This window comes from Arachis hypogaea, chromosome 3 (genome assembly GCF_003086295.3).
Source record: "Arachis hypogaea cultivar Tifrunner chromosome 3, arahy.Tifrunner.gnm2.J5K5, whole genome shotgun sequence".
In the NCBI taxonomy this organism is placed as follows: Eukaryota; Viridiplantae; Streptophyta; class Magnoliopsida; order Fabales; family Fabaceae; genus Arachis; species Arachis hypogaea.
This window is the reverse complement of record NC_092038.1, coordinates 135,298,980-135,434,137: the sequence shown is the minus strand read 5'-3', so window position 1 is coordinate 135,434,137 and position 135,158 is coordinate 135,298,980. Positions and strand designations below refer to the sequence as shown.

Here is a 135,158-nt window from a genome sequence, read left to right as displayed (position 1 = left end):
GGAAAACACTGGTCCACCACATTTGCATGTGACTTGGTTCAATTCATCGCAGCAATCATCCTAGGGACAAGTGGACGGTCCTGATTGATTATTTAAGACAGTGAAGGAAACAACAGTAGATGAGACAAGGCAATTGGAAAAGAAGGAAGTTGTGGCCGTTAATGTTCTAACGTTTTTTTCTCGTTAACACCACCACTACTAGTCAACCTGTATTACCCAAAGGGTCCCTTGTTTTTTTACCAGCTAGTATTTTTTATTGCAGAGAATCTTTCAATTTTCAGCAATTTTGAATAAAAAAAAATTCCAATCAGGGGTATAATTTATTTCTTGAATAATATAACATATTTGATGGATTTGGATTAACTGATCTCATGGCCTAACTATTTATTTGATTAGTTAATTATTATATGATGAGGACAAATGCTAAACAATAACGTGATTTTTTTATTAATGGTTAAATTAATTACTAAAAAATTAGTCATTCTCTAAATTTATGTTTAAAATATTTTATTAATTAATGTATTTTAAAAATTGAAAATTAATTATGTTTATTTTTCCATTATTTTATTAATTATTTTTGTTAATAATTAATAATATAAAATATTAATTGATAACATACATAATATAAAACATTCTAATTGATATATGTTTATAAAAATTTATTAATTTAACTATTTTTTTAATTGCATAAATTCTAATTCCAATATAATATAAAATTGATAAATATTCATAAATATATTTAGTCAAAAGTCTAATTTGACATGTTAAATGTTATGTATACTCTCAGTTATTACTAATTTACATTATTAATTATTGATGAACATTATTAATAAAGTGATGAAAGGACAAACGTAATTAACTTATGATTTTTAAAAAACTAATTCAATTGATAAATTTTTTTAGTAGAAACTAATTTAACTATTAATCCAATTATTTTCTTCAAACATGACAATAAATATCTTATAGATAATTTAGTTAGGCTATATTATATATATTCTAATATTATATTAAAATTGAGTGGATTTAATTAATTCATAAATTAGTTCAAATGACAAAACCTTTTTTGTACTTATAAATATTTTAAAAATTAATTTTTAAAACATCTAAAAATAAATAATTTATGTAAATAATATGTAATAATAAATAAAAAGTAAAACATCATCAAAATTATACTTAAATAAATATTATAATTTGCATTACATAGAGATAAAGTTGTATATATGTAATATTTCAATTTTTAAAAATTAATATAAATCTAATTAAAAAAATCGGGTTGGTTTAAGTTTTGTAATTCCAAAATTAATATCCGAACTAATTAAAATAAGATTTAATCAAAATTCGATCCAATTACACCCAATTATCTATTAAATACAAAATTATTATAGACGGATTGGGTTGATTTTGACCATTATTCGTATCTGTGAACACCCTGACAACATGTCACAAGATATTCATAAATTAGTTTATGAAATATGTTAAACTAAAATCCTTCAATATCAAAACGAGCATACACATAAATTGTACAAAGTTTTGACATCAAGGAATGGACAATACAAGAAGGAAAGAGAGAGGGGGGGGGGGAACCCATATCACGGAGATAATAATAACAAATTGATGTTGTACCAAAAATAAAATTAATCTGACATGATATCTTGTGATTTGATATTTGAATTCTCTCGTCTGTTTATTATAGATTGTGTATCTTTTTCTTTCCTCTAGCTACAATAGTAATGGGTGGTGCCCCCACAATAATAAACGAACCAATTTTGAAGTTTGAAGGTAGATAAGAAAAATCCAACGTAGGTGCACATGGAGGTGTTACCCTTGGCGCCGTTAAAGGATTCACACACATCGTTTTCAACAGTTGGCAAATGGCACATACCTTGCACCTTAATTAATTCATGTATCACACTGTCACAATATACATACATTTTTACCGGTTAAAGACTAGCATGTCTTTCAATTTCCCCTGTTTCAAAAGCTGTTTTTTCTTTACTTTAACCACTCTCGTCAATGTCTTTCTCAACACTAACCCTATTGTGTATAAGGCTGGTAATAGGTAAGATAGGATAGAATTTAGACTCTAACCTAATTCTATTCGCGGGTTGAAAACTTTTTTAAAATTCTATCATACTCTATTCGCGAGTTGAGAATCTCTCAATTTTAACCCTATCTACACCCTAAAGTTCTAAATCCTACCCTACCCGCATAAACAAAAAAAAAATTCAAATAAATATAAAATTCAACTATTCTAAATTTCATACATATTAATAAAATAAAAAATAAAAAACTAAGTTCAAACTAAAATTAAAAATAATAAAATTTTAAAGAAATCCAACATAAAATTACAAATAATATTATCATCAACTAGTTTAGTAATTATTTCAAATTTTTATAAGAAGAAGATTGTGAGTACAAGACTTACTTTCTTCACTGCATACATAACTTTTACATATATATTATATAATATATTAAAGATGCGGGTAGAATAGGGTAGGGTATACCTTAAATCCGTACCCCAACTTATCCGAAGGCAAATTTACATCTTACCCTACTCTACCGCAGCGGATAGGATAAACAACCCTATTCAAACGGATTGGTCCGAGTTAAGTATCTGCAGGTAGGGTATATATTGCCAGCCCTAATTGTGTAAACATATTTGTTTTGTTTTCATTACGGATGTGGCTATTTTTTTACATATGAAAAAAAAATTAGTGTTACACAATAAAATGAATGTTTATACAATATTTATATTGTTATGATATCAGAGTAAATCACAGGTTGTGCTTTTTTTTTTCATTTTGCCCTTTTTTTCGAACACAGATCGGGAGTTTTGTATTTTTGAAATTTTAAAAAAATAAAACCTGCAAAATGCAAGTTGCGCTTTGATAAAGCATAAATTATGTGTTGTTTAAATAAAATATTTTAATTTGAGAACCTCTCTATAAATACCATTATTCTTCCATAACTCAATTGTACTTGTGTTTTTTTTTTTTTTACAGTTAGCAGTGTCAAAAAATTTTGGATGATGTGAGTTTGAAGCTATAGAAGATATTACAAATTTGTGAGTGTATCATAACGGTGAGATCATACCAAACACAAGCAAGGGAGTGACATTTATTTGTGAACATCTGTTTTCTTTTGCTATTCCATGCACCATCAATTTTGTAGAGTTGTGAAATGGTCTTTGTGAGAATATATAAAATTATATTTCAAAGAGGATGAGCAATATTTTATACAAGAATCCTATACAAATTTTTGGTGGGCTAATACAGTTTCAAATAATGCCCATCATAAACAATGCATGCATGCAACAGATATTCTATATTCATCAACAAACCAGATTTCAAGTGTCGATGATAGAGTTGTACGTTAAGTTTGAACAACATTTGGGACTGGACGTGTAACACCCTTACTACCATAACATTACGCTTCCGGCTGCGTCACTCTGATAGTGAGGAGTATTACGACAACTTCCATACTATATAATAAAATAGGAGCCTTTTCAAAACTCGAACCGTATAAATTATTCTTTTAAAAACTGAAAATATTTGAAAACACACTTACATACATACAATAACTAAGTCCTTTACACACAATATATATATATATATATATATATATATATATATATATATATATATATATATATATACACACACAATAACTAAGTCCTTTACACCATAACTTACAAACGTAACAATCAAAATTCCTAACCCTCTTTACAAGATACAATATTAATGGTGAGGGATAAATAAATAATGACTAAACTAGTATAACGATATCGAATAAGTAAAACGCAAATAAACTGGGAGCATAGTTGTCAGAACTGAACCGGTGATTAAACCGGTCAGATTACTGAGTCACTGGATTATTGGTTCAATTGGTGGGTAACTGGTTGAACCAATTGACCCGGTCCTATATAAATAAAAAATAAAAAATAGCCAAATTTAAAATAAAAATATAAAATACATATTTTCACTAATATTTTAAGAATATCTAGCTATTTTAAAATAATATAGAACAGGAACAATAAGAATTTTGTTAATTTTACTCTATCATAAATATTTTTATTTTGTTTTTATATTAAAATGACTATTATTTTCTAATTTTAATAATTTATTAATTAGTTTATATCTATTATACTATTATATACTACAAGTATTTATTAAAAAATAATATTAATAGATATTATATAATTATGAAAAAAAAAATAAGTGAATTTATAACTAAAATTAAAATAAATTAAATAGAAGTAAACTATTTCATGAAAGATATTTATATTTATTATAATTTGTATATATTTTAATAAGTAGCAAAACAATTCAGTGGCAAAGAAGGACATTTTTCTCACAGATGACAAGGGTTTGAACCCTCGTTCACACATTTTGAGAAATTTTAAATTTTGACTGGTTCGGTCGAACCGTCTTACCGAATTTGAGCGATTCGTTCTGGATTTGACCGGTTTGTTTCGGTTTTGTACTTTGTACGGTCTAAATATCGGTCCGGACCGGTAATGAGTCCGGTTCACTAATTTTTCGGTTAAATTAGCCGATCTGATCCTGTTTTAATAACAATGACCGGGAGGCCGAGGATATGTCTGACGTTTTCTAGTGTCGCAGTCACTTCGCCGATTGGAAGGTGAAATGTGTGAGTTTCCGGCATCTATCGCTCCACTTGCCTATTCGCGAAACGTAATTAAATCCAGTTGATGCTAGAGCTGCTGCAGCTAGCTCGTTATAATTTTCTGGCAGATTAAATTTTCTAGACAACAAATTTCTGATAGTCTGTAAAAAATAATAATAGTACTATTATATTAGCAGTACTAGGGGTGGCAAGCGGGGAAGCCCGCCCTACCCCGCCCCGCCCTGCCTAGTGAGGCGGTCCCAGAATCCCAGGCAGCCCCGCCTAATGGCGGGCTGGCGGGCCAGCGGGCTAAGCCCGCTAAATATCCTCTTTTTTTTTTTTTTTACTTTTAATTATTAAATAATATATATAAAGGCATAAAAAAATCTCTTCTAGTTTTTACTTTTAACTATTATAATTTCTAAAAGTATAAACAAATTATAATTTTTATATTCACAAATATTAAAGTCTTTGTAATTATAAATATCTAATAAACATAATTATAAACCAAGTTTTCATCCAAAACATAATTATAAATATTGTTCCCAAAGCAAAATAAGCATAATCTAAAACATAATTATAAATATTATCTCTAAAATAAAATAAACATAATCCAAAACACTCAATTTTCATCTTCATTCTCTTGTAAGTTGGGTTGGAAAAAGTTGAGTTTTGACAAAAAAAATTGTAAAAATACCCCTTGAAAAAAAATACTAATCCCGGCGGAGAAGCCCGCCCCGCCCCGCCAAAGCCCGCAGTTTAAGCGGTACGGATTAGGCAGGCTTTTGCTATTTGGCGGTCCCAATTTTCCAGCCCAACCCGCCTTTTTTGACGAATTACGCGGACCAACCCGACAGATTTAGGCCCATTTGCCACCCCTAATTAGCACTGTTAACTAATATTACAATATTAATAATAATAATACTAATAATAATCATAATAATATTCCTAATCATAATAATAATAGTAGCAGTAGTACAATTATTCAGCTATTCATCGTAATAATATATTAATACTAATATTTCTAATTAGCATCAATAATAGTAATTAATAATAATAATATATTAAAAAATCATAATAATCATAACATAATAACGACATATTATTATTATTATTATTATTATTATTATTATTATTATTCAAAGCAATAATTATTACTTACATATTATTAATAATATAATAATAATAATAATAATAATAGTAGTAGTAGTTAATAATAATAAAAAACATATTATTTATATATTATTTATAATATGCTAAGATTAATAATAATATGTTAAGAATAATAATTTATGAGTATGAATATATTAATAATTAATAATTTATTAATAATTAATAATAATAAAAAATATTAATATTAATTCATGATTAAGAATATTATTAACAGCATATTAATAATATTTTATTATTATTAATATATTATTCATAGAAACCGTGTAATAATAATAATAATAATAATAATAATAATAATAATAATAATAATAATAATAATAATAATAATAACAACGGTTTGTTCCGATTACTTACAATAATAATAAAATTCTACTAATTAATAATATTAATAATTGTTAGAGAATCATTAGCATCAATTTAGATCAATTAGTATCGTCTATATTTATATAGTATATTTGTATATTAATTATAGGAAGTTATGCCTTTATTACTCTGATTCATTTAGCACCTATAAATACCCCTTGTATATTGTACATTTGACCAGACTGAATAATACACAAGACACTTTATTTAGTTTAGTCTCTTGTTTCTAACATGGTATCAAGAGTTTAGGTTTTTTTTTCAATGAATATTAGTTCATAGCCCTATTGTTTTTTTCTTTTCCGGCAAGGTTCTTTGGCCTATTTTTTCGTTCTCTTTTCGACGCTTTGGTTCGTCACCCCGTAACCATCTTGTTCGTCTTGTCGCCGTGATTCTAACGCAACCAGAATCGCCGCCAAACGCGCCTCCACGCGCCGCCGAAAGACGCTGCCACGACCAGGTTCATCTTCCTTCCAGAGTCCACCCGTGCCTCTTTGCTCTCATTTTTCGATCTGTTTCCGACGCTTTGGTTTGTCACCTCCGGCATCATTGTGATCTTCTCTTCGTTGGCTTTCCAATGCCGCCGACATCGCCACCAGACGCCTTCGGACGCGCCGTCATGCGCCGCCGGAACCTTGCTAGCCACCTTTATTGTTTTGCCTTCCAGAAGCTTCAGCAGCCGTTGGATCTTGGACGCGATCAGACGATCCTAGCGCTTCCACGTGTCGCCGCGCAAGGCATCCTTGGTATCCACTGATCCGCGACCGACCCGACCCGGCCCACCGTTGACTCGCGTGCCACCTCGTCGCCAAGCTGTCTTCTCGCTCCTCTCATGTGACGCCACGTGTCATCGTTTGCTGACGTCAATGCTGACGTGGCGCTGACGTGGTAGACACGCGGGACCCTCCCTAAGGTTTTTTGGTGAGCCCTTTCCAATTATGCACTCCAATTTCTCATTTTCTTCTCCGAAATTGCCGTTCTCTCTCCTCTCTTTGATCTTTGTGACCACTATCATGGAAAAGTCAGATGTTTTTGCTGCCACCGACAGAAAGGGTAAATTATGTCGAAACTGTAACCGTTCTAGGCACCTCTTCCCCAACTGTCCTTCTGTTGAATGTCGCACATGCCACCAGACAGGTCATATTAGCTACCATTGTTCACAGCTGTTCTGCCATTACTGCAAGCTCTCGGGACATTTAATTACTGCATGTCCTACTCGCCCACCACGTCCTGATCCACTCAACTCATCTCCTGTCTCTCTCTCTGATATTGCATCTCTTCTTCAGCGTCTTCTCTCTGTTTCTGGTAATATCCCTGCTGCTTTATCAACCCCTACAGGTAATTCTAAATGGTACTTTGACTCAAGTTGCTTTAATCACATGGACCTTCTGTCAATACTGCAAATGGCTCCCTCTTGCACGCAACACACAAGGGTTCTATATCCCAGTCAACTCTTAATCTTCCTGATACTTATTATATTCCCAAATTAAACTTCAATCTTATTTCTGTTGGTCAACTTGTTGATCTGGGTTTTGACGTCACTTTTTCCGTTTCTGGTTGTCGTGTACAGGATCCTCGGACGGAACAAATCATCGGGACTGGACGTAAGGTCGGAAGGTTGTTTGAACTCGAGAATCTTCATATTCCTCCTATACCAAATCTTTGTGCTGCTTCTTCTCCCTCTACTCTTCACTTATGGCATCAACGTCTTGCCCACACCTCCTTAGGAAAACTGCGTCCTCTTGTGTCTCAGGGTGTTTTAGGTCAGGTTCCAAATGAATTTTTTATTGCATTTCTTGCCAAACTGCCAAACAACCTTCTTTATCTTTTCACAATAATTCATCTCTTGCTTGCTCTCCTTTTGATCTCATTCACTCTGATGTTTGTGGCCCCGCTCCCACTGCCTCTATGGGCGGAGCTCGATACTTTGTTGTTTCATTGATGATTATTCCCGTTTTACTTGGGTTTATTTGATGACTAATCGCCATGAGTTACCTCAGATCTATATCAACTTTGCTACTATGATTAAAACTCATTTTTCCAAGGTCATTAAGGTTTTCTGACGTGATAATGCTATGGAATACCGTGATTTCAAACTCTTAGCCTTTCTTGCAGAACAGGGTACTTTGTCTGTGTTTTATTGTCCTGGTACGTCTCAACAAAATGGTAGAGCTGAACGCAAACACCGTCACATTCTTGACTCTGTCTGTGCAATGCTCCTTTCTTCTTCGTCTCCTGAGCGTACTTGGGGTGAAGCTGTTCTTACTGCTGTTCATGTTATCAATAGACTCCCTTCTTCTGTTCTTGGTAATGTTACTCCCTTTGAGCGTCTTTATCATACCCCCCAGATTATAGTTCTCTTCGAGTTTTCGGTTGTGTATGTTTTGTTCTTCTTCAGCCTCATGAACATAGTAAACTTGAACCTCGGGCTCGTATGTGTTGTTTCCTTGGTTATGGCACTGAACACAAGGGTTATCGTTGTTGGGATCCTCTCTCTAAACCTCTTCGTCTATCTCGTCATGTTGTCTTCTGGGAGCACCACATGTTTTCTCGGTTCTCATCCTTTGAGTCCATTCCTACTACTCAGTCACCTTTGTTTACTAACCCCAATGTTGATCTTTTTCCTAGTGATGATTCTCCAGATTCTATCTCGAGTGACCCTCAACAGCCTCCTGTTCTTCCGCCTTCTCCATCTCCCAATGATTCCAGACCAGACGATGATCCTGCTCCTACCGTCATACCTCCTCCTCCCGCTCCTTCTTCTAGGGTGAGGAATCCACTCCTCATCTTCTTGATTATAATTGCTTTTCTAATGAGTCTTTAGATTGCATTTCTTGTCACACTGCAAAACAACCTGCCTTATCCTTTAATAATAATTCCTCTATTGCATGCTCTTCTTTTGATCTTATTAATTCTGATGTTTGGGGCCCCGCTTCCACCGCTTCTATGGGAGGGGCTCGATATTTTGTCGTCTTTATTGATGATTATTCACGTTTTACTTGGGTTTATTTGATGACTAATCGTTCTGAGTTGCCTCAGATTTATATTAACTTTGCCAATATGGTTCGAACTCAGTTTTCAAAGGTCATTAAAATTTTCAGACATGATAATGCTATGGAATATCGTGACTCCAAACTTTTAAATTTTCTCGCTGAACAGGGTATTTTGTCCGAGTTTTCTTGTCCTGGTACCTCTCAACAAAATGGTAGAGCTGAGCGTAAATACCGTCATATTCTTGACTCTATCCGTGCGATACTTATTTCCTCTTCCTGTCCTGAGCGTGCTTGGGGTGAAGCTGTTCTCACTGCTGTTCTTGTTATCAATAGACTCCCTTCTTATGTTCTTGGTAACACTACTCCCTTTGAGCGTCTTTATCGTACTTCTCCCGATTACAGTTCTCTCCGTGTTTTTGGTTGTATCTGTTTTGTCCTTCTTCAGCCTCATGAACACAATAAACTTGAACCTCGGGCTCGCATGTGTTGTTTTCTTGGTTATGCTTCTGAACATAAGGGTTATCATTGTTGGGATCCTATCTCTCGCCGAATTTGTATATCTCGTCATGTTGTCTTCTGGGAGCATCACATGTTCTCTAGTTTTTTTCTTTTTTGAGTCCATTCCTTCTGCTCCGTCACCGTTTTTTACTAACCCAATTGTTGATCTCTTTCCTAGTAATGATATTACAGGGTCTACCCCAAGTCCATCCCTCGAGGCCCCCCGCTCCTCCGTCTTCTCCATCTCCCGATGATTCCAGTCCGGACGGCGATCCTGCTCCTACTGTCATGCCTCCTCCTCCTACTTGTTCTTTTAGGGTAAGGAATCCACCTCCTCATCTTCTTGATTATCATTGCTTTTCTACTATTCTTCATCAACATGAGTCTAAGTAATTTAAAAAAGCCTCCACAAATTCAAATTGGCAACAAGCAATGCAGGAAAAAATACAGGCACTTGAAAAAGCACACACTTGGGATTTGGTTGATCCTCTTTCTGATCAGGACGTTGTGGGCAGTAGATGGGTATACAAGATTAAGACTCGCTCTGATGGCTCTATTGACCGTTATAAGGCACGCTTGGTTGCTCAAGGATATACGCAAGAGTATGGTATTGATTATGAAGAGACTTTTGCTCCTGTCGCTCGCCTTACGTCTGTTAGAGCTCTCCTTGCCATTGCCGCGGTTAAAAAATGGTCTCTCAGTCAGATGAATGTGAAGAATTCATTTCTTAATGGGGATTTGAAAAAGAAAGTCTATATGAAACCACCTCCGGAATATTCTTGTCCTTCTAGTAAGGTTTGTCTCCTTCGCAAGGCACTTTATGGACTTAAGCAGGCTCCTTGTGAATGGTTTGACAAGTTTAGCACTACCATATGCAGTCTTGGTTTTACTTCTATTCCTCATGAGAATGCCCTTTTCATTCGTAAAAGCGAACGTGGAGTTGTTCTTCTACTTTTGTATGTTGATGACATGATCGTTACGGGAGATGATATTGATGGTATCTCTGATCTCAAGGCCTCACTTCATCGTACCTTTGAGATGAAAGATCTTGGTTCTCTCAGCTATTTTTTTGGTCTCGAGGTCATGCATCTATCTTTCTCAGGCTAAGTATGCTTCAGATCTTCTTGCTCGCGCTTTAGTTTAGTCTCTTGTTTCTAATAATAATAATAATAATAATAATAATAATAATAATAATAATAATAATAATAATAATAATTAATTATTAATTTATATACCAAAAATTTATTAATAATTCTAATAGTAACACAAATAAATAAACTTATTCATAATTAAAATTCAAAAAATACTTATCCTTTGAGAATGATCAAATATTTAATAATATATTTTTTCTCTTCTCAACACTAAATATTTTTCCTAGTCTTCTTCTTCCTTGCAAGCAAAACGCATAAACGAGTTAAGTATCCTCACCTGCCTTCCAAGCACAACGCAAAATGCGTTATAAAGATCCTCTATTACCCTTTTACATACACGTATCGTGCATGCAAGCTATTTTTCTGTCAAATGCAGGTGACATTTTACTATGAGAACCTGTCAAACGCAGGTCATGTATGTTTAGTGTCTCCTAATATGATTAACGTGCAGTTTTATTCTGCATGTAGAGGATAAAAGACACGTTTTAACATTTGGTTATCCCTCTTTACAAAACACTATTTTTTTTTTCTTTTTCCATGTCAATCATAGAATATATTTTATATATCTGTATATTTGTAGGTCCACATCTATATATAATATACCATGTACTAATATATTTAAATTACTCTATTTTTTACTTCATTATTAAATTAATATAGAAATTAAATGTTCCAAATTTAATGTCCATGCATGGCAGGTCATTATTAAATGGGAAAGTATGAGGAGCCAATGGAATATTTATACAATGTGTACAATGGAGGTTTAGGGAGTATTAAAGATATAATCATTAGTGTTACCTTTTCTTATCAGTTGAAGCTTTTGGGATGAGTGGTATCATGACATGGTATTAGAGTACTAGATCTGAAAGGTCAAGAGTTTGATCCTTGGTGAACCCCAAAATTAGGTTAAGATTTTGGAAAGATGTTTATTATCGCTAGTACTCATTTTGTAACTCAATAGCCATTGGCGGGATCCTGATTAAATAAGTTTTTTTAAGTTTTTTATTTTTTATTTAAAAAAAACTTGCCACGAGTTTAGTGAGCCTCCTTAGTACCTGCAAGGTTGATATGGGCGATGACAATCCCTTCCACATTCGAAATAACTTAAAAAAAACTTATATATATATATATATAAAATAAGAAATACAACTTGACAAATATATATGTTTTTTTAAGTACTTTACTTAACCGCATCCAAGCGTCAAAAAGGGAAGGAAGAAAACCACAGCGTGAAAATGAACATTGAAAATTTAAAATAATAAGAAGTTAATGACAAGGAAAGAATTCATCGTGAAACATTTATTTTGAAAACTAAACTCATCAATCACTTAATATTTGGCCCATATTAAATTAGAAGTATACTTAATTTTACTATTGGTGCTTTGGCATATTAGATTACTATTGATAACTATAACTACTATATATCAATATAGAAAAAATGATAAATACTGTCGAATTTATCGTCGTCTTTGGATTGACAGTATAAATATCGCCAAAAATTGTTTATTGTCGAATTTATTTTGTCTAACGTTAATTACTGACAGATTTTTTATCGAATTTTTCAATGAATTTGGCGAGATTGTGTTGATGGATATCGTCACTTTGGCGCTGTTTCACGTGTTTAGGCGCCATGTTACCGTCGGATAAATCCGATGGTAATGTTAATTTTATAAACCTTAAATCCTACAGATCTCGGTAATTTTTGTCATCGGCATCGTGGTTCCCCTACTCCGGTGGCGGAGAAGATGTTGTCGTCGGTGCCCCACCAGCAGCGTCACCGTTGGAGCCAGTAGCGCTGCTGCCTCCAGTGCGCATCTACTGGCTGTACTCCTCCATCTGTTATCGCAACTGATCGAACTGCTCCAACTTCTTGGTTAGGTCAGAGTTGACGGCAACGCATGCAAGAATCTCTCGATACCTCTGCTCAAACTGTTTCACCTGCTGGTGAAACTTCTGTGTTAGCTTCTGCACCTCCTCCTTCAAGTTGACAACTTCCTGGGATCCGCAGGGCTGGTGACAGAGGCAGACGCAGAGGAAGCCGCCAACACAGAGGAGCGGATGCCACTGGCAAAGAACGACTCCAACCTGAAGCGAAGATTCTTGTGGGATTCAGAGGCAGTCTCGCGCCAAATCCTATCGGGATCCACCATGGAGGTCTCGGAGTCGGCTTCGTCGGCTCAACTAGGCGGCTGAGATTGTTGGGTCGCGGCCTCCAACTTCTGTCTTGCGTCACACACGTTAGTTATGATTAGGATAATAGTTAAATAATTCACTTTAAACCGAATAAAATTGAAACTTGGGATAAATTTAAACTCATAATGGGCCGTAAACCGCTCGTCAGCAAATCTCTCCTTGTTTGTCTTCAAAGTATGGGTATACTTTAAGGTCTTCGCTAGTGTCGCCTCACAATCCAATGACTTAAAATACAAATTAATATATCAACCAACCAACAAAATAAATAAACAAATTAATCAATGTCAGGAAAATATAAGCATGAAGGTCAATATCTTAATTGTAATTTTGAAACATAATTTTATTTTTTTCGATTTCACTAAAAATGTTATGAAAATTTCGACAGAGTCTCCCCTAAAATTCGGATTTAGCCACCCTTGAAGGGTTACATTTTTCAGCAATCTTAAAGCCTAATCTAACCTATTGTAACCTATATTAACCACCTAAATCCACTAAATCAGAAAATTAAACTAACATTTACGCTACTAATTAATTAATTAAATTGATAATAAAATAGAAACGTAGAAAACTAATTCAAGTAACTACTAAAACATTAAACAATGCCAAAATTCTTACCAGTCTAGTCTTCGCCTTTATGAAGGTCGCTAACCCACCCGTATACCTCGACGACCTGGGTGAAGCCCTGTTAGCGACGTTCGTCAGACGGCGATGCTTGAACTCCTTCTTATTTCTAAAATAAGCCTCCAAGTCACGCTTGATGTTTGGACGGATCCACGATGTCAAGTGGTCTTTTTTCTGACTAGCGTTGCTTATCATCTACTGAAACCGCTTAACGGCGCAGTGGTCATAGGTCTTCCTGATGATGACAGGCGGTGGTGGAGGGGCATCATGCTCGGGGACATTGGAGGAATCACCCACCGCGAGCTCTGTCGACGTCGTCACTGCATTTGCAGGAAGCGTAGCAGAAGGCGGCACCCTATTCGGGTTTGGGACTATGATGAATTGCTGGTTCGATGGACCTTCCTGTAACATCATAGGGGGTCAAGGGATAGCCAGGGTTGAGGGTGATGACTGGGCATCCTTGGGGGATTCAGTGGATGCCCGCTCTCTACCATGACCACATGACCCACTCGACCTACCTTTGCTACCTGTCGTTATATCTGCACAACGAATATATTACTAAACTAATTAAAACACAATTAAATTCATCAACTCTAAACATATTAATACACTCAATATAGTAAACATATTAATAACATAATAAATACCAAAGAATAAAACATAAGAAACTCAAGAAATAACAAAATAATTACAACAAATATGAGAAAAGATATGAGTAACAAATAATTATAACAAATAACTCAAAACACTTAAAATAAGAATTTTAAGGAGGAACCAATTCATGTCACAATTAACACAAATATCTATCAACCCTAAACATAATTAAAAAACTTTCGAAAATATAATTTTAATTCAATTTCACTCAAAATATTATAAAAATTTTGACAGAGTCTCCCCCTAAAATTTGAATTTCTCCACCCCTCAAAGGTTCCATCCAAACCAACATACAATGGTTGAAATCCTAATTCACTCATCAAGAGGCTTCAATCATTTTTATTAATTAACTTAAATGCACAATACATTTAATAGATATTTAAAGCAATCTAACTTTGTAAAATAAACAAACACTAAAAATCATATAATCTATTTTAATATATAACTGATTCTAAATTAACATGTAACTAAATCATATAATTTATTTTAATATATAAATAATCAAATTTTAAATCCTAAGTTAACATATAACTAGTCTCTAAATAAATTAATATGTAAATAAATTTTAAATTATAATTTATATAAGAGGGAGATGCGTGAAACCTGATGGTGCGCGAGATTAGAACTCGCACAACTTAACTGGCAAGTGCACCAGGTTATCCAAGTAATATCTCAGGTGAGTGATGGTCAATCCCACGAAGATTGTCGGACTGAGCAAGCAATAGTTATCCTGTTAGACTTAGTCAGGAAAACAGTAAAAAGGATTATGGCTGAAAACGTATAAAACAAGATAATAAAGAAAGCAATAAGAATTTGGTGTAAAATCAATATAAGAAAACAATTAAGGTCTCAGATATTTTTATCTTTTCGGATTAAAACTTCTTACTAACTGTTTTAATAATGAATGATTCATTGTATGGCAAACTGTAAGTGATTAAACCCTAATTCCTTAGTGATTTAATCTCCTCTAATCCTCATCAAACGCCACTCCCTGTGGTCATTCAATTCGGGCCGGAGGGTGAAGTTCAGAAAACTAGTTTATACCACAAAGGCCCTAATCACCCCAATCCCGGCTGAATAGTTGTTGTGTATCCCCATCAGGTTGTGTGATTAGCCGTCTAGGAGGCGTGTTCTCAAGTTATAGTTCAAGCGAGATAACTCTCCTGATAATCACAAGAACTCATATGGAAAAAGGGTCATACTCCAGTTCTACCCAGTTTCATAAGATTAAGAACGAAAACAACACTTTAGAATTGAATCAAACATGTACTAAATTAGAAGAATAATAATCTTAATCGATAGAAATAAACAGAGCTCCTAACCTTAACCAGGAGATTTAGTTGTTGATAACTTACAAAGAAAACAGGGTTCTGAAAAGTGCGGAAGGAAGAAGATCCTAAACCTAATTGAGTATAACTAAAAATAACCTAGTTGATAACTCAAAGTAGCATCTAAAGGTAAGTTTTACACTAAAATCAAGCAAAAGTAAATAAAATCTAACTAAAAATAATATAAAAATAACTAGAAAAAGAGTATAAGATGCTCACGCATCACTTGACGGCGACAGAGACAGAGGGAGATGCAGCGGTGGCGACGGGAAACTGGCTGATTTTCGTGAGAGGGAGAGGCGGCAGTGAGAGGCCGGGGCTGGAGCAGCGGCGGCCAGAATAAATAGAATAAAGAGAAACGGAGAAGAAGAGTGTAGAGAGAGACTTTTTGAAATGAAGGGGGAGAGCGTTCACTCTCAATTTTAAGTTTAATTACCGTCAGATTTACCGTGGGATAAATCCGACAGTAACTCCTGTCATCAAAATGTAATGTTTAACAAAAATGGTTTATTGTCGGATAACTCCTTGCATGTCACCAACACGCAATGTTTAGCTAAAACTGCTTACCGTCGAATTTTATCGACGGTAAATCCGACGCTAAAGTTTGCGTCTATTTCCTTCCATTTCTCGTTAAGTATTATCGACGAATTTACCGTTGAAAAAGTTAATCCGATAGTAACTATTTGACGTAATAAATTCTTTCACAAAACTCTTCATTAATCCGTCAATAAATTTGACGGTAATTCGAGACGCTAAATTCGATGATATTGAGCATATTTCTTTTAGTGTATACTGATGGAAAAAGAAAAGGAAAAAAACAAACCAAAGAAAAAAAGAAAAAGAAAACACAAACTCCGGGATTCTCGGTATTGGTTGTACGTAAAATTTCTAGAAAAGATTATGATTCTCCATGCAGATCTAATCTACGAAAATTCATGATTTGTGTACTCGATAATCATCATTTAATGATTTACTTCACGAATACTAGTAACTAAAAGTATCTAACTCCAGCTGGCCAAAGATATAATATACCGCTCTATACTACTAAATACTAATTCTACAATGTAGAAGACCAATATAACACACACGTGAGACATGGTCATACAACATTGTTGATACGGGGGTTTCATTAATTGTAGAGAAGATATTCGCCGATCTGCTTTGTTAGATAGATATATGTGTAGCTCATTTCAATGGATGAAACTTTTAATATAGAAGAATTGATCGTGTGATCGAAGCATACACGACAGCAAATTATTATTAGACGGGGCGAAAGGGTTTTTTTAAGAGTCAATAGTAACAAAATTATGAGTTGTTTTTCGCTTACAGCGAAATTATTTTTTACCTTTAACAAATTCTTGAAACTCATATTTTTGTATTATGTCATTTTAACCCACATTATTTTTTTCTTTTATTTAAAAAATAAAAAGTTATTTTCAATACCAATAAAAAATTATATATGAACTGCAAATCGATCACCAAATTAGTTTAGTTTGGTACAAAAACAATCAATAATAAATTAATAAAAAATTAGTCCAACAATCAGTTAATTAGTTGACGATTTTTAGCGATCTCTCTATATATATAATGATCTATTTTAGATATTTTACAGTAATTTAAATATTTGTAAATATTTTTTTAGTATGGTTTTATATTTTTTTTGTTTTAAATAAATTTCGGAAATTCACTAGATATTTAAAATATTTTTGGATGTATGATAAATGAATCTCACAAGTTTTGAATAAATGACCATTTGTACTTATGAAAGATGAAAACACTGATATATGTATCCACACTAAATCGAAACTAAATTTGTATCCACGTAAGATACCCTCTATGTGACAAAAGTACACTGTCTTTGGAGGGTTGGAGTGCCACGTAGGATACTTTTGTGACACGGAGAGCATCTTGCATGGTACAAGTTTAATTTCGGTCTAATATGGGTACATATGTTAGTGTTTTCATCTTTTATGGATACAAATGATCATTTATTCCACAAGTTTTTATTCATTTTTTGGTGAGATTTTAAATGGTCTTCTAATGTACGAACTTGAATGTTTATTTAAATACATAATGTAACAGCCCAGACCACCCGCTAGCACGATATTGTTCGCTTTGGCACATAAGGCTTCACGGTTTTGCCTTTGACAATAGGGATGATAGTCGAAACCCCCACACTCACTCGTCAAAACGCGTCATGCTAGGGAGAGGTTTCCACACCCTTATAAGGCATGTTTCGTTCCCCTTCCCAACCGATGTAGGACCTTACACAGAACTTTAAAATTAGTCACTGAAATCAGTTGAAAAAATATTTCATTCTTTAGTTATCTTATGTTTATAAGTGTAAGATTTTTTTAGGGCAAATTAGTGATTTAAATTGTTTGAAAACTATAATTATTAGACTATAGTTTTTGAATATTGCAGATGCAAATACAAATATAATGTTTACATTACTATAGAAATTGTGAGAGGGTATGGTGGTTTCAGAAATATACGTAAATCGCTATATGATGTAGTAGTTTACGTTGAAACATGTGTGAGGAGAAACCGTTACATCTTGTAGCAGTTTCTGAAGGAGTGCAATAATAAAAAAAAAACTGCGGTACTCCTATAGCGATTTCTTTACAAATGGCTACTATGAGAAACCGTGAGAGTCTATAGCGGTTTATTCATATAAGAAATGCTTATAAATACCAAACACGAGGCAATGATGTAGTAATAGATTGTCATTTTCACAAATTCACAAATGGATAGTGAGAGGAGTTTTTTGGTTTTAGTGCATTGTTCTGAAAAAATTAAAAAAAAAAAAAAAAACAAAAGATACGGCGTTAAGTTTACTAACAGAGAATCAGTGAGTGTTTTTATCCGGTAATCAAATACGTGTCAGAGGTAAAAATGAGTATATTGCAAAAGGTGGGGATGTGTGGGACAAAGTGGGTGAAGAAGTTGTTTTACAAGATTCCTATTGTGGTTGTGTCAACTAGTGCGAAGTATGAAACATTTGTGATAGGGTCGGACGAAGATATGCAGCTTTTGTTTCATTGTCGATGAAGTTTTTCGAAAGTGAGAATACACTACCTGTATGCCAAGTTGGAAGATGACATCGACAGTTCTAGGGTATCAGCGCCGAATCCTTAGTCGACTACGGTGGGGTGCTTCTACCTCGATGCCTGTTGTTGCACCTGCTTGTCTGTTGATTGATCCTCCATCTGTTGTAGTTGGGATAGCTAGGTCACCCCGTATGATTCCGCATATTGCAGGTGAGGGTGAACTGGATCGAGTTGAAAATGTGATGCGAGAGGATGATTCGAACGAAGAGCTTACTCACATCGTGGGGGACAGTGACGAGGATACCCAAAGAACCTACCTACACATCAGGGACATCAAGTTTCAGGACACAGCATCATCCTCCACATTTTTTAACGCTGAACTTAAATGTCATCGGCCAGCAACTGGATATAGATCCTACCTTTGGGGTAAATGATTGCATGAGAAAAATTTTGCTATAGAATTTTAGATTTGGCAATCTTTCCAAATTAAGAAGGAAGCTGTGTTGAGTGTAAAATTTAAAATTGAAAGTTTAAGATTTGAATTTTAAATTTCAAATAATAAACTATAAACCTTAATTCTATATCTAAAATTAAGTCTTAAATTTCAAATACTATATTTAAAATTTTAACCTACAAACCTTAAACTCTATATTTGAAATTTGATTCCTAAATCTCAAATACTAAAAACAAATCTTATACGTTTAAAATTTGAAATCCTTAATTTTAAATTTTAAATCTTAAATTTCAAATACTAAACTACAAACCTTAAATTCTATTCTAATTCCTGCACCCTAAATACTACATTTTATGTTATAAACTTTAATACTTAAAAGAAAACAAACTTACCTCTTCATTGATACCGCCGGTAACGTGAGCAACGCTATTGAGTCGGTACAAACTGCTTTCGCCGCCATGGTTCCTCTTAAAAATGGTACCTCTAGAAATCTCAAGTGGCCAAATTCTCTCCAAGTCTTTTCCTTCTCTCAATCCACAACTCCTTCTCTCATTCTTTCTCTAAACAAACTTCTCTCTCTAAACTTTTGGTTTCAATTGAAATTGTTAGAATATAATTAGGATCAATTATTGATCCTAATTGATCCTAATTATATTCTAACAGAAATAAAGAATTCACTACTTTCTGTGAATTTATAGGCATATGTAAATTGCTACACCTACCCGTGGTTTGTGCAATAAGTCATTTGTGAAGTAATCGCTATAGGGGTATCGGAGTTTCTTTATTGTTGCATTCCTTCAAAAACCGTTACACCTTTCTCTTCACACGCATTTCAATATAAATCGCTATACACCCAATAACGGTTTACGTGCATTTCTGAAGCCACTATATTCTCTCGCGATTTTTATAGTAATATAAATATTGCATTTGCGTGTGTAATATTCAAAAATTGTATTCTAATAATTATGGTTTTAAACAATTTAAATGAGTAATTTGCCTATTTTTTATCTTTTAAAGACAAAAAATGATTATATATTTTAGAGTAAAGTATATTTTTTGTCCTTGAAATTTGGTAAAAGTTTCAAAAATACCCCTAAGTTTTATTTTGTTTCAATTTTGTCCCAAAAATTTTCGATTTGCATCAAATATACCCTCGACAGCTAAATTTTCAAAAAATTTAAGACTAATATAACAATAATGCTTGAAAATTATGCTTGATTTGCTTGTGTTGAGAGTTGTTCTTATGAAATTATTGTTGAATTGGTCTTAAATTTTTTGAAAAATTAGTCGTCAAAGGTATAGTTAATGCAAATAGAAAACTTTTGGGACAAAATTGAAATAAAATAAAACTTAAAAATATTTTTAAAATTTTTATCAAACTTTATACTTAATAAAAAAAAAAAAAGTAGAATCGAAAAAAAGTTAGTTGAAGTGAGTGAGTGAAAAGGTGAGAGCATGTGGGTCGTTGCATTAATAATATCTGTGGTGCATAGTAGGTTGTTCGGTATAAGAGTGATGAACAGCAAACAGCTACAAGACATCGTTGTTCAGATTTCAGATTCAGAGCGACCCTGCATGTCAACACAGGCAAGAAGTCCCACACCTAGGGGCTAGGGCCTATAATAATAATAATAATAAATAATACTAAAAAAAGTAGAAAAGGGTCAAAAATCTTTTTATTTAGTATTCAATAATTAATAAATATTAAATAAAAATTTTTAACTATTTCTATTTAATTTGATTACCAAATATTTAAAAAAGAAAAATAACAAACCCAGTGAATAGAGTTTGATCGGGCAAAAAAGGGTTTAATTTTTGTTTCGGACAAAACAGATTCTGGATTGTGTTTCACTTGCTTTGTTTAGTTGAGCAAAGAAAATAAAATTTTAGAAAATTTAAGCAGGAACTAGACAATGAATATTTATGGCTCTTAAATTGGGCTATAGAAAGGAATTTGTGTATTAAATTTACCAACCCCTTTGGTCGTTGTCCTAGGCGGCTAGAGCTTCAGCTTTTGTCTCTTCAATTTTGTTTTTTTAAAAAAGCTAATATATTAAGAAAATAATAATGTTTCACATTCAAACTTATATTAGCAACTAAGTCTAATCAAATCATTTACATATACGGTTCTTTTTTTTTTCTTCTTTTTCTAAATTTGTGCGCATAAGTTCTTCTTTTTTTTTTTCTTTTTCTTCTCCTTCTCTTTTTCATTCTTCGTATTCATTCTTTTTTGCGTGTTTTCTTTTCATTCTTTTGTTGCTGTTGTTATTGTCATATTTTTCTCTTTTTTTTTTGGTAATTTTGCAGTATTATGTATTTTGAATGGTACAGAACAACAAGACTAAATGCACCTTAATTCACTCAGAAATGAACCGCAATTATATTTAAAATGAACCGAAAATTTGAATTTGAATAGAATGCATGAGTTTTTGAATTTATAGAATGCACAATTTTCAGTTCATTTGTAATCTGGATGTGTTGTCAATAAACAATTTGTCCCAATAGTTGGGATGACTTTCAAGATAAATTGAATAGAATGGAATAAAATCTAATACAATTGAATAAAGTGATAATGAATAATTTCATTCTTCTTTATTAAAAAAAGATTCAATCATTAGCAAAAACTCATCGAATTCATTTTTGAACCCAAATGAACCTCACTTAAATTAAGAAACAAACCGAAATTATTTAAAGAATAAAAAATTTGCTCAATACTTATCAGTAGCATCAGGTGAACATCAATTAATACACAAGTGAACCGAAATTAGTTCAAATTTGAACAAGTAGTCAAAAAAAAATTCAATCGTCAACAAAAACACATCAAATTTATTTCTGGATCCAAATGAACCATGTAAGGTCTCATATCGGTTGGGGAGGGGAACAAAGCATGCCTTATAAGGGTGTGGATATCTCTCCCTAGCATGACGCGTTTTGACGAGTGAGTGTGGGAGCTTTGGCTATCATCGCTATCGTCAAAGGCAAAATCGAGAGGCCTTGTGTGCCAAAGCAGACAATATCGTGCTAGCGAGTGGTCTGGGCTGTTACAGATGGTATCAGAGTCGGAGCCCGGATCGATGTGTCAGCGAGGGCGCTGTGCTCCCTTATGGGGTAGATTGTAAGGTCCCACATCGGTTGGGGAGGGGAACGAAGCATGCCTTATAAGGGTGTGGATACCTCTCCCTAACATGACGCGTTTTGACGAGTGAGTGTGGGGGGCTTTGGCTATCATCCCTATCGTCAAAGAAAAAACCGTGAGGCATTGTGTGCAAAAGCGGCCAATATCGTGCTAGCGGGTGGTCTGGGCTGTTACAGATGGTATCAGAGTCGGAGTCCGGATCGATATGCCAGCGAGGGCACTGGGCTCCCTTAGGGGGTGGATTGTAAGGTCCCATATCGGTTGGGGAGGGGAACGAAACATGCCTTATAAGGGTGTGGATACCTCTCCCTAGCATGACGCGTTTTGACGAGTGGGTGTGGGGGGTTTTGGCTATCATCGCTATCGTCAAAGGCAAAATCGTGAGGCCTTGTGTGTCAAAGCGGACAATATCGTGCTAGCGGGTGGTCTGGGCTGTTACAGATGGTATCAGAGTCGGAGCCCGGATCGATGTGCCAGCGAGGGCGCTGGGCTCCCTTATGGGGTGGATTGTAAGGTCCAACATCGGTTGGGGAGGGAAACGAAGCATGCCTTATAAGGGTGTAGATACCTTTCTCTAACATGATGCGTTTTGACGAGTGAGTGTGAGGGCTTTGGCTATCATCCCTATCGTCAAAGGAAAAACCGTGAGGCCTTGTGTGCAAAAACGGACAATATCGTGCTAACGGGTGGTCTGGGCTGTTACAGATGGTATCAGAGACGGAGCCCGGATCGATGTGCCAGCGAGGGCGCTGGGCTCCCTTAGGGGGTGGATTGTAAGGTCCCACATCGGTTGGGAAGGGGAATGAAGCATGCCTTATAAGGGTGTGGATACCTTTCCCTAGCATGACGCGTTTTGATGAGTGAATGTGTGGGGTTTCGGCTATCATCCCTATCGTCAAAGGCAAAACCATGAGGCCTTATGTGCCAAAGCAGACAATATCGTGCTAGCGAGTGGTTTGGAATGTTACAAACCATAACTAAACTAAGAAATGAACCAAAATTACTTAAGGAATAAAAAATTTAGTTAATACTTATCAGTAGCATTAAGTGAATCTCAATTAACACACAAATGAACCGAAATTTGTTCAAATTTGAACAAGTAGTCAAAAAGACTCAATTATCAATAAAAACACGTCGAACTCATTTATAGATCCAAATAAACCTCAATTAAACTAATGAATGAATCGAAATTATTTAAGGAATAAAAAATTTGATCAATTCTTATCAACAACATCAAGTGAAAAACATGAAAAAATAAAATAAAAAAGAAGAAACGCATAATGCTGCAAAATCACTTGATGGATTTGGATGAGTTTTTTGTTAATGATTCAAGTTTGTTTGTATGCTTGTTTTCGAATGCATTAAGTAATTTCGGTTAATTCTGGATTCAAATAAGGTGCAATTGGTCTGTGCTTATTTTGAAACGAGTTTGTTTGTGTATCGTCATCATTAAGTAATTTCGGTTCATTCGAAATTTAATTTTCGGTTCATTCTGGATGTAATTTCAGTTCATTTCTGTTTCTAATCATTCAATTTTGTTTGTGTGCTTGTTTTCGAACGCAATCATTAAGTAATTTAGGTTCATTTTGGATTTAAATAAGGTACACTTGGTCTGTGCTTCTTTTGAAACAAGTTTGTTTGTGTATCATCATCATTAAGTAATTTAGATTTATTTTAGATGTAATGTCGGTTCATTTCTGAGTGAATCAAGGTGCATTTGGTCTCGTTGTTTTGCACAATTCAAAACACATAATGTGAGGAAGAATAAAGAACGCAAAGAAGAATGAACAAAAAGAAGGAGGAGGAGGAGAAAATAGAGAAGGAAGAACGCGAAGGAGGAGGAGAAGGAGGAATGCGAAGAAGAAGACGATGATGACGACAACAATAACATACCGTGCGTATAATCACGCTCTTTTAATGAGAGTAGTTTTTATTGGTGTTAAATCTACTTGATTAAATTTGAATGACAATAATATTTAAATGTGTAAAAAATTTGTTAAAAAAATAAGGAATACACAGGTTCTCCTAACATTTTATGGTTCAAATAGCACAAAAGAATGATAAAATATTACATGTTATGCACTTAAACTTTTATTTTTCTTAATTTCACACGTTTGATTTAATTCAAAGGAAAAATATTTCCACAATATTTTGGGACAATATAATAAAAATAAAGCTATACTAGAAAAGAAAAAAAAAAAAAACATAAATGGTAATGTGGAAAGGAGAAAGAGGGATTTTGATCCTCTAAAATTTAAATTTTACTTTAAAGAATAAAGTATGATCTTCTATCCTTGAATAGTTTCTCTTTCATATTTATTCTTGGTCCAACTTATAAAATTAATAGTGAGAGATCACACTTTACTCTCTAAAGTGAAATTCAAATTTTAGGGATCCAAATTCGAGAAAAAGAGTTTGGGACCCATGGGCATAGTAGTGTAAATTGTAAAACCTAGAAGCAGAGGGGTATTTGTGTCAAATGATGAATTGGGTGCATGTGCCTGTGGAAGCTTGGAAGCTATCAGTGCTATTACTGCTATGGCCCACTTGGATTTTGCAGATTTCCCGCTCACATGGCTATTCAACCTCACGGTTTTTTCTTCCCAGTAGCCCGTAGCCACACAACACTCTTTTGCACCATCAAAAATTGACCTCTTTCCCACTTGCACTCTTTCATACATACTTAAATACATTACTTTTTAATTAAAAAAACCTCTAACTTTATAATTTTAACATATATTTCTAAGACACAAGTTAATTAAAATTTTAAAAAATAAAAACATTATGCATAATATACATTTTTTTTTTAAAAATTAACTACCATTTTTATTTTTCATCCAAAAAATTCCCCTTAAATATACACTTACACTACACAAACAATAATGCTATATACTTGATAAGTCTATTAAAAATATAAAATATAAAGATGTTATTTGTTATGTATTTAATTTTTAACACTTTATTATATTCGAATTTTTTTTAGATTTATGTTAAAAAATATTAAGTGATAAAAATCTACTGCTTTTTTTTTTATCGAAGATATGGAGACTCGAACCCGCAACCTCTTAATTGAGTATGTGGAGACTATGTCATTTGAACTATTACTTCTTGGTAAATCTACTGCCTTTCTTGCACTACTTTGTTTATGTTATTTAATATATATATATATATATATATAATATAATACATGTCAATTCTTAAATAATACAATCCACTTTATGTCCCTAGCGGTATTCTTCGGTTCAAACAGTTCAAAAGAGTTAGTTAAAGTTTTGATTGTGGCCCTATGCTACCCTCCAAAGTCCAAACCCCTCAAACCTCTATAAATTAGGTACCACTGCCAACCATTTTTCCTCACTCCTCTGCTTCACAATCACATTTATCTCTCCCGTGTTGCTGCAGCAGCTAGCCCCCTCTTTTGTTGTCCCCATAATATCAAAATTAATTCCCTTTAGTATAAGGAAAGGAAAATGGCTCTCATTGGGTTTCTCTTGGTTAGTTTTCTTACTATGTTCTCCTCAGCTTACGCCAATGGTGGAGCAGGATGGACCAATGCTCATGCTACCTTCTATGGCGGGGGTGATGCATCAGGGACAATGGGTATGCATGCACTCATTTTTGTTTTGTATTTTTCTAAAAGCTTCAATTTTTTGCAACCCCATTTGAGTAACTTTTAATGGGTCATGAACATTTGTTGTGTTTGTTTCAGGTGGGGCTTGTGGATATGGAAACCTCTATAGCCAGGGGTACGGAACAACCACTGCTGCTTTGAGCACTGCACTTTTCAACAATGGCTTGAGCTGTGGCTCTTGCTATGAGATTAAGTGTGTGAATGACCAGAAATGGTGCCTCCCTGGCTCCATTGTGGTCACTGCCACTAATTTCTGCCCTCCAAACAATGCATTGCCAAACAATGCAGGTGGGTGGTGCAACCCTCCTCTTCACCACTTTGATCTAGCTCAGCCTGTGTTCCTCCGCATTGCTCAATACAAAGCTGGAATAGTCCCTGTCGCTTACAGGAGGTATAAAGTTACTATCTTTATCAAATTCCCAAATTGGGCTTATTTATGGTTTAGGGTTTGTTAATTTTGGTGAATGGTTTTTCAAAGAGTGCTGAAGGTGTGTCCTTTTATGGTTTCATAGGGTGGCATGCAGGAGAAGAGGAGGAATAAGGTTCACTATTAATGGTCATTCCTACTTCAACCTAGTACTAATCACAAACGTTGGTGGTGCTGGTGATGTTCATTCTGTGTCCATCAAGGGTTCAAAAACCGGTTGGATGCCAATGTCAAGAAACTGGGGACAAAACTGGCAGAGCAACAACTACCTCAATGGCCAAAGCCTCTCATTCAAGGTCACTACAAGTGATGGCCGTACAGTGGTCTCTAACAATGTTGCCCCAGCTGGTTGGACCTTTGGCCAAACCTACACTGGTGCTCAATTCCACTAGGGTCCTTATGGTCAAAAGTCCAACTCAAATTTTTACATATATACATACGTAGTATGTGACCTAAAATAGTATACTAGGGTATTAGATAGTATGCTACTAGTAATAGTCATGGGGTCAAGCCTCTGGTCTTTTTAAAATTTGGCTTTCTAGGGTTTTGAGAAGGGCTTATTTTAAAATGGTCCTTCAATTTTTAAGTTTTTATCTTGTGTTATGGAGAAGTTGGGGGGACCCTCTTGTTAAATTGGCCCTTCACTTTTCGGAAAAGCTTTTTGTGAACCTTCCTGCTACTAAATAGAAGCTAGCAGGGGGTGGAACTTTCTTTTTAATATTTTTATTATGGGTGAACAACTACTAAATTGGAAGAGGTGGATTCTATTATGGTTACCACCCGCCATTAGTAGTGGGGTTACTTTTTCCGCTTTATTGGGCGTGTTGTGAGCATTGTTTGCTCTTGGAGTATGTCTAGTTTTATGGGAGAATATTGTAGTGTAAATTTTCCTAATGGAAAGTTTCTGTTATTAACTACTCCTTTGTATTTTATTTCTTATTGCCCATATATCCATTTACCTATTTTTAAAAGAAAAGAAGGATAATATTTTTTTAAAAAGAATTAGAAGACAAAAAGGAAAGTAGTAATAATTGTTCTCTTCGGCTGAGTAAAGCAAATCAAGACTTCTCAAGATGGGTAAAGATTTGATTCCTAAGGGCCTAATAACATGGGCCACACATGAAGTTGAAATATAAACAATCTTTGTGCTCATGTTTCGGATCTGTATGTGACCAAGGAAATACAGTTTGAGACAGCATCACAAAAATGGGGCCTACATTATTATTACGATAGGTTTTCAATTAGCAAGAGTGATAGTTTTAGTTGCCAATGAATTATAAGCTCAAATGACATAGTCTTTTCATACTCAATTAAGAGGTTGCGGGTTTGAGTCTCTTATTTTTGGTAAAAAATAAAAAAAAAGTGATAGTTTTAGTTAATGCATATGTCATGTAAAATAAATTTGAGCAATTTTCATATAGAAATAGGTCATCACATCATAGGATACTCAATAGTCAATAGCAAGAAGAGCACAAAAATATTAATATTTATTAGTAGTTTGCTTGACCCCTCAAATTTTAGAAATTTATTTTACCGATTAAAATAATGATAGCCATTGAAATTTGAACTAGGGTTCCGGGAGCAGATGTCCCCTGTCCCCATGTGCACTTTACTTAACTGTGCACTTCATTAGGAGAATTAACTGTTAAGTAACACTATTTTTATAAATCTAGTTGCGGATCCATGAAGAAAACTAGAAAAGCAGATGTTAAGACATCGGATGCACATGTTAACGCCCATAACATAAGCCTCTTTTTCTTTGGCGGTCCCTTTTCTCGTGGTTTCTTAGACCAAGTTGGGCCTTTTTTCCCCCAGTATTCGCATCGACAAATTGAAAAGCCCCAATCGGCCAATCTTTTTCCTTGATTTCATTCTACAAAAATCATCCTTATTCTTTATCCCTTGCCTTTATTGGGTTCGGTAAACTCAGTTGTAACTTGAATTTGAATTCCCTATTCTTGTACAACCTGGTCTCTATACACATGTATGAGAAATCGGAAATGCTATGAAGTTTAACATTTACTTTTTCTTAAGAAAATGCTGACCTTCACTCATATTTGCTCTTCGTTCTAAAGGAGTAGAGGTTAACATTATATATATATATACATATTTGTCTAATTGCATCCATCTTTTTGGATGAACATTCACACTAAAATGTAATTATTTTTACTATTGTAGCATTATGTAATTGAATACATATATAAAACTATTTTATATTGATGGTGCATCAAAATTAAATTATATATATAATGCAAGCTAAATTGATAGAAAAATATGGTCAAGCTTGACTTACGGGTAGCTTCTTTCTTTCCTCATTTTAGTCATTTATAAATTTATAAATTTATATTGAAGTTGTGCAGTGCTACCAGCTTACCACACATGACTAATGATTTCATGTGAATTTGTTTAACAAAAATTATTTGATTAAAGTTTACATATTCGATTTACGGATTTTGACAGGGTTCATACAACTTTAATCAAAACGTCAATAAATAGGCTGAATTTCTATAATTAACTTAAAGCAAGCCACATTGAACACGTACGTTGAAGCGTAGAATATATTAAAGATGTTATTGTGCAAGTATTGACTTAAATGCCTTTTTCATGTTTGGTTTATTAATAATGAAGAATTTGACTCTTCTGAACTGCATTAGTTGGTGAAGTGAGAAAGTTATGGGTTACTGATCTTTGAATTATTAAGCGAATCTTACTAACAATGGAAAATCAATTCTCTCATGGCATTTATTTGTTTTTTCTTTCATTTTACCAACTTGTATACTAAAAAAAAAAAAAGTCAAATCCAATTATAACAAAAAAAAAAAAAAAAAAACAAATCGACACGTATTGTTGACAACTTATCAATTTCATACTTGTGTGGGGATTAAAACTCTTAAATCAAGACACAAATTTCTAACAAATGGACGAAAAGTCTGTTGGGAACTTTTTTGTACAAGAAAGTTTATTCATTCACAACCTTCTTTTCAAACTTAACACACTATTAGCTCATGAGTGATTTGAACTCTAATATATTTGAGTTCATAATCAAAACATTAGATTTTTCGTATGTTGTGTTATGTTTCCAAATTCAGTTAGGTCCATTGCAGGTGACCCTCTATATATGTAAGGATAATTATTAAGCAAACTGAACAATGACATATTTACAAGAAGCAAATACATGATGAGTTTTGGGCAAAAATGCATATCCAGAAGACTGAATTACTAGTTTTTGCTATATGTGATCTTATATATACAAGTATTGACTGTATGAGGGAGAAGAAATGTGATTCTTTAGGCCATAGGTAACCTTCACACCTAAGAGACAAGGTGGAAGCAACAACACCAATAGAACCTACTATTGGTAATTATTAAAAAGATCTAGTGTAACATTCTTCTGCCTCAGCATTAACTCAACACAATTAGGCTGTGTTTGATCGTTGAAACAAGACACAGAAACAGAAACCAAGAGATATAAAAAATGTTCTGCCCTGTCTTGTCTTAATTATCAAACATTGCCTAAGTGAGTAAATGACATCAAGCTAGGCTTACCTGCTGTTAGGAAGCTAAGCCACATTTTAAAAATTGGTTTGTTGTTTCTTATATATGTCTGCATATAAAAAACACATCTGTTGTGGAAAAATCTTTGAGGATGCTAAGGTTATCAAGGGTGACTGATAATTCTTTAGCAAATTCATTACAAGGCAGATGGCAAAATCCATGATGAATCAGTTTGGTTGCTGCACTCAAACAAAAGTAGAAGTTTATAAGGATAGTGAACTTGAAGCTAAACGGCAAAGTTGGAAGTATAAGACATCAAAAAAGAGGTATAAATTAAAAGGATAATCACAACTGTTGTATCAATATAGGTAACAAAAGATATGGATGCTTGTTCTGCAATTAGAAGAAAAAAGAAAAGAAGAATAGTGTTGGCTATGTTGAACCAAAGTTGACTTGAGGTAAACTTGCCTGGGCATACAAATGCTCATCAAACATAGTAACAGCACAAGGCCCTGAAGTGGAAGCCCAACCATGGTGGTGGTGGTGATTGGAGTCATAAGCATTCCTTGGGGCTTCAAAGTTTCCATTGTTGACATGATGATGAAAACTTAAATTATGGTTTTCTTGTGGCTGATTATGATGATGATTCATCTCTGGAGCTGCTTGGAACTTGAAATCATTCAGCAAATTGAAATTGTATGATGGCATGTATGGAAACTGATGTCCATTATTCAATGGGAGTCTCAATGGAGCAGTAGTGCTGCTCAAATCACTTAGGACACCATTTTCTTGCCCTGAGTTTGAAATATCTGTTTTACTACTTGATCCAATGTAACTTGCATAACTCCCAAATGATGAGCTTGCAGATCCCTCTACATCTCTGATAATTAAACCAATATCATAAGTATTTTTACAAAACAACACAACCAAAGTATATCTGCAATTCAATCTTGTGAGTTTAAATATATTTTGAGTTCTATGATGCATTGTTAGTGTAGGCATGTTTTGCAGACATCCAATTATGTATGTATTTGACTGGATAATCATTTAAAACGTGTTATACTGTTAGCACATCAAAACTAAACTCTTAAATTTATCTAAGCTCTGCAAGTTTAGGTGAATTCTTGAGAAGGATAACCTTCACTATGTTAATAAGACATCAGCATCCACTGCTATGTGTCATTCTTTATGAGATCATATGCTTAAGAAAACAGACTTTATGATATAGTAATACATGCCTAATATCCTTGAAAAATTGGTTAATTAAACACATTATGCTGTCAAAGAATAATTATTGATGCACTCAATATGTTTTATTTTGGAAAAACTAACTCACTTGTGGAGAAGCAAGCTAGAGTCATCAGGTAAAACTAGATTTGGGCTGTCACCATTACCAATCCATGGTAGAGGTTGGAGATGCTGCTCAGTACCCATTCTAAACGGAATATGCATTTCATTGAACTGAAAGAATGAAAAATGAATGAAAAATGTTACACCAATATATATGTATTATGTCTAACCGTGGAAATATTAATTAATTACCACATGAACAATTATTTACCTGGTTATTGCATTGCAGTGACACAAGCTGTTGGTTTTTAATATGTTCCTGCAACATTAAGCAAAGATTTTAGACTAAGATAAACTAAGAGGATAAATGATTAATTCAGTTGTTTCATTAGATGCACACCTTACGGTTTCGAATTTGATTGATTGAATCTCTCAATGAATTTTCCATCTGTTCAAGTTGTTCCACATTATTGATTTTTTCAAATTCCTTCCACTGACTGCAGAGTCAACACAAACTAAATTAGATGTAGCTATAATAACACATATATGTTGGACAAACGTTTGTTTCTATAGAAATTAGATGCACCTTAATCTCTTCTGTGTTTCAGAAATTTGAGTCTGTAATAGCCTAGCTTGATTACTTAGGTCCTGCAAAAAGTGAGTTAGTACTGACAGATAAAACAATGACAAAAATAAATATATATTGAACATAGTAATTGACATAGTTTGGTTGTGTACCTCAATAGTTTGACTACTGCAATAACAAATAAACAAATATTTCAGTGTTTCAGCTTATAATTAATGGATTAAAAGGTTAAATCTAAGCACTAAGCACAACATACCTTGTACCCAAAAATTCTTGTATATTTACATCATGATCTAACTTCTTAAATGTCTTTTTCAGTGCCTGAACTCTCAAATTGACACAATTCACTATGAGAATCTTAGTAATGCAACAATCAATGCTTCTGAAAAGAAGAGAGAGGGGGAAGGGGGAGGAGAATGGAAATTGGGTCATAAGAATTGACCTACCTCAAGACTCTCCAACTTCCTGTTGCAATTCATAGGAAACTATTTTGTTAAATTGTGTAGTATAATTTAACATAAAATAAACAACAATCAAGTCTTCGTATAATAATTTTTTCAATATGAATGGAAGCCTTATGCACCTTTTTGCTCTTTCTTGTGGAGTTAGTTGAGAAAACTTTGCAATAACCTCCTCAAAGTTACTACATGCAACAAAAGGGAGTGAATGATGATTAATTAGCCAAATGATAATATAATTTTTGAATAAAATATACTTTTAAGACAATAAGAAATGTCTAACGAAGGGTTGCCTATATGAGCATTGGTCCATATCATTATATGCCTCTTTCCAAGGTAGTAGATGATATTGTTTTGCATGTATAATGCTTAAACATCTATAGACTACATAATTGTGACAAATCATGAAGGGTTTTAGATGCTTCTGTGAATAAGTATGATATAATAGATGATGATGTAGAAAGAGAATTGAAGGTAGGTAAGGTACCTTCGCCTGCCTCTACACAAAGAAGGTTTTCCAGTTGGTGAGAACATGAGAAGTATAATATCAATATCACAAAGAATAGATAACTCTGTAGCCTTTTTGATAATTCCATTCTTCCTTTTAGCATATGTTGCTTGACGCCCATTCATGTTCTCCAGCTTCTTTATCTTCAGCTTTACCCTACCCATCCTACACCATTTTACATCTTTGTAACAATCTCAATCAATTATATAACACAATTCATAAACAAAAATGGTCTGCATTGAAATTAATCTACGCACAAGAAATCATCAACGGTCCTAGCTAGAAGAAAACAAGAAGAGAAAGTGAAGATTACCTAAACGATGCAATGAAAGTAACGTTGCAGAATGCGAGCGAGGAAAGGCAATGGGAATGGAAATGGGAGATTGAAACTTGAAAGAGAGAGAAGGAAATGAGAGAGCTTACAAATAGGTTTTACATAACACACGATGGAATGACCGATTAAACGGTCATTGAGGTGTGCGATAGAATCGGCAACTCAAACAGCGTTACAGATTTCATTTCATTCCCTTTACAACAATCAATATTAACATATATGAGTTTTGCCCTCTCAACCTCATCCTTTAATTTCCAACACCGTACTAATACCATATCTGCATCTTGTTTTTTCGTTACCAACCATACTAACCTTTAACATAACTCATCGTTTAATTATCATTAAATATATAATTTTTTTATTAATATATCTATCAACTTTTTTAATAATTTATAGCATTGTTTATATCCAATGATGCACGTACATTGACACGCACATGGGACACATTCACATATGAAATTTAAAATTTTATAAGATACAATATAAAATATAAAGTGTTTTTTAAATAAATCGTAATGATATTTTGATATTTTATTGATATTAAAATATAAATTAACTTTTTAATTATTTTAAATATCTTATTTTAATTATATAAAATATTTAAAATATTTTTTATGTTAATAAATATAAGAAAAAGTATAGGTAGATAATGAAAATACTAAACAATGTGAATAATAGATATATGAGATGTTCAATTTACTATGTGTGCAGATAGTTATCCTAATATTAAGATTTAGTGGGTAATTTGGGAGTGTATTGTGTTTTTACTTTATTGGGCTAATTTTATAGTCCATTGTTCATATTATTCACAAAAGTCATTGTCTACCTAACAAAGTCCAAATAATAATATATTATTCTAAATTTATTTCAAAAATATATATATCAAGGTTGGACACGTGATGGTATTTAAATGTGTCTAAGCGTGTTCGAAGAAAATTTTTTTACTTTTTATTAAGACACAATTAGACACATCAAATATGCATGTCGAAAGAATACCAAAAAATATTGTGTATAAAATGTGTTCGATATATAGATATAACAATTCACCAAAGTGTCCGTACTTCATAGTTTATATGTGAAATAATACACGATGTAAAATTACTTAAAATTACAAGTTTTTAAATTTGTAGTCTTTTTATTAGAAAAAAAAATACGAGTAAAATATCAAAATCACCAATATAGTTACTACAATCTTCATTATATATAACTAGCGGCTCAACAGGTACGATTCTATTGTTTTTAAGAAATTAATTTTATTTTTTTGTTAATATATTATTTACCCTTCAAATTTATTAGATAAGTATTTTTTATTTTAATATTGACGTGACCTTATTTATATAATATTTTATTAAAATTAAAATTATTATAAAAAAATTTAAAATATTAAATTATAAAAACTCACAATAAAGAGATTTATATATTATCAAAAAAATATATAATTTAAAAAATAATGATAATAACATTATCTTGATTCAAAAAGAGTATATATAAATCAAAATACATATTAGTTATTTACAAAAGATAATTTTTATATAAATATCATGGATATTCATATTTGTCTTCATCTTTTTTAAGTGGTATGTCAAAATATGGATCTAAATATGAAAAAGCATTCATTTTTTTATAAATGCTGAAAAATATAAGTAATGAGAATGCTTATTTTTTTTTTGTTTTTAAATATCAAACTATAAGAATAATTAATAAGCAAAATAGGAGAGTATAAAAATTATTCATAATTCATCATACATTTCCTTATCGATAACTTCTCGATTTTTGAAAAACTGTCAGATTTATTGACCATATAAATAACTATATAAACGCTTCAAGATTATTAGTTAAAAATTATGTGTAACAAAATCAAAATAAAAATTTAAAAATATTATTTACAAATTAACTATTTATAAAGGTTATTAAGTTTAATTATTTATTTTTAATTGTAGTTAATTTGAGGTCGAGATAAAAATTTATATTCAAAATACTCTTTATCTTCATACATAATTTCAATTGTTAAAAAATATTTTATTTTCTTTTAATTTTATATTTAATTTTTTAAATTTTCTTTAATTTCATTAATTTTTTAAAATTATTAATTTATATTTTTATTATATCCTCTTACTATATTAAACACTATTCTTTCTCTTACTATTATTCTCTAAACACATACTTGTCATTGTCTCATCGCCATTATTATATTTTCTTGTTCTCCTTTCTCATTTTTTCCTTCTCCTTCCACCTTCTTGTTACCCGGTCGTAATTAATTATCACCAAGTATTATTATCGCAACTTTTAATCTTGTCTATCACTTTGATTTATAATCATCTATTCTGTTAACTTTTATGAGTTGTTGAAGTTTCGCTAAAAGAAGTAAGACATAAAGCATTTAAAATTTTTACCTAAATTATCAAATTAACTTTTAGAATGTATAAATTTATAAATTTAAATTAAATAAGATATTAAACAAATTTATTATGTTGTTATTATGTGTAACAAAATCAAAATTAAAATTTAGAAATATTTTTTACAAATTAACTATTTATAAACGTTATTAAGTTTAGTTATTTATTTTTAATAGTATCTAATTTGAAGTTGAGATAAAAATTTATATTTAAAACACTATTTATCTTCGTGCATAATTCTAATTGATAAAAAATATTTTAATTTTTTTATTTTATATTTAATCTTTTAAATTATCTTTAATTTTGTTATTTTTTAAAATTATTAATTTATATTTTTATTATATCCCCTTACTATATCAAACAATATTCTTTCTCCTACTATTATTCTCTATACACATGCTTGTTATTGTCTCATCGCTATTATTATATTACCTTGTTTTCATTTCTCTTTTTTTTTCTTCTCCTTCCACCTTCTCTTAACCCGACCGTAATTAATTATCACCAAGTATTATTATCGCAACTTTTAATCTTGTCTATCACTTTGATTTATAACCATCTATTCTGTTAACTTTTATGAGTTGTTGAAGTTTTGTTAAAAGAAGTAAGCATTTAATTATTTTTTTCAAATTATCAAAATTTGATGTAGTAATCCCAAAAAACAATCTCAAAATATATTATTTTTAACTAAAATAATAAAAAATAATACTAATTGTATGTTTTTTAATTAATAATTAAAAAATTAAGTCGTAATTTAATATAGTACCTTAGGACAAAAGGCAACCATTACTATTCATGTTTGACTGCTACTATCTAAGTTTCACATTTATTTTATTGTGCACATTAATTAAAGTGTATTTTATTATTTTATTTTACATGTTTTGAAATAATGCTACTGTATTATAAGGATGAAATTAATTTTTATAATATAATGCGAATCTTTTTATTATGTTGCTTGTCATTTGAATACTATCCATTTAAAATAGTTACTTAAAGTGAAACACTATGTAAAGAGAGATAGAAATTTTTTAGATTTATGGTTTTAGTGTGCTTCTTATTAATCCTCATATAATATACTCAAATTTAATAGTTTTGATGGTGGTGAATTTTTATAATTAGTTAAAAAATTTTAACTTTTTCTTTCTCTCTATCTCTCTACGATTTTGAACAAACTCAATTTTATTATTAAATAATTTTTTAAGTTCATAATATTTTTAACTTTTTATATAATAATTAGACTTAATAAATTACTAAAATTCAAACCTATATTCTCTTGAACTACTTTTTCATCATATAATTCGAATCGTTTAAACGAAAGATCGTTAGGCCTTAAAATTTTTAAAGTAAAAGAACAATACAATAAAATAAATTTAAAAAACCTAATAAAATAAAATAGTTACAAAATAGAATATATAATAATAATAATAATAATAATAGTAATAATAATAATAATAATAATAATAATAATAATAATAATAATAATAATAATAAATTAAAACTTACATGGCTCATGAGATAGAAAAATAAAGAGAAGAAAATAATCATAACATAGTTCTTATCTTACCACATTTAAATTTTATATGTCAATCTAATAATTAATAAAAAATAATATTATCAAATTTAAAATAGATTAAAAATAAAAAAGAGATTAATAAAATCAATTAACAAAATTCTTATCTTAAGTCGCCAGATTATTTGAAAAATTAATTAACAAAGTTCTTATATTGCTATATTTATTGTCTTATCTGTCGAACTAATAATCAATAAAAAATAATATTATCCAATGTAAAATAGATTACAAATAAAAAAAATTAACAAAATATGTGTGAGAATTTTTCATTCTACCATTAGTAGGTGTAGGTTTTTTTATCTTTTATATGTTAATTATGTGACAAATGAATAATATTAAATTAATTAATTTTCTTGCAATACAATTTAGGAAATTAATAAATGTCAAACTTACTACTCTATATAATTAAATATCAAATCCAATACTTATATAGTTTAGAAAATTAACATATTAATGTTTTTAAGGAATCCTTGATAGGTACGAACTTTCTTGCGTCCTATGTACATGTCAATCAAATAACTTAGCCAATATGCAAAACAAATAATATTGTGGTAGATAAAATTAATAATTTAATTTAGTTTCAAAGTAAATATTTATGTATTCAAATTTCGAATATAATACTCTACATAATCAATATTTTAGAAAATAACAAAAATTATTGCAAAGAAATTTAAAAAAATAACAAAATATTTATAAAATTTTTATTCAATCAATGATAGTCAAAGACATTAAAAAACATAAAAACATATATCAAATAAAAAGAAACCGTTTTCTTTCTACATTAAATTGATAAGACTAAAAAAATTATTTCTTTTTACATTAAATTGATAAAAACAAAAGGTGATATAGTACTATTTTCATATGTCAAAAATTGGGAATAAATTAAAAAAGCAGAGAAATGACTGAAAATATAGATTAGATAATAAATAAACTAAAGAGAATAAGAGATATAAGTGAATGTTGCGCGTAAAAGTAGTAACTGCTGCAAACTGAAGGAAATTTGCAACTGCAGTGGATGATGAAGGCAATGAAAGAGGATGGAGGCGAGTGTTGAAGAAAGGAGAATAACAGAACAGCAAGACAAATATAGAAAAGTAAAAACCAAATTGCAGTGAGTGGAGGCAATAGAAGATGTGTTATTATAGTTATAGAAGTAACAAAACTGTTTTTATTTTAGTGGGAAGTTATTGGATTTTTCAAAACAAATTTTATGTCTATTTTGTCCTTATAATTTGCTTTATGAAATAGTTTATTGTAGGATTAATTCTCTGTATTGACATTATATATTGTTATAGATAAATAATTGTAAACTTTTATGGTTACATATATAAGGCAGAATTCGAACCCCAATATTTATTTAAGCAGTCAAGTAACTAGAAATAACTCAACCAACCAAATTGGTTATAGCATTCTCACTTATGATAAGATTATATGAAATTTTTATAAGCAGTATAGTATATTTTTTGTTTTTGAAATTTGTAAAAAAATTTAAAAATACTCCTAAATTTTATTTTTATTTTAATTTTATCCCAAAAATTTTAAATTGTATCAAATATATCAATGAGAGTTAATTTTTCAAAAAATTTAAGACTAATTTAATGAAAATTTTATAGAAACAATCTTCAATACAAACAAATTAGATATAGTTATCATGTATTATTATTTGATTGGTCCTAAATTTTTAAAAAATTTAGTTAATATATTTAATACAAATAAAAAATTTAAGAATTAAAATAAAAAAAATTATTGATAAATTTTAAAGACAAAAAATTATATTTTATCCTCCTTATAAGAGATCACTTATTCTTTTGTTTTTGGTAAAAGAGATTACTTATTCATGTCCTCAACAATCATAGTTAGCAGAACCGGATCGGACCGGTCTGACCGAACCGTTTGAAAGGCAAATTATCCAAAATGTAAAATATAGGGTTCGAACCCCTGTCTACTGAAAGATCAAAACCTCTCTTTACCGCTGAACTGTGTTGATTTTCATTAATATATATGCAAATTATAATATATATAGATATCTTTCATCAAATAGTTTACTTTTATTTATTTTATTTTAATTTTAGTTATAAACTCACTCATTCTTAAATTAATTATATTTTTATTTAACAATAATTATAAACTCACTTATTTTTTCTTTTCATAATTATATAATATATTAATATTATTTTTAATGAATACATATAGCAATTTTTTATTTTACTTATATTCAATTAATTTTAATTTTAAAGTCACTCATTTTTAAATCAATTATATTTTATTTAACTATAAATTTTATTAATATATATATATATATTAAAAAGATAAAAAAATTATTAACCATAATTTATTTTTTCTTTTTATGATTATATGATATCTATTAATATTATCTTTTCAATAAATAATTGTAGCATATAATAATAGGTAAAGACTCACATGCAGTTATCTTCATATGAAGTTAATAATTGAAAATCGTTAGATGATATTTAGTTAAACTTGTCAAATCATCTAACTGTTTTTAAATATCAACTTCACATGAAAATTAACTGTATGTAAGTTTTTATTTATAATAATATAATAATACAATAAATATAAATTAATTAATAAAGTATTAAAATTTGAAAATAATTATTATTTTTATAAAAAAAATAAAAGTACTTATAATTAAAAAAAATAATTAAATTTTACATAATTACTTAATTATACCGGGTTAACCGGTTCGACCAATAACCCACCGGTTGAACCAGTAATTCAGTGATCCAGTGACCTCACCGGTTCGATCACCGGTTCGGTTCTGACAACTATGTCAACAATTATACTTTTCTTTTCTTTTTTTTTCCTGGCCTTTTATTCGGTTATACTTTTTCTTCGCTCCTTTGCTTTTGGATCATCTTCCCTCCTTTTTTATAGGCCCGTGATTAGGCCCATTAGGATAATAATCTGCTGTTGCTTCTCACTTTCAGCAACAATTGACCCAAAAACACTCAACAGCGTTACAGCAGACAACCCATTAATTGTACATTGTAAAACATTGGAAATAAATCATACGAACAACTCTAAAAAGCAAGATCTTACCAAACAACTTCTCGACCCAACAAACATAATGTAGTGTTTTTCTGAATTGAGTTTTAATGGACTCCATGTATTGGTCCAAAACAAAGCATGGTATTCACCCTTAATACCAAAATAAATAAATGTACACCAAAAATAAATAAATAAATAAATTACCAGCCAAATTGAAAATTGTTTTCTCAATATTCTTCATAATATGGAAGGGGAGCCTCGGAGCAGCGGATGAGTTGTCTCCACGTGACCTCAAGGTCACGGGTTCAAGCCGTGGAAACAGCCACTGATATAATTATCAGGTTAGGCTGCGTACATTACAACCTTGGTTGCGGCCCTTTCCCGGACCCTGCGTTAAACGCGGGACGCTTGTGCACCGGGTTGCCCTTTAATATTCTTCATAATATGCACCTAATAATAATAATAATAATAATAATAATAATAAGAAGGAGAAGAATATGTTGGGTGTGGTACGGTGACAGAAGGAGCTTGAACCGTTGGGTCTGCTGTTTCTTTTGAACAGCACATTAGGGGTCTACGCACGTGGACTAGTACGATTCACTTGTTCTAGTTATTGTCTCAGCCTCTCAGGACTCTGGAGAACAGGAGAAGAATAAAGGGGAAGATATAGAGAGAGAGAGAGAGAGTGCAGTTTCTTTATGTTTTATCTTTCAAAGAAGAATATATAAATATGATATAATAAATATATAAACAAATTAAAACGTATATATTCAATTTGAATCTAGAAAAATAAAAAGAAAAAAATTTTATCGGTTGAAAATTTTAACTATGAGAGTTTTTGTCAAATCGAATTAGTCTATATAATTTTTTTAATAATGAATATAAACAACTAATCATATGAAATAAATATAAAATAGTAAAAATATAAAAATTTAACTATGTTCAACCTAGACAATAAACTTTTCTTTCCTTATAAAATTACATTATGAAAACAACATAATCCATATTGTGAGAAAATCGAAACGAATTTAGGTTTATGGTGATCAAACTATGGCTATATACAATTGGTAAAAATTAAAAAAAAAAAAGGATTATTTGTCAAAGTTGTTCAAAGTTTAATAAAATAGTTAAAGAATTTGAATATGCACGATGGCTTTGACTATGAATGCAAGATGTTATATTACAATATATATAGTTAATGACTTAGGTATATTCAAACTAGAGAATTGTTATAACTGCAACTCGTGTTCATATACATGCATGATGATTAGTGGCTTGATTAGTGGCTATTGAGTTACAAAATGAACATCTTCTATACTATCTAGAATAACCATCTGAGTACTAGGGATAATAAATATTTTCCCAAAAGACCTTCCGTATCTAGAACTCTAATACCATGTCATGATACTACTCATCCCAAAAGTTTCAGCTGATGGAAAAATGTAACACTAATGGTTATATCTCTAATATTCCCTAAACCTCCATTGTACACATTGTACAAATATTCCATTAGCTCCTCGTACTTTTCCTTAAATTAGAAGTTTGTGTGAATTCAACTTGTATATTTAACTTGTAGGTTCACATAAATATGTGGTGGCAACTTTCACATTAGTTGCTTATATAAAAACTAAGAGTTTGGTGATTTACATGTATAACTCCACAATGTAGTTAAGCAAGCTTTAGAATTAAATTTTGTATATTTCAACTTTTGTATTTTCTTTTTGTACTGTGGAGAGTATTTGTACTTGTTTAAGAATATATATCATTTGGTTTAGTACGATATGATAGGTATTTTAATTTTGGTGTATTTAATACTTAGGTTAATTTGAATGCTTGATTTTTTTTTATATCTCATTAGAGATTATGATTTAGGTGAAATTATAATCACCTGTTGTATATCTTTATCATAATTTATAACAAAATATTTTATCTTTGTCTATGTCGTCCATAGTCATTAATTTGATTTTCTTCAAAAATACCATAACAGTTATGTGAGTCTTTGTGAGGTCTTCTGATGTAATTAACCTCCATGGTCATGTATGTAAGCATTCATGAGCTCTTTCAACCTCTCCTTTGACTCACTCCGACATAATCTGCCTCATCTGATGCAACAATCACCACCACTTCCACCTTCCAACGCCGCATCACTATTATTCAAACAAGAAACCGTCCTCCATGAATTGTCTTTCTCAATGATTGTTGGAGCCATATATAATAAAGACTGGAAAATAGAATTTGCCTACATGAATAATAACACACAAAGGTTAGGTAAAAATTGATAATAAAATGAACATGTTTTTATTATGTCTAATTATATGTTAACTATTATAATTTTTGAAAGATTAATATTTTAATTCAAAATATGAAAGAACATTGGAGGAATATAACAGGTACCCTCTATTTTATAGAATAACAAATTGGTGACTAATTTTTAGAAGGGTTTCATTACACATTCAAGCGTCATTATCAACAAAGTCCAACTAAATTAGTTTAAACCTAATAAATTCATTTATGCAACGTATACATGAATTACACATTTCTTTTTCTTTATATTTTTTTTTAGTGTTTTTTCTTTATCGTTACTTTTTTGTTATTGTTGTTGTTTGCTGTATTTTTTCGTTTCTTTTCCGATCCTTCTCCTTTTCTTTCTGGTTATTACAATATTTTTATTTTCTCTTCTTTATTTGGTTTTTTATTCTATTTTTCTTATTTTTATTTTCATTAAGAAGGTAAAACAAAAAGAAAAAGATAAAAAAATGATGATATGAAGAAGCAGAGGAGAAGGATGAATAGTTTTAAATTGAGCAGGATTTATCCAAAAAAGTAACATCGAAAATTTTTAATTATGACAGATGAAATTTTTTAATTTTGACATTGAAATTTCTTAATCGTGACCCAGGATCTTATTAAGATGGTGAAATAAGAAAAATGATGAGAATGTGAAAGAAGAAGACGAGGAAGGAGAGTTTTGAATTGTGCAAAATTTATTAGAAATAACATTGAAAAATTTTAATTATGACACATAAAGTCTCTTAATTTTGACACCGAAATTTCTTAACCATAACACAAGTTCTTGTTAAAAAGGTGAAACAAGAAGAATTATGAGAATGTGAAATAAGAAAAAAAGAATATGATAATGAAAAAGAAGAGAAAGAGGAATGAAAATTTTGAATTTTGTAAAATTTATTAGTAAAATAACACTGAAATTTGTTAACTGTGATACACGAAGTTTTTTTAATTTTGATACTGAAATTTTTTAATCGTCACAAATAAAATTTCTTAACCAATTTTTTTTTATTATTGACTTAATTGAGTAATATTGAATTCATATATAAGAGGTCTAACTATTTTTGTATCATTTATAATATTGTATTTTTGTTATTCTAAAACAAATTTAAATATATTTTGTTAGTTGAGTGAGTTAAAATTTTGAATCTGTAGTTCTTTAAAGATTTTTTGTGTTATTTATCAAAAACTTTGATGTTATTTTTAACAGGTACGGTTTTTTGTGTCATTAATCAAAATTTTTTGTTGTCACTTTTATTATCCTTAAATTAATTATATGATACTGAACTAAAAGAAGAAAAAGATGATAATATTGATAATAGTGATAATGATAATAAAATAATAGGAGGAGGAAAAAAAAAGAGACAATGATAAAAGATATGGTAATAATAACAATAATTATGAGATGATAATGAAAATAGAGATCGAAAAAAACAAAAAACAAAAACAATAACAATAATATAATTGCACTAATATAAATTTGACTTTATTAAATTTAGTTAAAATAAAAATACTTAATTATCTAGAAATGCATTTCTGTTTTTAAAATGGTGAAAACTCAGGTGCAGTCGACTTCATGTGAAATTAATAACCGAAAACTGTTAGATTATTTAACTGATTTGATTAAATTTTCATCTAACGACTCTCAACTATCAACTTAACCTGAGGTCGACTGCACTTGAGTTTCCACCTTTTAGAATACATGTGATGAAATGATTGATAATAAACTTCACTTAACTTTTGTATTAAATACAACAATTGACACGTCAACATACTATATCCACTAAATAATAATAATGACTACTTAATAAGTCACTACTAAGTACTAACTACATAACTATGCGAATACACTAGTTTACTTTATCCACACTCTTAACCTTTTTCAAATTCATTAAATCATTCGTAACTCTATATTTATGCATTGTATGTTTTCGTAATTAAATTATTACAAGATTTAATTGAAAATATGAAGCTGCACAGATAAATCCTAGTATTGCATGTTGTAGTTAAAGCTGAAATGGGAAAAAAAAAAAAGAAGATTAATTTTGTGAAAAATAATAAAAGGAAGGAATGATTGAAAAATATGAGATAATAAAAGAAAGAGAACAATTAGGGAACCAAAAGCATATCAGTCAAAAATCAGCCAAAATATGTTTGGGTTCCATAAAAAATTGGGTTTTGGTTTGTGATCCGTGATCTCATAAGCGATTTTCAAACATATTATTCAAAAAGTGATTTTAATTAAACGATTTTGTTTACTTTTTTGCTGGTCAGATTTTGGTTCCATATACTTTTCCTAGAAGAAATGTGATAGAAAATGAAAGGAGGTGTGTCCTTTGTGTGTTGGTGTGTGTGTGGTCATCCCATGCAGTTACATAACTTCTCAGCACTTACAATGACTGTATAGAAAACACACAATGCAAGTCCCTGATGATCAGATACACAATATGGCATTTGCTATGCTTGTTATGTATCTTTTTCTTTCTTTTGATGTTTCATGCATTTTGGTACACAGTACCACTATTGAGTCAGAGAGAAACGACAGTGTGAGACAGAGAAAGAGTCCAAATTTGTGTAAAAAGCATATTTAAGCATCAAACAACCCTTTCACTGTGCCTCTCAAAACAACCATTTCTTACGACTTGTTCACATCCATCCATGGGAAACTGAGACCAACCATATATTGGAATTGGAATTCAATCTCCAACAATGAGGTCATCTACTTTTTTGCTTCTTTTCTGTCCACCTTCTTTTATTTTATTTTTCTTTTCTTTCTTTTATATATCATTCAGTAGTAATTAATGTATGTGTTACTGCCGGTTAGGCTGTGTTATGAGTTATGACACTCTAAAACACCCTGTCTTTATGCTTTACTATTAGAGGATTCTCAAGATATGTCTAAAAAGTATCGCTTAATTTCTTTAAAAATAAAATAAATAAAAATTTAAAATTAAATAATATGCACTGTAGAATTGACAAAAGTATTGTTATATCTAACTATATGTGGCATCATAACCTTTTTATATTTCATCCCTTTTTTGGGATAAATACAATTATTCACGAAAAGTCAGTAACATACACCAATAAGTGTATACGTAATTATGAAACCTAGTAAAGGAATAGAATATTCTAATTTCTGGTTTGCCAAAATATTTTTTTTTTGTTTTTAATATTTGTTATTTTAAATATTTTATAAAAAATTAATTATTAACATAAAAAATATTATTTTATTATTTTGGCTCTCTCATCACACATGATGATACACTCACACACTGCAATCTCAGCTCTAGATTTTCATATTCTGGCTGCCCCATGTTTGAATTGACCATTTGGGTTTATAAATTGTCCTTTCTGTGTGATCCATAATCCACATGCATGTGCAATACTTCTTATGGGAAGTTATTATATAACTTAAAAAATTGTAATATGTATGTAAGGTTATTGAACGGGTTAGTCCAGCCCATTTAAGTCTGATCCGTTAAGTCTGTGGGTTAAATGGGCTGGACTATTTAAGTTTATTTTATTCATGAACCATAAGTTTTTAGTTCGTATTGTTTATAATCAGTCTGATGGGTTAAACGGGTCAGTTTATTTATTTTTTTAAAACATATTTTGGTAAAAAAATATCACTTTTAAGTCAAAAATCTTAAACAAACAATATTTTTTAGTTAATGGGTCCGATTTTTGAGTCAAATCAGAAGAAATGCCGGCTAAAAGTGCTACTTTTTTGAAAAAAATGTAAAAAAAAAAACTTTATACGAGCCACCCGTTTAGCTCGCGAGCTAGTCCGTTTAATCCGTCATTTTTTTGAGTTAATCGGGTTCAACCCGTTTAGCCTGAAAATTAAACGAGCTTAATTTTAAAAGCAAAGTTCGCTCATTTAAATAGGTAAACGGACTGATCCGATAAATTTGACCCATTTTAACGGTTTTTTTTTTTTTTTATGACTCATTTTAACTGTTCTAATCCTTAGTCAAAGATTTGTATCGCAATATATTATCACATTAATTTTTGAAAGTTTAACTTTATGTTATTATTTTTTTTTACATTAGTTAGCAAAACCAAAAGCTAGCTATCATAAATGAAAAAGTTAGTTATCCAACATCAAATATAAAATAATCTTATAAAAATTATATTATAAAGACTAGTTTTAGTGATGAAGAATTAAAGATCTTATATAAGGTCGTCTAATTTACCTTAGATATAAGTAATATTAGTCATGTTAAATGAATTTCTAAAAATTTCTTCACGTTATTATATTTTGATGTCATATAAATATATATTTTTTATAGACCTATTTAATTTTAAACAATTTTCAAAAATAATAAAAAAGAGACAAGGATATGGAATTAACCTTCATAATTTCCCCTTTGAATTGCTGCATTTCCGAGACTGTTGCCTCATCACAGTAAATATTCCTGCAGCTTTATGTAAGAAGTTAGATTGGTAGCACCATTTATATTTTGTTCTTAGAATACTATATATTGTCACTATTCCTAAATGCAAACAACTCTTTGTGGTTAATGCATTTGGTCCACAGAGCTGACTAGACCATGTTGAACAAAATGATTTCTACTGTCCAAAATGAAATCTCTTCTCTTTATTTGCAATAAATAATTTCTTTATAGTCTATATACGCATTTACACTCTTCTGTATGTGCCTGTCCTCACCCATGATTATTAAGATGTGAAAATTTTATTTTATTTTTTGCTTTTTACTCCCTCGTCACATTCATTTCCCAATCTTCCCCCTCCAAAATTGATCCCAATGGAAAATAATTAAAGAAAGAGAATGTTTTTTTTTCACCGGTTATTTTCTACTTAGATGAAATGATGTAAGAGTGATGTAAAGAAAATAATTTAAAAAATTCACCACCCGTGGCATGGCCTAAGGGCATGGTTTATTAGCTGTTACATTATCCCTACCTATGCTCTAGTCTTTATAGCCTTGAAGTACATACAGTCCAACAAGTTTGACTCTTTTAAGTTCTAAACACTGTGACTCTAGGGTGTTCGTGGTGTAATTTTTTTTAACTGTTTTTTAAATTTGAATACTCTACATCTTCCTATATATTTGTGTAAGTTGTACGGTTCTTTTACCGTTTTACATGGCTAAAGCAGGAGTAATAGACACAGGCTTTCATATTTAAGACTCTCCTGTCCAGTGCAGTTAGCCAGTTACCTTGCAAAGTGCAAAGAATCAATCTTTTCTCTGAATTCTGTAGTCTATACTTGCACGATATTTGAGCATATTTTGCCCAAGGCTTATTAGTAGCATAATATGCTTTATATTTAAAAGAACTTCAACTTAATGACACAAAAATAAATAAATAAAAGAGAGAAATAAAAGAAATTCAAAGACCACTTGTGGTGTTTTGGGAAGTGTATGTTTCCCCCAAGTTCTCGGATCTGAATCAATAATCAATCCGATCAAAATGTTAAATTACTATGTAATTGATTTAATTGATGGATCATGAATTGAATAGTTTAAATTATAATTAATAAATATAATTTTAAAAATATAATTTAATTTCGTATGTGTTATATATTAAAAGAAATCACACCTGACAAAAAGTAGTTTGGCTTAGTGATTGCAAGTTTTTTTTTTACACTAAAAATTTAAAACAATTAAGCAAAAAAGAAAAATAAAGTCCTAAGGGATTAAGGAGTCGCAGGACTATTCTTCTGAATACTCATCTCAAATTCCTTTTAAGACATTGAAAATTCTACATACTGCGAATGTTAGTGTCTGCTACTGTATTTATATCTCGCATGATTAAGTAAAAATTAATACGTCATTTCTAAGTCATGATATCTGACTTTAAGCACCAAAAAATTTACACATCCAACATTAATTATCATGAAAATTGTTAAGAAGAGTGCTAGGAAGACAGCGAATTTTGTGATTTGTAGTCATCAATTAACCATCATCAGTGTTTTTAATGGTGTGTGATTACTCACTTTTCTTTTGATGGTTAAGTGCTGGCCAGATTATAATAAAAGTACTGACCCCTAGAATTTCTCAATTGTTAAATGAGGTGCTTATTTTTATTAAATTTTCCAAATTCGTGCGTCAATGATTAATTGTGTACACACTCCACATTGATTCTTACCCGATTTTTCGATTTAATCAATTTTCAAACTCAAACGACTAGAATATAAAATCAATTGGATAGAAGTCTGGATCGTTAATTTTTTAGTCGAATTGACTAATTCGGTTCGGGTTTATAACATTGGTTTCAACATGATCCTCATTAGGGATGTCAACGAGGTAGGGAGATGCCTCCCTACTTCTCATCCCCACTCTTAGATTTGCTCCCCGTCCCCATTTCCGTTCCCTGCCGTGGGGGAATATTGCTCTCCATCCCTATTTTTCACGGGGCTTCATTCCCCGCAGGGACCCCATTTCTCATCTATCTGATAGTTCTAACTAATTATTAATTTTCATATGAATAGAGTTGCAAGTATCCATCCTATACAAAACAGTAAGATTTTATACAAAAAGTCTAAACGACAAGATGGTAACTTCTTTTGAAATGACCCAGTGCGGGGACATAATGGCAAGCCAAAGGACAGAGTAGTAGACGAGGTAGGAGATGCGACAACAAAGGAAAAAATGGACACGAAGACAGAGTTACGGAACGAAACGCCGCAAATAGAAAGCACGACGCGGTGAGGGTGATGGCACGCACGGTGAGGTGCGACGATGCGGTGAGAAGGGAGAGTGGCGAGGGAGTGGCTGTAGAGAGGTTGGATGGAATATAGAGTATGGACAGCGTTAGGGATCTCTGAAGTGAAGAAGGGTTATGCAAATGATGATTAGGAGTTTTGAGTTTCTATATATATATATGTTTTAGGTTTTGGAGATTAGCGGGGATAGGGTGGGGATCCCCGCTCGGGTCTCTACGCCTGTCTCGAGAGAATTTTGTCCTCCGTCCCCATTTCCGCGAAAAAAATTTTCCACTATTAAATCTCCATTCAAAGCAATCTCCACAGAAATCCTCGCATCTCGGAGAATTTTGCCATCCTTAATCCTCATAAAGAATTTTTTAGCTAGCATTTCATACTCAACTATAATTGTTGTATAAATTATACATGCTCACAAAACCATAGGCATTTCATCCATAAATCTAGTAATTAGTAATAAACTATGTGTGAGAATGTGTGTTAACATTATTATTTAACGAAGATTAATGAAGAAACTTAATTATTAATTGTCATCTCTATACTTGTTTATGAGAGCTAGAATTGAACATTATTTAAGTATTCAGATTTTAAAAATAAATAAATCAACAATAATTTTCTTTAATTAGACTTTTTTTTTTATAACAAAGTTCAGGTAAACCAAAACTCTATTAGAGAAGTTTCGAGTTTAATTATTATGTAAGCCAGAGAAGATGAGATGCATCTTCACTATCAGTTTCTATATTTAGATCCAAGGGAGGAGAACTCGTCGGCTATTCAAGATAAAAAAAATGTTAATCCTTTTAAATGCGGATCATTTCAATTTTTAAAATTTCACTTTCAATTATCAATTAGTAGATACTACTTAATCTCAAACAACATAATCCTAATACCAATTGCTGAAATAATAAGTAGCAGTAGCTGAACCAATAAGTTAATAGGAGTTAGTTAGTTCGTTATCAATCTGTTAGTTAGTTGAACTGCTTAATAATTAGCAAGTTAGTTAACAATATGTACGCATTTATCTCTCTCTATATATATATATATGAAAAAAGTTCAGAAATAAGTAGAATTTATTATTTTTGACAAATATTTTTAACTATCAGTCTAATTTCTTTAGTCTAACAATCTAATAATATATTTTTAACTCATATTTTAAATATTATTAATTAATTATTAGTCAAAAATAATAAATTTTAATAGTCTTCTAACATTATCATATATATATTTCTCTCACTCTCTTCATTTTTTTTCTCTCAACCAGAGCCAAATCAGTATATTTTTTTAATGGTTCAGTGAATGTGAATTTAGAACTACTAGAAGGAAGTGGTTAAGAGATGTGTTTTTCATTAAAAAAAAAATTACGGATTCAACATTTCATAATGAATTTTCAGATGATGAATTTAAAAGTAAGAAATGCTTCAAGAACTTCAACAAACTACTTAAAAAAAATTAAAACAAAATCATTAGAATGAAATGTTAATAAATTAAACCTTAGTTTATAATATGGACACACAATTGTGTGCTTCCTCAGTCAAGACGAACTTAACTGACTTCATAAACCCTCGATATCTAACTCATTTATAGTTAATAATATAAAATTCATTATAGACAAGTGTGTAATAATAACTACACTAATTTGGGATCTAAATTAAAGAAATGTACAATTTAGTATTTAGTTCAATGATCAATATCTTACATGCCGTAAAAATTTATGATTTGATTTTTTTCATTAAAATGATGTCTAAAAATAATTGTTATATATTCTGATCCTTAATAATTTAGAGTGATTGGAGAAAAGAAATTGAAGTACTTGGAAGGGAACAGCCCCAACAGAATCTTATGGATCAACCGTACCATCAATATTGTGGGCCCATTGCCCCAAGGTTCTGATTTTCATTTATGCCCTTCTGGCTTCCATCTGGCCCTTTTAGTTGACACCGTCTTCTTTCTTTCTTGGTTGGGTCATGCATTTCCACAAAGCATGTTTCTCAATTTGTGTTTTTGTATGTTCACTCCAACACACACTCACTCAAAACCCACATCAATATCTCACACCACTCCCTGTACTTTTGTGTTGTGTTCCCTATTCTACTACTAATATATGCCCTACTTCCATGCATTATTCCTTCTCTACAAGCAACGCTCACTATCAAAATCTCCATTCTCTCTCTTCATACATGTTATTATGTTTACACAAATTCAAGACATGTTCCCAATTTTGCCACCTACTAGCCTCTCAAGGTCAACAAATATTTGGTTTTCTTGGCTTCGAAAATTAATTAACTAGATATGTATGCATTTGATGTGATAAGTAGTAGTAGTAGTAGCTGTAGTTGCATAGTCACCCCCACACACCACAAACCACAGTAATCTATCTTTGTATGTAGTACAAAAAGTCTGGTCATCATTAATTATTAGTTTGGTCATTGCCTATGTATATATGTAAGAAAATTTTGTAACTTCATTTAATTCATTAAATTGGAACAATTAATGGAAATTTTCATTGTAAACATTTATTCTTCACGCATGACGTGCTAATAGTAACTAGACTTAACAACTTTAACAAACCAGGACTAACTACAACAAAATGAATAATAATAATGCTATTGTATAATAATAGATAATTATATTAAGTGTATATTAAAATCAATTTATTAGTATAAAATATATATTAAAAATATAAATTAAATTATACGTATATTTATATATAAATATATAGTGACTGATTTTAGTGTGTAGATAGTATTTCTAAATAACGAATTTGCCATCCATTCAAGAATTTTGGTAGTTGCTGAGTGTTTTTTTTTTAATTTTTTCCAAAGGAAATAATAATTGTACCTGTCCAAGGGGGTTTATCTGGGGTGAATAAAAATGCTGTATTATTGTCCTGATGATGTGAATAATTGAATACACAGGATCAGCATAACTAACAAACTGAACTTTGTTATCTATTTATTTAATATTTTTTTTAAAACATGATTGCATAAATAAAAGAAAAATGAATTTGGTAGATAGAGACCGATCGATCAGGGTTACTAGTAAGTACTATTTGGTTAAAAATTTGTAGTGTTGCACTATTGAGTTATGAATGAAAGAAGGGGGGCATGGATGGGAGGGTAGAGTGCTCTATCGGATACAAAGCAAAGCAAGGACAAAGGGACCATGGGACAATAGAGGGGATCCTAAGTAGGTTGGAAGCAGTTAAGTGACAATAATGGTTTTTGAGTAGGCCCATGACAATGCAGACCATGGCTCAGCACTGCATGTGCAAACAACTCTATAATAAGGACACTCTCTGCTTCCTACTAGAGGATAGGGAAAAAATTCAAAAACGTTTTTATCAAATCATTAAATTAAAACCGTCATGTTAATGGGACGACCAAAAAAAAAAATAATTAAATTAACTAATATATCTCAAAATTTTAAAATTTATTTTAATTAATTATTATTTTTTTTTATTGTTTTTCGTATTTACCCTAAATCAAATGAAAATCCAACCATCTGTGCAGTGTGTTTGATTTGTTTGAGCATAGGTAAAAACAGAAAGATTTGTATGGTGGGAGAGGAATATATACGATCAGTAGGACTAGGACCCGCCTAAATTTAGGTTAGATTATTTCTAAACTTATGAAAATTAAAATATCTGAAGTTTATAAAAGTATCAGCATAATTTCAACGAGTGGGAGAGGTGTGAGCAGGGACAGAGCTAGATAAAATATTAGAGAAAAGCCAAAAATATTTACACAATAAAATAAGACTAAAATAAAATTCTAAAAGAGGACTAAATTAAAATTTATATATAATTTATATATAAAAAATTAAAATTAGAGGGGTCATTGTCCCTCTTTTTATGTATGTAGCTTTGTCTTTGGGTGTGAGTAGAGGATGTTTGGGAAGAAACTTAATAATTTGAAGATAATGATAAAATTATTTGTATTTTAAAATATTAAATAATAAATACAAAAATTATATAAATTAAATGCTAAAGATAATTTAAAATCTTTTGACAAATATTAAGAATTAAGAATATACTTTATCTTACCTAAAAATAAAAAAAATATTATGTATTTTTAAAGCATGATTATTACTAATTAGAGTCTAATAAGATTCAAATCTGGTAAGAAAAAGAGCATGAGAGATCCTCTCTATATATATATTGGGTCAAACGAAGGAAACCAAATGGACTCATTAATGAAATGAAATCATTCTTTTAGATGTGAACTAATTTAATAGAAGTGAATTGGTTGTATTTTAAATGTAAAGATAATCATTTACTTTGAGTTAAAGGAAATTACGAAAATGTTTACCTGATAAGTGACATTGAGAAAATGGTGTAAACCCCTTACAAATCTTAATACGTGGCAGAATACCTGACAAAAAGTCTTACATAATTTAATTTTAACTATTTTAAAAATTCTTTGATTTTCTTGTAACTTTATTGATAATCTATGTTTTTTTTAAAAAAAAAGAAGTCCCTCCAGACTTGACTTATTTATAATATGTCATCTTAATTTTTCTCTCTTTTTATTAATATAATTTTTTTGAATTTTGAAGAAAGAAAAAATAATAGTATATTCTAGGGATCCCCACGCTTACTGCAAGGTGCTGCAAAAAATTCAGCTGTCAATCCACCACATACTACACACGTATTGATGATGGTTCAATCTCTTTCCGTTTGGTCTCACAAGTTGGAAACCAAGTAACCCCTTTTGTCTTTATTTATATGAGAATGAGAATATATGAATAACATAAGGGTCCTTTGGGATTTGGAAAGGTTTAATCACTTGTCTCCCCAACTGCCCCAAAAAACATTTTTGTCCTTAATTTCTAACTAATCCATCTCATCTTCCTTGGAATCATATAATAAACTTCCTTCTTCAATTACACTATACTACTCTTTTGATAACAATAAATTGTTGAAGGTGCAATTAGAAAGAAAGCATGTCCTAATCTTTCATTTATGGGGTTTACGTCAGAATGCAATCCAAAAACAGGAAGCTAAAATAAATAGTGCAATCCTAGTAGGATATATGTTGGTCTCGCAGGTTCCCAATGTAAGATGATTTCATGAACGAAACAAAATCTCACAAATCTTGCTCACATGAACATATATGCAACTTACTAATAATAGCATAAAACAGTACTATAACCTCCCACTACGTATATCTCCATCAATCTTTCATCAACTCTTGATCGACTTGTTGTGTAAAGTGGTGGCAGAATGAATAATGCAACCTTGCCTATGGCTATTCAATTGCCTAGGACCCTCCCATTGCAATCCCTCACCTAATACTCCACTTTTCTCTCTTCCCATTCTCTTCTCAATTCTCAATACTATACCAATACATAGTAATTCCTTACTTGCATAATTCTCAATTCTAAGTACCTTAAGAATACTAGTTACACAACATTTCATCAAATGAATTCAATTGTTACAATTTTCTCTGTATTTATAATTCATTTAATAAGGAAAACTTTAATTTTTTACTCATTAATGATAATAAGTATTAATCTTAACAATATTCTTAGAAATAAAAAAAACGAAAGAAAATGAATTATAAGAAAGATTTATTATTATTATTATTTTGGACATATAGCAGGTCCTAGTTTACTGAGAGTCTCAGAGTTTCCTTCTAATAATAATGTGGACAAAAAGACGTTTTACGCGTCTTTATAGAAACATCTCTCATATCCTAAATCGTGAATTAATATAATGTTATATATAAAAAATATATTTTAAAATTGAATTTTAAATTCAATTTTAAATAAATACTAATTAATTAACTGACAACATTCTTTCTTTTTGTGTTGTCTAATATTTAAAAAAAATAAAAATTTTCTGTTCCTAATATTTAATTTTAAAATATCTAGTATTTTGATTAATTTTATTTTTTCACTCATAATTAATTTTATATTTATCATTAATTATTAAACACATTGAATAAAATAAAAAAAATATTAAAAATGAAGGGAAAATATAAAAAATTTAATTATATGATGTTTATATTATTATTAAGTGAGCAGTGGTGTACTGATTTCACGTAACAGATATTGATGTGCCGTACATTCCTGTGTCACTGTGACAGAAATAAATGAAACGTCTGCAATTGGGTTTTCCCAACCTTCATCAGAGACAAAAATGAAAAGATATTAACTCCACAGTTTGTTTTATTTTTTTCCCTTATTTAAAAGATGTAAAAGCATTACACAATAACTTTATATGAATTAATTAGTAATAATGAGAGACCAAGATAGCAAGTATACATAGGAACATGCCCTTTACCCTCTTGTTCAACATCTTGTTTTCAAATTTCTTGCTGGATTGGGGTTCTTGCGATTCAGTTAGGTTAGAAATTTAGAATGTGCAGATGTCTTCCTTGGAATTCTTACTTTGCTGATCAGATACATTAATTATATGTAGGCCTGGCAGCTGACTTTTGGAAAATGGTGATGCAATGCAACATACTAATGAGACGTTTTTGACGTTCATTTCTCATCACTATTTAATTATCCAACTCTACAATCACTCAATATATTTTGCAACTGATTCATGTACTAGTAATTAAATGCCTAAATTAATTAAACTACTATAACATATATAGCTAATCTAGCCTGGCCTGCCTGAATTACTACTAGCTTAGTAGCTACTTGATTTACTTAATTTGGTGCCAAAATTAGCTATACACAGCCTGTCTAATCTCTCGTACATTTATATTTTGGCCAAGTTTATCGTGTTCCCTAAAGTTGAGAATGAAATATATATATTAATTTAATGTAAAACACCCATCGTTTTAGAATTATGATATTAATATGTTACAGCAGCTCAAAAAAAAAAAAAAATTACATATTCTTTATTTGTAATGTTATCTCATGTATACATTACTTTTTATTTGTTTAATTCCAAGTTAACTAATTTTTATAACTTACCAACAACTGTTACTTACTAAATTATTTGTTGTACAAGAATGTGAGAAACTAGCTAGTATCTATTATTATTATTATTGTTGTTGTTGCACACAAAAAATCAATTAACAATCAGTTATAAAAATATATATTTTGAATATTATTATAAAAAAATTTAATTAATTATTTAATTAAAAAAGTGTGAATTTATACATATATATATATATATATACCTAAATATATATTGTTTGATCTGATAATTAATTTTTAATATACATAGAGTAATTATTATTATTATTATTATTATTATTATTATTATTATTATTATTATTATTATTATTATTAGTAGTAGTAGTAGCAGTAGCAGCAACAAGGTTTTTTTATTAAAATATTATTAAATCAAAACCAATGGACCAAATAAATACTTAAGGAGCTAGTTTGGATAATTAGCCAAGGTATTATAGTAATTGTACGTAAGTCCATGGTATAGGGGAATGTCTTTATTTATTTGGTTATTCTAAAACGCACGGAATAATAGTTCAGTTGGCCAAATTTTTGTTTGATAATTAATTAGTGGCAGTGCCTTATCAATAAGTTTGGACTTAATTTCCGCAAGTACATAAAAACCATGAAATTGAAGTGGAATATATACATTGCTACTATCATGCTGTTTGGCCACGATGGAAAAATGAAAGCAATAAGGCGCATAAAAAGGAGTAAAGGACAAAATAATCTTCCAAGATCTAAAATCAGTACAAATCAGCTACGATGGAATGAATATATAGGATTTAGGAATTCAATCAACTAAGTGTAGCAACTAGCAAGTCCCCAACTATTTAAACATTTAACGGCTCTTTCAAGCTCACTGTTATGTTAATTAATTGCAGTTAGTGAAGGCTATAATTGTATATATCATGCCTTCTTGTTAACGTCAAAATCTATTCATATTTTATTTAATCTAATATTAAGAATATTATTGACATAACTTTTTACCGAAAAAAAGAAAAAAAAAAAACCATTGTTTATATCTATATTTTTTCTTTTTACTATGTGTTTTTTTTTTTCAAATAAGATTTGCACATCGTTAATAGCAATAATTCTATACTACTTACTTTGTAAATGGTTATAAAAAGAGAATGTGATTGAGAGATTATATGTATAAATTATTTTATTAGGACACCGAAAAATTAAACTTATATTTTACGTATTCAATATATGATGAGAAGACATAAAATTTATATATTCACTAAACTCATATTTTTATCTTTTATATTTATTATTTTATATAGGCATATCTTATATATATATTGTATGTTTAAGAATCCGTTCGGCAAATAATTTTTTGTGTGACAGCAGATTTTAAAAAAATAAAAAGAAGTGAACAGTGCAATTGCATTGAAGAATAAGAGAAAAAAGCATGAATATAATTAGAGAAAGCATTAATGAGAGAAAGAGAATTGTAGTTTGGGAGCTGTTAAAATTAGTTAGAGAAGGGAGGAAGAGGAGTGAGATGGATGGAGTAATTAGTTACCCAAAGTGTTTAGTTGTTGGGTCGACTTCAGTCGGTTAACTCATCAACTGAAACCAAGGTTAAAGAAACAAGTGCGTCCAGTTAAGTTAATACAAACATCAACATGACACAAACACATTCACATACACTTGCTGCATGCTACACTGATCCTGATTGTGACTTGGACAGATAGAGAGACATCAAAATTGCTATCATATCATATCATACCATCATTTACTACCCTACCTCCCCCTCTTCTCTTCTCTTGCAACTACCACCTTACCTCCTCAATTATACTTCCTTACATTAAATCAATATATTTTAAGTAACTTTAATTCTTTAATTTAATCTAGTCTATAATATAGTAATCTTGTAAAATATTGAATATTGATGCATGACAAGAAAGGTGCCCCTGATGGTGCACAAGCTCAAGTTAGCACTCTCACTCTCACACGTGTGAGAAGAGAGAGAAGTTGTGTGATGATTTGTTAAAAGGGAGAGAATGAATAAATACTAACATAATGACAGCAACTGGTTTTAAAAGAAAAATCACACATCCATCTGTGTCTATATCCTTCACTCTCTTCTCTTTTTCTTAACTACTTCATCTCTTTCTTGAACTCTGAAGAATCCGTGTGGGTATGTGTTTGAAAAACCCTCCAAAACTTGGAAAGTACTTTTGCTGTTTTCAGTTGTTTAATTTACTTTCCTTCTTCTATCTTCTTCTTCTTCTTCTTCTTCATTCACTACTGCCTGTCATGTCAAAAACCCTTTGAGTGCTTTCCTTATACACTAGTATGAACTCATGCCCATCTACCTTTATATACTCTTCCTCATCACAGCAAAATACCAGTAATTCAATGGGGATGGTTTATGAAGACATGGCTTCTCTTTCTCTTTGCTCCAACTACACTCTCACCCCCTCCGCACCCAGCTGGGGCTTCCCCTTTGAGGAGCACCCCACTCACAACAGTGATCTTGTGGAGGGTACTACAAAAGGTTCTGATAGCAGCGAAGATAATGGGGTTATTGGAGAAAACAATAACAACAACAACAACAACAATAATAACAACCCTAATAATAAAGAGGGAGAGAGTAGTAGCGGACAGTCAAAGCTTTGTGCAAGAGGTCACTGGAGACCAGCAGAAGATTCAAAACTGAAGGAGCTTGTTGCTCTTTATGGCCCTCAGAACTGGAACCTCATAGCTGAAAAGCTAGAAGGAAGATCAGGTATATATATATAGAGATAGATAGATATACATGTAACATGATATTATAATATTATTATTGAAGACGTTTGTTGTTTTGTGAATTGAAGGGAAGAGTTGTAGACTGAGATGGTTCAACCAGCTTGACCCGAGAATAACGAGGAGAGCTTTCAGTGAAGAAGAGGAAGAGAGGCTGATGCAGGCTCATAGGATTTATGGCAACAAATGGGCCATGATTGCAAGGTTGTTCCCTGGAAGAACCGATAACGCTGTTAAAAATCATTGGCATGTTATTATGGCTAGAAAGTATAGGGAACAATCCAGTGCTTATAGGAGAAGAAGGCTCACACAATCAAACAACTTTTACAGAAGAATTGACCATAATAATAATCATAATAATAATAATAATGTATCATCAGAATCATCACCACCACCACACTGTTTTGTGGCTGGCTTCTCATCACTACCGTTTCATGGTGGTGTTCTTGACTTTGGTGCCAATAATAAGCCTTATGCTGCTGTTGCTTCCTCTTCTTCTTCCACCTTCAATTTCTTCTCTGGTATGTGTCTTTTCTGTTCCTCTATCTCTCACACTAGCTACTTCAACCAAGTTAATATTTGATTGTTGAATTAACTAATGCAGGAGGTAGAGGCAATAATAATAGTAGTAGTAACAGTGAGATGGTAGGAGGAGAGTATTATTATGGAAGTAATCATCATCATCATTATAATCAGCAGCAAGCACATAATAATAATCATGCTTACTACACTCGTTATCCTAATCATCAGTATATGATGATGATGATGCCATCAGTGCAACAGCATCAAAACAACAACCATAACAAGAATTTTTACAGCTTCTCATCAAATTCAAGCACCACAGTAGCACAGGTGCTAGGCAGTGATCCTTCACTATCATCCATGGCAGAACAACAACACAGAGATCATGAAGAAGCCAGTGACCCCCCAACAACAATCCCAGAGACTCCGTTATTTATTGACTTCCTTGGAGTAGGAGCCACAACATGAATGAAACCAAAGTTTCTTTTTATATTTATTAGAAATTTAGAACCCAAAAAAAAAAGAAAAAAAAGAAAAAAAAAGCTGCAAGCCTTTATTTCCAGCGGAGGATTCTCAATATAGGTGTGGTCCAACATTTGCTTAGAAGCCATTCGAGGTAAACAGAAAGGATACTTTGCTTCAGTTTGGTGACTGTGTACCCCATTGCGTCACTTCTCTTATTAACATATATCAAACCTTTTCTCTCTTGTGATTTTCATTTCTGACTCACATGAGGACCCCCCCCTACGCCCTCTTCCCCTACCTCTATATAGTTCAATTTCATTTTCATTTTAATTCATTGTTAATGGGGATCATTATTTGTGTTATTAAATGTGTCTTGGGGGCATTGTACAGAGAATAGTTAAAGAAAGGAAGGTACTAACTAAAACAATTATTTAGGGTGTGGAATAATGTAGATAGCTGGGGGGAGTTATTTTCGTTTGAAAGATGTGTGTTTCTAGTTTGGGTTGAGGGAATGGTTGTTTAAGTTTGTCGCTACATAAAAGAGGATTTCTTGGACTATTTTGGGGTATGATGATGAAATTGATGAGGATAGCTAAAAAAGAAAATAAAGAGGGTTGGGGGTTTGGGAATGGGAACTGTGTTTGGAACATCGTTTTCTCATGGCCCTGCCATTGCAATAACTCAGGCACAAATTCAGCAACTGATTCCCAAATGTGCATTCAAGATGGGGAAAACTGTTCAACGCACATCATCAACCTCTCTCTCTCTCTCTCTCTCATCAAATCTTTATTAAGGATCATGATTCATGCCACTCACATGACATGGGGTTGTTATTTGTTGTTTTATTTTTTGTGTGTTGATCAAAGAGTTTCTTTTTTGGTGGTCTCAGGCTTAAATAAATGACAGGATTGAATTTTGTTTTGTTCATGCAATACCTTATTAGCAAAGAATTAGTCTTTTGTCTCTCAAAAAGAAGAATTCCGTGAATTTTTTTTTATATATTTTTGAGACAAGAAAAGTAGCTTTTTTTTATTTTTTTTAACAAAAGATATGAGACTCGAACCCACAACCTCTCTTAATTGAGTATGTGAAGACTGCTATTTGAACTATTATTCATTGGCACAAGAAAAGTAGCTTGGTTGTTGGGGGAAGTGACACATTCATGTTAACTGTTTTAAGGAGTGTCACCGTGAAATCTTATGCGTAGATGAAAATTCACATTTTGAGTCTGTTTGTCTCTTATGCAACACCAATCACCACCAACGCACTAAGTGTTCCACTTTCTGAGGCAGTTTTAACCGAAAATATAAGATTAAACGTGCATGATTAGTAGATATTTATTTGAAGGGCAAAGATGATTAGCTATTTGTTTCCGGGTATGAGATAAATTGAATCCTATCACCATCCCTCACTGTCATATTCTGCCAAACAAATTTGGCTATATTTCATGAGACCATGACGATTATTATATATATAGGTAAAGCCAGTTAGCGCAGAATGTGGACTGTCATGTGAGGGATGGAAATCAATTCTACAATTCATGAGTTTTGTTTTCGAAATAGAAAATATATGTTTCAAGACATTTGAAAAAGTTGCTTACGTGTGCAAGTTATTTTTAAAATGTAGCCAAGAATGAAAGGTAGCACGTGAAATGAGAGAATATCCGTATTACTTATAAGTATTCTTGTGTTCCAGACATTCTTAATTATAAAAAATTCTTTTAATAGCAAATAAGAATTTTTCAACAGATGGTGTGAGGTTTGTATTAGACTCATTTCTGATTAATATACATGCGCAGTCCAATTTTCTTTGAACAAAAACAGTTCCAAAAGTTATAGAATGATAGACCATAAAATCCTGAATTTCTTGGGGTTGTAAGAACTAAAAGGGCCACGGTTGTGGGCCATCAGTCCAATTGCGAAGAAATCTATTAGGACGTGGGCCAAGGGGGTTTTGTTTTTACAAATTAAAAAAAATTATTATTTATATCATAAAAAATTATTATTTTCAAAAAGAAAATAAAACAATATTATTTATTACTATACGATTTTATTTTGGATATTACATGTAATTCGCCCAATGAATGAATACTTGAATAGGCAAACTACTCTTCAAGTAGTTTTCTCGGTCAACTATGCTGAGTGTATATTATAATTAGTTATTAGTATAAAATATATGTTAAAATATAAATATATATTAAAAATAAATTAAATCACACATATATTTATATAGAATATATTATTAACTAATTTTAGTAGTTGATTTTAATATACAAACAGTATTTTTATTTCCTAGTGATAAGACAAATAATATGATCTACAACCCAATTTGATATAATTTGATACTCATATCATTATTCTCGTAAAATTAATTATGTTTATTCGGTTTTGGAAGAAATAAATGTTTGAAATAGTTAAATTTAAATTTAAAAATAAGAAAACTAGTATTATTTTTAAATTTTAAATTACTAAATTTAAATAAACATACTTATATTATTTTAATTTTTTATTTAAATAAACGTATCCGTATTGTTTTAAATTAATAATTTAAAAAAAAATACTTGTATTAATTTTAAATTTTTAAATTAAAATTTATAATTTAAAAATAATACAAGGATATTTATTTTTTAATTTAAAATTAACGGTTTTAAACAATTATTTTTTTTAAAATCAAATTAATATAATTAATCATAAAAATACAATAATACGAGTATATTTATTTTTATCAAAATAAATTTAATTATTAATTTAAATTTTTATTTATTTAAATTTTAATTCAAAATTTAATAATTTTAAAATTTTAGATTATTTAAATAAAATTAAATTAATTAAAAATTAAAAATATATCAATACATTTCAAATTGTACCAAATTATATCAAGTTGGGCTGTAACTAATTCGCCACGGTTGAGGAGCAATTATCTAATTACTGGGCGAACACAGTTCGTCTACTCATTTGGTGAATTGGATGCAATATCCCAAAAAAAAAAAAATTCTATTTTGGTAAATAATATTGTTTTATTTTTTGTTTGGAAATAATAATTTCTTTAATTTATAAAAAAATCCTGGGCCAAGGTTAGGGTTTTTATGCCCCGAGTAGCCTTCTGGTAGTTTTCTTGGGCTTTTAAGCTCCGTTGTCTAACAAAAAAAAAGATAAATCTTCCAAATTCAACAATGTGCGATCTCCATGAACCATTCCTCTAGCACTATAGTGCTTCAAATTAAAGAAATCAGTTTATCCCTAGTCCTTACCCAAAAAAAAAAAGAGAGAGAAATCAGCTTATGGATTATAACAATCTAGCATGTGGCACAATATTGAAAAGGATTCTACAAGACTACAACTATAAATATTAGTTGCTGTTTTTATTTTAAACAACAAATATTTGTTTTTTTTTTTTTTTGGTAAAAACAACAAATATTTGTTGTTACTTGTTAGACGCAATATTAAAGATTTGGGTCAATAGCGACTTTTGGTAAAAGTGTTAATTGTTTATCAATAAATGGAAGCCGATATTGAAAAAGGGCTTGAGCCCAGATATTAGAGGTTTGGCCCATATTTAGAACTGTGACAGTATGGTTGACCGAAAACATAAAACAAGTCATTACCAAAAAGGAAAAAAAAAAAGAAAATATAAAAAATTAAAAACAAGTGATAAAAGATGATTAATAATTAAATTAGTCCTTAAAAATAAGACATTTTTTAATTTTTTTTAATTAAATTAGTCCTTCAGAGATTACGAATTAATCATATTTGTCCTTCAGTCATTCGATTAACAATTTTTTTCAAAGATTAATGTTGTAAAACGTTAGTTGATAACATATATAATACATGATATGTCTAATTGGATATTAACCAAATATATTTATGAAAATTTATCAATTTAGTTATTTTTTTCAATTACAAAAATCCTATTCTAAATGTGACCTAGTGACTAAATTGATAGATTTTCGTAAACACAATTGAACATGTTATGTGTCATGTATGCTATCAGTTAACATTTTACATTCTTAATTGTTGACGAAAATTGTGAATGGAATAACTGAAGGACAAATATGATTATTTCGTAATCTTTGAATGATCAATTTGATTAAAAAAAATATTTTAGAAACGAATTTAAATTTATGGATTAATTTGACTATTAACTCAATGAAAAATATTTAACTTTGATAAAATAAAAGATATTTAATGAACTTGGCTTAGTGTGGTGTGGATCCGAAGCTAGTATAAATATGTAAGTCTCATAGACCACATCCCAGGATTCGAGTCTCAATGAAAACAGTGAATTAAGAACCTTTAAGTAGAGTGTAGGGGTGGAAACAGGCCAGGTCAGGCCAGGCTTTGCTCTTAACAGGCCTGGCCTGTCATACAGTTGATTGGCCTGAGCCTGGCCTGCAACCTGTTATAGGCTCTTTATAAAGTACTAGGTCTGGCCTGTTATTCAGCCTGGCCTGGCCTGAAACCTGTTAAAAGGCCTGCTAATTTTTTTTTACAAAAATAAAAATATTATTTAAAAAAATTATTTTTTAATAAAAATAGTTATATGTAATATGTCATATATTTAATATTTATAAAAAATTTTAAACTTTTAACATATTTAAAATATACAAAAATATTTATAATAAAATATAATAAATTTAAAATATCTCATAATTTTATTAATAATAAATAATTATTTATATATTTAATTATATTTTAACAGGCCCAGACAGGTCTGACAGGCCTATAAGGCTAATTAGTAAGCCTGGGTCTGGCCTATTAATATATTAAAGCTTTTAAAAGAACTTGGGCCTGTACCTATTTTATAACAGGCCAGGTCAGGCCAGGCCAAACACAGGCCAGGCTGCAGGCCCCTGGCAGGCCGCCTGATCTTTTTCCACCCCTAGTAGAGTGTAAGTTGTATGAATAAAAAGGAAAACTTGGGTTGGCTTAGTATTCTAGTGGTTAGTCTTTAATGATGAAGCTTTAATATGCAAGGGATTTATTCTTGATTAATGCTTAACATATCGAGTTAAAAACTTAAAATATACGGTGGAAAACAAAAGATATTTATCTTTACACATCTGAATCGCTTAACTCTTGTTTAAAAATTAAAACAACATCATTTTTTTTTATTTATTCATTTAGAGAATATTACATTTTCAACTTAGTAGTTAATAGAAACTATTCTATTATATATATTTCTGGGACCAGACCGAATTGATCGGTTCAATTGGAGTAACCGAAAAACCATCACTAAAATAATCTGATTCAGATAAAAAATTTGTTGGCAACAAATTGATCAAAAAACTAGAAAAATCAATCAAATAATCGATTAATCGATTGAATTGGTAAAATATTTTTTTTGGTTAATTGGTTTAAAATAATAAAATAAAAAATATTCTTTTTATTTGATTAAATTTTTAAATTTTTAAACCTCTAATTCTACTTATTTGATTTTTAAAATCTTATTATTATAGGACACAAAATGCATGTTTAATTTGTATCTGAAACGTTTTATGGGTATTTGGATTAAAATCCTATTTTAATTATGTACATATAAAATTAACTATAAAATAAATTATTTATATAAAATATATATTAAAATATAAAATATATATTCAAAATATATAAAATAATATATAAATATATAATAATTAATTTGATAATTAATTAAATGGTATATAAACATGATTCTTCTTGTATCATATGTCCTTTTTAGAATAATCCACTGTATGTTGATGTTCGACTTTAATGTATACTCTAGTATAATTATTTTCTTCTGATCTTTTTCCCTTCGATGAAATTAATATCGATTATGTTATGTATATATTAATATTAGTTATTAAAATGAATTATTAATATAAAATATATATTAAAATATAAATATATATTAAAAATAAATTAAACTCACACATATATTTATATATAAATATATTAATTAATTTTAGTAGCTAATTTTGATATAAGAATAACATTTTTGAATTAATATTATCCTATTGCATTCGCACTATCAATCAACCAATTATATGTTGCTATGCTCCAAATTACCAAAAGTTGTATAGACTTCTTGCTTGTCTTTTTCTTTTTTAGATATATGTCAATAAAGGTGGTGCACTTCACATTATTTTCAGCGAGAAATGTTTAAAGCTGCCTTTTTAATTTTAATACTACTAAGGATTGTACTTCCCTCCCATAATTGTAGAGTTGTTGCATTGTAGCAAATTGATTATATTAATTGGACAACAATTTCAGTGACTGTACGGACGCACTGCTCACAATTAATTTATTACAATGCATGCCACAAGCACTACTACACACCTATAAATTGGTCTAAAAATTATCCAAAATATATAGTGAAATACACACTACGTATTAAACATATGGATGTCCTGAAATACTTATCCAATTGAACATTTAATTTGATTATGATGGGTGAGTTTTAGAATACAATATATGTAGTTGTATTTACAAGGTCTCGAACTCAAAACCTTTGGTGCATCGTATAGGATAATGAAAAGATTGAACAGGATGTAAATTATAAGATTCAAGTAGGTTGATTAAAATAGCGAAGTGTATCTAATTTTATATGTGACAAAAAAGTATCTTTAAAACTTAAAGGTAAATTCTATCACACTACTATAAGACCAGCTATACTTTATGGTACGGAGTGTTGGAAGGCCAAATGAGAGCACGAACATAAGTTGAGTGTGGCAGATATGAAGATGTTGAGATGAATGAATAGTTATACGCGATTGGATTAAAATAAGGAACGGGGATATAAGAAAGAGAGTTAGAGTAGCACCCATTGTGAAAAAAATGGTAGAATCGCATCTTAGGTGGTTTGGACATGTAGAAAGAAGACCGACAGAACACTTAGTCAAGAGGGTGGATGAGATGGAAGATGGACAAGGGGTGAGAGGCAGAGGAAGAGCTAAGAAGACCATCCATGAGGTGGTCAAACGAGATTTACATGTCAACGATTTTTCTGTAGACATGATACATGACAGAGCTCAATGGCATTGTTTGATTCATGTAGCCGACTCTACCTAGTGGGACAAGACTTTGTTGTTGTTGTAGTATTTACAAGGTCTCAAACTCAAAACCTTGCTTTAACTAACCCGCATTAGTTCAGAATTACATTATGAAAAAGTATAGGGAAACAACTCCCCTACAAGCCAACATAAGGCAACTCTATTATAATTTAAATTTTATAAATAAATAAAAATTTAAAAATAAAAATTCAAAATTCAAAAAAAAATTTTCTACATTTATGCTAATAACATTTATAATACACAATAAAAACAACCCATAAAAAACCTAATCCCTTTTCATTCATTTGGAAAAAGTCAAAACTTTCCCTCCACAACCCCCCGTCTCCATGCATTTTCGAAGCCGCCGCCCATTAACCACTGTCACGTCTTTCGTCGCGCTGTGCAGCCTCTTCCACGTGTCCCGTCGCCGTCCTTCTTTCGTCGACGCTGTGGCCCCCATCCGGTGCGACGCAACCACCGTCGGTCCCCTATTCGCGATGCGCGATCAACTACTCCAATCCATGGCGACTCCTCCACTCGAGATGCGCGGTTTTCGTGGCTTCCTCCTCGCAATTTGCCACCATGGGTCTTTCACCGTACATGCAACACCGTCCAAGATGTCGTTGCCGGTCACCCTACGACTCTTCTTCTTCTCCTCTTCTATTTGGTTTTGAATGATTCTTTTAACTAGTTTTTTATATTTCTTTTTCCTAAATTTCCGACGATTTTTTTTATTAGTTTTGGATGATTATTTTTCTTAAGATTTGGATGATTTTTTCCTATATTTTATATGCTTTTTTTTCTTAGAATTTAGATTATTTTTTATCTTATATTTTAGTGATTTTTTTTGGAATTTGGACGTTTTATTTTTTAAAAAAAGAAATTAGAATTTTGCATAATAAATAATAAAAGATAAATTAAAATAAAAAGACGTAATTAATAATTATTAATTTTATATTTTAAAAAAATAAAATTTAAATAATAAATAATTAATAACAATTAATTAATCTAAAGTGTAATTTAAATATATTTATTGACTTATTGTTGGTGGGTTCCTAGCGGGATTGCATACACTACCTAATACAAATTTTAACAATCGAAATTTACACATTAATTGTATAGAGCCTACCCTAACCTATATAGCTATAATTGTCCACTTCATTCATATTACTCTTCTCTCAGAATTGATTTAAGAATGTTCTGGCCACAAATAAATGAAGCTGCTTTTTTTGACATAATCATTATTGAAATCCCACAACTTATTTATTTCAACCAAATTCAAGCTTAATCAACGCCCATGCATAACCGTACCCTGCCATAAGTAATTTAATTCATCTATATCAAAAATTAAATATCAAATAATATATAATGTATAAATAATCATTTTATTAATTCATCAATTTCGTACACTCATATCAATAATGTAAGGATATACTTAGATAATTTGATAAAAGATTGAAAATTTTTAAGTGTTTAAAAAATATTCAGTAACCTTATTCATTAATTTCAATTATGTATATATTTTATAACAAAGATTAATGATTAAAAATAGTAAAACACAAATATTTGTGTTACACGTGACAATTTTTCAAAAAAATATTATTTGCAACTTAGAATATATTTCTAGATGAATGAATTTAAATGTCATTTTAGAATTTATAAAAGAATATAATAAATATTTGAATTGAGTGGTTGATTGGAAGTACTTGAAGCAATGAAAGATAGGCATGTTTTTGGCAATTGATGAAGCAATTGATGAAGCCGAAAAATAGGATATGTTTTTGGCAGACATAGCTATCTTAGGGTACAAAGAGAAACATATATAGGCCCTTGCTTATAAGAGTGCAAAGTGAAGAACAAACAGAAAAGTGGATCAATGGAAGGCCGAAAGGGTGGGACATAAGTAATTAAATGGCACCACATGATATCAAATATAATTGGGTCCCCTTACCCCAACATGTGCATGCATGTAAATTATTTGTGGCCTCCTGCCCTTCATATCAAATATCTCTTTCTTGCTTCTCATCTTCTCTCACTCACATTTAATTATATCTACACCTATTCAACTTTAAATTTAACAAAAAAACATTTAAATACTTACAAAAATAATTTAAAAAATCGATAAAAGTGACCTGACACTATGTAAGTTATCACATAAGCATTTGTATTTTTTTTCTGGTAACAAAAGTAGAATTTATTTGACGATTGATTATTTTTTATTTAATTTTTAATGTTTAAGAGTTTTTTAATCATTACAGGTTTTGCACTAGAACGAACCTGAAATAAAATAATAAAGTAAGTAAATAAATACATGTTTTGCTTTAACAATCTATTAATATAATTAGACAGTGCTGCTTTGCAACTAAAGGCAAAAGGAAATTGAAAAAGCTATGGAAGCTAGCTAATATAAAAGGGAAAAACGGAGAAAAAGATAATAATGTTGGGTAGCTTTATCTTGCTTCTTTCAAGTTTTGGAATCTATGGACAATGTTTGGACTTCTACGGCATTTATTCGAGTTTATCCTCACCAGTGAAGTCCAACTACAAGCAAGCTTTTAAGTTATATTAATTTAATATATGATATTGACACAACGAATAGGTCAAATTACATTCACATACAACTTGTAATTCTTATCTTTTTATTATTTTATTTTAATATTAATTAGTCATCAATTCTAAGTTTAGTTTTATAGTATATGATTAATGGAACTCCACTTTTTGAATGTTAAAATTCTTTATGGAATCACTCATTGCTTTTTCAGGTTTAGTGAAGTTAATTATTGAAATTTAAAGTGCCCATATTTTCGTTTTTGTAGTTTTATTGTCTGCAGTATCTTTTATAAGCTTTTAGTTATCTAACATATTTAAGAAAATCATGTTATTATTTGACTAAGTCTTGCATGTCTTTAAACACAAAAGGTTCTATTCAATTTTTCTTGACACACGGAAATTAAAAATTGATATACAATTCTGAAGGTGGAATATATATTTCAGTAAAAAAAAAAAAATAAAGTTAATAATTTTTCATAAAAAATAAAATAAAATTTTAACCAATGCAAATATATATCAGTGAAAACTCATATGCAATTATTTTCATGTAAAATTTATAATTAAAAATTATTACAATTTAATTAAATATATTAAATTATCTAATAATTTTTAATTATCAACTTTATATGAAGATAATTTTATGTAAATTTTTACCATATATATTTTCATACTAAATTAAAAAGAAAAAAAAGAAACATGTCCAATATTTTTTTTATAGATATTAAAACTAGATAGGTATAGTCCAAATGGGAAAACAATATAAACGGTGAGATTATTGTTTAATTTATTAAGACTTATATATATGCATGTTACAGACTTACAGTTATCTCGTTAAACAATACTACTATAATTTTAATCATTAAGAAAATCACTTATTATTATTTTTTATTGTTAAACTTTACAGAAAAAAGTGTACCACAATTTAGATAGATTAGTATGAACCACCCTATTATTGAAGCTTATCAAGGATTCAATAATAGGAGTTATGGCTGATCCTATTTTGCCATAACAAATCTGGTTTCCTCCCAAAAATGAAAACGACAACAGTCACCAAAAGAAAATTGGTCACAAAATAAGATTTTAGACCAGCATAGACCAACACAAGGAAAGAGAACAATCAAGGAGAACATTAATATCTTGATTCTGATCATGGTCCAACATGATTTTATATACAATTGTCTATGAAATTTAGTGCCAAAAAAAGTTAGTAATAATTTGTATACATGCCCTCATAATGTAAATAAGCTTTTTCTATTATGTATGTATATATTTATTTATCTAAATAAATGATAGTGTAATTTTTTAATAAATTGTGATTGTTTATAGAAATTAAACTCTTATAGTATTTAATTTCTTTTTTTTTTTTGGGTAATAATAGTATTTAATTTCCTGTGATACTATATATAGATTTAACTTTTTACAACAAGAGTTTGAACTGAAAAGTAGGAGGAAAGTGAGGTTAATATCCCACTAACTAAAGGTGGGCATCTTGCAGCATCAAGACCTAACTTTCTATTGCTTTGTCACTGAAGATTGAAAATGACTTTGATTCATTATATTCAGTGGAAAGTTAATGTTGATTTTTTCCATTTTGAAAAAGCAGAATTTAAATTATCAACTTTGTCTTTTTTGGTGATCATTAAATAGAAGGGAAAAAAAACGTACACCATTCCAATCTCCATTTCTATAATTTTCACAAAGGGGAACCCACTTATCTTTTTCCCATGTTTAACTAAAGAGGAAAAGACACACACACTTTCCTTTTCTCCTTGTTTTGTTAATCAAATAAATAAATAAATTGGCCTTGTTATCTTTATTTTTTATATCTGAATTTATTTCTTCCCAGTTTTAGTCCTAGTTTTTGTTTTGACATGACACGTTAATATTCAATGGAATAAAGATAAACTAATATCTTAGACTAAAAAAAAAAAATTTGAAATTTTTAGAACCGAAACAAAAAAATAACATATTTTATAGAAATTAAAAACTTATTTAAAATTAAAGACTATTTCAAGATAAATATTTTTCTAAACAAATAATTTACTAGTCTTTATAAGATAACTGTTACCAGATCCAACTATAAATTTAACTATTAATACATTAGATATTAAGAAGAAAAGAAATCCAATCTCACACAGTTATTTTTGTTAACACATTCACATAAGAATGAATTTTTATTTTATACTAATATTTGACTTTTGATTATGGAAGCTAACAAACTATAGGGGCAGGGGGGAGCTTCATAAATGTCATAATCCTTTGGAATTACATAAATAATTTATAGAATCCTAAAAAAAAAAGCATCAAGCGACATGCCTTAGATGAAGACTAAGAAATTTATTCTAAACCATTGGATTTTAGTGGAAGAATCTCCTTTTCTTTTCTCTGTTTTCTCCTTGACTGACATTTATATTATATATATGTACATTGAAGATATTTACTCAACATATCTAAACACCTGCACACTCATACAGGGTTAAGCTGTTATAGCTATGGAAGAAGCTAAAAGAACACCATTGCTGTCCTAAGAATCCTGCATAGATGTTGGTCAATCAAGAAACTTGTGTCAGCAAAAATCAGGATTAAGGCTTTTACTTTACTGGTATAACATTATAACCTCAACTTTCCCATCTTGATCATGTAGTGTTTGATGTAATGCCCCAACTAGGTCCGCTCGTGGAAGGTGAGAGACCGCGTCAGGGCGGCAGGGTTGGCGTGCAGCATCGGCGACGCCTCGACCACGTGACTCTTGTCGTTACCCTTGGAAGGGAACGCCTTGAAGAGGCCTCCTCCATTGAGAGAGTTGGCCTTCTCATTCTTGATTCCTAGTGTTGACCATATTGAACTCTTTGCAGCTTCACTAGGATCATCAATTCTAAGTGTCTTGGGGATCAACACATTATTGCTTTCTGTGTTAGGCTTTTCCTTTTGCGAATTGGCCGGGGTTATGATGTTACCATCCCTTGAGTGTTTCCCCAACGGCGAATTTGGGCCGGAACCAGGGGCCGGAGATTGGGGTGAGATGCATGGCACATTCCATGCCCAGTATGAAGGGGTGGTGTATATCGACATAGGATAGCCTGGAGGGCAAAATGTGGGAGGAGGAGGCATTGGCGAATTCCATGGATACGGCCATGGAGAATTACTTGGGAAGTAAGTTAGTTGAGGAGGGAAACTTTCGACTCTTTTATCCGCCGATTCATGAGAGCTGGCATGGCCTCTCCTCTCTGATGAAGTTGAAGTTGTACCAGAAACTCCAACTGAGTGATCATTCCCATCATCATCCCTACCATAGGAAACAAAAGTAGTTGCTGCCTCCGGTGCATGAAACCCGTTTACAACACCATTTGTGGCTTTTTCCGCAATGTTCAAGACAGAGGACATGGAATCACAAAGAGGAGAATCTGGGCCAAAGGTCAAGACAGCATTGTGTAGTCCATGGTGAGCTGCTTGAAGCGCCTCCGGGACCATTATCTGGCGATAATGCGATGCAGCAGAGTTTTTGTTCTTTCGGCGACCAGCGCCTACCGGCACGTTCCTCATTGTTCCTCCGGCAGTCCAGTATCTCTGACAGTTCTTGCAGAAATGACGCGGCTGATTGACGTTGTAATTGTTGTAGTAGCAGAATTTGGTGTCCATGCTGTTGCATCGCGGACACGGAAGTATCTTGTCCGGTTTCTTGGGAGTTTTTTCTTGTGAAACACTGGTCTCACTCTGTTCTCCACCATTTGTGGGAGTCTTTGGGTTCTCAAATATGCCTGAAGATGTTGTTGTGGGAGATTTCAAATCCTCTGTGGTTTCTTTATCTTGTGTTGAGGTTAGTTCTCTCTTTGATGGTTCCTTAAACAATAAAGACTAAGATAATCAATAGTATATACACACATGATAAAAGGAAAATATTGGTATTTATCATTTAAAGGAAATATTAGAATCGATCCTAGCTATGTTTAATTCAATAACCAGGACTAAATTATAACATAGAAAATTTAAGTTCAAAGTACAGGTTAGTGAATCCACATCATGAGATATTGGTTTGTCCTTCCTAGTTAGTACTACTAATAAATTTAAATGTTACTTCCATTAATTAATGAAACCTTATATGTTCACGTGATTAGTGCACTGTAGAGAATCAATGAAACCACTTAAATGTGGAATTCCCCCTAAAAATAATTCAATAAAAAGTAAACTTGGGAAGCAGAACGGAATCTTTGGTAGGAGACAGAGGTTACAACTTACAAGGAGAGAAACTGACTATAGAACATACTCACTGGCTTATTGGAGAACAACTCAAATAATAATAATAATAATAATAATAATTATTTTGGTTTGGTAAAATTATTCAATTTAATTATATTTGGTTTATGCAAACATTAAACCTAATAAATACTATAAGTCAGAAAAGGACACGATCACACGAAAATGCAGAGAGATAGCACACAATGCAAAGAAAGTTATGTGGAATATTTGGGGGCCGAAAAGGAAAATAAATATAGAAAAGAACGGCCGTACAATAAATAAATCCAACATATTCTATAAATAATTCCCCCTGTGATGTCAGAGCGTTACAGATCATTTGGACAATTCTTATTTGGAAACCAAAAAAGGAATTTAATAATGGCCAAAAGTGCCAATCGAAAATAATTTAGCTCCCCAAGTTTGATGATGTCCATGGCGTGAAAAGCAACTTCACAAGAGCTTAGTAAAGTAAGAAATCCAATTACTAAAAATATCAATAGAACCTCTTGGATGCTGCAAGAGATCTAATAAAATATAAATGAAGATTAGGATTTTTTTCATTGAAAAAAAATATATATTGAATTTGCCAATCAACTATTTTAGGATCAAAATCAGTAGAAGCTGATAACTTAACTCACTTTCCGGTAACAAGGGGTTGCAGAGAGAATTGATAAAAGCAAAGCAAGCCAAACCACATAATATATATATATATATATATATATTCCATATTCTCAAGCTTATATTCCAGAATGGAACTGGATCCAATTTCTCTGACAGGAACCCCACAATGAACTGTTGCCACTACTTAATAAAAAAGGATTGAAGAAATTCAGCAACCATCCATTCATCCATGATCATGCCAAAAAAATTCTTGTTTATTTATTTTAAGTTTAATTAAAACAAAAATTAAATCCTGAAACTAGCCATTGAAAATTGCAGCAAAGGCCTCTTAATTCAATTGATTGAAACCTGGCAAAGAATGAAACTTTTTCCAAATTTAAAACGAACCCATTAACAATCAGGACCTTATGAAAAATGGGTCGCTATCATATATGCAGAGAAAAACAACACAAATGAATTGGCACATACCTCTGTTTCTGGTTGTGATACAGAACTCACTTCAACTTCAGTTGGTGGAGAAGAAGAAGATGGAGGAGGAGGAGGAGGAGGAGGAGGAGGTGGTGGTGGTGGTGGTGGTGGAGAAGGGTCATTGGGGATCAGTGGCAGCTGAATCGTCCTCCCAAAAAGCTTTATCGCCGGGTCCTTAACTTCCGACATTCCTGAGGTTGTGTTACCGATGATCAGGTTCCAGGTTTCAGGAGTATCTCTGTTCTCTCTCTCTCTTAAAAAAAAGGGAGAAAAATAAAAAGAGTAAAATTTAAAACATAAACATGGATATATAGGAGGTGTGTATTGTAGAAATAGGAAGTGTGTTTCGTAAAACTCTAGTATCTTATGCTCACTTAAATTCACACGAAAAATGGATAATGAATAGTGTTTAAGAGCAAAGACAGAGGAATAGAGAGAAAAATCAGAGAAAGAGAGGGGGGAAAGAGAGAGGGGAGAAAATAGGTGAAGTGGTTTTGGAGGCTTTATTTTCCCCAAAGAAAAAAAAAAGATTTAGGAGAAGAAAAAATTGGTTGCCACTTCAGCAAAGGAAAGAAAATTGTGAGCCACAAGTTCTTGTGGCCTATGAGATCTTTGTGTGCTGTTGGATTCCCCCACATTGCTTATAAAGATAGTGCTGTTCTGTCCCACCCTTTTTCAATCCATGTCAGCACTCTCAATTTTTTATGTATTTATTTTTTACCTTTTTCTTTTTAATAAAAACTTTTAAATGAGTTCTAGACCCGTTAAACTATTGTGATTAGAGTTAAGTAAATCTTGAATTTAACTCATATACAGAGAAGAAATTGGTTATAAGATACTGATCATTACTGTATTTATATATTTTTTTATTATGTATAAGTCATATTAGCTTAATTAAAAAATTAAAATTTTATTTTTTATTGTATTGTTTTCTTTATTTTAGAATAGCCTAATATATAAAGTTGTTAATTAAATTAGATTGGTTGTATAATCAGCTTATTTTTTTATTTAAATAAATATTTTTTGTTCGAATTTCGTTTTAAATATGTAATAATTTATTATTGAGTAATAAATCTTTAAATGTAGTTCAAATTCAAAGCGAATTAATATTTAATTTGTTAAATTAAAAGATATTGTAAAAAAATCTATATAAAAATTTTATCTTTTTGAAGAAAAAAATTCTTCTAACTCCCTTATTTATAAGACATCTTTCAAATTTTTAGGACTTATCTCCGTCCTCCTTTTCATTCGGCTCTTTTTTCTTATTTTGTATACATATATATAAAAAATCTCATTTTTACTAATTCCTCTTTTTCGGATAGATTTTCACTATTTCTTGTAACTCCTTCTTTCCTTGCTTCTGTCTTAGTCAAATTGGATCCCACCTTCCAGTTTTTGACCCCGACCTCTTTCTATTTCCCCTCCCCGCCAAATTCATACAGCTAAGGCTTTGTAATCCAATTTTTCAGTTTTTACAATAAATTTTAAAATATAACTAAATATTCTTTAAATATTGTTTTTTATTAATAATAAAAGTTTTCAAATAGTTATTTTAATAAATATATAATACATACATTAAAACCTAAAATTTAATATATTTTTTATAAATTTTTTTAATAGTTTTCTGCATTTTATAATAAATTTTTCTATTTTAAAATAAATATTCTGTTAAAAAATGTCTTAAAAGCGCTAAATAAAATACTATAAATTTGTTTTTAGAATATGTAAGTTAAATATTAATTTTTACGTTTTTTTTATTTAATACATTGAAAAATTCAATTTTTCTTTTCAAATAAATAACCAATGCCCTTTATATAACACTCTTTAGTCTTTAGCTAAATCTAAATATAATATCATTATATTGATATAATAAATAGACACCTATTTGTAAAAGAAAGATATATATAAAAATATAAACATTTATTTAAAAATAGAGAAAATAATTATTGAATATTTATTAAAGTTATAAAATACGATACATCATCAAAATATAACATAATTTCTTATATTAATCAATCCCTAAGTGGGACGATAGGGGACGTAACTAAAAAATAAATTTCGTAAGCTAAGTCCATGAAATCGAGGATATTATTAGTTTATTTATTTATAATTTGTTATTCTCTAGTGTGTGATAAGCAATGTATTTTACAAAATAAGGTAGTAAAACTTTTATTATATTTTTAGGAACAACTGTATATGAATTTATAATACTAACGTAGATTACACCACGTTAAGAACGTAACGCCCTAAAAAACGTAGAAACAAGAGAACAAAAATTCAATTTAGAATTTAGCTATCGTAAGTATATATATTAAAGTTATTATCAGTAAAAAAAATTATTTTTAAATAAATGTATAATAAATATATTTAAAATTTAGATTTTGTATATTTTTCGTTAATTTGTTAATTAAAAATGTTAACATATATTCTAAAATTACGTATTATCTGAACCCTGGATATAAAATAATAACTTGTAGAAAAAAGTACTTTTAGTCATGATCATATGATGATTATTGTTGATGGCAAAAAATCTTAAATATTAAAATACTCGAGTCTGTGATGGAAGTGTGGCTTTGCCTAGCTCATGAGAATATATTGAAACTACTAGGTTCCCACTTCGATCAATTCAATGTTTATGTTTTAGAATAGAATAAGTGGTAATAAAAAAGATTAGAATATAAACTTAATTATAAATTCTTTCTTAAATAAAATCTGATTATCTGATGCTAATTCCAGTGTCATTCAATTACAAATGACAAAAAAAAAAAAAAAATCGTCAAAACGATTATTCAATTCACTGAAATTAATTACCTGCGATAAAAAGTTAAATAGGGATTGATGAAATTTCCATAAAAATAGAGACTTGATGATAAGAATAAATAGCGATGGAATAATCAAATTGCTCTAATTATTATATATAGATAAATTTTTTTGTTAACTTTTGTAATCCTAATTTTTGTTTTCAATTCAAATCAATTTTTTTTCCCCCAGACTTTCATCACTCGTCCTCCGTCTCTCTTTGGCGCGCATACACACAAATAGAACTATGATATTGATCGGCTATCAAAATTATATTGGAAGATTTTTTTTATGTCATTTTTTTAAATTGTTATTTCTTACAATGAATATGTTATGAGAGCATTATACAATCAAATTGAATGGTTAATTAAATTTAATTACCAAAGCAGATAATCATATATATTCTATCGTCTGTGATAGAGTTGCAGATGAACTTTATAGACCTAGCTATATATATATATATATATCTCATGCATTTTTGCAGATATTATTCTTGAAACATCATGAGTTAGTTGCACATACAATTGAAAATTAATAAGTTAACTATATACAATTTGGGAAGCTAATTAACTTGATATTGAAACAACAAAGTGTACTATATATGAATGTTATATATGTATGTAATGGAGTAGAGAATTGGTGCGTGGCACTTAAGCATGCTTGCCATGGCAGGAAGAAACATACTACTGCTGCTGAATAATATAAGTATAGTAGCTTAGAAGAAGAAGAGGAAGAAGAAGAGGAAGAAAAAAGAGAGAGTAAAAAGTATGTGGAAAAACATGGCTTGGAAGTGCAAAGTGTCACATCTGAATAATCTTGAACTTGGAGGACCACAACTTTATAGTATTTCTGGCCGACCAGATATGATAACTTAGGAGAGATACCTTCATTCCCATTGATTAGAAATATATCTACTAACTAGTGGTGGGGCTGTCAAGGGTTTAGGGTGGAGTTATGGATATAACATAATTATTAGTAGGACTAATTAATATTAATTGATGATTAGAGGAATGTGACAATGTGACATTTCCTTAGCTAGATGCTTTTGGTTTGGTTGGGGGGTTTGTATGTGCCATTAATTAGAAGAATATTTATTTTATTTTATTCTCTCAACTAATAATGTAGTAAAGACATTTTTTTAACTAAATTCTAGAATTTATAATACCTGTTCTATTGTTGATTATTATTAAAGTAGTTGTTATTACTGAGCTTTTAACATTTGACCTAGATATATAGTACATATTCATCATGCATATCTTAATTAAATGTGAAAGAAGAATGCGGCATAGAGATGAGAGACAGCCATGTCTGAATGTCACTCATGCCAATATCAGAAACGATTTAGATATTGCCATCTTGGTATTAGATATTGGCTAGATTCGTGTCCACTCCACTCAAAACTCAACCAATGACATACTTTTGAACTTGAATTAATTACTTTATGCAATACATATTTTATTACTTGTTGCTTTACTTATAAACCATCATATATATCCTCATCAGTATAATTAAGAAGTCTTCAAATAAGTAGATTTGTTAACAATTTATGTATAGTTATACAAATTTTGCATCAGTTTAATAATTCTTAGATACCCTTATGTGAAATCATTCATCTCATTGGTAGATATTCGATTATTATGTGTGCTTCAACTTGAGCCTTTGCAATCATGTAGTGTGCTCTAGATAGTGCAGAAATTATACTTTGATAAACCATATTATTTGAATATCTGTATGTTTCTTATTTTTATTGCTTCTTAATTGATATTTTAGTGTAAGCATTGAAAAAATAACACTCTTTTAATATAGGAGTAGGTCAAAGATTTGATTTTTGAAGATGTATATATTTATCAACTATGTTATGTATATATTAAAATCAGCCATCAAAGTTAGTTATAGTACAAAATACATGTTGGACTATAAATATTATTGAAAATAAATTAAATCACACATATATTTATATACAAATACATTGATGATTGATTTTAGTGTATAAATATCATTTTTATATATTTATATATAGGGTTTAGTATAGAGGTGGCTAGCCTTGAAAGTTGAAAGGATAATAGAAGAACTAACCTCTTAATTTTTAAGGTTAGGATGGGAAACTTCTTTTAGTTGCATAATCTCTGCTACATGAATAATGATTTGCCTATAATCAAACTAAAAAGAAAACTAAAACTCATAAGGTTGATCAACGTTATTAGAACATCTAGATCAGTACAAGACCAATAGAAATGATTGCATTTGCAACAAGCTAAGGAGCCTCATCCCTTTATAATTGGTGGGAAGAGGTGTAAAAACAAATCATCATGTTAGACGCTGAATAATTTTATTCTTACTTTTCTTAATTACACACTTTGGTTTTGACTCTGGATATATAAATATACAATCTAATTCCTTAATCTTTATTACAACTACTACAGGCCAGGACTACTTTGCTAATAAGGTGTTGTGTGTTCGTGGCTAGAAATTAAGAAAAGGATAGATCGTAATGCTTCACAATTAATGTCCACCACTTAATTGATTGCAAAGATTGTAATCACTTACCGACAATTGGTGAATTAAGCCAACAAATTAAAAGGGTGTTATTACATTTAAGTCAAGTCTTCTAGTGGAGTTAAAGCACTTAAAATTCAAAACATTACTTTGGCCAATTTTTTTTGTCATAAAGTATATTTTGATAAGTTAAAAATTAATTCGATATAAATTTAAATTTTATTTTAAAATTTATTATAATTAATAAATTATTATATAAATAAAATAAAATTTATATTTTTAATATTTATTTAAATAAATAAATAAACTAATAATTTATCCCAAGGTGGTGATTGTTACTTTGGCCACTTTATTTAAGGAAGTCCCACCCAAGCATTTTTGGGTTTGGACACTCTTTTTCTTTTTATTATTTTATTTTTTGGTAAAGCAGAAAGTTTGCTTTTTGGAAATAGATAGCATGGCAAGTTTGGTAATCCTGCGTAGAAAGTTTGCTCTTTTAGGCTTTCGCCTTTTTTGACTTTAAATTAAGATAAGCGTGTGCTTCAACTGTTCTTGTCAATTAACTTTTCATGTGTATACAGTATACACATATATAAAAAATGAAAAATATGATAGCTATTTTTAGTGAAGAAATAAATGTATACCACATTTTGGTTTAATACTGTTCCTCTTATTTTCGTTTAAAAAAAAAAGTAAGATGATAGATAATTTTTGTATTGCAATTAATATGTAATCGATAATTCACACTTTTAATGTTACTCTGTTGGTCTCCTTGTTATTTGTATTAGTTATAAAATTATTGGATATATATATATATATATATATATATATATATATATATATAACTCCTTAGTTAATATGTATTTGCGAGGTATATATGAAAGAGTTTTGTGATGTCAGTTATGAATTTTAAAAGTTTTGGTTCGAAAACTCTTTTAGTTTTATTAAAGTTGGATTGAAAGCTTTTCTTATAAGTTTTATTGAAGTTAAAAAAAAGAAACTCATTGAATCAACGAATTTTTTGTTTTCAAGTTAAAAATCATTAATTTAAGAGGACAATTTGTTGATAAAAAATAATTTAAATTAATAATGAGCATATCAAGAATGTTGTTTGAATATTATCGAGTAGGTTTTTTGAGTTTATTGAAGAGAAATTATCAACGAGTAAGGTGGACTGATCGAAAATATTTGTACAAATCTTCATGATCGAAACAGTGATTCCATGATCGAAGCAAGTGGAAAGGTTAAATATTTAAAGCAGTTGAAGACGATTACTCCATCATTTATATGGTAAGAACGGTTAAACTTAGTTTTCTCGCATATGGAGCATGTGATGGAATTGAATTGGTCGAAAAAGGATATAAATAAATAAAGTTTGGAAGGAGTAGAGGTTTAAAATTTATCTTTAGAAAAATATTCTTACAACTTCACATCCCCAGAAACTTTCTAATCTTACTAAGAGTTTACTTTTTTTTTTTTTTTTTTATAGAATTTCTTCCACTACTTTACATTCCTTTTATTTTTCTTTGCAACTTTACTTTTCTGTAAAGCCTTTCTTTTTTTTTTATTTTCTTTATGTTTATGCATTGTATTCGAATTTAAAGTCCTTTGATCATATCAAAGGTATTTAATTAATTTACAAGTTATTTGTTTTCTTTGTTTTCATTTCGTTTTTACTCTTTTCTATACCTGTTTCTTTTATCCTTTTTTCATTTCAAGTTTTTGTCTCTTCTTCTATCAATCCAAAACAGAATCTTTGTGCATAACTCGAAATTGATACTCATAAAAAGAGTAGATTTTGCTCCCAAATTATTAGATATCGAACCAACCCAGGTAATGTTCGATCATCTATGAATGATCATATTCCTATGGTAGTTGCTCAAACTTCTGCAGAATTAGCGTCACATACAGAAAGTGGCATTCAAAACCCAGGAGTTAGGCCTGGAGAAAATATGATGGTTAATAATTCACCCACAAAGAATAATGGGCGTAATCCACGCCCACGAACTTCTCAAACACAAACACAATCGTCGGGTAACCGCTAGTTTGTCTCTTTTTGGTCTTCCTCCTGATTATACTCCACCCATGAGTGGTTATGTGCCTGCAATTAGATTTGAAAATGCACAGAGAGTGGTCAATAATCAACCACCAATACATCATCCTGAATTTTCCCGTAATTATCAAGTAGGATCAATATCAAATAATCTGGGTTTGATAGCAGTAGTTCGATAATATGTCGAAGAAAGTCATTATAATTTGGCCAACTTGTTGATTCAACAGATGACTACTATTTTGAATCCCATGATGACTGATCAAAAAATAAAATTCGAGCATTTAGCTAGACAAGTGAAACGAATTACTCGAATGGTTGATTATGATGAGGATGGTCGTCAAAATGAAGAAATAAATCCAGAAGATTTGGGGAATAATCTCAGAAATAGAAATGATAATATGAATCTTGGTGAAAATATGAATCATGTAGCTCAATGTGGTCAGAATGCAGATGAAGTGTTGGCTATGATGCATGTTAATCAACATGGAAAACATTATCAAGTTACAAGAATAGTGGAAGATATTCTTAATAGGGTCGGAATCACTGTGGAATTTATGAATCAATTATATTTTGTTTCTGCTTTTTCTGCTGTAATGCAAATGGTAGAAGTGCATAGAGATGTAAAAAATCCTAAAATAGTAACAAAGTTTATGGGAGAAGTAGACGAATTGACTACTGAATATATTGCTCGATATATGATCGAATTAGGCAACTTGGCAAATGATGAGAATTTGAAAATGAAATTCTTTCATTCTTTTTGTTGACAAAAAATGTTTTTATTTGGTTTTCGAATTTAAGACCCAATTCGATTGTGATTTGGGCACAGTTAAAAAGTACTTTTTATTCTCAATTTTATAGAGGTGAATTGAATGTGAAAATTACGGACTTAGTGGCTTTGAAGCGTGATGATGGAGAATCAATTGATGAATTTATAATCGTTTTAAGAATGCTAGAAGTAGATGTTATGTTTCACTTCCTGAAAGTGAGGTAGTGAAGATGGCAACTATGAGTTTAGGTTTTTATATGCGTCAAAAATTGCTTAATGTACATATACCTGATTTAGCTCATTTAGTTGAAAGAATTCGGCAAGTAAAAATTTTTCAAAAAGAAAAAAAAAAGTTTAAAAATGAGAAAAGGTACAAAAGTAAACTTTTTGCTCAAAAAGAAAAAGTTTTGTAGGTCAAAATGGGGTCTTCAAGTAAAGAGTCTGATTTCAAATTTTTTGAAGTTGATTTGGTTGAATTAAAAAAGGTCCACCTTATGTTTGCTCTTCGCTTAAGAAAATTGCAAATATTGAAAAATCTAATGATTTAAAATATAAGAGTAGAAAAAAATATAGTTTTGATATTTTAAAATCGGAACAGATATTCGATGTGTTACTTAAAGATAAACAATTAATTTTGTTCGAAGACAAGACACAGATTTCGATAAAAAATTTAAAAGAAAAGCCTTACTGTAAATTTCACCAATCAACTAGCCATTCAACTAACAATTATATCCTTTTCAGGGATTTGATTCAAGAAGTAATTATAGAATGAAGATTGAAGTTCGATAATGGTAAAAAATATATGAAAGTTGATTACTGATCCTTTTGATGCTGGAGCAAATTTTGCTGAGTCTCAGTTCATGGGAGTTAACATGGCTGGCTTTAGTAAAAAACCGTGACCATAGCTAGTAAAAAGGGTGACCATAGATCTATGGTCACAGTTTTGGACCTATGGTCACGGTTTTTTACCGTGGTCTATTCTCTCGTGGCCATAGGTCTATGGTCACGGTTTTTTTTATCTATGGTCACGGTTTTTATGGTCACGGTTTCAATTTTCAAAATCTGACACTTTAGGCCACGTTTTTTTTACCGTGACCATAGCCTTATCTATGGTCACGGTTTAGCCTCTATGGTCACCCCTCCTTAAAACCGTGACCATAGATTAGGCTATGGCCACGGTTTTCACCGTGACTATAGCCTCTATGGTTACCCTTCCTTAAAACCGTGACCATAGCCCTATCTATGGTCACGGTTTTTACCGTGACCATAGACTCTATGGTCACCCCACCTAAAACCGTGACCATAGCCCTATCTATGGTCACGGTTTTCACCGTGACCATAGCCTCTATGGTCACCCCTCCTTAAAACCGTGACCATAGCCCTACCTATGGTCATGGTTTTTCGCCGTGGCCATAGACTCTATGGTCACCCTCCTTAAAACCGTGACCATAGCCTATCTATAGTCACGGTTTTTCACCGTAGCCATAGACTCTATGGTCACCCTCCTTAAAACCGTGACCATAGCCTATCTATGGTCACAATTTTTCACCATGGCCATAGTCTCTATGGTCACCCTTCCTTAAAACCGTGACCATAGCCTATCTATGGTCGCGGTTTTTCACTGTGGCCATAACCTCTATGGTCACCCTTCCTTAAAACCGTGACCATAGCCTTATCTATGGTCACGGTTTTTCACCGTGGCCATAGCATGTTGTTGTTTATTAGATTCAATTTTTTTAAATTATAATCACATCCCAAAATGATAATAATCACAAAATAAATCTAAAAATAAGAAATTCAAGAAATCTAAATCATAAAAATTTCATTATAAGATAGATATGTTTAATTTTTAGTCTAAACAACACAAATCAAAATAAAGTGTAATTTTTCCAATTACATGTAAGACCTCAAAAAGTACATAACACATCAAAATATTACATTTACATAACTAAGGTCATTATAAGACCCTTCCCATATGATATTTGTATGGAACATACTTTCTTCATCACATCATGTCTTCCTGCACGTAAAAAAAATAAACATGTTAGATATCTTGCAAAAATGCTTTTGATGATGCAATACATATGCAGCAAAAAAAAGGGAAACATTCATCCATAGCAACACTCAAGAATTATTCACAACCATTATTCACTAAATACTATTATTTTAATAATTAGTTGGCACATAAAAGGTGGGATTCATTTTTAAATAATGTTACAAATCACCAACAAGTAAACCTTAGCAAATATTCATATATAGACAGTTGTTATAATAACCGACAATTAAGTTCTCAAAAAAAATACCAAGTGACAAGCAATTGAGACATCATGAGTATAAAACAAAGATACAACACGATATGCAAAAATTTCTGCAAGAGAGAGAGAGAGAACAGCATTAGAGCCGGCTGACAATGTTCTTAAGATGGATCAATAGCACAACAAGAAGCTATAAGAGTTAAAAAATGAATGTTACTGGAAGCATATCAATTTATCTATCTATTTTTTCCTAAAATTTTCTCCTCATAGATTAATTAGAAGAATTCACTTCAGCCATATATAAAACTTTAGCATTAAAAAAATAATATTATAGAGTATATTGACCCTATTATGACCAACTAAAAAATCTCTTAGAAAAATAACATGGAACAAGTGTCTACTGTCTACATGTAAAACAATCATAAGCTTAGAAACAATTATAAAAAAAAAAATCAAATACAATCACAAGCTTAGAAACAATTATTAAAAAAAATAAAATACAACAAATTCATAAAGGCTAGATTCAAAAGAGCTTCATGAGTAATAAAAAACACAGATATGAAAATCCAAAATTGACTTTCTAATATCAGATTTTAAATTTAAACTAAATACTAGAAAAATAACTCATATATGGAGTACTATCTTATGTTACCACTGTGAAAGTGATCAAGACAAATTTCAGGCACAACAAGATCAAATACCATTATCGATTACTCTTTAATTTGGAGTTTTCTAAATAATTCTCGGTTCTTTATTGTTATCATGCTATTGAATAAAGAATTTGTTGTTGATTAAGGTTAACTTAAAACTTCTATGGTACATAAGTTAATATTATTATCTTGATTCATCAGAAAACAACACACAAATAAATTATTATGAGTAATGACATCCACTTCAATACTTAGTGACCTTGGTCTTTATCGGATTAAGCTAATGAACAAGGTTCCTTTGTTTACATTGAAAAACCATATAAACATAGCAATAAGGAAAAATCACTACAGTTGATAAACTAATCACAATAACAGTTAAGAAAATTCACCAAGATGGTACACTAATTAAATAATTTATACACTAGTCTATTCACCGAGTAAAACCCCCAATTGGTTTAGAAACGTTTTCTGAGTGGCGACTTTAGTCTTTCATTGTTGTTTTTCAACCATTATTCCCTAAATTTCAAATTATTATAAAGATTAGCAATTAAACGTGCAAAAGAGAAAGTTTAGTCCCCAATCAAATTTTACAAAATAGTACTCATCTGTCTCACAATGTGAACATCTAGGAACTAAAAGCTAATAAACCAAAACCAAAGAATAAAGTTGCCACTGGGGAAAAAAAAGTTTAGGCTAGGGAACAATTTGTGGTTTTTACTCTCTTTCTCACTTGGATCATGTCTGTTTTTTTGTAGTGAACATAATATGAACTTTGTTTTTCTTAACATATTCTTTCATTAACATAGAACAGAGAGCAACATAATATAAACTACAAGATACAATGCATCAATGGAACTCTGGAAGAAGATGTCTTGCTAGGATCAAAGATAAGTTGAGAAATTTACACATAAAGGCTAAGAATTAGTAGTGTTCTACATTCCTGAAAGGGAAACATTTAATTGAAGATCACATGAAATATCTATGGCACAAATTCAAAAAATAATGTTTAAAAAAATTACCTACATATAATTACACAAAATTTGCTTGACAAGTATAGCATCCATACTTCAACAGATTTAAACATGAAACTATGTAGCTCCAGAAATGTATCAATTGACATGATTACTAACACCATAGAAGCAGCAAATCTGCATACCTGCCCATCTAAGGCCTGAATGGCACTTGACGCCTCCTCAACTGAATTGTAAGTAATAAACCCAAATTCTCTGGATCTGCCAAATCCTATGGAACATACTTATTAAGTCTCAGAGATTCAAATTTTTCATTAGAAGCTGGAAAAAAAATACTAATAATAGTTTTGTTAATTGTGAACTACAGTGTAAATGCAAATAGAAGCACTAAAAATCAGAAGTTTAAGGTAAAATACCAGAGTCTACAGGTTGTACACTTGACACATTCTCTAGGGCAACAGCGGTGACGGCGGAACAGCGCAACGACGTGGCTCTACGGAGGTCACGGTGGCTGGACTGTGCGGCGCTACAGCTCGCGAGGATGACGAAGACGGTGACAGCGAAGAACCCCCAGCGGCGGCTCTGGCTCAACGGCGACGCTTCTCTCTCCGCGATGGCAATGGCTCCCCGCGTGCGGCAGTTCGGTGGCGGATCGGCAGCAGAGCGCGGCTCCCTCTCTCCCTCAACGCCTCTGCAAAGCAAATCTCTCTCTCCTCCGGCGCCTCAAAGACAACGGTGACGGCGGGAAGGACCCAGCCGCGTCGTCCCCTCCTCTCTTCCCCTCTTCTCCCTCGAGCTCCCCTTCTCCCTTCTCTGTTCCCCTTTCTCCCTCACTCACTGAACTCACTGAGTGTTGTGTGCGTGTGTTTAGGGATTTAGGGTATTAAATTGGGAAATTTGGGATATTAGGATTTTTATTAGAAATATTTAGGATTAAGATAAAATATATATAAATAATATAACAATTTTATAAAATATTTGAGATAAAATAATAATTTAGAATTTAAATATAATACTGTGAAGATTATTTTTGAAACACATAAAATTTTATTTATCAAGATATTATTGAGTTTAAATAATTATTTTTAATTTAAATTATAAAATAAACATACTAATTACATTTTATAAAATACATTTAAATTCAAAATATCAATTATCTAAATTAAATTATATGATCTTTCATTATTTTTCTATCATAACTTTAATTTCAATTTATATAAAATAATTAATTAAAATAAAAGTTGTACATAAATATTAATTGAGTTAAATCTAAAGTATTTACAAAACTCCGTTTAATTATTCCTAATAAATTAATCTCTAACTTTAAGAACTCAATTTAATAAATAAATCATAATTTATTCATAATATAAATTTCTTAAATTTAATTATATAACACTTCTATTATTAAGTTATTAAATCATTTTTTATGTTATTCAGTTTTAAATCTTTTTTTAATTTAAAATTAATAGTAGTCAACTTAATTTTTATTTATAAAATTAAATTTAAAATTTTAATATTTAAAATAAATCATATAAAATTATTATTAGTTTTTAATTATTAAAATTTTTAAAATATAAAATATTTAAAATTATAAAAAATACATAAAAATCTTCATTAATTTAAACTCAAATGATTAAAACTATGATCATAAACCCCTTTAGGTCATCCTCCAAAACCGTGACCATAGACTCTTTTAGGTCACTCTTTTGAAAAACCGTGACCATAGACACTTTTTGGTCACTGTAAAAAACCGTGACCATAGACCCCTTTAGGTCACCCTCAAAATCGTGATCATAGACCCTTTTAGGCCACCCCCAAAACCGTGACCATAGACCCCTTTAGGTCACCCCAAAAACCGTGACCATAGACCCTTTTAGGTCACCCTTTTTTTAAAAACCGTGACCATAGCCCCTTTTTAGTCACTGTAAAAAACCGTGACCATAGACCCCTTTAGGTCACCCCTAAAACCGTGACCATAGACCCTTTTAGGCCACCCCCAAAACCGTGACCATAGACCCCTTTAGGCCACCCCCCAAAACCGTGACCATAGACCCTTTTAGGCCACCCTAAAACCGTGACCATAGACCCCTTTAGGTCACCCCCTAAAACCGTGACCATAGACCCTTTTAGGTCACCCTTTTTTGAAAAACCGTGACCATAGCCCCTTTTTGGTCACTGTAAAAAACCGTGACCATAGACCCCTTTAGGTCACCCCAAAACCGTGACCATAGACCCTTTTAGGCTACCCTCCAAAACCGTGACCATAGACCCCTTTAGGCCACCCCTCAAAACCGTGACCATAGACCCTTTTAGGTCACCCTTTTTTAAAAAACCGTGACCATAGACCCTTTTTGGTCACTTAAAAAACCGTGACCATAGACCCCTTTAGGTCACCCCTCAAAACCGTGACCATAGACCCTTTTAGGCCACCCTTTTTTAAAAAACCGTGACCATAGGTACTCTATGGTCACCCTTTCCAAAAAAACCGTGACCATAGCTTTTTTTTTTTGGTCACCCTAAAAAACCGTGACCATAGAGGGTCTATGGTCACGGTTTTTTATCGTGACCAAAAAAACTGTGGCCATAGACCCAAAATGTTGTAGTGTGGAGCAAATTTTGCTGAGTCTCAGTTCATGGGAGTTAACATGGCTGGCTTTAGTTCCTATGAATTTGATTCTTTTTTGGGAGACTTTGAAACTAATGTGAGATTAGTATACCTTAGTGTAGGTGAAGGACTGCTAAAATTTTTTATGCATAAAGAATTGAAGGATCGAGATGTTTTTTTGTGTCCTCGATATAATGTCTTTGATGCGGAAGTTACAACAATTTTTGAGAAAGAAAAGATGAAAAAAGAATTGGCTCATAAGAAAGAACAGATTTGTCAAAGAATTCTTCTTGAAGGCAAGAAGGCCAAAGTTCTCGAATTTTTCAGGAGAATTTTTCTCCTTCGATGAGTCGCTCACAAGCCTTAGGAGTCTAATGGATAAAAAACTGTCAATAGTTTTGTAGTCGAGATGTACGATATAAGCGCAAACTTCAAAGGGGTCATCGAAGTTTTAATCGAGGATGTTATCCATATCCTCGACCTCGAGGTAGGACCAAAGAAAATCGAGGTAGGTTTTATTATTATTTGCTTAAATTGTTACTTTTAATTTTAAGTTATTTGCTCATTATTTAAAATTTTTGAAAAAACTAATTTAAATTTATTTTAATTCAAATTTATTCCTAAGCTAATAAATTTACGTAATTATTGTATGAGTCAACTACTCGAATTAATTCAAATTTATTCTTAAGTTAATAACAATAATAATTAATAATTATTCAATTAATTTTCATGTAATAATAATAATTTTGTTTGTATTATATCATCTTTTAGTTAGTTGTTAGGATTTTTATTTTAAATTCAAATCAAGGTCAATTAAGTTTTAGAAAATCTTAACTATGAGTCAATTATAAAAATACGAATTAGAGATACATAACATCATACTTCCTTTGCATAGTACAATTAATTATTCCTTTTAAAATTTTGTGTGTACGTATACAAGCGATAAGGTTATAGATACTACCAAGTTATGAAAATTCTCCATTATCATATTCAATTGAGATGGTTTGCCTCGATGAAGACGTGAGTTTCCTATCCCTTTTTTAAATAATATTAAATTTATATTATTGATATTTCAAATGTGTTTCTTTACTTCATTTTAATTATTCTTTGATTTTTGTTTGTTAATTCTAGAGAGAAAAAATACATGCTTCAGTTAAGAAGACTATTGTGTCAAGATTCGTAAATTTGCTAAGAGAAGGAATGACATATCAAATCACATCTTTTGGTGTTGGACGCAATGTAGGTAATTTCATGGCTACACATCATGAGTATATGGTAAATTTAAATCAACGTACCGATGTACATAGACTTTCGGAATCATCAAGTATCCCACAATATGGATTTAGTTTTGTCGAGTTTTAACATTCTCAATGCTTCTAGATTCGATTACATCTATTTGGTTGGTAAGTTTATTGTTTTACAAAAAAATAAATTCAATGATAAATTTATTTATTTTATTAATTTTTTTCTTAGCATAGTTATTAACAACAAATCCTTTTTATCTTATTAATCTATTTTAGATATTATTGAATATCTTGCTAAAATTAAAAGTGAGAAAATTCTTGAAAATGATCACAAGTCTATCAAGTACAATATTATTAAATTGGAAGTTAATGATGGGTAATTAATTCTTTTTTGAATTTTTTAACTATATATTTAAACTTTTTATTTTCCAGAAATATAATTTTTGGCGAATCAATTCAATTCCTTTGAGAAAATTGCGAATCGAGTTCATAAAAATATAATTCGTTTATAAGTAGTCCATTTTGAATTAATCTAGATAACGTGCGAATAAAATACATGTAAGTTAAATACGTAAAAATTAGTTTGTTTGAAATTTTTTTTAAAAAAATAATTTTAATATTGTAATATTAACTTTTTACAAAATTTTTAAATTTTAGTTATAATAAATTACAATAACATTGTCTATATTCTCTATGCAAGTATTTCTTTAACATAAATGTTTATCGTTACATGATTGCTATTTGACAACCTTTATTATTCATGCACAATGTCCTTCTAGATAGCATGGCTGAAATTGAGAAGCAAATAAAATTAGTCGCTAGAGTTTTAACATGGAAACAAATAATTGAGCGTGATAACAATTTAAACATGATAACAACCCTTAATTCAAATTTACCTACAATATGATAATAAATATATTATTTTTGTCTATGTTTTAGTAATTTTTTAAACAACATAACAATTTAAAAATATTTTATATTTAAAAATTTTTGTTAATTAGAATGTATAAAATTTTAAAGACAACTAAATTTCGAAATGTTTTAACAAATAGAAGATTGATATAGGAGTTTTATATTTTAAAACAAATATTTGTTTTATATTTTATCGACAAATAATAGTTATTTTCAAATTCTAATTCTAATTTCTATTTGGTAATCTGGACTCTATTTAAAATTTTAAAATTTGAAATTCTAATACGAATTCTTAATTAAGCAACTTCTTAAAAATTTTAATTTTTTAAATTTAAATTTTGGGTTAACCACAAAAAATGTCTTCGAATTATTTAAACGCTAGCAATAATGACATCTATTTTTTTATCGACAAAAATAACCTTTAATAATTTAAGAACACGCACAAAATACCCATCCGTCAAGAAAGCCATATTCTATTAACGGAAAAACATACGTGGCGTGGCGTGGCGTGGCGTGGCGTGGCGTGGCTTGGCTCTCTCTCTCTCTCTCTGTCCCATCCCCAAAATTAATAACCCTAAAACCCCAAATCTCCCAAATCTCTATGCTTTTCTTCTCCTCCCGATGCCATAGCCACCGCTCTAACTTTGTCTACTTCTCTTTGCAACACCAAAAACTACAACACAACAATAAAAAATTATACCCAGAACTATAACGCGAGTACGATCGGAATGGAAGGAAAGCTTGACGGTCAGAGCTGGAAGGCGAGTGCAAAAAACCAGAACCGAAAGGCGAGCACCGCCGGATCTGGAAGGCAAGCGCCGCCGGGTTTGGAAGGCGAGTTTCACAGGTGGGAGTTGGCTTCGTTCCAATTCTCCTTCCTCCATCATTCGTCGCAACAACAACCTCTTCTTTATCCATTATTTTGCTCACTGTCGTTGACTTAGTTCTTCATCATCCACTTCTGATTTTGTTTCTATTGTTAAATCTATTGTTGAAATCAGAGTGAGTTATTATTGGTATTGTTATTGTTGTTAGTGCTAATGGACTATGAGAGTGGGACGAATTTTTAGAGGGATGACGACGGGATACGATGGTGGCAAGATGGGTGAAAGTTATAGTTTGAGTTTTAGATTGGGGTGAGATTCATGGTGTTACGGCAAGTATGAGAAGATGACGACCATATGGTAGTGGCAAGGGTGAGGATGAAGGTAATGGTTCAAGAGTGGTGGGCTTGAGGGATTTGAAGGAGTGGTGTCAAGTGGTGGTACTGGCAGTGACAAAAGAGAGAGAGAGAGTCTCTGTTTGCCACATCAGACATTTTCATTAACGGAATATGTCTCTCTTGACGGATAGGTATTTTATACACGTTTTTAAATTATTAAAGGTTATTTTTGTCAATAATAAAAGTGGAGATCATTATTGTCAGCATTTAAATAATTTAGAGGCATTTTTGGTGGTTAACCCTTAAAACTTTTATTGTTACATCTATAAGTTTTTTCTTGACTCAATTCACATTGTTATTTTTTAAATTGTCTCTGTCTTTTTCTTTCTTTTTAATTACAAGCTATTCATTTTTAGTCTCTTTATTTAAAAATATATAAATTTTGTTTTATTGTTGTGCTTTTCTCTATACATAATCTTAGTAAGGTTTTTTTTTTTTAAACAAAGGAGCTCAACACCAAAGTGGAGCAAGAAACAGGATCAAAAAGACTAAAACAGACAGAAACTGACTAACAGCTTACAGAGCAAAACAAACCCCATGTCATCTTCGGCATAGCCATCAACAACACAAGGGATCTTTATACTTCCACTCCTGGTAGCTACGAAAAGACATGTCAATAATGTCGTCTACGCCTTTTTCTTTATTCTGAAATATCCTCCTGTTTCTTTCCAGCCAAACGTTCCAGATAATCGCAAAAAACAAATGAACCACTTTCTAGACTCCTCCTTTCTACTGGTTGCGCCTGTCCAACATTGAAAATGCTCCTTCACAGTCCCAGGAAAGGACCACTTCCTGCCAAGATGAACTAACCATGCACACCAAACCTGCCAAGTAAATTCACATCCAAGGAATAAGTGATGTACATTCTCAACATCCTTTTTACATAGAACACACATAGTATCCTCCTAAGTAATTATCCCAAGCCGACACAATCTCTCCTTTGTATGCACCCTGCCAATCAAGATAAACCAAGCAAACAGCTCCACTCTTGGAGGAACTAAGCCCTTCCATATAGTCTTGGTGAAGCTATAACTTGTTATGTCCTCCGGTAGTGTTTTCTCCTGCAATACCAGCACAAATGAGTTAGTAGTAAAAATACCCTGTCTATCAAACTTCCACACAAGCCTATCCTCTCTGTTTGCCGCTAGTTTTACCGGCCTCAAAGCATCATGCAACTGATTCACAATTTCCAACTCCCATTGGAACAGCTCACGCCTCCAATGGAAGTTCCAAATCAACTCTATCCCATCCCAGAACTCACAATCCCCAATGACTGATCCTTTTTGGAGTGAAACCGAGAAGAGTCTTGGGAACCTATCCTTTAGAGCACCACAACATAGCCACACGTCCTCCCAGAAATGGGTTCTTCTACCATCACCAACCTCCATGGTGAGTCCAGTGATCATCTTATCTCTTACGTGTTGCTCCTTGATCTGTAGGTGACAGATATTCTTCCATGGTCCTCCTCTAATAGGTAATGTCTGAGTGGACAGTAGCTCATTAGGATTCAGATTATAACAAGAACACACCACTTTCTTCCACAATAGACATTCCTCTTTTGAAAACCTCCACCACCATTTAAACAAGAGTGCTGTATTCCTGATCATCGCATCTCCAACACCTAGACCACCTAACTTTTTTGGAGCCTGAACCACTTCCCATCTAACCAGAGCTACGCCATTACTACCATCCTCCTTACTCCACAAAAACTTTCTCTGTAATGAGATCAATTTTTCAGTAACCGCCTTAGGCATCTTATACAAACTTAAGTAATATACTGGTAAGCTATTTAAAACAGCTTTGATAAGCACCAACTTTCCCACTTTGTTTAGCACTTTGGAATTCCATAAACTTAGTTTCTCTTCCACCTTATCTATTATTGGCTTCCAAGTCTTCACCAACCTCGGATTAGCACCTAGAGGGATTCCAAAGTATCTTACTGGTAGTGTAGCTTCCTTGCACTCCAACAAGTTGCACATACGAATCACCCATTGTTGGTCACAATTGATAGGAATTAGACTGTATTTGTCATAATTAATGCTCAACCCCGACATAAGCTCAAAGCAGCGAAGTAGTCTCTTGTAGTTTTTGATAGTCTCCTCCTCAGGCGGACAGAACAAGATAGTGTCATCTGCGAACTGAAGATGCGATAACTCTATGTTGTCCCCCCAACCAACAAAGGAGAAATCCGGCCGTTTCTAACTGCCTCCCCGATCATTCTATGCAGAACGTCAACCACAAGTACAAAAAGAAAAGGAGATAGTGGGTCGCCTTGTCGCAGACCTCTTTCCATCATAAACGGCTTTGTTGGTGAACCATTTATCAACACTGACAAAGATGCTGTGCCCACACACTCCATAACCCAAGCCCTCCATCGGCTTCCAAAACCCATTTTCTGCAAGACAATGTCCACAAAACTCCACTTAACTCTATCGTATGCCTTCTGAAAGTCTAGCTTGATGATTGCTGCCTCCTTTTTCCTTATTTTAAGCCAATGCACTGTTTCACACGCAATGAGTGCCCCGTCATGTATTTTGCGACCTTTGACAAACGCACTTTGAGTTTCCCCAACCAACCCTGGCATCACTGCTCTCATTCTCCTGACCAACACCTTAGAGATCACCTTATACACACAACCAACCATGCTAATCAGGCGCAGATCCTTTATTTCCTTGGCCCCAACAAACTTAGGAGCCAAAGCCACCCAAGTGATATTAGCGTCCTTAGGTAACTTGGCTGTCTGAAAGAAAGCCACCACAGCTGCCGTAAACTCAGACCCAATCTCATCCCAGCATCTTTTAATAAAGTTCATGTTGTACCCATCACTACCTGGTGCTTTAAACGATTCACAGTCCCACACTGCCTCTCTTATCTCTTCAGCTAATGGTAAAACCTCTAGCTCCACAGACTCCTCTTCAGATATCTTAGTAAGGTTATCTATATTTTTATTCGTTCATAGATTATTTTTATTTGTCTATTTTATTTATTTATGCATTTTTATATTTAAAAACTCACCGAATCAAAAAAATTATTTTTTATATTCAAATCAAACTTAAATTTATTTTTTTATATTCAAATGATCAGATCACATATTAATAATTTGTTGTAGATCGAAGCATTTCAAACTAGCATTTTATGTACAACACAAATTCGGTAGATGCCATTGTTGGTGGCCAATGTAACTTTCTTACTATCAGAATGTTACGTTTTTTGCTGCGCTACTCTGATAGCAAGAAGTATTACGACGACTTCCTATACTTAATAATAAAATATGAGCCTTTTACTCGAAACTATATCGCTGATTTCTTTAAAAAATCAAAAAAATATTTTTTTTAAAACAAACATGCATATATATAACCAAAACTCAATCACATTCCTCATATATATATATATATACACCGGACTTCCTATACAAGTACTTACAAATATACATACATGTATTTCATTACAAAACAGGATTACTATCCCTCTTACAACAATATGATGTTAACGGTGAGGGAAGAATAATATCTAAACTAAAACATCGTATAAGCAAAACATAATAAAACTCTTAAACTTCTTCATCCGTTTTCTGAAAAGATAAAGCTGTAGGGGGTGAGAACCTAACCACACGGTCTCACCACGGAGCTTCAGAATTATCATAAGAAGATGTTCAAAGAGAAAACTATTTTCAAGCTCAGTGATTATCGTTGTCTTATGAATCTTTTGAAAACCGACGGTTTAACCATCCTAATATTCAAAACATTTTTTTAAAAGAAATCAGTTAACTATGCAAATTCAAAACCTTTCTTTTCGTATAAGAAAAATCTTAAAAAGTTTTCTAAACTGTATGAATGACCAACCTGTTCCAAGTATATGTTCATTAAATCTATGCTGAACCAGCTTGATTTTTCATACTTAACTAAACCTCAATCAGGAACCAATCACGGCCTCATGCCCATTCACACAATCAATCAGCACTTATCATCAATTCAGCACCAAAACTCAATCTCAAAAGTACCACATCAGAGCAAACACAGGTAATACAGACACGAAAAATATAGGTATAGATAATAGTTACATCAAGTAGCTCAGATAACAGTTAATAGCAGTTAAACAATTAGACAAACCAAAACAAATTCAAACTCAAACAAAGCATGTAAATGCATATAATGCATGTCTGCCCTATGGCTAATGAGCTCATTTGTCGGTTATATAGTCAAACCCGACATATCCGGTAGCTAATCCGGACAGTGTCTCTCTGTTGCGCATTAATACCATTAGAGGAATACATGCCATGTCACCATTAGAGGGATTCTGCGCCTGTCACCATTAGAGGGAATAGATACCCTGTCATCCTTACAACCAGAGAGAAAACACAGACATAGTTGTCATCAGTCATCTTCAACCATGTTTCATTTATCATATTTATTCAATTTCGTAATCAAACTCATTTTTCTTCATTCTTCTTCCTCATATCTTTTTCGGAGCAAATGGACAATGCCATTGCCTCTTACCTGGATCTCAAATCTTAATCAAATTCAATTTCATTTTCAAATCCATTATTTCTCAATATCACTCAATTCAAAAATCATATTTTTAAAATCAAATCTTATCATCTTTTATTCAAATTCAATCATCATCATTCCTCCCGTTCTGTTCATTAATAATTCAAACTCAAAACATAATCTTTTTCTTAATAACGCATAAACAAGTCACATAATCCTTAAATCTCAGTCTCTCTAAATAACCACTTTAAACAAACTCTCAAATTTTTATAAAAATTTGGATAACATCTCATCTAAAATTCGGACTATGCCACCCTTACGGGTCCCATCAAAGCCACATTTTTCTACCCGTTCTCAACCAGCTCCAAATATCAAATACTTTTCATTAATCAAACCGTTTCCAAATATCAAATCCTTTCCAAAATCAAACCAAATTTCGATATCAAACAAATTTTAAATATTAAATCACTTTCAAACTAAACCAATTCCAATTTTGAATCTTTTCTAAAATCAACCCCTTTCCAAAATTAAACTAAATTCCAACATTAAACCTCTTCCAGTAATTTAGGGGAAATCAATTCAACAACATCATCCAACTATTTCAGGACATTCAACTTTCTCAATCGATCAATCAATCAATCAAATAATTTCATTCATCCAAAATAACTCAATTCAATCCATAAAACTTACGAAATCACAAAAATATACTTTTCGCATTAGTATTGACTTGTAACAACTCTTGAAAGTAAAATAAGTTTAAGAAAAGTGCTCCAACCTCGATCGCAAGTTAACTACGCGACAAAACCCGTAAAACTCTGATTTTGCGGTGGCGGCATCAAATCCGACCATCCCCGCAGCAGTCACAGCTTCTAAGCACAGCACGCAAGAACCATAGCTAAACCCTAAGACATTAACGCCGTATAAAACTCAATAATCTATAACAGAAAGAAACCAAGAACAGAGTAGCTGCAGCTCTAACGGCAATCTCTGACGAGGCGCAGTCACTACCACGGGAACATCTCGAAGGGCGGCGGCCAAGGCAGCAGAAACGGAGATGGATCTGATGGCGATAGAGCTCCATGGCGGGTCAGCAGCGATGACACCTCCTCCCTCACCCCTCCATCACGTCTCTCACTCTGTTTACTTCGTGCGATGTCGGCAACGTCGAGCTCGACGGCGGTACGCGATGGCGGTGATGAAACAGCCACGGCGAGCTGGACGCGAACGGCATCCCTCTCCCCGCGGACTCTCTCTCTTCGCATCTTGACGGCCCTCTCTCCGCAGTTTCGTTTCCGATGGCAGCTCAGCAACAGTGACCGGCGATGATTCGCAACGGATGTGGTGCGACGATGGCTGGTGGCGGCACGGTACCCTCCCCCTCTCAAATCTCTTCTCCGTGCTCTCTCATCTCTCTACCGTGTGTGTGTTGGTGTTTGTAAGTTGTGTGTGTGTGTGTATTTGGGAAGGGGAGGGTGGTGAAACGGTGGCTGTTAGTACATATTATGATTAGGGTTATGTTTTGGGGATTTAGTTAGGAATTAGGGTTTAAGTAGAGTATTAATTAAAAATCAAATTTAATCCAATAATAATATCTATAAAAATATTATTTGATTATCAACTTAAAATTTATTTTCAAATAAATATTCCAATTCATAATTAGAGATATTAAAAATCAATTTCTTTTATAATTATAAAATAAAGTTAAAAAATCTAATTATTCAATTTAAAGCATATAAAATTCTTATTATTGTTCCATTATTAAAATTTTAAATCATAAATAAAAAATTGCTTAATTTTATATATAAAATTTCATAAAATATAATCTTAATTAAATATAATAAATCATAAATAAATTTATTATTAATTTTTTTTAAATTCCGGAGTCTTACCGCTAATAGCCCTTTTTTACTTTTAGCAAATATAGGAAACTCGAACCCGCAACTTCTTAATTGAGTATGGAAAGACTATGTCATTTGAACTATATAACTCATTGGCTACTGCTAATAGCCCTTAAGCATATTTAAATACTCTATCTTATATTTATCTAATTAATCAGCACAAATAACACATCAGCGTATATGTTAAGGTGGAAACACTAATCCATATTAGAATAAATCATTCTACGTGAGAGAAAGAGAAAGATGATAATAATAATAATAATAATAATAATAATAATAATAATAATAATAATAATAATTATTTATTATTATTATTATTATTATTATTATTATTATTATTATTATTATTATTATTATTATTATTATTATTTTATGTGAGAAGTGTGCAAAATAAAATTTATTTTTAAATTCTACTAATTTCTATTTGCTAATTAAAATACTCTATTTAAAATTTTAAAATTTATAATTCTAATATTAATTCTTAATTAAACGACTTCTTAAAAGTTTTAATTTTTAAATTTAAATTTTTTTATTTATTATATTTATAAATTTTTTTTTATTCAATTTACATTGTTATCTCTTAAATTGTCTCTGCATAATAAAAGTATTATTTTTCTTTCTCTTTTTTATTACAAACTATTCATTTTCATCAGTTTTTTTGTTTAAAGACGTATGAATTTAACTTTCATTGAAAATTAATTTTGTTTATATTGTTGTTTCTAAAAACTTGAACTAATTTGATAGTTTGAAAAAATATTTTAAAAATGAATTAATTTGATCAATAAATAAATTTAATTAAAATATTTAATATTAAAAAATTATGTAGCTAATAAAATAGTATGAAATAAAATTACTATAAGTGAATATTATTGATAAAAAATAACAAATGATGGATTAGGAAGCTCATATTTATATAATATTATTTTAATTAGATTAACCAAATTTTAATGTAGTATATTTTATCTCATTTATTTTTTATTAATATATTTTTTGCCCTTATAAATTTTTCTTTGTTTTTTTCTTTTATGAAAAGAAAAAAAATTCAAATTTAATGAGTAAGGATACAACTAATATCATGCAAGAAATCCAAAGAAAAACAAGATTGAAGAGAAAATTAATATGAAAAAAAATAAAGTAAAGCACTATTCAAAGTATCTTTCATAAAGAAATAAATTAACTATTTATATTCTTCATTATCAAGTAAGAATAATATATTTATTTATTTAATATTTTTAGTTATACCAGTATTATATATTATGTTATTGAGTATAAAAAATAGCCAACACAATATTTTTTATACACTATTTAATCATTTATAAATAATAAATTAATAATTTATGTTACCTTCATAATGTGTCTCTTACTATATTTATTTATAAAAAATTTGAGTAATAGTTTAAATGATGTGCATTTAGATTCGGTGTTGTCTGATATTATATGTAAATAGAAGCACTAATACCAATTGACTTATGGATGAATTTCTTGGAACTTACTTTTGTGAATATACATACATTTTTTGTATTTTGATTTTTTTATTATTTATACAATTATAAACTTTAACAGAAAGTATATTCAAAATCAATGTGTCAAATTATTTTACTAGGTAATAATTTAACACTACATCGACTAAGATCTACAACCATTAATCCACTCTTTATAGGTGTAAAGAGAAAACAATGTATCAATATTAGTGATGTTAGTAGTTTGGCTAATACAAGTGGAGCATATAATAGCCCATATCATCATATAAGTCAACAACAGCTTCAACAAATATCAAACAATATACGCCAGTTACAAAGCCATGCTAATATGCTTAGATTTCTTTTTAATGTTCTATAATTCAACATCAATCATTTAGTTTTCAACTGTTCTACTAAAATAATCATTCTTATATGCTATATAATTATTGTAGATACAGTAGAGTACACAAACCGATCTAGGTTGTAAAATAATGCAAGAATGAAAAGGAAGACTATACTACTTTAAAAGAGACATGGTAATATAACCATGATAGATTGTAATTTTTAAGAGTTAAGAGTTGCGCAGTAGCCTCAAGGTTCTAATTCTGGACAAAGACGGTAATTTAAATAGAGTTGCACATATGGATCGGATAATATCTACATATCTGTAGTAATTATCTGCATCCGATCCGCATTATGGTAGGATCGGATTGCGAATTTGACAGTGATATCTGTGGATCCGATCCGCATATCCGCACGTCTCATATAAATAGCATAATTTAATAAATTAAACTCTAATGTGATATGAATTTTAGTGTGTTGTTTTATGAATTTTATGATTTTTTATTTTTAATTTTTTATGTTGTACTTCAACTTAAAATAATTAAACTTAGATCTTGTGTTTTTTTTTATTATTCAAGAGAACTTTTATTGATAACATTCTAGGAGTAAATAAGCTTAAACAAGTGAAAGAAAGGATTTTATAGACATTTTTTTTGTAAAAATAGGGCCTTAAAATAGTTTTTTTGAATTATGCAGATATACCCAATATCCGATTCGATCCGGTCCGCAAGTATGCAGATCGGATCGGATCTGATCTGACCTGAAAAAAATGCGGATATCGTATCCGATCTGATTGGATGAGTGCAGTGCGAATAAGATAGAATTACAGGCTATATCCGATCCGATTCGTGTGCAACCCTAAATTCAAAGTCATCAACAACAAATGTCATGTTCAAATAAGTTTTTAATAATATTTAGGTAAGAAAAATAGTATTTTCATTTTAATAACATGTTATGATTACACTGTTGTATAAATATTTACTGTAGATATAATTAATTTATTTATAACTCTTCTTTTAGATTTGAAATAAAATATGTAATAGAGAGCACAACATCATATGCCAATTGCTTTTCTAATGGTTGGTAAAATATTAGGTTGTTGATCAATTTTCATTAACCTTTTGATATAAAGTAATAAAGTTTAATGTAAAACTGATGTGCTGCTATTATTGTTATATATGTTCTTATTTTTTCAGGTCTATTTGCTTATGGTTCAAGAATATTATAAATTTCAAACTGTTTTATTTGCATTTTACTTTGAATAAAGATAAAACAGCATATTCAATAATACGTTTATTGTATAATAACGATGATAGTGATACTAAACTTGAAAAATTTATTATTATAAAATATTATTTTCGATTTAACATATCAAATTAAAATATAAGCATAGGTTTAATACTAGTATGTTTATATATAATGTGTTAGGACTTAGTATTGAACTAAGATCCTTTCATTCATATAAAAAGCTTTTAATCACTAAATTAAGATCTTTAATTAAAAATTTAATATTTTTATTTATATAAAAAATAAATTTATTTAGTGATATATAAAAATTAAATTATAACTTTAAAATTTTATCAAATTATTAAATATTATATTTTTTTATAATTCACAAGTAGAATTAGATACCTATGAAGATGAATAAAATTAAAGTTGTCATATTATAAATTTACGAATAGAGTAGAATTGAATTTTAATAAAAAAAAATTAACTCATAAAAAAAGAATTAGATCTAAACCATTCCTTATATATCCTATTCATTATCACTCCTACACACAAGAAGGTATCTAGCAAAAGATTACTGAAAGCAAGCATAAATATGAAATAGAAATAGAAATAGAAATATAGAAGAGCATGCAGCATTGGTGGAGAAAGTGGGTGTTAGGTGTTGCTCAGTGCTTTAATATGATATCCCATCACTTTATGTTCCCTTTTCTTATTAATTTATTAGTGCCGATGGCGATTCATTTTTCTTACCGCATAAGAAAGAAACCTAGCTATTTCAAAGTTTGCTACATATAAGATTTATATCAGCTTTAAATTAAATTAAAGTTGCATTACATATATACAATGTTTATAGAAATTACAGGGACCACCTTAGCAAAGGGCAACAAATTAAATTTGGTTACAGGATTCTATGTTAGTACATACATGCTTCAATCCAGTGCTCAAAGTTACAATATAGCATTCGATTGTTCAAAGACTACAAATGAATAATGTCAAAACTCAAAAGGCTACAAGGGATTGCTTTCTCATCAGAAACTCACAAATTCTATGCGGGAGGTGAAATTGTAAATTACCCAAAATGCAGGGACCTCTATTTATTATGTCAAAATTCTCAATTGCAAGAACTTAATAGTAATGAGTGCAGTTCTCTTCTAAAATTAAAGAACATGCATAGTTTAATGGTTGTAGTAAGGTATTCATATGAATCTATGGCAGAGGACCGTGCCCTATTTATTTATATGTATATATACATGCACTACTGTACTTCTGTTAGCTATATATATATATATATACCAATACGGACACCCTGCTACTTCTTTAATATGTCACCTAGTAGAAAAAAAGATTATATGTATTATATTTATGTATATTTTCATGAATTTTATTTAATATTAAAAATAATTGATGAAAAGTAAGGAAAAGTTATTTTTTATATTTTTAAAAATATAAAAAAGCATAAATATCTTTCCGTTTTTCTGAATTGGCATCTTTTCACACGAACTTATTATGAAATTTCTAAATTCGTGTAACACGAGAGTAAATGGTGCATATATCAGCATATATAGTATCAGTATACTACATATATAGGAATCAAATCATTGATGATAAAATCTTGGATATTCAACCTTCAAGGTGTGAGGTGTCCAATACGGTAACTAGCATAAGGTATAGCAGTGAACCACGTGTTGTTATGTTAACTGCATTTTTTGTTCCTTCATTTCTAAGATACCATTGCATTGCATATATTCATCATTGGTAAATACGAGATTGAATGGAGTAGGGACACAACGACATGTCACGTGTATAAAATATACAGGCTAAGTTAACAGAACATATAGAATCAAACATTGCAAGTATATACATATATATATACTTAGTATATCCAAATTCCTAATTTATGATATGGTTATATCTGCAATTACGAAAATGTATTGATACATACTTTATAGAGAACGTTCTAATAATAAGTTTGATACATCGTTTTGGTTATCAAAATTGCGTTTGGCAACAGAATGACATAATAAACAAATACTAAAATATAATTTTCATTGTTCAAACAAAATCCCCACGTGGGTTCACAGAGATGTTCCTGCTGATTTCACCACGCATCCAACCACACCTCTTTGACTAGGGTGATTTTTCAGGTTTAAGATCAGAGCATTGTTTCTTCTTGTGTTGAGGGTCTGGTGAAATTATTAACATATACGGAGTCCACATAATTTTCAATTAAGGTCTTTTTATATACTTCTATCTACCACTAAAATACTAGTTTAATTGAGATTTTCTGTTAACCGTGACAAGGTCTAAGAAAGAGAGAGAGAGAGAGAGAGAGAGAGAGAGAGAGAGAGAGAGAAAAAGGCTTGGCTCGGACAATTTAGACAACAACGTTTTTTTTTTTTTCAGTGTCTTGTGGAAAATAGAGCGTGCCAAAAAGAAAAGAAAGCATAACAGTTTAAATTAAGAAATGTCACTCTTAAATTTAATGAATTTAACATCTGATCTTTTTTTTATGACATCTATAATGAAAATAGACCTTTATATTAGACACATGATTAAGATTAGAGAAACTTTAGCCAAAAAGCAAACAAACTAAACAATTTTCATCAAGTGTAACTTTAATTTGAATTAGTGATGTAAGCACTAAAAAAAATCGTAGAGAGGTAACTTAGGTGCATATATGAGGAAACTAATAACTTATTATTAGGTGCATATATGCAACAGATTTTATGGTTAGCCAAATATCAATAGGACAATACCCACCAAAGAATAAACTGAGACACCATGCATGCCTTTCGATACCCTATTAGTAACCCTATGTTACAAGTATATGACACCTCTTTGATGGATATATAGGGGTATTCCCATTTTTGTCTATTCTCCGGAATATGTCTCATGTCTCTTTCCACAAATGATCGATCAAGCATATCATGCATTTAACAATCCCCATACACATACATATGCTGCATGCTATAAACTTATGAATCATATATATATATATATATATATAAGTTATTTTAATATAATATTAATTAATTATATTGTTAGCTTATTATTAATTAGCAACACATAAAGAGTATCATTTTTAACATATTACAACTGACATATCATTTGATGTTACGTATAAGCGAAACATTTACATTAAATGGACGAGTGATATATATGAAATAAATACAATATAATTTTCGAGACTAAATACTAATCATTAATATTAAAAATATAAAAATTTATATGTTTTTTCTTAGATGAAAATTTAGGTGTTCAAGTACAGTTAACTTTACGTGAAGTTGATAGTTGAGAATCGTTAAATGATTTAAATGTTTTGACTAAATTTTTATCTAACAACTCTTAGTTATCAACTATTTCACGTAAAATTAACTACACTTGAGTTTCTACCCTCTTCTTATTTCCTTAGTTTTTAATTTGAAAAAAATAGTTTTATTACATAGTATGAGAATTTCTATAATCGAAAGTTCTAGAGTTTGATCTTTATTATTCTCAAATAAATAAATAAATAAGTAGTATAAGACAAAGAAAAAAAAAAGAAGACCTATGCAAAAATTCAAACAAACTTAAAAGATATTCTTATTTTAGAAGGTTTGTCCATGTGTCTCCTCCTATTAACTTAAACTTTTAAAAAAAATTATTTTATAGTGATTGATTTGCATTGTAATTTTCAGGAGATCAAAATTTATTTTATTTTATTTTTACCTTGACTCAATAATATAACTAACTAACTAGAAAAAACCTAGAATTACTTAATGATGACATAATGCTAGCGTCATATTGTGCAAGTAAATTAAATCATACTTGAAATAATATATACATATATATATTTACTTTTGAACAATTAACAATTCAATAATTATTCTTTGGTGGGATGTTGACAAGTTCCCTTTGTTTCTCTTTTTCTGATTCCTGATGAGGCCATATTATTCTTCTCATCTTTCCTTTACATGCTTTTATTTGGATTTATGAGAAAGAGATATCCCCCTTACTGATGCATGGGTCCATTATATTACAAGCAAGAATAATAATAATTTTGATGAGAGAACAACTTTGCTTAATTAGGTGATGACTTTTTTATTCAACGGACCTTCTCCTACTCACTATATATATAATCTTGTTGATGATAAAAATAAATATACTGTGTGTGATCTGTGATGAGGGATCGGGTCCACTTTGGCTTTGGCATCATCCTGGAATCTCCTTTACCTGTTATGGAATAATAATAATAATACATTTAATTATATGTTTTTAAAAATATATATTGAAGTTGCTATTAATAAATTTTTTATTTTAATAAATACCTTAAAAATATAATTAAAATTTTAATAAATATCTAGGTTGCGTTTGTTTCCGAGAATAGAATAGGATAAGACACTAAAAACAGGACAAGAGAAGACACTGATGGACAGAGACACAAAATTTTGTGTTTTTGTATTCTATTTGGTGATAAATTTGAACAAATTATGAAAATCCAATTTATTCTCATTTTTTTATTCAAAAAATTTGAGATAAAAAATATAATAATAAAAAATATAATTATGAAAAATTAACAAAAATAATAAAAAAAATAAAAAATAAGTTGTGTCTCTTATTAGTGTCTCTGTGTCTTTCCTGTCAGAATGGACACAAAATACACTAATTCAGTGTCTCTGAACATATTGTCTTTATCCACGTCTCTTCTGCCAAACACAATTTTATGTCTCTATATTCCTGTCTCAATGTCTTGTCTCTGTAAACAAACGCAGCCCTATAGAATACATGTGAACGAAACCCTAACGATAATAATAGTAATAAAGTACCTTCAAATATCAAGTACATTATCTGTTAATAAAGAGGGGAAAATAGTACTACAATTACACTAAGCCCTATGACCCTATCCCTTGTTTCTTTACTTGTTTTTCAAACATTTGGGCCACTTATACCATAAAATAATGAAAATGCATGCATGTCAATAATCAATAATAATATTCCTTTCTTTCAATGTGAACAAAGCCTGCCACTTAAGCAATTGAATTTCAAGACACACACAAACACCGAGCATATGCTTGCAGATGAAGAACCACAACCTTTCGTTGGACCCACCAAACCACATGTTTATAATCTAGTACCTCTCGAATTAAAAAAATAAATAAATCATCTAATCAAAGAGATAATCGTATTCAATTATTGATAACTATTGGATACTAGTTTTAAAGAAAAAACATGGGAAATTGTTCATGTGTTGAGGAACTAACACTAATTAGCTGGGAACCATGGTGCTTGAAATGGCAGAGCTTTGAAGACCAATAATGATTGGATTTTGATTCTTGTGATCAAGCTCTATACCGCAACCCAAGGAAAATCTTGAGGAGTGACTTGATCAACTTGGCTTTTTAAGATTTGTTGTTGGCCATTATAGTCTTCTTTCTTTCTTTCTTTCTTTTTTTTCCCTTTTATTTTTATGGTGAAAATTTCTTTTCTTCTATATATATATATAATATTAAAGTAAACATTATTCCTTATGGAATATTTTTCTTTATGGGACTTTTGTGCTTTCAAATTGCAAAGAAAAGTGCATGCCCACATATTCTAGTGATTGTTCTTTGCATATCCTTGTGACATTATATTATTAATCTCACATTAAATTGCTTTTATCCTTTTCTTTTCTTTCCTTTCCCTTTTTTTTTTTTACCACAACACTCATAATAATCATCATGTTTTTGGTGAAATTCTCCACTTGAAGGAATAAAGCTTTACATATATGTCTTATTAGTTATTATACATGACATGTTGATTGATGATAACTGATGATAAGGCTAATTTGTGCTTAGCTATGACTTAAACCCAATAATAACCCCTTTATAGAACAATAATTTTTTTTTGTTTGGTGGGGGTGGATGGGTTTGAAAATTCAAATTGTTAGGATAGTCTAAGAAATGAAGACTTGTTCAATGTGTTGAACAGACACATGCTTTTATTGGTGTGGGTGTTGATTTGATAAGAGGGTGCATCTTTATCTCTTTGACATTGCTTGATTAGCTATGTTTCTTCTATAGCACACTTCATTTATATAGAATAAATATGAGGAAGCTCATTATGGGTCCAAAAATCTAATCCTAGATTCCTTGATTCCTCCATCCCTACAAGGAACAAAAAGAATCTGCCAATTGCATTAAAGACACACCCCTTCTTCATTAAAAAGAAAAAAAAAAGGTTGTTAAAAAGGGGAAATCAAATTTGAAGGAAAAGAAAGATTGATTAGTTAAGGTTTACACTTTAATCACACCAACACAAGAGAAATGTAATTATTTTTTTCATGATAATAATTTCACCCCCACCAATTATTGTCATCGTTTTTTCAATTTATTTTTTCAAAATTACATATTTATTTAATTCTCATTTTTTACCTGAAAGTTGCACCCATTATTCATCATGGTGGGGTCTAGCCAATTCTATGGGGGAATCTCCCATAGAGAAAGAGAGGGGAAGTGGGAAAACAGCAAGATAAAAACAAACCTTACACTTTTCCTCTTTTCTCTCCTTTTAAGACTCAAATATTGAGCTGTTTTCCTTTCTTTGTTTTTCCTGTATCAGAGATTCTTACTGTATTTTTTTATTTAAAATTATTTTGTTTACATTATAAAAAATTTGAATGATTCAGTTTGAAAATATGTGATTATCTCTTCTAATAGGATTTTTCTAAATCCAAATTCGAAACTATTAAAAAACAAATCATTTATACTACATATATATAAAAAATTAAATACCAAATTAGTTATTCATGTATAATACATATTAAAACACAAAATACATATTGAAAATAAGTTAAATAATACATGTTACGGCCTGATCCAAACATCACGCGGGTCGACCCGACCTATAAGCCATCCGACCTGAACGGTCGGGTACGAGGCTCTTAACCACCAACCCGGACACGCGTCCTTGACAACTCTCTACTACAGTTGTACGAGGAAACTTCGAGGAAGGTGGGTCTGCCCTTGCAGGACCCACCCCTGACACGATATATATGGGGAGGGTCCTACCCCTTCCCCAGGTACGTCACATACCATTATTCCCACTTTTCGCTTGCACACCTGACTAACTAGAGCGTCGGAGTGTCTTTGTAGGTGACACCCCCCTCTCTACATGAAGAGCTCGGGACGTCGGCTACTCCTCATCCAGCCCAGCAATCCGGAATCAGGCGATACCCCATCTCATCAACCGTAGTACCACCCCGAACCATCCGATACCCGAGCTACCGAACAATACATATATTTATATCAAATACATATTAGCTAATTTTTTGTATATATTTAATATTTTTTTATAGCCAATAAACGGGCCTATCTACTATTTGACAATTTGGCATGCGTAAAAAATAGTTAAAATTCAAAAAATAAGAGGAAAAAAATAAAAAATAAAATGAAAAAAGAAGAAGAGAAAAGTGTGTATGAAAATGGAATGAGTGAGGGAAGAGAAAGAGGTGATGGCATATATTCCGCCAACATAACCCCACTCATGCTTCCTGATATGAGAATGAGATCATGGGACATAACAGCTACTCCAATTTATATATAAGATCATATAGGATTCATACATAGCTAAAAAAGGATTCATTCATTCGTTGAAAACTGAAAAGTCTCTCTTGTGTTTGCTTACATTACATGCTACAGTGTAACTCTTTCTTTCCTAAAAGAAGCAACAAACAATGGAAAATGTGCAAAGTAGCATGCACTTGGTTCTCTCAACTGATGCAAAGCCAAGGCTCAAATGGACTCCTGAACTTCACCAAAGATTCATTGAGGCAATTAATCAGCTTGGAGGTTCAGAAAGTGAGTGTATACTATATAGTACAAACTATAAAACAATACCTTTCTATTTTAGTATTTTTGAGATTATAATTTTCTGTGCATGTGGCAGAAGCAACACCAAAGAGTCTTATGAGGGTGATGGGGATTCCTGGACTCACTTTGTACCATCTCAAGAGCCATTTACAGGCATTTCCCTTTCTTCTTCTTGCTTTCACTCATTCCAAATATCATGGACTTCTTTTCTTTTACCAACATATTTTCTCTGTTTTTCTGCTCATTGCAGAAATATAGACTTGGGAAAAGCCAACCCCAACTTGAAATCTGTTCTGGCAACAACAAACATGAAGGTAACTTGGTTATGGTTTCTCACTTATTATAACTTGTTCCCATGAATGATCATTTTTCCCATTTGGAGCAGATTGCAGAGAAATGAAGAACAGTGAAGGTCCTTGTAGCAGCAGGGAAGAAAGTATTGGGACACAGAATGAGATGACTGAGTAATAATTATAATAGTTAGAAAATTGATCAAACTAGTTGAATGCTTTTGTAATTGGTATTAAAAATTTCATTGATCAAATGTTGTGTTCAACAGAAGCATGCAAATTGCTGAGGCTCTCCAAATGCAAATGGAAGTGCAGAAGAAACTTTATGAGCAAATTGAGGTAGGTAGCTAAATTAAAATTGAAGCATAACAAGGATATGTTAAAGATCAATTTGGATAATGATTTTTCAGGTGCAGAGACATTTGCAGCTTAAGATTGAAGCACAAGGGAAGTACTTGCAATCAGTACTACACAAGGCACAAGAAACACTTGCAGGAATGATCAACAATGGCAGCCCGGGATCTCCTCCGATTTCGGAACTGACAGAAACAAGAGGAGGGATCAGTTGGAGCTGTGGGCAGAGGAAACAGAACAGAGGAACCATGTGTTCACTTGAAATTGAAAGTTCTTTGACATCTTCTGAAAGCTCAATGGATCAAAGGCCTAATAGTACTAACACTACTAATACTGCTTCACTTGAATTGTTGCCACTCTTCAAAGAATCTAAGGAACAGGAAGATGAATCTATTATTGGTAGAAAGAGGAGTTCAAGCTGCTGTGTTGATCAGCCATCAAAGATGAGCAGATCTGAATTAGTGTCAGATATCATTGACTTGAATTCAGAACAAATAGATTTAAATTGCAGTTCAAGCTTCTGGGAACAATGAGCATCACATATAAAAGAAGAAGAAAATATTTGTTTATAAACTTATGTATATTTTATATAATGAAAAGTAAGAAAGCAAAAAAAAAAAAAAAAAAAAAAAAAATTGACTGTATATCTATCTGGTGATGAAAAAGTTATAATATACATATATGGTCATATATTGTGTGACACATCTCTTTCACTATTCCTTCTCTTGTGTTGCTGATATTGGGCCATAGTGTAACAAATTTCTACTGTGACAACATGGTACCTTGCTTCTTTAAAATAAATTATATTATATTATTATGCTTTTGAGGTTTCTCAAGACCCTACCGGAATATCTATCAGTTGGTGACATCAAACTATAGAGCATGATTCTGTTGTGACCCTAGTTTTACCAGCATGAAAAATGTACCAGGAGGAGATTGATGGGTAGGACACACTTAGTAGTTATAATAACTTTTAGGTGTCAAACCTATGAAATTTTTATTTCTTTAAATTGAAAAAGATTGCTTAACAGTGTAAGGATTTTTTCATTCTGTAGAGAAAAAGGAAAAGAGAAAAAAAAAAGAAAAATCACACCCACAAGTAACAACATTGTTCCCACCAAAAAGATAGTTTAAATAAAAATGAGTAGTGATTTTTCCTTAACTGCAATCATCAAACCTCCCAATGTACTTTAAGAAAGATATTAAATTTCATCATTGAACAAAATTATAGGTTGACTATTTAGATTGTGTTGGATGAATTTTGAGAAGTAGATTTTAAAATCCGATCCGATCGGTTTTCAATTTAAATTAAACTATATGAGCAGTTTTATTTAAGTCAGTTTATATTTAAATGCACTTAATTTTAAGGACTTTTGTTTTACAACATCTTTGGCAAATACATTACATAGCTTGAAGTTTAACTTGTTATAACGTTTTGAAGTCCTCGGATTGTAACTACACACATATATGAATGAATAATGGAACTATTATTGTGTTCCCTTTCCCATTGAAAATCAAACTCTTCACTTCTCAGCATCCCATGACGGTTATCTATATATTCATCATTCTCACTATACTCAGGTGCATCAGAAGATAAGCAGAGGATCACATACATTACTATCATTATTATTTTCATATTTGTGTTCTGTGTTGGTGAAGTTGATGAAGTTGGGTTTCGTCTGAAAGGAGAGATAGCTAATTAGAAAGGCTTGTCTTTAGGAGCCTCTTTGCATTTTGTTATTTTGGATATGCAGTATGTGAAGAACAAAATTATTATTTTAATAAAAAAAAATAAAAGATTATTTAAAGCATAATAATTATACCATGACAAGGAAGTATTGAGTTATCATCAAATTAAAGAGTTGGCAATGAATATTTTAAGAAATTAATTAAAAAAAAAAATAATGATGATGCATGCATAGTTTAGATATTTAAAAAGGTGAGGTCTCTGGTGGCCTAATAATAGGTGGCTAAGTATGGCCAAAAGATTGACTAACCTTTCAATAGATGACACATGACAAAGAGTTTACTCATCATACATTTAAAGGAAATGTTGAGTGTAGTAAGTGCCATAAATTACTGATGGCAAAAAGGGAAATGCAATGTAAAAAAATTGTTTTTGTCTCTTAGGCCTTATAATAATTAAACCAAAAAAACTCTTGCTACTTTTAATTTAAAAAAGAAATGATGATAATAAAAAAGAGAGATAGTTCAAAAAAAAAAAAACATATAAGATGATGAATTACTTTTTTTTAAATATATTATATTTGTGAAATATACTAATTTAATTACGCATTTTCATTATTTAAAAATAGTTTTATCTATTCATAATAAATTTAAATGTTACTAAGATTTATTTTTTATATTATTATATTATAATTATTTGAAAATAAAAAGATTAAAATATATTAAAAAATTATACCTTTAGCTTTTTGTTATTAATTATTTTAATTTTTTAATTTTTGTTTTGTTTTATAATTTCGTCCACTTTCAATTTTTTTTTTCAATGTAGTTATTGCTCTTGAAAAATTATTTTAAAAACAAAAACATTAATATCTTAAATGTGTAATATATATTCGATTTGTTACTTTATCTAGTCAGTTTAATATTTTTTTAAAGTATTACCTAAAACTAAAAAAGTAAATACTTACATGTAGTTATTTTCCTATAAAATTAATAGTTAAAAGCCATTACATAATAATTTATTCAAAATTTTAAATATATCAAATTTGGAAAAATTAATACTTACATGTAATTCATAGTTATTTTAGATAATTTGATATATTTAAAATTTTGAATAAATTATTATATAATGGCTTTCAACTATTAATTTTATAAAAAAATTACTACATGTAAGTATTTATTTTTTTAGTTTTAGGTAATACTTTAAAAAAAATATTAAACTGACTTGATAAAAGAAACAAATCGAATATATATTACACATTTAAAATATTAATATTTTTTTTAAAAATAATTTTTCAAGAGCAATAACTACATTGGAAAAAAAATTGAAAGCGGACGAAATTATAAAACAAAACAAAAAGAAAAAAATTAAAATAATTGGTAACAAAAAGCTAAGAAGGTATACTTTTTTAATATATTCTAATATTTTTATTTTTAAATAATTATAATATAATAATATAAAAAAAATCTTAATAACATTTAAATTTATTATGGATAGATAAAACTATTTTTAAATGAATGAAAATGTGTAATTAAATTAGTATATTTCACAAATATAATATATTTAAAAAAAAGTAATTCATCATCTTATATGTTTTTTTTTTTTTTTGTGAACTATCTCTCTTTTATTATCATCATTTCTTTTTTAAATTAAAAGTAGTAAGAGTTTTTTTAGTTTAATTATTATAAGGCTCAAAAGATAAAAACAGTTTTTTGCATTGCATTTTCCTTTTTACCATCAATAATTTATGGCATTTACTACACTCAACATTCTCTTTAAATGTATGATGAATAAACTCTTTACCATGTGTCATCTATTGAAAGACTAATCAACCTTTTGGCCATGCTTAACCACCTATTGTTAGGCCACTAGAGACCTCACCATTTAAAAAGTAGTGGTTGTAATAAAAATATAGATATGATATTTGTAATCATCACCGTCTTACTCTTCATATAGAGTTTGTGTATTATCTATTATGTATAGTGCACACGCAGTGCACAGGAATTAAGAATCAAGTAGTGCAAAGTATGGTTGAGCAACAATTATAAAAGTGTGTGTATATGATAACGAAGTGTGCGCATTTGTCAGAGTCAGTGTGTGTAATACTGTAATACATTTTTAGTAAGTGTGTGTTATTTTATACCCATATAAAAAAAACGAAAATATTTAATAATCAAAGAAAATTAGTTAAAAATAATTATAATTTGTCTTATTTAATATTTATTAATTGTTATGATAAATAATAAATGTTAAATAAAATAAATTCTGGCTGTTTTTTGTCTTTCTAGCATTATTGTCATTTAAGTCCAGCCAAATTGGTCCAATATTAATAAAAATCATTCTCATTAAAAGAGCGTGTAATACGCGTCCAAAACCTCAAATAAATGTTACATCTTGTTTTGCATTCTAATATAAAAATATCTTCTATTTAAAACTGCAACAAAAGAATTTAAAATTTCTCTCAAAATTTCTCAAAAATCTTTTAAATTTTATGTGGAAACTATAGGAAAATCTGGTGTTGCATTTTAAATCATCAACAAAAAATATAAAAAAAAACAATACAAATTTTTTAAAGTACTGACAAAACTACTTGTTCATTATGTTCAGTTTTTTCTTTCGCATTTCTCGCATTTCTACTCGTCTGGTTTAGGGTTTAGTGGTTCGAATTCGTTCATTTAGTAGATTGAATTTCTCTTATTCAATTTTTGCTTATTTTTCTCTGTAACTAAGACATCGAATACCAAACTATAGTAGACGTGCTGTATTTTAATTGAATCTCAGCAGTAGCAAAAACATAAATGAACTGAAATTTAGGCACACATAAACTGAAATTTATTCTAATATATACCTAAATTGTTTACCATAACACAATTGCAGAAACTAATTTAAAAAACTATAAAGTGACTATTCAATAAAACATAACACAAATCATAAATTAACCCACATTTTTATCAAAGGAGAAAATATCATACGAGTAAAACATAAATGAATCAAAATTTATTTTACTAAATACCGAAACTTCTATCATAGTGCATCATATCCTCTCCAAGATAATTCATATCTTGTGCATGACAAAGGCTAGAGCTTGATTGAATCATTGATCAACCATCTAAAAGATTTAACTGCAAAAGGTTTCATTAAATAATTTCATTTCATTTCTTAGTTTAATTGAGAATCATTTGGTTTCGTTTCGGTTGAATTTGCTGAACTTGTTCATGTGTGCTTGTTTAGTTAATTATAACTCTGATATTTGTCAGCTGTATGTACACTTGAACAATTTATAATAAGCTGCAATTTTCCTTACGGTAAATGTGTTGATTGTGATTTTCTTATCACTCATTAGTCATTACTCTAATAGTGTTTTGTCAAGGGATATGTTTAGTACATATTTGGTAACTATTTTTGTTCTCTTCTTAATGAATGTGAGGATATAAAGCTTTTTTTCATTTGCTAACATCTTTATTGGTTTTGATTTTTTCTGGTGTCATCATTAAATAATTTCGGTCATTTCTTAGTTTATTTGAGGTTTATTTGGATCCAAAAATGAATTCGATGTGTTTTTATTGATGATTGAGTCTTTTTTACTGCTTGTTCAAATTTAAACTAATTTCGGTTCATTTGTGAATTAATTGAGCTTCACTTGATACTGCTGTTAAGTATTGACCAAATTTTTTATTCTTTACAGCAAAATGACAAAAAAGACCATCTTAAAAAAGGAGAAGCCACTACGATGTAAGCATATACACATTAAATCAACTCTATTTTTGTATTATAGATGTATCATATAACATAATTTTTTCAAATTCTTGCAGAAAACTTACAATTTAAGATGTTCAACGAGAATGATAGTTGACGTATTCGCCAACATGAGTGATCGAAAAAAAGCTATCATCAATGAAATGGGATTTGGTGCACTGAGATGTAATACTCTACCACACACAGAGCCTTGAAGAAGAGTTTAAGCAAAAACCACCGAACTAAAAGCGCATCGCACACGTAAACGGATAATTGGATAAAAAGAAATGGTAAAGCTTATATACATAAGAGTAGAATACCAAAACCAAACAAAATATCAAGCTTCAGACTCGACCTACAAAGCCAAGGCCGGCCAGAGTATATATACATATATACATATATAGCCCAAAGTATCCCAAAATAGAAAAAATCGACAACCTGTTTCTCCAAGTCAACTTCTAGGAGGGACAAACATAATATATATAAGGTGGAGAATCTATATACATATGTAAATATAAACAAAATACAACACTAAGTCCCAAGAGTTCTTCGCTTCCACAGAGTCTCTAAAATGCTCAATGCGGTGCCTCGCGTTCTGCATCTGAAAACAACAATATATATATATAAGGTAACTGCATATATAATATATAAGGTCTCGAGAAAGCCAAAGACATTCTTAGAACTTCGACACTCAAATTTTAAGCTTAAAGAAGCACACTAAACCAAAAATTAGGAAGGTTGTCTAAGGTATTCAAGTTCTAAGCCTAACTTTAACTCTACACTTTACTTTTCATCTCCTCCAACCCTCCGAAACACCGGTGGAACAACCATCGTCACGCCTCCACCACAGGAGGGATCTCTCAGTTGCACACACATACAAAGCATACAAGAAAAGCACAATTATGGATAGCAAGTACAACATATAAGACAAGTAGCAGTTAATTACAGATAAGCAATTAGGTAAACCAAGATAAATGCATTCCCAAACAAATCACATAAATACACATGATACATGCCTGTCCTACTAGGTATGAGCTCACATGTTGGTTAAACTGCCAGAACGCGACACACCCGGTAGTTATCCCAGATATGGTCTCTAGGTTGCGCATCCCAAAGAGAATCATAAACGAAGGAGTGCCTTTTCACCTTCTCCTGGAGGTATCACGAAGGAGTGTACCTTTCTACATCGAAGGAGTGTGCCTTTCTATTTTGCAACCACAGAAAAATGTGAAAAAACAATACGAATGAGAGTGTCTTTCCACCTTCCCCACATCCACATCACGATAAGAGATGGAATCCTTCATCCTCAACTTGCCAACCTCATGAGTGGGATGAAATCTCCGACCTCACTGCAAGTGGGATAAAACCATCATTCCCACGAATTCACAACGCACTGAGCAAGCGGGACTATGTCACTGTCCTTGCCAGACAATCAATAAACTTTAAATTCACAATCACAAATCATACCTCATCATTTTCATCAGAATCAATCATCATAGTTTTTCATACATCATACAATCACAATTCATTATCATTCTCACCATCTTTATCAATCCCTCTCTCCTTCAGCGTTACTATTATCTCACTACTTAATTATTCACTCTGCCATTCCTCCTCTATCTTCTCAACTTATTCGACATATTCACTCTCATTCCGATGTTTAAAAACTCGCTATCGGACCCTAAACGGGTATTAAAGAGGTTTGAAAAATCATAGGAATGGTTGATAGTTCAAACAAGGTGAATTTTTATCGAAACAGTGGTTTTTGAGGTTTACAGGCTTGGCGGAAAGGTCAAACAATGAAAATAAAGTTTTAGTGTAAAATAGGGTGTTGTGCGTACGCATCATTGCTGTGCGTACGCGCGCACCAGACATCTTTCCCAGCCTGTGCGTATGCATCATGGTGTGCATACGCATCATGGTGGACGTATGCACAACTTGCAAAATTCTCAGGGTGTGCGTACGCACACCCCCTCGTGCGTATGCACGAGCTTAACCACACGCTTTGGTCCGTGCGTGCGCACGATAGCGTCCGTATGCACGCACACCAGAATTTCAGGTTTTCTGCATCTTAGCCAAATTCAGTTTTCTATATCCAACTTTCGACGTCCATATCTTCCTCTACAAAACTCTGATTTCCTTAATCTTTAAACCGTTTTAAAGCTCTTAAAATTATCTTTAATTTTGAAAGAAAACCCACTCAAATCCAAAATGCGAGGCTCAAGTTATGGACGGCCGAAGTTGATTAAAAATCTTATTTTACCAAAAGAGTTGAAAACCTCTATTTCCCAAATTCTCAATTTCAACCAAAGTTTCACACCCCAAAACAACATCAATTGTGTTCAAACTATATTCATATCCTTTCCATCCCTTCCACAACACACCAATATCCAATTTCAACAATTCCAGTCCAAACAATCCATAACCAAAACAACATTATTCATAAATCATCAAAATATCATTATCATCACTCATAATCATTATCAATCCTCATCATCAATTAATAATTCATCACACTCTCATAATAAGGTCAACATTTACACCAAGAATCACTAAACTTTAACAAGTTCACATAATCCAACTTATCTTACGGTCAACTAGCCTACATTTTCACGTTATATTATATATTATCTACGAAAAATCAAAATTATACCTTGGTCAATTTCTCCCTAAGCCACAAACGCTACAAATTCTCTTTCCCGCAAGCCTTAAGGTCTTCGAATCAACTCAACCAACTTACATCCACCACCACTTAGTTCTAATTCACTACTTTGACTTCAATTTCACATGGATTCAATCTAATACCACACAATTTCATCTATAGCCAAAATTTAAATTCCTAATCCTCATAAAAATAAAAGAATTTACAAGGATTAGAGTTTTCTTACCGTTTCCATGGATAATTGAAGTAAAATAACAATTCCTCACTACTAGAGCATACCTAACATCATTAAATCACAAAACCTTAAAACCTAAGAACCTAACATTTTTGAATTTGAAGGGAGGAAGGCTGGTGAGAAATTGCGAAGTGCTTATCAAATTTTTCAGTAGATTTTATAGAGAATTTCGAAACAAACGTGTGGTCGCTCACGGCTCGTCAATCAGAGCTCCGGATTGAAAGATAAGTGGAATTAAAAGTGAAGTTAGCGTTTGAGTTCTTGATTCTTGCCTTTCCTCCAATTTTTAGCGTGATTCGCCAATGTGGTGGGGAAGATGAGCTGAAGCTCATAAGTGTTCGTGAGTTGGGTTGGACCTTGGATATAGTACGGGTCTGGTTTAATCGGTTTGGTTTGACGATTTAATTTTGAACCAAAATCTTTGAAATTAGAGTTAAAATTTATATTTTGATTATTTCTACTTCTTTAAACTATAAAATTTAATTTTTTAATTTTTTTTAAATAATAATTAATTCATTGGCTAATTATTTATTAATTTTGCGAGTTTTACATGAGACATATCCCATCATTAAATGTCTCGCACAAACTCTCGAGAGAATTGATACTTTCCTTCGAACTCTATAAAGGATTCTTGGAGACGGGCGATGAGAAATATTATTATAACAACACCATTGTGTAATAACAAATGAACCGAAAATTGTGCATTCTATAAATTCAGAAATTCCTGCATTCTATCCAAAATTAAATTCATAAACAACACTGATTTTAGCAAAGAATAATGAAATTATTTATTATTATTTTATTCAATTGTATTGGATTCCATTTTATTCCATTCAATTTGTCTTGAAAATTATCTCAATCTTTGGGACATATTGTTCATCAACAATACACCTGAATTACGACTGAACCGAAATATTATTATAAGTTATAACAATACCATTGTGTAATAACAAATTAACCAAAAATTGTACATTCTATAAATTCAGAAACTCCTGCATTCTATTCAAATTCAAATTCATAAACAACACTGATTTTAACAAAGAAGAATGAAATTATTCATTATCACTTTATTCAATTGTATTAGATTCCATTTCATTCCGTTCATTTCAAAATTGTTGAAGAATGAAACTAGATAAAATTAAGAACGATCCAAATATCATTCACTTGATTCGATTCAGAAGAATAATCAAAATCGCCCTTATTCAACTTATTTGAACTTGAGTCATTCATTGTTTTAGAATACGCAAAATCTAAACGATTTTAATTACACTGTTCGATTTCAAAAAACACAAATGCAGATCGAAAATTTGAAGAAAAAGAGAATAAAATCTGAGGAGAACACAAGAAAATCAAAGAAGAAAATGAAAATTTGAAAAGAAAGAGATAATAATCAGACGAAAACACAAAAAAATAAAAAAAAATAAAAAAAAGATTTTCGTTGAAAAGGAACAAACAAGGGAAAGTTTACATTAAAAGTCTATTATAAGTGATGCGTGACTCTAAATCACTTTATTGGACTTGATTAGTGAAATCCCTTCCATGCAGAGCAGTTTTTATAAACAAGTGTTATAATTTTTTTTCTTATAAGTGAGAGTTTGTAATTTTTTACAGTCATAATATTCTTAAAATTTACTCCCACGTGTTAATCTTGCAAGGGATTGCCCTTGCCATCGACGCCATTGTGATATCTATGAAATCTATGACTACATTGGCCGCAGTGGTCATGTTAATTTTCATGCTTTCAGGGAGATGCTTTAATTTGTTCAACATTTGCCAAAATTTATAACATGGTCGAAGTATCTCTACCTCAATTAGTACACATTCCCGCTCTTGATAGGGCCTCAGTATAAATCTAGTGAGACATATCCATGTTCTAACAATAATGGTGAGTGTTCAGTTGTAGAATTTCTTAAATTTATTTTTTACTTATTTTTTACTATATTATTTTCAAAAAATATAAATTTTCACATATTTTTCATTAAAACTCTACAAATTTTTTTTGTTTTATTTGTCAGTTTAAATAAGTATCTAAAAATTAAAATATTTTATTGTACATATAACAATCTATTCTACGATGGATTAGTGATGACCTACCGAGTTGGAAATAACATGAGAAATAATAATAATAAAAAAAAAATCTCCCTCTCATAAATCCCATTAGTCATCTTCTTCTACGATTAGCACAGCATTTTGGACCTTGACGAAGCTCAAGTTTCTGCCACAAACAAAGCATCTGCCTAGGATCTTGGTAATGTGCAACCACGTAGCCATCCTTGCAACCCACATTATAGACTCTGCTTTCTTTCTCGTACCGAACTTGTAGCCCTCCCTTCTTCATCTCTGATATCCATATTCCCATTGCCACGTCTTCTAGTTTGAACATCTGTTTCCCACATATAACAATATAAATGTTTATATTCATAACACACTTTATGTTATAATTATTATTATTATGGATTACCTTCAATTGGCCTTGCGTGTATTTCTTGTACACCATGCTTGCTATGTCATGTGAGACCACATACCCTGGACCGTGTGCCCATGGAGGATATGTTTCATCACTCCATTCCTTAAAAAGAAACTTGTTAGTGTAAAACACCGTCACAAGTCACAACATTCTTAATGAAGAGCAGTTTTGTATGTCTCTACCTCCCGGCTGATGTACCATTTACTATCAGCACTTCGATGAGGTCGAGAATCTGAATTGATGAGTCCGTACAGCAAGCCATGATCCACATTGATCCGATACAAAGTGTCCAGAACTTGATCCACACGAACGAATGAATCATCGTCTGTCTTCATCACAAACCTTGCTGAAACAATCTCTGTCTGTCAAAGACAAGAGCCTAATTGTAAGGCACAGACAGGAATGAAGGAATATCCAAGTTGAAGGAAAGAACAAAACATTACCCCAAAAATGCAGATTGCTAAAGTTTTCCATGAGATGATGCTATAGTAGTCAACAAATGGCATTAGCTGAATGTCACCATAGGTTTGTGATTCTTTCCACAATTCTTCATTTACAATTTGGTTCTTATGCTGTATAAAAGGCATATTATATGTATATTAGATACATTAATTTTTTGAAACAGAAGGAGAAGTATATTACTAGTAGTGCCTACCAAACCAACGAAGAAGCGCACGGCCGCAGTTTGATTGGATCGAATTGCATTGTACTGCATCCATGTTCTTCTAACAGCCATCCTACGCTCGAAATTGTTAGCTGTAGAGAAAACACCAATGAAGAGATCCAATGGGGTATTGGCAGATATAGGAGTAGATTTCAGTGATTCTATATCAGCAATATGCTCTGAATCCTCTGATGTAGGAAGACCACTGGCAAGGACAGAAATTAACTCAACATCTCCTGAAATTCTCATCTCACTCACAAGCCATGCCTCCAAAGTCTGAAACTATGTTAGTCAATCATACAAGGCTTCAATGCTTAATTTGAGAATAAGTTAAGAGTCAAAGGAAGTACTTGGCGAAAAGCGAATGAAGTTATGTGTTTTCCATCAACAGTCATTTGGATTCCCTCTGATCCAACTCTAATAGTTGCAACAAATGGATCGCCTTGCTTAAAAGGAAAATATTTTCTGTTTTTCAATTGTTCCTCTTTTGGTGCTGAAAGTTTCCTAGAAGTGTGGGACTGCATGCCATTTCCCTCCATGTTCTTTCCCACAATCTTATTGCACTGCTCCAACTCATCAACTGACAAAACAAAGAGTAACAATGATTAATGAAACAAGTCTTCATTATTTCGACAAGGCTGTGTTTGGTAAGTGTTTTAGGACATAAAAAACAAAGACATCAACACAATAACAAAATTTGTTTGTGCTCTTCAATCAGACGTGTTTTTCTGAGATAATAACCAAACCAGTAGTAGTCATTCATTGGGGAGGAAGTGTTTAATTTCAATTTTGATGAATTCATAGTGATGTTGAAACAGATAACAAGAATATAGCATTTTTTCCTCACCTTTCTTAGCATTTTCAGGAGCAAGAGAAGGGCAACGTTCCTCTGCACCCCAATCTTGATCTTTTGTCCAAGTATTCTGAACAATCACAGGATCTTGGGTGATCTTATCGCCATGGAGCCTAACATTGTAATGCAAAACAATTGGAGGATCAGGTTCTCCGGCAAGGGGTTCTCCAGTCAAGTCAATCCGAAAATCGCCTAGTAGCCCTTTGGGAACACCAATAACAGATATGGAAGAACCTTGTGTGAGGCCACATGGAAACCTCAGCTTGTAACTACCACTACCAAGTTCTGTGGAATTCATATTGTTAAGAAAATAGGGACATTGTTTCTCCTTCAATCTTAAACTCTCATTCCTATAACCTTCCCTTTGTTCTTCTATTAAGCAAACAAGACTATTCCATGCGCCTTTAGCTTCTTTAACAGCTTCCACAGCATTAGGCAATCCCTTAGTATGATCAAGCAAGTGTTTTAACTTGTTCCATGTCTGCATAGTTTGTTGCTCTTGTTTGGTGAAATTGTTCATGGAAAACAGGCTAGATACTACAATGTCTGAAGGAACAACTTGAGAATCATTGTTTGGACTCTGAACAGGTGAAACCATAGGATCAATCCACTTTATAGGATCAGTTTTGTTGTTCAAAGAAACAGGAACTAGAGTGAGATATGTTGCCCCGTTAGGGTATTTCATGAAACTGTATCTAAGGAGCAGAACCATGAACAACATGAACAATGATGCCATCACAATCCTGCCATACCACTTCTTCATTTTTTTTAAATGATCCTATGAACAATGAAGTTGCTGAAGTGAAATATCCTATGCTTTAACAGTATGCTATAACTAGAAACCAATAAAGAATGAAATTAATTGGTGAAAAATACAAAATAGTAAAAAATCTCTCCACCAAATATCAGTGAACTTTGAGATATCCACCATAGTAGTTACTAGGAAAGAATATAATATAATATTTCCATGCTGGAGCTGACCTGTATATAGAGAATAACAGAAAATAGGTCATTAAAAAGCCGGCATTCATATATATGCATAAAATAACTCAGTTACAAACGGCAACGGAAACAAACAAATAAACAAAATGATATAAGATGATTATTAGGGGTAAGTAAAATCATTCTCTAGCAGTAAATGGTTTCTTAGTAACAAGATATTCAAGCGAACAACAAATAATAAGATTAACAAAAGTGGTTAGCTATATTAGCTAGCAGTCAAAGGTGTCCCCTGTAAAACGCCATTTGGTCAACATAGCTAAATAGATATCATATATAATAATTTATGAAGGAATGTTAGATGTATCAGAATTTATTATTTTTTTATATCAGTTAGCTATTAATATTTAAAAGTATGAGATAAAACATATTGTTAGATTACTAGATTAAAAAAATTGAGTTGATGAATAAGTAACGGCAAAAAACAATAAATTCTTATTACCGGTAATATTTTTTTAATTTATGGTTTATTCAATATTAATAATAATCACCGATACTTATATTGAACTCTAAGCATTCCTATGTTTCTTACACTTAAATGACGATGCAGTAGGATGAATCATAAACATAATTTCAGGATTAATTATAAAAACCATATATATAAGGAACTACTGAAAAGTTGCAAAGATCATAAAAACGTAGAATAATAATTGTCACGTATCTTATCATTTATAAAAGAACACGGAAGGAGAACAAAAAAAAGCAGCAGCAGGAGGAGGCAAGAGCAGCATATAAAAGCAGGGAGGGGGAGAGAGAGCGCGCAAAGTGGAAGAGTAAGAAGTAATTAATATAATAATCATGAAGAAGTGCTTAATTACCTGGTGATGGGATTTTCTCGAGAAAATGTATGTAAGGAGGAAACAAGTGCTGATCATCAGTGTTGGTTTTCATAGGCTTCGAGGCTTTCAAGTTTCAATTCAAAGCAGTCCCACGCGGAATAAAGAAAAAACAGCAGCAAAAAGAAAAGTAAACAACGTAACTTTAATATAATCTATTCATAAACTATTTTTTTTTAAAAAAACAAAGAAGAAGAAGAAGAAAGTCGGACATTGAGCTTTTTGGTTCGTTGAGAACATAACATGTGTCAGCGTGACTGTGTGAGAGGATAGCTTAATTGCTTTGAAATTTGAAGTTTGAATGGTGCTACAGCGTGAAACAAAAACTCATATGTGAAGCCTTATAGTCTAAGTCAACTAATAGTATTGTAATTTTACTATTATTTTTTAATTTAAATTTAAAAATTAATAAAAAAATTATTTTAGGGAAACTGTTTAAACATAGAAAGTGAGGAGAAAATATTGTTGAGTTGACATGTGGCGGCACCTGAATGGACTGCCACAAACAACGAACAAAGAACGGAATTCCGGCCTAACTTTTTCTTGTTGACCTTGTTGCCTTTTCTATGCATTCCTTAAGATAATCAACTTATCATACTAGTTCTTTGTCAAGTAATATAACTCCTCTCATCAGAGCATTAAGATTCTACATAGATGAAAATTTTTATGAAGCAACGTAGTAGTGGAGTTTCTTCTTCATTTTGGATTATTAGTAATTGTTTTTCTATGAGACTACTACACTTTACAACTTTATATGTAAAAATTGTTTTATTTTACAAAGTTTCACTTTAAATGATATCAAGTTTTGTTAAGAAAACGATTTTATATTACAGAAATACGAGAAGGTCAATATTTTGTATCAATAATTGTCAATATTTAATTTTTAATATTTAAAATTGATGAAAAATAAGAATTTTTATTGGTCGTGTAGGTCGTAATATTATTCTATATATAATATTATCATATTAAAAATTTTAAATTTTTAAAGAATCTTCTCTAAAATTAACACTTCGATAAAAGAAAAAGGGGGTGGAGGGAGGGAGAGGGATTATTTATATGTATAATTCAATATATTTACAAGTAACTTTATTTTTTAAATAATTGTTATAAGAATCGATCAGGGTTTATAACTAAGTAAAGCATAATAATTAGACCATGAATTGTAAACTCTTATAAAAATGATTATGTAGTAATAATAATAATTTGAGGGAAAAGTCTTTAATTTGCTCCGCTAAAATTAAAAGAGAGTTTTAATTTTTCAGAATCAGTGACTTGGTCATGCCGTCCATTATTATTCATACATTCTATTGGCTTTCCTACGAAGCAAATTAAAAGCATAGTGGTTTAATGATTTTGTTGGTGGAAATTAAAGGAGAGAGAGAAAGTTTTATGGTGGTCACATGAAGTATATATCAAGGTATCAACCTCCAATAACCAAAAGCCTTTCTCAGTAGCTTTTTCATCTTTTCATATTGGTTTTGCAATTTTCTGTTTCGGTAGTTAGGAAGCGCAAATCTTGATTAGTTGGCCTGCTTTCATCACCTATATATGCATTAGAAAACATATGTTAATTACTGCTTTATCATTAATGGTGTGTTTGTTTGAGGTGAAAATGGGCGGAAGAAAAAGAAATTGGAAGAAAAATAGTTATTTTTCTTTGTTTGGTTGAGGAGAGAAATGGAAGAGGAAGGAAAATGGATGGAAAAATATAATTCAATTAGGTATTTTTTAAAAGTTGTACAATATTCAGTCTTTTATTACATTAATTTAAAAAAATTAAAATAAATACATCTAAAAATTATAAATAGCTTTAGTATCTTTTTAAAATTAAATACACATTCAAAATACAAACTAAATAAAACTGAAATTTAAAATTTCAATTTCAATTTTAAATTTCTGTTAGATTTAATATATTTAATTATTAATATATTATAATTTAAATATACATCCAAAAATCAAATTAGTTAGAATTTAAAATTTCGACACGCTCCTTCCTGCGACGCGCACTTTCCGTGCGCACACCCACGCGCCTCCTCTATCGATGGGCTCCTCCCCGTCCCTGGTCTCCTTCCTTGCGCCACGCGCAACCGCTCCCTTCTCCCACGCCTCCCCCTGTCTCCTCTCCTACGTCGCACTCCTTCTGTCTCTGGTAGTTCTGCTTACAAAATTCTAAAAAAATTTGGTTGAGTTCATTCATGAAGATATGTTATCCCTTTTTTTCGCTTAATAAAAATGTCTATTTTTTTAAATTTATGTATAATATTGGAAGTGTCTATGTTTTTTTTTTCTTTTTTTTTTAATGTATTTGTGATTATAATTTTTTTTTGCACTCATATGTTTGATTTGGGAGTTGTAATGTTAACCTAATTTGGATGTGTCAATACTTAATTTTGGATGTGTTTATGTTGTTCATTATATTCTTATGTACATATATAAGTTTTTTTACATGAGTTTTGGATATGTTGATAAAATATTTAAAATGCATTCTTATAATTTTGGGAGTGTATTTGAGTTTAATTTTTTCTGTGTTCAATATGTAATTTAGAACTACAATGACAATAATTTAGATGTGTTAATATATAATTTTAAATGTGTTTATGATGTTCATTTAATTTTAGATGTGTTTTTGACATGAGTTTTGAATGTTTTGAATAAAAAAAATAATTGAAGTGAGTTTAATTGATTTTAAAAACTTCACTGATTTTTTTTTTTAAATTAGTACACAAAAAATTGTTACGAGTCTTATGGTTTGGTTTGCAAAAAATTAATGTATTGCAATTGGTTACAAATTTCACGGTGATAAGTATTCAAAATAAAAGTGATTCCTTAAAAATAGGAAAATAGGAAATATGATTAATTAAATGGTTAAAATAATAAAATATTAGATTTAAAGACTGAATAAAAGCTGAAATTTGTTGTACAAGTAGCATTTTCTAAAAAAATATTAGTGGAGTCCACCAATTTTTTTCTCTCCAATAATAGAGAAAAAATGGAGAGAAAACTAATTCTCTTTCTACTTTTAATATTACCCCTTTATTTTTTAATATATTTTATAATATAAAAATAAAATTATCTTTTTATACTATTTCTTTCCTTCTTATTTTTCTTTCATCCAAATACATCTAAAAAAAATAAAATCCACTCAATTTTTTTTTCCTTTCTATTTTTTTCCTCGCAGACTGCAGAGAAATATAGTTAATAATTTCATCGTGAATATAATACTAGCTTAATGGTATTCTGTGTCCATATAAATTTGTATGAAGGGAACAAAAGTTCATTTCCTAAAAGTTGATGCACTATGTCGAGTAAATGGTCATGGTGTTTCATAAAATCTGAGAAATTATTTTGACTATTTACTTTCATTATTTCGCAAATTTTTACGTTAAGTACCCACAAATTAATAAAACTGATATTAAATTCATGTTGATATTATTTTTGGTATTAAATTCATGTTGACTTTGTTTCTATATAGTAGTAAAACTTTAAACAAAATTTTAGAAATCATATTTAACATAGAAATTTAATAATAGTATTTATATCAAAATAAAATTTATAAATATAATTATTTTTTAAATTTATTACTAATAAAATAATAAATAAATAATTTTATAGATAAAAAATATAAAATAATTTATAATGGTATTTTTTTGTCTTTACTCTTCCATTGGGTCAATTAAGTTCCGTCACTGTAATCTTAGGATAGACTTTTTTTTTTTTTGGTTAGGTCACGGGTCAAGGCTGACAGACCATAGCAGCACGGAAAGCAACCTGTGACCCACCCGACCCGAGACCTATTCATCGAATCACCCTTCCTCCTCCTCCCCTGACCCGGGTATCATTTGCCACCGCGTCACCTTCAACGGTTGCTGTGATACCAAGCTCAAACGGCCTTAGCAATTGGATGAAACAATACGCTGCCGACGACCGTTACGCAATACTCCTGATTTCTTCTTCTTTTTTTTTTCAGTAATTCCTGATATTGAAAAGAAGTAGCAGGTTTTCAAAAATAATAAAAGAAAAGAAGATAGCAAGAATACCACAGGCCCTTCTGAAAAAAGATTATATTACAGTATATGGATTCGTCGAAGCATTTGTTTTCTTGGTCAGAATCGAAGCAATTGTTTCGTCATTGCCCATTACATGGACAAGGCCTAAGCCCATAAAACAAACCCCATAAAACCCCCAACAAACATACACCCACAATATCAAATAACCCAATGAAACCAGAGCCGAAGAGGCAAAGAGAGTATCAAAAGATTAAAAAATGGTCCGGGAGACTTGTTAATTATAAAATATGGGCTGCAGTTTGGGAGGTTTTTATATTCTTGATTTTGGACTCAATTTCCAATGATGGATTAAGTCCAAATCAGGTGGCTGTTATGGGAGGAATCCTTCCAGGAGTAAACCCAGTAGCCTCCTTTATAGCCTCTTTAATACTCTCTAGGCTGTAAATAAAATCCACTCCAACATCTGCTTCAATCCCAGATATTATTCTCCATCTAATTTTTACCTAACTTTCAATTGGTAGTATTCAATTTACCAAAGATGAAATAAAATTAACAGTGAATTCAATTAAATACGTATATTTTGTGTGTTTTATTTAGTAAACTACTTCGATAAAGACGTCTAAAACGTCTTTTTTTAAAGATGTTTTTTTATAATTAATATTTAATATATATAATCGATTAAATTGTATTATTTTTGTTAAAATTAGGTCAGACAAATTAATTTGACTGAAAAATAGTGAATCAAATTTTGAATTGGCCTAAATTAATATTATTTTTTATAAAAAATGACTACAATACCCTTATTATAGAAAATGACTAAAATATTTTTATTATATATATTAATTTTAAAAATTCTAAATTCTAGCCATTTTTTTTTTCTGTCGTCATAAGATTAAGATTTAAAATTTTTAATATATATATATATATAATAGAAATATTTTAATAATTTTTTATAATAAAAATATTATAATTATTTTTTTATAAAAAATATTAATTTATACCAATTCAAAATTTAATTTATTAATTTTTTGGTTAAACTGCCGGTCTAATTTTAATAAAAATAACACAACTTAATTAGGTTTTTTAATGGAAAGGTTTGGTGGACTTCCGTTCTAGCAAGTCAATTTGAGAAGGACCTTTGAAACTTGTATTCATGTGTATGTGGCATATAGCAAACGATTGAAGGAAAACATCGCTTGGACGGTGATTGTTGTACGTTAATCAAAACTCAACACATACACGTGTCGGCAAGTTGATGGAGATTGACGTGTAAGCCTCGTGCTTCCGTGTTCATACATGCATGCATGTATGTAATCTTTATTAAATTTTGTCCCATTTCCCATGAATTAAATCAAAATGAAGGTATATGCATGCTCTTAGTTTACTTTAATTTGACACATTAAATAAAACATAGAATACACGGCATCATTGATTATGAAAAGGGAATAACAATGCTATGCTAGTGATCTAGAATGGAGGGAACTGAATCTGGGAAGCACATTTGGCGTTGGGGAAGACAGGGCATTCAATGAAGCGTGAAGCAGATGCATCGACACACAGGTACACTTGGTACAGCTGGCTGTTCCCTGAGGAGTCCACGTTGCACTCTATGTATGGAGTGTACCCTACTCCTTGCTTGATGGCTCCCTTTATGCTGCTCAAGCTGTATGCATTCCCATTTGGCGCTATTCCTGCATTTGTAAGAACTCTCAGGATATTGGCTCTCTGTTTCAGATTCAGAGCTGTTTGGAAGTAGTCATGTTGCTCCAATATTGACTCTGAGCAAGTTCCATGCTTCTCCCATTCATGGCTCCAGAATTCTATCCCATTCCCACTTGGACATGCCAGCGTGGCCCAGTTTCTTTGTAAGCTGCTTCTCAGATCTGATACCAGAGATGGTTGAAAAGCATTGTTAGAGTCACAGTTAGAAGGGTAAGACCCATCATTGTTGTTAGGCCAGAGGCCATGAATGCCGAAATCTGCAGCGGGTTTCCCGCTTGTTGGGTAGCAGCAACTGCTCTTTGTGTCACAGTAAGATCCTGGCCACTGCAATATATATTATTCAATCATTCATCAGAAACCTAATCACCAAATCATTCAGTAATAAATAATGAGTCCAATAATATTAATTATTAACCTGCTGAACAAAGTAGAAGAAATCAAAATCCTGTGAGACACACACAACTGCCAAGTACTGAAGCACCACAAGCTTCAACAACATCAATATCGACCCCTTAGATTCCATTCTTTAATTTGTTACTATCTCTAAGGATAACAATAATGTTACTGCAACTTTGATTAGAAGTTGAGGTTACTTCTAGGGAGTGGAGTGCAGAGTAGTTATGATTATGAGATGTGGAGAGTAGTGGTGGATTCTGTTGAATTATTTATAGAGTAGGAATTCAAAGGTTAATATTTGAAAAGGTTTGGGATCAATGACAGTATAATAGTATATGCTTCTCACGTATCTTAATCATCCAATGATAACTGTTTACGTGTGTAACTGTCACTGCACAATAATAACACTGCCATGTCGGTCCATATTATTTTCGTTTCACACTACTACTACCAACATTACAACAAATTAAATATTTAATATAAAAAAATTGAAATTATTAAAAATAAAATTATCCAAAATTTAATTAAAAAATTAAAATTAAAATTCCATAATTTTTTTATAATTTATATTGAATTTATTTTAGCAACTTATTATGATGTTAGGTAAAATTAGTGGCTATAGTATTAATTTTTTAATATTTTTATTTTTTATATTTTCTTTAATCTCACTTAAAAGATTATAGCAAGAGATTAAATTCGACAACAAACACCACTTTAGAGATAAAATTGAGATGAACTATTTTTTTTATTTTAATTTATTTAATTTTCAAAAGCCAAATAATAGAGACGGGAATTGGGATTTGGGATTGCGTAGTTCTCCTTTGTTTATTACTCATAAGTCATATCTACTTTGTTTTTCTTCACATTCATATTTAGGACCAATAATAAATACTGCTAGTCTGCTACCAATAATGTATGCGTTTCAACTCAAATGTGTTCACATAGACAACCGTTGCTCTAATTAGAACAGGATCAGAAATTTGATGGTGCACACTTTTGTGGGGTTATCGTTCTACATGATTGTCCTTTTTGAAATTTGCATATATGCATGTTCTTTTTTTAATTATTGTAATTCGTTTTACCTGAAATCAATTTCAATATTGTCACCTAAATCGTTTTAGGAAAATATATTAGTCCAATTTAGCAACACTTATAACTACATAAAAAGAAAATATATTTCAAATCATTTATCATTTATTTTTTTTAATATATTAATTTTAAATATAGGAATGAAAAAATAAATTAGATTTATTTCTGAAATATCTAATAAAATATATTTTTAATAACTTGTTAACTCATGTTAGAGTGCAATTAGAAAGAAAAAAAATTATAAATACTTTTAAGCTTGTATGTTTTATTGAGCGTGTTTGAAAGGTTTTAACTCAATAATAATTATTATCCAATTAAATAACATAGATAGATATTTTTTTATAAAATAAATTTAAATTCACTTTTGTTAATAACAATAATAAGAAATTATTATATTTCATCACTCGCATAATTCTTATTCCCATCGTTCAACTACTTTAAATTTCTTATTTGTATATGAATATCATAATTCATACATTTTATTAGGGATGTATGTCAACCGGCAGAGCTTCCCATCTTCGGACTCCACTCTCAGATTTGTTTTTCGTTTCTGTCCCCGTTCTTTGTTATGGGAGAATATTGCTTTCTATCCCCATTTTTTACAGGATTACATTTTCTGTGGAGACCCATTTTTCATTTATCTAATAGTTCTAACTAATTATTAATTTCCATATGTATAGAGTTGTAAGTATCCATCCTGGCCTATACAAAAATAGCTAGCAAGATTTTATACAAAAAGTCTAAACGACAAGATGATGACTTCTTTTAAAATGCGCAGTGGGAGGACCCAATGGCGAGTCAAAGAACAGAGCAGTGGACGAGATAGGAAACGCGGCAACATAGAGAAAAATGGACACGACGACATAATTACGGAAAGGGACGCCACAAATAGAGAGCACGATGCAGTAGTGAGGGTGATGCATGGCACCGTGAGGTGTGACGATGCGGTGAGAAGGGAGAGTGGTGAGGGAATGACTGCAGAGAGGTGAGTATGGACAGCGTTAGGGATTTTTGAATTGAAGAAGGGTTATGCAAATGAGGATTAGGAGTTTTGAGTTTCTATATATGTGAAATGACTAAAACACACATATATGAGAAATAAACTATTATGGATAATTCAGTAAATTTATGAATTTTGGGGATTAGCGGATATGGGAAGGGGATCCCTGCTAGGATCCCCACACCTGCCTCGGAAGAATCCCCCCCCCCCCGGTTTCCATCCCCACAGTCGAATCCCCATTCGGAATAATTTTTGTAGGAATCCTCGCGTCTCGGAAAATTTTGTCATCCCTACATTTTATATAGAATATGACAATTAAATTCATTTTTCTTATTTATTTAAATTTCACAGACAAAATTTTAACCTCTAAAAAATACAAATATGATTTTGTTTTTAGGAGGAAAAATTCTTTTTGTACCATTATATATTTATTTTTCCATAATTATCGTAAAGCATAATATTAACGCAAGATCCACGTTCTTTAATATAAAAGATATGATAAAATAATTATGATATATTTTATTATCAGATATACGTAGTGATTCATTAAACAGGGATAGATCCTTAAATAGAGTTTAGATTATTAGTTATTGGTCTGTTAGGATAAGGACACTGTAGAAAACTAAAACAAAAAAAAGGATTTGTTTTAGGAAAGGTTATAAAATAATTAATTATCAATAGCAGACGAATTCTTATTTGTTCTTTTATAATCATATTATTATTTGTTGTTTCTTTTACAATGATATTACCCAATTAATAGATTTTATTCTTAAATTAATTTAGCACCCTTGAGATATAAAAGTTTGAATAAATAGATGCGAACAACTTCATTTAATGAATTAAATTTTTAAATGAATAAAATTTAGCCAAAATCATTTTAAATTGGAAAAAAAACCAGTTATATAATAAAAAATAAAAACTCTTACTCAAACTGAACAAAAAAAAAGGAAAAAAATGAGTGCAAAGTTTAATACTTTAATTTAATTTAATTGGTTGTATGTTGTATCATAGTTCATACATGGTGTAGTACTTGGTGTCTTTCTTATTCTCTTTTTGATAACTGTTGATATAGTTGTTCAATACAATTGTTATTCGTTAATGTAGCATTTCTCAAGATAGGAACAAATAAAAAAATAGAGGAAAGAAAAAAGAAAGAGTAAACATATATACATCTTCAAATACTAGTAAACATTATTTCAAATATTTTTTTTAATTATTAATCACAATAGAAATTGCTCACATCTATAAATTAATTAATTAGTATCTTAGAAATTTTGAATCAGAATACATCTTTGTTACTTCATATGATATTATTATTTGAATCACAGAGATATAGATCAATTTTATTTTAGATCTTTTTATTTATTTTATTTGTGTCGATAGCAAGTTAAGGCTGTTGAGTTAAGGCTGTGATCATTGGAAAGAAAGAGGAAGAAGGAGAATGAAGGAGATTAAAGAAAAATTGCATTTTTTTCATTTATATTCATTCTAATTTATCTTAATAGATCTTATAGCAAAATCAATCTGTCTCTTCCTCACCTACCAATGTAAACTGTGATGAATATTGTCATGTATAGATATTTTTCCTTCACTCAGATGATGAATATCTTTGGTCTTCAGCTTCAACCTTTTTGCCGCTATATTTATAACTGTTTCTATTAACTTTTTGGCCATTCCTTTCTTTCATATTTTTTTTTATCGGTGATCTTCGGTAGCTTCTCTATGTTGGAGGATGAGAGGACTTTGTCAAAGATTGCCTTAATTCGTATCATGTCAAAGATTGCGCTCACGCAAGGCATGTAGAAAAAATGCCAACAGAACCTAACCGAGCATTTGGCCTTGCATCGCTGCGAACTTCTCTAATTGGGTTTGGTAACAGCAAAGGAAAAAACCATGGAGAAAAGTTACGGAACCAGGGAATTAATGTGGTTGTGGGTGTTGACGAAGAAACACCCAACAAAGATATAATATTATTATTTAAATTACAGAGATATAGATATCAAACAAAGCACTAACTGTGAATAAAATTTCTATAATGATAATCAATTTTATTCCAAATCTTTGAGAAGAGTCACCTACTAATAACCAAGTAAATGTTTTATGAGGGTCATAGCACTTTTCAAACACACAATGGTAACCATGAATAAGTAGTATAAAAAAAAAAAGAAATTAGAGTATTTAATCCATTAAAACATGTTTTTGAAAAAAAGGATGTTCCTCCTGCAATGTACTTACCTAAAAAACTTAGACTTGATCTTAAGAAAAATATGTATTTTATTTATTTATATTTATTATTTACTTGACTTGTTAATTTAACAAGTATGTGCATTCCAAATTATTTAATTGACACTTAAAACATCTTTCTTTATATATGCAACCTATATTAATTTATGACTAATTACAGCACAGTAGCACACATATTAGGTATATTCCTTAGGCAACTCAAATGTTGTTTCAGTTCGGGCAATTCTATACACAAGAACTAGAGACACATTGGATCACAA

The 135,158-nt window shown here is 30.8% G+C and overlaps 7 protein-coding genes and 2 long non-coding RNA genes across 12 annotated transcripts; 3 read left to right on the top strand and 6 right to left on the bottom strand.

The window, feature by feature from the left end:
- Positions 1–25,485: 25,485 nt before the first annotated feature.
- Positions 25,486–27,212, top strand: LOC112734103 (expansin-A1). The gene is made up of 3 exons (XM_025783309.3): positions 25,486–25,837; positions 25,947–26,259; positions 26,381–27,212. The coding sequence occupies exons 1-3, from the start codon at positions 25,708–25,710 to the stop codon at positions 26,685–26,687; spliced, it is 750 nt and encodes a 249-aa protein (XP_025639094.1). The 5' UTR covers positions 25,486–25,707; the 3' UTR covers positions 26,688–27,212.
- Positions 27,213–29,425: 2,213 nt separating this feature from the next.
- LOC112734102 (agamous-like MADS-box protein AGL30) lies at positions 29,426–33,208 on the bottom strand. 3 transcript variants are annotated; one of them, XM_025783308.3, is made up of 12 exons: positions 32,946–33,208; positions 32,612–32,797; positions 32,250–32,309; positions 32,113–32,131; positions 31,923–31,987; positions 31,819–31,834; positions 31,667–31,728; positions 31,481–31,577; positions 31,352–31,399; positions 31,127–31,251; positions 30,259–30,670; positions 29,426–30,029 (listed from the first exon to the last, which is right to left on the bottom strand). In XM_025783308.3, exons 2-12 carry the CDS (start codon positions 32,794–32,796, stop codon positions 30,018–30,020), a joined length of 1,101 nt encoding a protein of 366 aa, XP_025639093.1. In that variant the 5' UTR covers position 32,797; positions 32,946–33,208; the 3' UTR covers positions 29,426–30,017. The 3 variants fall into 3 exon arrangements, with proteins under 3 accessions (XP_025639093.1, XP_025639091.1, XP_025639092.1); XM_025783306.3 differs by lacking the exon at positions 29,426–30,029 and having other exon boundaries at positions 30,099–30,670; XM_025783307.3 differs by lacking the exon at positions 29,426–30,029 and having other exon boundaries at positions 30,099–30,670; positions 33,056–33,196.
- A 24,367-nt stretch (positions 33,209–57,575) lies between these two features.
- LOC112735566 (uncharacterized) lies at positions 57,576–60,490 on the top strand. The gene is made up of 3 exons (XM_025785095.3): positions 57,576–58,554; positions 58,643–59,092; positions 59,176–60,490. Exons 1-3 carry the CDS (start codon positions 58,122–58,124, stop codon positions 59,559–59,561), a joined length of 1,269 nt encoding a protein of 422 aa, XP_025640880.2. The 5' UTR covers positions 57,576–58,121; the 3' UTR covers positions 59,562–60,490.
- Positions 60,491–71,258: 10,768 nt separating this feature from the next.
- LOC112734100 (cyclic dof factor 1) lies at positions 71,259–75,061 on the bottom strand. Of its 2 annotated transcripts, none has more exons than XM_025783304.3 (2): positions 74,443–75,061; positions 71,259–72,957 (listed from the first exon to the last, which is right to left on the bottom strand). In XM_025783304.3, exons 1-2 carry the CDS (start codon positions 74,629–74,631, stop codon positions 71,782–71,784), a joined length of 1,365 nt encoding a protein of 454 aa, XP_025639089.1. In that variant the 5' UTR covers positions 74,632–75,061; the 3' UTR covers positions 71,259–71,781. The 2 variants fall into 2 exon arrangements, with proteins under 2 accessions (XP_025639089.1, XP_025639088.1); XM_025783303.3 differs by having other exon boundaries at positions 71,259–72,972; positions 74,443–75,060.
- Positions 75,062–84,358: 9,297 nt separating this feature from the next.
- LOC112734099 (uncharacterized) lies at positions 84,359–87,356 on the bottom strand. The gene is made up of 3 exons (XR_003168328.3): positions 86,849–87,356; positions 86,618–86,703; positions 84,359–84,576 (listed from the first exon to the last, which is right to left on the bottom strand). It is a non-coding gene; the product is annotated as an uncharacterized lncRNA (long non-coding RNA).
- Positions 87,357–96,375: 9,019 nt separating this feature from the next.
- Positions 96,376–98,407, bottom strand: LOC140182035 (uncharacterized). Its single transcript, XR_011877853.1, has 2 exons — positions 97,678–98,407; positions 96,376–96,752 (listed from the first exon to the last, which is right to left on the bottom strand). It is a non-coding gene; the product is annotated as an uncharacterized lncRNA (long non-coding RNA).
- A 10,856-nt stretch (positions 98,408–109,263) lies between these two features.
- On the top strand, positions 109,264–111,021 carry LOC112734098 (myb family transcription factor PHL8). The gene is made up of 6 exons (XM_025783300.3): positions 109,264–109,649; positions 109,738–109,814; positions 109,912–109,975; positions 110,047–110,125; positions 110,221–110,290; positions 110,362–111,021. The coding sequence occupies exons 1-6, from the start codon at positions 109,526–109,528 to the stop codon at positions 110,836–110,838; spliced, it is 891 nt and encodes a 296-aa protein (XP_025639085.1). The 5' UTR covers positions 109,264–109,525; the 3' UTR covers positions 110,839–111,021.
- Positions 111,022–120,592: 9,571 nt separating this feature from the next.
- LOC112734097 (beta-1,3-galactosyltransferase GALT1) lies at positions 120,593–124,771 on the bottom strand. The gene is made up of 8 exons (XM_025783299.3): positions 124,423–124,771; positions 122,600–123,586; positions 122,103–122,332; positions 121,744–122,028; positions 121,532–121,660; positions 121,271–121,450; positions 121,083–121,190; positions 120,593–121,004 (listed from the first exon to the last, which is right to left on the bottom strand). The coding sequence occupies exons 2-8, from the start codon at positions 123,366–123,368 to the stop codon at positions 120,783–120,785; spliced, it is 1,923 nt and encodes a 640-aa protein (XP_025639084.1). The 5' UTR covers positions 123,369–123,586; positions 124,423–124,771; the 3' UTR covers positions 120,593–120,782.
- A 5,056-nt stretch (positions 124,772–129,827) lies between these two features.
- On the bottom strand, positions 129,828–130,936 carry LOC112734095 (extracellular ribonuclease LE). The gene is made up of 2 exons (XM_025783298.2): positions 130,585–130,936; positions 129,828–130,493 (listed from the first exon to the last, which is right to left on the bottom strand). Exons 1-2 carry the CDS (start codon positions 130,690–130,692, stop codon positions 129,915–129,917), a joined length of 687 nt encoding a protein of 228 aa, XP_025639083.1. The 5' UTR covers positions 130,693–130,936; the 3' UTR covers positions 129,828–129,914.
- Between the last annotated feature and the right edge of the window lie 4,222 nt (positions 130,937–135,158).

Coding starts and splice junctions, on each gene's coding strand:
- LOC112734103 (XM_025783309.3), top strand. CDS start 25,708: ATGGCTCTCATTGGGTTTCTCTTGGTTAGTTTTCTTACTATGTTCTCC. Junction 25,838..25,946: donor TGATGCATCAGGGACAATGG/GTATGCATGCAC, acceptor TGTTTGTTTCAG/GTGGGGCTTGTGGATATGGA. Junction 26,260..26,380: donor GTCCCTGTCGCTTACAGGAG/GTATAAAGTTAC, acceptor ATGGTTTCATAG/GGTGGCATGCAGGAGAAGAG.
- LOC112734098 (XM_025783300.3), top strand. CDS start 109,526: ATGGAAAATGTGCAAAGTAGCATGCACTTGGTTCTCTCAACTGATGCA. Junction 109,815..109,911: donor ATCTCAAGAGCCATTTACAG/GCATTTCCCTTT, acceptor TGCTCATTGCAG/AAATATAGACTTGGGAAAAG. Junction 110,126..110,220: donor ACACAGAATGAGATGACTGA/GTAATAATTATA, acceptor TGTGTTCAACAG/AAGCATGCAAATTGCTGAGG.
- LOC112734095 (XM_025783298.2), bottom strand. CDS start 130,692: ATGGAATCTAAGGGGTCGATATTGATGTTGTTGAAGCTTGTGGTGCTT. Junction 130,494..130,584: donor TCTTCTACTTTGTTCAGCAG/GTTAATAATTAA, acceptor TATATATTGCAG/TGGCCAGGATCTTACTGTGA.
- LOC112734100 (XM_025783303.3), bottom strand. CDS start 74,631: ATGTCGGAAGTTAAGGACCCGGCGATAAAGCTTTTTGGGAGGACGATT. Junction 72,973..74,442: donor TATCACAACCAGAAACAGAG/GTATGTGCCAAT, acceptor TGATTATCTTAG/TCTTTATTGTTTAAGGAACC.
- LOC112734102 (XM_025783306.3), bottom strand. CDS start 32,796: ATGGGTAGGGTAAAGCTGAAGATAAAGAAGCTGGAGAACATGAATGGG. Junction 32,310..32,611: donor TTGTGTAGAGGCAGGCGAAG/GTACCTTACCTA, acceptor TGTTGCATGTAG/TAACTTTGAGGAGGTTATTG. Junction 31,578..31,666: donor GAAACACAGAAGAGATTAAG/GTGCATCTAATT, acceptor TTGACTCTGCAG/TCAGTGGAAGGAATTTGAAA.
- LOC112734097 (XM_025783299.3), bottom strand. CDS start 123,368: ATGAAGAAGTGGTATGGCAGGATTGTGATGGCATCATTGTTCATGTTG. Junction 121,661..121,743: donor TGCGCTTCTTCGTTGGTTTG/GTAGGCACTACT, acceptor CCTTTTATACAG/CATAAGAACCAAATTGTAAA. Junction 121,191..121,270: donor AATGGTACATCAGCCGGGAG/GTAGAGACATAC, acceptor TTTCTTTTTAAG/GAATGGAGTGATGAAACATA.
- LOC112735566 (XM_025785095.3), top strand. CDS start 58,122: ATGAACTCATGCCCATCTACCTTTATATACTCTTCCTCATCACAGCAA. Junction 58,555..58,642: donor AAAGCTAGAAGGAAGATCAG/GTATATATATAT, acceptor TGTGAATTGAAG/GGAAGAGTTGTAGACTGAGA. Junction 59,093..59,175: donor CACCTTCAATTTCTTCTCTG/GTATGTGTCTTT, acceptor TAACTAATGCAG/GAGGTAGAGGCAATAATAAT.